This window comes from Camelus ferus, chromosome 6 (assembly GCF_009834535.1).
Source record: "Camelus ferus isolate YT-003-E chromosome 6, BCGSAC_Cfer_1.0, whole genome shotgun sequence".
Lineage (NCBI taxonomy): Eukaryota > Metazoa > Chordata > Mammalia > Artiodactyla > Camelidae > Camelus > Camelus ferus.
The window spans coordinates 78,605,639-78,749,817 of NC_045701.1; the positions used below are offsets into that span (position 1 = coordinate 78,605,639).

At 41.3% G+C, this 144,179-nt stretch overlaps 1 protein-coding gene across 3 annotated transcripts; it reads left to right on the top strand.

Moving 5' to 3' along the window:
* Window positions 1-26,854: 26,854 nt before the first annotated feature.
* Window positions 26,855-120,144, top strand: FLRT2 (fibronectin leucine rich transmembrane protein 2). 3 transcript variants are annotated; one of them, XM_006175486.3, is made up of 2 exons: window positions 26,855-27,333; window positions 113,243-120,144. In XM_006175486.3, the coding sequence occupies exon 2, from the start codon at window positions 113,618-113,620 to the stop codon at window positions 115,598-115,600; it is 1,983 nt and encodes a 660-aa protein (XP_006175548.1). In that variant the 5' UTR covers window positions 26,855-27,333; window positions 113,243-113,617; the 3' UTR covers window positions 115,601-120,144. The 3 variants fall into 3 exon arrangements, with proteins under 3 accessions (XP_006175548.1, XP_014406785.1, XP_032338355.1); XM_014551299.2 differs by lacking the exon at window positions 26,855-27,333 and adding an exon at window positions 30,536-30,669; XM_032482464.1 differs by lacking the exon at window positions 26,855-27,333 and adding an exon at window positions 36,790-36,810.
* Window positions 120,145-144,179: the final 24,035 nt, after the last annotated feature.

Below are 144,179 nucleotides of genomic sequence, written 5' to 3' on the forward strand. Positions count from 1 at the left end.
ACTCACTGTATTCCTCATATTCACTGCTGTATCCCTAAGTGGCTGGCACAAGAGGTGTGCCATTGTCATCCATAAATAGAACTTAGATGAATGACTTATCTAGTTATATCTTAAGATTCTAACATTCATCAATGTAAGGCATTTCCTTTCCTTGTCAGCCACATATAAGCCAGAAACCTCCAGATTTCTCAGTTTTAAAAACATTCCAAATTTCTCAGCTTTCAAAGGCACAACTGTTCTTTAACAAAACCCTATGAAGAAATGTGCTGCTTCTAAACCTTTGGAGAAAGAGAGACAAGAAGCCTTGGGCTCCGTGACAATACACTCACCTCACCTTTTAGGAGTGTATGGCTATTGAAAGCACAGATTAATTAACACTCTTAGAGTAGATTATATTCACAAGGTAGAGAGCTCAATAGAGCTGGCCTAAATAAGAGTGATAAGTTGCTAATTAGCTTTGCCTGTTATTTGTAGGAAGAAGTTCATTCTGTATATGTGAGTAAAGCATATATTTGAGCTACCTAAACAATTAAGAAACTTGATGCATTGCAACCCACTAAAAAATATGGAATAACAGCAAAACCTGAACAATTTCATTCTTTAAAAGAACTTTAATTTATGTTCTGCTTTTTTCTCTGTAGTTAACTTTTTCTATATCCAAAAACTAAAGGAGAGATAAATCACAATACAGGATTTCTCTTTGTTACGCAGTATTTTCCCAAGCTTTTTTTTTTCCCCTGCCAAACACCACTTTGTCTATAAAAGCAAGAACAAAATTGATTTCATCCAATTTCTTCTAAATCTGCTACTGTAGTTTTATAAGATGGGAAAATCAAGGTCAAAACCATCCAGATTTGCTGCCCTACAGGGGTAGAATTAGCCGAATTCTCTGGCTCACTTTGTCTTAATAGGTCTACCATAAATTTTAATACTGGCCTTTCTATATCTATATTTCTTTATTGGCACTTCAAGGCTAAAATCTCTGATCCCTTTTAGGTCCCTGTTGCTAAAGGAAGCCTTGAGCTTTTTGCTTTTCCTTTTTCTTTTTCTCCAGTGGTAACTTCTGCCTTGAGGGCCTCGGTTTCCATTCCTGAGGGGACCAGTAATTCACAAGAAATCCCAGACCATATTCTTGACAAATAGGTTTAGAATACTGAGACCCATATCTGTCAAGGTTGATTTCATTTCAGGAAAAAGTTGGCCTATGTGTGGGCCGGACAAGTACAGTTTTAAATAATATTTATAATAATGCATAATATTATCTCTATTGTACACGTGCAAAACCTGAAGACAAGAGATATAACAAGATAATCAGGGTTTTAAGGCTAGTAAAATGCAGATCTGGGTTTGCTGACTCCAAATACAGTGGCCTTGTTCATACACCGTGGTGCAAAAGTACTTCATCTCTGGAGAAGAGAATTCATTGAGAAGAGTCAGCACCCAACACCAGGTAAGCAGATACCCCTCTTCCCCTGGGGGTACATAAAAAGCAGCACACAGCAAATAGTAGTTTAGAATTCTCCAAGGATACATAGTCAATCACTTATTGATGAATTTATGACCAATCATGAATAAATACAATTTAAGCAACTAAATATACAGGCAATTTTTTGCATTTGAGTTGGGGTGACCATAGGTAACAACCTGTACAAACAATTAAAAAATGTTCATCTTTTAGGATCCCCAGTAACCAAAAAGCAAAAGGGTTATGTTTGCATAAATAAATGCTACACATTTGTTATATAAATCAATGAACAGAATTGTATATTACAGTGTCTTAAAGTGTCCCAAAATAATATACATTTGAAATACTCCAAAGAATTATAAACTTACCTTCCACCCACCTCCCAGCCCTCATCTCAGTTTCTCTGAAGCTTGTGGCAGCTCTGTTGGTCCATTTAACGCCAAGACAGAGTTAAAACAGAAACCTCTCCAACACATGAGGCAGTTCACCCTTTGAGATAAACAAACATTAAACTGTATTTTTCCACTTAGCTTTATATATATTGTAAAATAGTTATAATCAATTAATATAAAGTGTTATATATACATATGTGTGTATATATAAATATAGATAGATAGATTATATATCTATATATATATAAAATCTGTTCCTTCCCTCCATTTCTCTCCGGGTCTGTCCCCACTTCTTGCCATTCCTTAGTGGCAAAATTCCTTACAGATGTTGTCTGTATGCACTGTCTCTACTTCCCTCCTCCATTCTTTCTTGAAGCCACTCCAGTCATGTTCCCTGTAACCCAACCCCATGTCACCAAAATCATAGTTATCAATTCATCAAATGACCTCTCTTCCAGACTGAAGTACCTCCCCTGCCAAAACCCGTGTTGAAGTCCTAACCAGCCCCACCCACAATTTTATTTGGAGATAAAACCTCAAGGAGGTACTTAAGGTTAAATGAGGTCAGAAGGCTGGGGCCCCAATCCAAGATGACGTGTTCTTATAAGGAGATGCTCGGAGTGTGAGAGCACAGAGAAAATGTCGTATGAGGACACAGCCAGCAGCTCCATCTATAAGCCTGGGAGAGGGGCCTCAGGTAAAAAGCAACCCTGCCAGAACCTTGGTTTATGACTTTCAGCTTCAAGATCTGTGAGAAAAATAATATTTCTATTTTTAATCCACCCAGTCTGGGATATTTTGTTATGTCAGCCCAAGCTGACTAATGTAACCTCCACTTTACTAAATCCGATGATCTTTTTTTTTTTTTTTTTTTTTGTCTTGGTCCACATCTTATATTACTGGTCAGCAGCATTTGATAAAGTTGAACATTCTCTTAAAATATGTCTCTTGGGACATCACAATCGATAAGTTTTTCTCTTACCTCCCTACCCACTCTTCATTCTCCTTTTCTCATTTATTTCTCTACTGCTGAATGCTGATGCGCTGCACATCAGCTAACCCACTCTCCTTGCTAACATCCATCCCTAGGTGATGTCACGGGCTTTAGTTACCACCTATACACTGATGGCCACCGAATTTATGTCACCAACCAGGGCTCTCCCCTGACCTCCAGACCGAAATACCCAACTTCCTGCAGGTACTGTCACTTGAATGTTTCACAGGCAACTCAAATTTAACAGATCCCAAACTGAGCTTTTAATAAACCACCACCCATCAATTACTCCATGCTTCCTGCAGCTTTCCTGTCTTAATTGAGAAAAACTCAATTCTGTTGAAGCCAAAATAATTATATTTCACTCACAACCCAGATCCTGTCCATGAGCCAATCTGTTGATTCCCTGTTGTCTGGCGAGGCCCGCTTTCTAGGCTGTGGGTGGCCGTTGTATTCTCACAAGGCAGAACGCAGAGAAAAAGAGATAAGCAAGTGCTCTTCTCCTAAGTCATTCGTCCCATTCATCAGGGCTCCACCCTTAGGCTCTTCCAAAGGGCCCATCTCCAAATACCTGCCCATTGGGAATCAGGCTTCAACATATGAATTTGGATGAGGACACACATCATCCAGGAGATGCAGGACCCCTCTGCCAAGGGAGCATCTCTTACCCACACAACTCTAAAGAGTTGGCTGAAGGAGCCATTTATTTATTTTATTTTATATTTTATGTACCTCTTGGACCTAAAGGATGACCAAGGATGAGCCACAACTCAGGGGTAGTTATTCCACCGTCCTGCTAATTAATCTCTCATCACTGCAGCTCCATTTGAAAAAATGAGGTGAACCAGTAAGAGTCCACTCCTCAGCCATTGGTTTTGGCAAGTTTAGGAATTGAGCAGCCTGATAAACTCAAGTCAGAGGATGACCCAGAGACCCAAATGGAGGTTCATGTGAACAGAAAAGATAGTGGGGAGCAGAGAGCAGTGTGTGAAGGCAGAGGAAGTTAGTTTACAGGGAAATAGAACAGAGGCCAACAGAAGCTGTGATGATAAACAGGGGGCTTCTTGAGTGTGCAGCTCTGCCTATAAGTCGCTGTTTCTAGGGGAACTTGAATAGATCTCTTTTCCATGCAAATAAGCCAGTTAAACAAATGTATCAGCTAAGTGCACAACGAGGTTATATTTATATTAACTATATAAAAAAAAATGTATCTTACTCATGCCTTTGAGCAAGTGTTTGTTAAATCAGGTGTATTTGCCTGGGGGTGGCAGCAAACAACAATGTACGGAACCAAATGTTTAGGTCAATTATAGAAAACAGTGTTTTGTTGAACGGCATTTTGTTAAAACAAGAACATTTAATGAACTGCTCCTTGCCAATGATCTGGTCTGTGTAAAAACCTAGTGAAGCTCACAGTTATGCAGCCATCGTTTAAATTGGACTGGCAGTAACGGGGACAGCGCCTTCCGCCTTCGGGGTCTTTCCTTTTGTCCTTCATTTTCAAATACACTGAGCTAACCCTCAACCACAGCAAGAGAAGACGGAGGGTGATTTGGGGAGAGTGATTTGATTGGTGATGCTGATTTTGTGGCATCTTTTGTGTGAAGGGGACAAAGAATGAAAATGATACTAGAGACATTAATCACACAAAATCTGTCACTAAGGAGGGACCCAACCAACAATTTTGCCATCAAAATGCAATCCATAATCAGGGGAAAAGGGAATTGCTTCACTGCGGGATTCCACCCCTGATAACTAATTAATTAGATGTCAATTGCTAAATACTAAAGCCAAGGCAGACTAAGGGTCTGTTTTCTCTGTTTGCAACAAAGGCATTTATCAATGGGCTATATTCATTTCTTCAATTTTTCTTTCTCTTTTCTTCTTCTTTTTTTTTTTTTCTTGGTCAGTCTGACTTTTGCAATGAATCATTTTTGAAACTCTGGCAGTTAAAACCCCCAAGCCTTGGGTATAAATTTGCTAGTTGAAAATTTTTAAATGTGATTAGTAGTATTTAGTCTATACATCTTTGAAAAAGCATGGTGTGCTGCTTGGAAAATTCTCAACACTTGTTGTTACCTTGAGCTAAAATTTAAATAAGTATTAGACCAGGAGAAACAAGTTTTATGTAAAAGCCAGACTGATATATATTTTTGTGTACGCATGGTTTACATTTCCTGCAGAGAGTAACAAAGGAAATAGAACGTGAAAAAGAATGGAATAATACAGTTGCCCTTGGACTTTAGATTTCAAATCCATTAAAAGATAGGTTTTAGGGATGTGGTTGTTTTGCCTGAATTGTTTTTTTCTTTTCTACTTCTATCCTAGTTATTAACCAAATTAGAGTTATTACCCAAAGAATAGAGGTTCCAGAATTAGGCCCAGAGGGAATTCAGGGGGAACAGCTTTTGTTTGTGAATTTGTGCTGTTCTGTTCAAAGCAAGCCATTCAGGCTTTCAGTACTTTATTTTATCAATGTTTTAGGGCGAACAACCCACCAAAAAAAGAAAGAAAAAGGATTAATGTTGTGTGTCTATAAGGGAGGGTGGGAATAGGTTAGTTGGGATTTGAGTGGTCTGAAGGCAAAACAGAAAGAGGCATTGGTGGAATTTATATTCAGTGGTTTACAAATGCTTGACCTAGAGAGAGATTGTCTCGTCTCGTGTGTGTAACTCAATACGTCACCTGCTACATCTGCCAATCACCTGCCAATACTCCTTACTCTGACCCACAGGCTTTTTGTGATTCCCATGCTCTCTGAATCTTGAACGAAATGAAAACCTCTTCAATCAAAAACGTTAGTCATCGCTCACTGAACACAAATCATTCTGACCCTCTTTGGCACAAGCCACTACCTTTTTTGAGGATTTACCATGTAGCCCTCCTGGGCAGTGCCTTCAGGAGGATCCAGTGTTTGCAGGGTCTATTTCCTGTCCTCAAAAAGGCCTGTAATCTACCGGCCTACAGGGAGGCAGATGTAACATACGAGAAATAATGAAGTCAGGGGAAGAGGGGGTGTTATGGGACAAATTGTGATGCTGACTTAAAAAGCAAAAGATATTGCCTCATTTTCAATCCTTTGGCTCTATTTTTTCCCCATGGTGAGGAGGTAATCAAATTTTATTTATTTGCTTATTCATTTATTTATTCATCTATTTTTAATGGAAGTACATGGGGATTGAACCCAGGACCTCATGCATGCCAAGCACGCGCTCTATCACCAAGTTGTACCCTCCTCCCTGACTCAATTCCTTGATTCTTAAATAATTCATACATAAGTGGCTATAAAATAATATGAAATAACTCATATATGAGTTTTATGAGAGTAAAAGAGAAGCTAATCTTGTCTATGTTTATGGCACTCATTAGAAAAGCTAAAAGAATTTGCAATTTTTAAATTGGAAAAAGAAACAAAAACCTGTTCCACAGCTAGTCTGCACGAGCCAGCTTTTCTTGAAGTACCACCTTCTGTAAAGGTCTCCAGTATTAGTGTGATTTTAATGATACGGTCATGTTGTTAAGAGTCAACAAACCTCCTTTTTTATTGCTCCATTGTCAGTTTCCAAGAGGCCACCAACTGCTTAAGTTGCCATTGAAATCTTTTCTATGGTTTATAGTAAATACTGGATTAAAAATTTATTTTTCTTCATAATAGAATACCTAGTGGCGTATTCGTACAGACTTTTAAAAATGCACCTGAATCATCTTTACTTGTCAGAACAAGGAAGTTTTAAATTGTTTTTATGGTATTTTATGGACGTTCTGTGCTTGGATGCACAAACATAATCTGTGTTTTTAAATGTTTGCAGACAGCATGTGGGTTTATTATGCCAATTCATTCATTAAAAGCTCTAGAGTCTTCATACTTTTGATATTAGTGGGCCCTTTAAGGCATTGCAATAAATGGCCATTTTTTCAAAGATGCTTTTAATACATCTTTTTTATTAATAATGTCATACATTATTGATAACATATATTTGTTTCCATAAAATGTTAAAAAGCCCAGTCCTCTGCTTGAAATCAGGAAACCTGTCTCCTCGCTCCACTCTATTGCTAACCTATTTTCTGACATTGGGCAAATCACATCCAAATCTTTAACGATGTCTCATTTCTTAATAGTAATGGCAACAATAACCATAAAAGTTAACATTTATTGAATGCTTGTTCCACGCCAGATGCTACCTGTCTTAACTCACTGCATCTTCACCATGCTTCTAATGAGGTCAGCACTATCATAATCCCCGTTTACCAATGAGGAAACTAAAAGTGCAGAAAGACCCAGCATCCCCTGGCTGATACGTGACACAGGCAGGACATGGGCAGTTTGACTTGAGAGTCCCTGCTTTCACCCAGCATGCCTAGTGCCTCTGAAAACCAAACTCCCTGACATGCCATTTCGTCCTTCTACCTTTTCTTTATCCTTTTATTCTCCAACAGCTCTCTACAGACGGCTTTGCCTCTAGGCAAATGAAACTCTTTGCATTCCCAACATGTCTCTAATCTTTGCAGGCTATCGGTTTGCACTAATATTTGTCCCCCTGGCTAGAATGCTCTTTGCCCATCTTCATCACTAGACATTACTTAGCAATAACCAACTAGAAGACCAATGCTTTTTATAACACCAACACTTTTAGCTACCGATCAAACAACAAAGACATTTACAGAATCATAGGAGAAATTTTGAACAAGAAAATGGTAAACTATTTACATAGATGCGGCAATCTATCACGAGAATGAAGTCAATTCCTCCCAAGTTGTTCTACAGATTTAAAGGATACAATAAAAATGCCAGCTGATGTTTTTAGAAAATTGAGAGCACTTCTTCTACTCTTAATACAGAGTAATAATGATCTACAGGTAATTATGTTAGTTTTGAAAAAAGAGAACCAGGGCTGGCTGAGGTTGAATTTCTTCAGCACGTATTAAGATATATTATATGGTTATAATAAGACAAACAGTGTGGCATTAAGTGCAGGAAGAAAAATGTCAATGAAACAGAATGTACAGCTTATAAATAGGCCTGTTTATAGAAAGAAACTTATGTTATACAAAGAAGTATGTGATAAAGCTAGTGCTTCAAAGTGAAGAGGACAGGACAGGCTGTTTAATAAACATTGTTGGGAAAACAGGCTCTTTCTATAGAGAAAAATTAGACCAGTGCTTTACCATACACAAAATGCATAGCCATACTCCATAAAAATTATTAAAAAAAAACAGTTAAGAGGTAATACTATGAAGCTAACAGAAGAAACTTTGCATGAGTATCTTAGTAAATGTTTCTCAACTTAGTAAAGATGAGGAAAATATCAAGGATTTTTATCTAATAAAATATAAACAGAGTCGACAGCCTGATAAGAGACTGGAGTAAGGTATGTGAATTACCTAAGGTAAACACACCATTACTATCTTTCATGTACAAAGAACTCCACATTTTAAAGAAAGACACAAATGTAAATGTTTTAAAGGTGAAAAATATTAAATAGTCAATTCTCAAATCAAAGAGTTCAAATATTCTAACAGAGATCCAAACTCATTAGTAAGTTATCAGACAAATTCATGTTATAAAGAATAATGATGTTACTTTACATTCAGTCAAATTGCCAAACTAAGTCAGCATCGGTAAGATGTGTAGAGACACACTGAGGGGCAGGGGGTACATAAACCAGAACAGCCAATCTGGGAGCAGTCTGTTACTACTTAGTAAAATAAACTGAGGACATACCCTGTGACCTGCAAGCCCCCTGTTCTTTCTTAGAGATCTGTAGGGGTTCAGACAGACAGATATTCCTTATGGCACTGTTGGAGACTGTGAGTTGGGAGATACAACTACGGAAATGGATAGCAAGACGTTAAGGAAGCATGCTATGGGATAGTACAGACTGGAAGCAATAAACATAGACATCCATGCCAATTCTTTTGCCATTCTTTTGTCTTTAGGTTAAAGCTACATCTGTACCTCTGCTGGGACAGAATCAGAAGAAATGGAAAGTGTCTAATCGTCAGCTCTCACTGACTGCCAAATCTCTCTTTCTTTTAAACTTGATTTCCGCCTTTCTTTTAAAAGCACAAACTATTTAACTCCTCTTGACCAACGTTTCCCCATTTGTAGATTGCAGACTCTCAAATGGATCTTAAATTAAGATTCCTTCTGGGTCCAAAATGATATGCCATTCTAAACAAAGCCCAGGGACAAGGTATCTGTTATAAGGTTAATTACAGACTGAAAGCCACTTACAAAAGCTCCTTACATGTAGCAATTCCCCCCAGAATTAGCTAGCTTTCTGGAAAGCAGGAAGTCTGTGGAGGGTTTGCTTTCTAATTTCCAGCTCAGTATCTGAGATGTCAGATTCAGGTAGCCCAGATCATTCAGATAAGGTTCAGATAAAGATCCAAACATTTGGATGCATTGAACCTCCTAAACTCACATCTCAAGTGGGCATTGGGCATTTGTGAATAAAGCACAGAAATTGCCATTACAGATGAAATACATAGACAAGCATCAAGGTTAATGACGAGTGATATGTTTAGCAATTTTTATAGATAAAAATACAAATAGCATCATCATTATTTCGCTTGGGGACAGTTAGAAAATTATAAACAACCGTGTTATGTAGCCAGGAAAATTAAAGGCAGGGACAGCCAAAAGCGGTGTATACTCACTAACGAATCATCTCAGGTTGGTAACTCGAAAAAACGTAGCACAGATGCAGAAAGACGCACGCGTGCCAGACTCCGATGCTTACAGATGACAGACAGCTCAGTGCAAACGAAATGTAATTATGACTTTGATAAGTCTTCGCGCCACGAGACAACTCTTTGTGAAAAATAAAATATGAGTTGTTTTTTTTTTCCTAAAGGATAAAAAAAAATCTCTGGAGACAAATCGCTATGTATCATTAATGAAAGAGAAACAGAAAGGAAAAGACAAATCAATGTAGTTAACGAGTCTTAATGGCTCAATCGTGTATTCACGTCACCAAATCCGAACACTCGAGAGAACAGGAAACAAAAGACGGCTTTTGAATAACAAAATCGTAGAAGTGAGACATACACTTCTAAGGTCTGCATAATCTTTGAATGGGGAGAATCCATCCTGCATGGTCTCAGGTTTGACTGATAAATCTAAAATTAGAAATACAATGATGCTCACAAGATTTCCCAATGACAGCATTTTTAGGATATCTTATTTCCTTCCTTTTTGTTCTTTTTTCTTTATTTTTTTTTTTTTATCCCGTGTCAACTATAATCAAACCCTCAGGGAGCAAATAAGAACAAGTCAATCAGGTTGCACTCTGTGTCTATTTGCTGGGCGTGGGACAAAGATGAGGGGGATGCAAAAGTCTGCTCCAGAACAGGGATTCCTGACCTTAGGCAATTTTACCACCTAGGAGACATTTCTGACAGTCACAACTGAGGGGTGGGGGTATGGGTACTACTGGCATCTGGTGGGCAGAGGCCAGGGGTGGTGATGCACATCCCACAATGCACAGAGCAAAGAGTCATCCGGTCCAAAATGTCAACAGCACCAAGGCTGAGAAAGTCTGGACTGGTCCTTTATAGAAGTTTCTGTCTCTGTATACGAAGTGAAACAGGTGGAGAAGGATATTCCAAATACAGCGGGAACATATCTGAGGGAGTGACTAGTTCCTTTAGGAGATGGAGAAGGTAAAGGTTGTACTTCACTCTAATAGTGGTCTTTGCACTGGATGACAGAGATAAAGAAAAAGGTTACTCTAGACTGAGGGAATGAATTAATCCAAAGCAGAAAGACAGAAATGTGAATGAGAATGTCAGTCACTGCTGAAGGACAATCAGGAAGACGGGGGGTGAACAGAGGCAGATTTATTCAAAAAGCACCTACTGTGTGCAAAGAAATACACCTGCCTTGCCAGTACAAGTGATAAAAATACATCGCAGAGGGAACCTCCAGCCTTGAACCCAGTGGTCAAGAGCTTGGATTTTTTTCTACAGCTAAAGTGAAGTCAGTTAGGGATTTTGAACTCAGTGCTGATGTGATCAAACACGCGACTTTAGAAAAATAATTCTGGTGGCAGAAAATAAGAATGCTTGAAGGGAGAGATTTGAGTGAAGAAATTGGCCAGGTTATTAGAGCATTTCCCAAAATGTGGTCCTGGATGTGTTAGTGTCCTTGGATAAAAGTTTTCAGTGGTCAGACAAGTTTGGGAAATGCTTGGTTAAACTAAATCAGATAGGGTTCTCCAATATGATGTTTAGAATCTTTATTTAGCTATTACACAAAGGGCTATAATATATAGGGTCTTCCAAGGATACTTGCCTAAGGAATATTTTTCTTGACACGTACAACAGGAACCCTATTTTAAGAACACTTCATAAGCAATGTGAAGTACTATTTAGAAAAAAATTAATGATAATACATTCAATTAAAAGTTGCTGTGATAATATAAGTAATTTTTAGACTTCCAGCTTAAGGCAATGAGCAGAGAACGATACCCTAACTCTTAGGAGTCAAGACATTCGTTCACACATCAAGGTAGGACTGGAGCTAGAAAGTAAGGGACTCTGGATCAGGAATGATAATGCATTGGTTTAAACTTATATGCCAGTACTGAGCAACTATTGGAGCTGTCTGAAATGCTAGGTTAAGAATGATTCTGAGACTTACCAGGAATAAATAAGGATTGTGTGAATGTAGTGTTAAATTCCATGGGAGGAAGGGGCATAATGAGCAGTTCTTATGTTATATGTTTATCACATATGGATGGGAAAGTAACTAACTCACCATAATTTGTGTAATGGTTTTAAAGATTCTCAAAAAAAAAAAAAAGTGAAAATTTTCTTCAAAGGAAACTTCACATAGAAATGTAAATAAACAGAATAGATATAAAAGCAAAGTCATCTAAGGAATGCCTAGAAACTCCACCCACTCTTTTCTCCCTCTGCACCTTCCTCCCCATTGAGATCACTTCCCAAGATATCTTCTAGAACTAATTAACTAGTTGAATAAGATAAGGCTAGAAGATACTAAGGGAAGGTAGCTATTGTAGACACAAATTCTTCTATCTTATCAACGGAAATACTTCTCTTTTTCTTTTATTTTCTATAATTAGTTCCTGTTTGTTCCTTATTAATATTGAGTAAAAATTTGAGAACTTCCAGACTAACTCAGTTTTACCAATACACAGTCAAAAGTCGGGTCTTTTGGTTTTCATGGGGACATTAAGGTAAAAGTTTAGAGTTGACCGTTGAGGGACCCAGTGGGTGTTAGGGAGTAAGCTGGCAGCAGTAACTGAAAGCGAGAAAACCAGAGAGAAATACCTCTGGCAAGCACAGCCAGCCGTCCCTCTCCCTGACAGCTACCCTTGCTGAACCTTAGAGGTTTTGAGATTTATTTAATTCCTGGGGAATGATTTCTTTGTAGCTTCAGTTGTTAACTTAGCGGTTTGTCCTGTAAACTCACAGCAAAGTGCAAAGCACAGGAACAAGGCATTTTAAAACCATATTTTGTCTTGGACTCAACAGAAAAGTGCTACAAGAATAATGTGTCACTTTGACAAGCGTCAGATAGCTAATGAAACCTGCTTTACATAGATAGCTGTTTAAAAAAAATTAGATTTAGAACAAAAGCGAACTGATCATTTGGAGTTGGACATTCATTGATGGGTTTTATCTGTTACTTACGTACCATCCTGTCAACTCAGCAACTTAACATTCTCTCTTCAGTTTCAAGCAAACCCTGAAGGATCATGGCTAGAAGAGTCTCCTCTTCTGCTCTGCGTCCCTGACACCAATCATAGATGTCTGGCACATGTGTGGTAAGTTCTCAGATATTATTTGCTTTTTGAGTATCTAGATCACGTGCAGTAGCAATAGGTATGTTACATCTGAGAGACCTGAACAAGAAAGAGACTGAAAATCTCCAGTCTTCTCTTTGAAGACCTTACAGATATCTCTGAGGGCATAAGATCTATGTTCAAGTCGATGCAAAGTCTTGGACGCGGGTAGACTATGCTTTCTGATGACTTTTGAGCGATGGGCCTGGAGGCTGCTAGGAATGCGTCCCCAATTATACATCGGTATATTTAGCAAAGTTGATATGGTTAAAGGAATTTTTGCTACATTAAAAATCCCAACCTATTGTTAATAGAGATTAATAAGCATATTTTAAGCAGTGAATCTCTGAACATTGTCCAGTGACTTGGGTAGTCACTTCCTGAAATACGACTTTTCAAAAAAAATTTTTTAAGCCTTGATTTTGTGTTTTGAATGATCTAAAACGTATTCCATGTACTGTGGCTGTGAAATTTTCAAGAGTTACAGTCTTGATCACCTAGTGTGGATTTGTTTCAGCCAAAGTAATAAGTTTTTACAACTAATTGTAAATACAGCCTTTCAGTGGTTTTAATGAACCTAATAAAGAGATATGGTAATTTGCCCGCTCTCTGCAGACACTTAGCTGTGAGAAAATTAAATTAGGATGAAGCCGTATTAACCCTCATTACTTAGTCAGAGTAATGGATACTGTAGTATAACTTAAGACAATATAGCAATGTTATATACGAATATTCAGAATTTTCCAACTAACCAGATAATGATAGTCTTTATAGCTATATTTTAGATGTGATAAAAAGGAACTCTTCCTTACACTCGGGATATAGTGAACCATCTCCAGGAGAACTTAGAGTGAAAACTGCATAGACCCAGCCTCATTTTAACAAAATACTTGGTAGAAAGCTAACACTTTTTCTTCCTTTTTTAAAAAAAATCTTATGTACTATTTTATTCAAATGAACCATATCATTAAAGAAAAAACTCAAGGATGTGTTGTGAGACCCATGTGCTTGTTGCCACATAACAGAGCATAAGTAGGAGGATCTTTTGAAGTTGACAAAAATTAAAAAAAAAAAAAAAAGTAAGCCTTAGGAGCTGCTTTTTGGGACGTAGAGAATCCATGCATTTTTCTTTACTTTTTGGACAATGGATTTTTTTTCCTATGGAGATGTAAACCAAATACACACACACACACACACACACACACACACACACACACACACACACACACATGTAGGCACTAAATAAACAGCCTTCAATTGTATTCCTCCAAGTTCTTTTCTGGGCAAGTTAAATGAAACCTTATCCACATGCATCTGGACGTACTCAGGGCTTGTCATGTTGGAATTAAGGACTTGAGATGGCATCAGCCCTGCTGTCATTGCTTTTTGACATTTGTATCAGTGCCCTTCTTTAAAATGGGGGCATTTAGACAGTTCTGGGAGGGATTCTCAAGATCTAAAGCACATTGACGTGACTCAGTGTACATGAAAAGGAAATGTTTCATTGCTTGATGGTGGTTTCGATGCCAAGTTTCCAGACGCTGAAGACACTGACACCAAGTTTCCAGAGAATGAGGATTGGTGACGTGGCAAGGAGGAGGGGTGTGGGCAGGATATCTGGATTTTGGATGTTGAAACCAATGAAAGGTTGAAGTTCCAAGAGATATTTGCCAAGAATTTGAAAGCTACATCTTCTCCCACTGATGGTCTAACTGTGATTGCCCAAGAGAAGCATGCCAAAAAAGGAGGGGTGAAGGGATTTCCTTTACTCATAGTATATAATACCTCCCAAATGTCTTGCAGAAACAGCAATTAGGACTTGCCAAGATATTTTAACATCACATGATGGTGCAACCCTCCTGACTTCATGTTCTTCTGCAGAATATGAAGGATGGAAGCACAAATGGAGATGCAGAGTATAAGAAAAAAAAAATGGCATGAAAATCCTAGCAGGGACGTTATATGGGATGTTGGTAAAATTCCAATCTTGAAGAAAGATAAATTACAGATGAAACCACTCCCAAAAGGAAAGAAATGGAATACAAAATATAAGTAATGTAACTTTTTAAGGAGAAAAGGCAGATTCTTCACTCATCTTATCGCTTAAGAATGAGATATTGCACCATCTGCTTCCCAAACAGTTATTTCATTTCACTCTGAACTTCTCCTTGGTCTCCTCCCTACACTTCTCTGAATTTTCAGATTGGCTCTCTTCCTGTGAGTCATATCCTTTCTTTAACTGTTTCCATATTTCCCACCCCCCTCACCTTCTCTGCAGTTTATGTGTGACTCTTTGTTAAGCATTTCAAAATATTACACATTACTGCATCATAACACTTTGCCTATATCTAACAACTTTTATTCTTCGAACTCACTGGTGTTCAAGCAAATACTGTCTCCCTAACTACTATGTTTAAAAGATGATGATTAATTTTACAGGTGTAAAATAGGATCATTATTTTTTAAAAAGATGGAATTACTAGCTTACACTCTGATTCTGCAGGGCTTGATCTCACTCATGTTTGTGTGGTCACTTAAAGATGTTCTCCAAATTATAATCCCTCTCTTACTGTGTCATTGCCTTCTTTTACAATATTCTGCATGATATATAAATACACGCACCTTTAACCAGCTTTAGGGTCATCCATCGGTAGTTCTCTCTCACACACTGTCTCAGCCAAAAACTTGACATATCCCCCTCCCTTATTTCTAGCCAGTCATCAGACTCTTGCAATTTGACCCCATCAGTGGCTCTCTAGTTTTACAAACTGTGGCTTATGGGTCGATTCCTGCCAGCTGCCTTGTTTTGTAAGTAGTGTTTTTGAAACCCACACACATTTGTTTGCATAGTCTATGGCAGAGTTAAGGAGCAAAAGCACAAATTGGGGCTTATGACTTTCTTATTTAAAAACCTTCAATGTCTCCCCATTTCCCACAGTCTTAAGCTCAACTTTCTAAACACGTGTTGAAAGGCCGGCTACTCCCTCTGTCTCTTCCCTCCTCTCTCTCCTTGACAGCAGACATTCCAAGCAGAGGGAACAACTTTACATTTTCATCATATTCCACATCCTACCATAAAGGACACTTGACTCCATAGTGAGTTGGGTGTCTCTTTTACGTTCACCCACAGAACTTTAAGTTTTCCCCTAACCGACCACTTACTACAATTGCGCACTATAATTTCACTTCCTTACCTGAGTCCTCCGCAATAATCCACTTCTTGTCTGCCTGGCACACGGTGGGGCTTCGGAAATATTTAATAACCTGAGCAAAAAAAAAAATAAAAAGGATACCATGTACCTACTTAAAAAGAAAAAATCTATCACACGAAGTTTGTAAAAGTACAAAGAGAACAACCAAATTTGGAGAGAGGTAGACAAGGCCCAAGAATGGTAGAAAGAATATAGATTCTTGGTTGGGAAATTAGCTAAATTTGCATAGGTAATAAGCTGTAGTTGTGAGAAAGTATGATGGAATAACTAGGCATATTTGCTGGATTCTAATATGCAACGTCCAGGAAACAAATCCATAGCTGTAATTCACAACGCTCAGTCCATGATGCAAAGCATGGTGACATCATCACATCCATTTATCTTGTTATTAATGATTCTAACTTACCCACTGCAATTATTTAGATATGCGTTTTTGATTAATTATCATTATTCTTAGTAATTGCTTACTTTGGATCTCACTATTTTGAAATACATGCAAAGCATTAGTATGAAAGAGGAAAAATATTTGGAAGATAGAGAAGGAGAGATATTCTAGCCCGATGGGTCTGAATTCACTGTTAGGGGCATAGGAAAGACATGCTTCGTTTTTCATGAACACTATAATAATTGTGAGCCATTGTCGGAATGTCCTCTATCTTGAGCTGTGGTTACAGATTGTCTTGGATCCAGCCGTACACTCTTTGCTTATGAAAAATACCATCCTACCGTGAGACTCATAAAGTTTCCCATGTTATCTGTAGAGATGGAAGATAGCTTGCTTATTATATAAACTCCAACATTTGCCTTATTAGACCAATGTCTAACCTTACTGTCTCTGGACCTCCCAAAACAACCTGAAAACTGAGACTTAACATAATCTTCTTCCACTCGATTGTAAAATTAATACTATTGAAATACACATTGATATGTTTCACTACCAATTCCACACATAGAGTTATCAAAACAGCTTTGTTCGCACACATTCTGTTGGGATCTTTGCTCTTATAGCTAAGAAGAACTGCATTCCAACTGATGTGCTTTAAAACATTTTCATGAAGGAAACTATTAATAAAATATTAATGAAAAACACATAATAAAATATTTACAATCAAGAAGATTTTAGAGACTTTGGAAGCTAACCAAAATACAGCAAGGAACCTTGAGCAGACGAGTCCTAGAAAATACCTAATGTTCTCTGATTCATAGCCCCAAAGGTGGCCTGGCTTCCTGTATCGTCTCATAGTCACCCATTCATACGTAAAAAGACTTTGCCAATAGAATGTGTAAATCTGTAAGGAGTAACACTTGCCTTTTAATGTCACCCAAAATATACATAGGAAGGATTGTCAGCAATTTTTTTTCTAACTGTAACTTTCTGGCATGAGTTTCCAAAAGCAAGAATAACGTGGACTATCATGGGATTCACATAAATGATTTGACTTATCCTGAGAAAAGAAACCCGCCCCCTACTGCACTTAATGGTGACATGACTAAGCCAAGCCCTGGTTGTACTGTTTGAACACGTATCCCCTTACTCCTGCCTGGTGGGACTCATGGTCACCCACCAGGCGGGGTTAACTAATGACTGAAATGAAATCCAGTCATTTGAGGAAATCTCAAAGGCTTCCTGGAGTTAGGCTGGAAAGATGTCACAAATGAAGGGCTGTGCTTCAGGCTTCTGCAATGTTTACAGAACCTGTAACACAACGGAGCATGATTAATGAGGCTCTCTAAACTCCAGGCCAAGCAGAGGACTTTATACTTGTCACATCGAAAGATCCGCCCTTTATCACCCTCATAACATAAGAAACGTAAACCAGAACATGAGCATTTCCCAGAGGAGTTACCCTGCCTTTCATCCTCAAGCAAACTAAGGGGTTAAAGAGGAGACATTCTCATTTTTTAATAAGAATGACACTTTTGCTTAAGGAAATGTTTTTCTCTTAGATACTCTTAACATTTATCATTTTATTCTATGCTTCCAAAATGATGTAAAGGCAGTTTGCCAGAAATTATTATCACCTATGAGATGAGACATCTGGGGCCTATGAAAATTGAGTGGCTTTCCTAAATACTCAGCTAGTTGGGAATGTATTTGATACCAGAACTCAGCCTGATTCTATTCCAAACAGACTGCAACGTGCTCTTATACTTAAACACATCCTATAAGGCATCGGCAAAGAACTTGGCCAGTTAAGAATTTTTCTCAATACCTTCAAAACCTAGGCTTTTCCTAAAGTCTGAGAGTGCGTAATGTGGAAAATAAAACATATATATATATGATTTATACTCGAGATAAGATATTTTAAATACTTTTCATCGCACCAATTCAAGCAGTTGATCTAGAAACCTTCATAAGTGTGTTTTTTCTGTCCATTCAGAGCTCACACCTCATTAAATGTGCTCACCCTCATCTATCTCCCATCTGGGATGCTGTTGTGAATGAGTGATGGATGAACCACAGGTCCTGTAGATCTTGTCGCAGCTTTAACCCCCTTCATTCTATCAACAGCTTCCCGAGGCCTGAAAAGCAAGGTCTTCCTGGCCATAAAAAGACCATTAGAGAGCACACAAACTCGATTTCACCACCGCTAGTGGGCAGACTCCTGCTTGAGAAAAATGAACGCAGGATACCAACCAGGGCCCATTTTCAGCTGAGAACAACTACGTCCATCGTCCTGAAGCTCCTTGTGTGAAGATTATAAATCTGTACTGCGGATCCTTCTATATGGTGGAGGGTGAATTGTTCTAGCTGACTATGTTCATCAATGGTACCCAGAAAAGCACGATGACAGTTTATCCCAGCGTAATAGATGTGGCGTGCCCTTATTCAATTTTCTTCTTTTTTTTTGGTCTGCTATAGCTAATTTTTTTTTTTTTTTTTTTTTTTTTTAGGTAATCCTCCTAGTAAAATGACATGTTTATCTAGTCCAGACATTACAGTGGAAACCATGGAGAAACACCTTCGCTGGTTTTGCTTATTTATTTTCTGGTTGCTCACAGTTCTGAGGCTGTCATCATTTGAGAAAAGAGAGACTCTTGATCTGAGCTACTTGATGGACAAGATGTTGTCTTTATTTTTTTTTTCCCCCTTTGGCAACTGATACTGTGTCTGACTTTTTTCTTAACCCATCTGCCTCATGCTTTCTTGTTTTGCCAGAAAAAAGAAAAGTTTGACATCCTCACAAAATGACATTTATATTGCCCTAACCAGAGAGAAAGAAAGAAGATTCCTGACTGACGAGTATCTGAAGGAATTAAACTATTTAAGGGAGATGTTAAAATCATCGGTAAGTCTATTATGAAAGATAGATTTTTATTAATAAAACATCATGTTTCCTTGAGCCATAGTAAATGTACTCTGCGTTGTAAAAATAGAAGAATCTTTTGGCAGAGGAGTCTGGTAGGCAGAGAGCTTAACATAAAAGCAGAATATTTGTTTTCCTTTAGTCATTTATAGACATTTTTTTAACGTTACTTTTTTTTTTTCCCCCAGAGAAGGGAGTGGAAAGGGTGTATCACTCTGCATTTTGTTTATTTTACTTCTGAATTTTATGGATCACGGGGGTAGATTTACTCAGATTGCAAATGACTTGCTGTTTTGAAGAAGTAGAGAGAAAGAACTGTTGAGATGTGCATATTAGTTTACTATTTCTAATACTCTCATGTTCCTATTTATCACTCTTAAGATAATTCAGGTCTTATTTATTGGTGATGTATGAGGATCCAACAAGAATATTTACAAGATTAAATATTCATAGGTGTTGACATCAACCCTCTGAACTTTTAAAAATAATTTTATTGAGACAAATTTGCATATCATATAATCCACTCTTTTTGAGTGTACAGTTCAATGATTATTTTTAGCAAATTTACCAAGTTATGCATCCATTCACCATGAATCAATTTTAGAACATTTTCATCCCTGCATTATGATCAGTCCTGTACACTTACTGCTAATCGCCATTCTTTCTTCCTTTCTCCAGTTCCTCCTCAACCTGGCAACCACTAATTTGCTTTCTGTCTTCAGAAACTCTGCCTCTTCTGTATATTTCAATGACTTAAATCATAGAGTAGGAGGTCTCTTGAGTATGGCTTATTTCAGCCAAATGTTTTTGTGGTTCATCCACGCCTTAGCGTGTATCTCTACTTTGTTCCTTTTTATTGGCAAATAGTGTTCCATTGCACGGATACACCCCAGTTTGTCTATCCATTCACCAGTTGATGAACACTTTGGTTGCTTGCAATTTGGAGCTATTACAAATAATGCTGCTAAGAACATTCATGTGAAAGTGTTTGTGTGAATAAATGTTTTCATTCCTCTTGGGTAGTTGTAACTAAGAGTGGGATTTCTGGGTCATAAGGTAAATTTACATTTAACTTTTTAAAAAACCTTCACACCAAACTGTTCTCCAAATTGGGTGTTCAATTTTACATTCCCATCAGCAATGTATGAGGCTTCCAAGATATCTACTTTCTTACCAACACTGGTTATTGTGGGGTTTTTGTTTTGTTTTGCTTTTGTGCCGTTGTAGTGGGAGTGAAGTGGTATCTCACTGTGATTTTGATTGCATTTCACTCATGATCTTGAGGGTCCTCTAGCTTTGTTAGGCTTACTTCCGAAATTTTTAAAGCCATCTGCTTAGGATAGACATGTGAGGAGTACACTGTGCCTTTAAAAGGATCAGGTTTTATAATTCATAGGCATTTAGAAAAAAAAATAAATATCTTTGGTTTTATCCAAAGTGACAAAGAAAAAATATCCTGCTGATGAGAGAGTAAAATGTACAGAAGGGCAGTGGGCTAAACTCCAGACAGGCTTCTGGAGACCTGGGCTGTACACCTAGGTGCATCACTGGTCCTGTGACCTGGGACATGTGGGTAGGGTGGGGAGCTCTCCGATGGAATAATTAGTTCAGAAATGCTGTCAGGGGTAAAGGCTCAACAAATGAAGAGATTCTTTATGTTGACTGCTTGACTTTCTACCAACTTTGATCTATAATCTGTATTCTCGTATCTGCTGTATTAATAATCTAACAATGTGCCATTTATAAAACAGGTGAAAAGGAGGAAACCCTACCATATGAATTTGAAGATGTAGCGGAATTCCCAGAAATAAAAACTGACACACAATCCAGGAACAGAACCATTCAGATCCTTCTGTGGTTTGACATGGTGTCTGGGATTCACTAGACATCTCTTCAAAGTGCCAAGGAATGGGAAGCCCTTTCAAAATCAAGCTCTCAATGATTTCTTTAGACAGAAGAGCCCCATGGCCTTCATCACCCTTCAGAACAGACTGGTGGTCCACAGTGGCTCTTCAGTTTTGGGGAAGCAGAATTTATTTAGCTCCCGCTCCTGTACTACTGATAAAGTCTAAAAAACAAATGTTAATAAACACACTTACATTCATATATATGACTTTTTAGCTCTATCTGTGAGGAAGTATTTCTTTAAATTTTGTATTATCAAGTTTTGTGTTAATTTTACTTTGCAAAAATGTTTCAATTGGAAAAAGGGGGGACACGACATCCAAGCTGTTCCAACTGAGTAAGCAAATGAGATGACTAAATCTAGAAAACTTCAGCACAAAAACAGTCCAGCCATAAGATGAAAAAAAAAAAAAACTAAATAAATACAAGAATCACTTGAAAAACTTTTGTTTACTTCTCTTAGCTAAGTGGAGGAACTTCGGGAGAGAATTGGCCAGCAGCATTTGATAGGAATTTTTTAATGATTCAGTGAGACGATAAGCTAAGAATTCCCTAGGTTGAGAAAGTTTGTTGTTTGAGTAGTTTAAAACGAGGTAGCAAACAGTGGTACCTGAAAGTCTTGTTCAGAGCAACTTTGTAGAAACTCTGCAGTCCTGTATCTTTGAAGTTGTGACACGTTATGTAAAACAAGGCTACCAGACAAGAACAAACTACAACATAAGTAAAATCCACGGCTTAAGGTTTTACAGAGTAAAATATATCTCACAGTTGATTAAAGTATGTTCTGGAAAACGTGATAGTTATAGAAATAATGAGAATTTATTCTTATTTTGGAGCTTCAAAATAACTCACTTCATTTTTTCTTTATATACCTACCCTGGGAGATAGTTTTGGTTCTTCTTATTCGGTAGAGAAACTGAAGCTTCAGGCAGTTCAGCAATTTCCCTGTTAAACTAGTGGTGACTTGAAGTATCATCTTCCAAATCCAAGTTCAGGGCTTTCGCAACTACACAAAACTTAACTGATGGGATATTTGTTCTTATAAAAAGAGTCAGTCTTGAAAACTAGCTCTGATCTTCTAAAGAATGTAATTTTATTTTCTAATGTATTAATAGACTGGAAAGTGTATGTTTGTTTATATATATATATATATATATGTATATAGTATACTGGGAAGTTATATATATAAATATAAATGTATATAAATATATATTCCAATTCAGAATCTTATATATTCATTCTATCAAGTTTATTTGATTAAAAATTCAATGGCCCCTCTCTCTGCCTCAGGACTACAGATATAGAAGGTTCAGTAACATTTCCTCCACTGATTGTGACTAGCTTTGAATAAGTCCCTGGGTAGATCTTTGATTTCTTCTTAAAAATGGCTTACATCTTTACATCACCCCTGCACCCTAGTTAAAAAGCCATTTCCCTTATTTATTCTCCCCCAGTGCTGTTGGGAATGTTTGCTTCAAGTTTTTTTTTGTTTTTTGTTTTTTGTTTTTTTACCAGTTTCCCTTTGGAACAGAGAGCAACTGCTTAACAAATGGCAGGTTTATGGAAGAGGAAAATCTCCATGGTTTAACGTGCTTTTGTTTCCTGGTGGTATGTACCTTCTGTTTTTGTTCATGCATAATCATCTTGTACCCCACATGGAAAGTCCAAGAAACCAAGGGATGGGGAATTGGATATTAAAGCAATTACTTCCACACTGATTTCCCAATTCTTGGCCCAAAGAGCTTCCCATGACACAGAGGACTGCAGTTGGTGACTTGGGGCTGCCGTATGCAGAAGGCTGGATAGAAAAATAATGCCGCAAAGTCCCCTCTAATACCAATGCAATGTCAGAAGACCCTCGACACTTGGATGAGGTCTTCCCTCTAGAAAGAATCTTTCAAGGCACTTAAGTACTTCACATATACCTAAATTGTCATATTTACGTAATGAGCGTATAATTATTTGTTGATATCTCACCACTAGACTGAGAGTTTTGACAGAATAGGAATTGAATCTATTCAACATATGCCTGCTACCTGTTTTGTGTTTTCTACCAATGTTTGTTAGATGAATGGATGAACTATATACCATAGCATCATGTTTCAAAGTCAGAAGATTATTCATTTCAATGTCATTGTATCATATGAACCAAGCCACATTAGGGTATCACATGTTAGGAGTAATTTATACTCGTAAGAAGAATAAAAAGCCACTTCTCCACAGTGTGTTAACCATGGATTTCTGTACAATGGTTCTCAGAAGAAGGAATACATTTCTCTTACTTGCCGGAGGAGCTGATTCATGAAGTCAACAAGTGTGTTTTGGGTATTTACCAGGAGAATTGAAAAGTAAGACCAACTCAAGTCTTGGAGACATTTAGATCCAGTCCAGAGACAAACATGAAAATAGCTATCATCACTTTGAGGGAGAACAAAATGAATACCATACTATCAGAGAACCATGAAAAGGAGAAAGGATTAAGAAGTCACAGATGTCATTTTTCCATAGGAAAGTTGGAATTCTGAACCAACCACATGTGGCAATAAAGACTGGAAAAGAAAGAAACATTGGAAAAGAATCAACAGGATTCGGAGAATGACTAGGTTTGGAGACTGTAAAGCATGGAGCAGTTGAAGGTAGGTTCAAAATATGTGCCCAAGAGGAGAGTGTGGAACACTATTCTAAGGATACAGGACTCAGGAAGGATTTCCTAGGAGATTATTCTGGATGAATTTGATATTTGGGGTGTTTACATGTCACACTCCAATACTTACTTTGCTCATTTAAAAATTCTAAATTCATGAAGATGGGCAGGAACTCAACTCACTTAAAAATAACAGAGCATAGAAATGAACAAATCATTTTATGGTGGAGAAATCTTGCACACAATACCATAAAGAGTGATGGCTTTATGATCAGTGATGCCATGCTGAGATCTTGTACCACCTGATACAATGTGATGAGAATGACATTTCATCTCCACGGTATTCTCTCCCCAAACCTATAATTAGAGTCCAATCTAGAGTCATGAGAAAACATCAAACAAACCCAAACTGAGAGACAAAATACCTGACCATTACTCATTCAACACTCTCAAGGTTACAAAAAATAGTGAAAGACTGAGGAATTGTCACAGAGCACAGGGGTATGATGGCTAGAGGCAATGTGGGATCCTAGATAGGGTCCTGAAACAGAAAAAAATAATAAAGATTAGTGGAAAAACTGACGAAATAGGAATAAAATCTGGAGTTCAGTTAATAGCAATGTAACAGTGCTGGTTTCTTCCTTTTGATAAATGTGCCAAGGTAATGAAAGATGATAACATTAGGGGAAACTGACTCTGTTTAGATTGATGTAATTTTCCTCGGTTTTGAAGGCTGGGACTGTGTGATGTAATGATAATCGTATCAGAAATAACAACAACTAAATTTTCTAAAGCACTTTTACAAACACTGACTCATGATTGGACAGTATTATAAGGCTGGTAGAACAAGTATTTTTATGTCCATTTCACCAATGAATAAACAGTGGCTCGAAGCTGAAATTACCCAGGATCAAAATTTTCAGTGCCTTGGGCTTAAACCATGAACTTGTGAATCCAACTCCTGTATTATTTTTACTTTCATCAAGTATTGGAAAGAAAGGCCAATGCGAACGTGCATGTACAGATGGGGAAGGGTGCAAGGACCGTGGAGGGGGGCGCTAAAGAATTGGAGATGGCAGTCAAATTTCAACTGAAGTCAAAATTCCATTGAAGATTGAAGTCCTAAGAATAACTACTGGGCTGACTTTCTGTTTTCTGAAGCTGACAGGCTTGCTTTTTGTTTCTCTACTTTGCCCTTATGTATTAGTGATCGTTTCCCTATGAAAATAAAGTAAACTAATTATCACAGTTTTCTGAGTCTGCAAAATTATTATACTCTGGAGCCCCTGACCCACATTTACTACTCTTTTGCTTCCCCTGGCTCCACCATCACACATTCTAAAGCTGACTCATGGGCCATGTGCTTAAGAAATGTGTTACCGTGATTCTGTTCATACGTTTGCTGTGATACTTTCCATACTTTATTTCCCATGTCCTGATTACAATAATCACACCTGATTACAATTGTCTCTCACAAGGAGCACATCCACATGACAGTCTTCTTTTCACTGAGAAACAACAATAACCTAATATACAAATTCGGTCCATCTGCAACCACCCCCCTCTCCCTTTCTCAGTCTTACTCATTTTCAGGAGCATAAATCAGAAAGTAAAGACTGAACAGGGTTCCATTTTGCCTTTAAACAGAAATGGATTCTTAAAGATGAAATAATTATACTGTTATGTGAGATCAAGGTTTCAAAGGAAGAACCCCGTGTGGATCCTTATGCACACTTATACACACGAAGGTGGATGTTTAAAAGCAGCTAGATGGGTATTTGTCCTAAAATGTGGTCTTCCGTGTTGGTTCTGCAGCCTGAGGAGCTATCCCTATGCTTTGCTGCCACCTTGGCAAACTAGAAGGATTTACAACGGAATTCTGCACCCGGCGGGCTGGAAACAGCGTTCCCATTGACTCGGTGGGCTGGCTTGGCTCAGAGAGGCGTTTGAAATGGCTGTTATGTTGCAGAGAGAAATTAGAACATCAATCCGGTGGAGAAACACATTTTCTCTGTTTAAAATAACTCAGTTTCCGCAAGATTCCGGCGTTACTCTCCGGATGATTTTTAAAGGCTCGGCCTTTCTTTCTTCAGTCCGAAATGGAGACGGAGAAAAAAAGGAATCGGTTGAAGACTTCGGAGTTTGCGCTCTGGGAGACGTTCCGGCTCTTTTGGGTGTGACGGTGACAGCTGAGGCGCTCTGCTGTCCGTTTTCGCTTGTAAAAGCTTCTATTGCGTGTCCATGAGATGACTCGCCGCCTCCAACTCCCGTTAACTTCTTGGGAGTCCCGAGAACTTAGTCGAAGATGTTTACAAAATGCAAAGCATCTGGGTGGCCAAGATGAAGGCTTGTATTTTTTTTTTAATGCTGCCAAAGGAACTGGGTAAATATTGCTGATTAAAATCCAAGCGCTTTAAACTGACCCGCAGCTTTCAATATTGGGACTCAGATATATTTTCCTCATTGTAATTCTTGTTTGTGTTTCTCCTGTTTATTCCATTTTAAGGCACTCTCTCCCTCCGCCCCCACCCCCTCAACCGCACACCTATGTCCCTGTTCTCATCTCAAAAATCCTTCACTACCCCTCACCCCACCCCCCAATCTTCCGGTCTTTTAATCTTATTTGAATATGGTCGTTTGGCTTTTGCAGACACTGGGTGGGAGGCAGCTTTCCTCGCTGTTTCATTTAAATTTGGCCTGAGTGCGTGGGGGCCTTCCACATTTCGTCTCGCACACGCAAAACAGTTAAAAGCTAGAGTTAGAATGAGCGGAGAGTTCTACAACTTCAAAGCACCCGCTAGGAAAGGAAATAATCCGGGGGTCCGAATTGGGGGGTGGGGAGAAAAAGGGAATGAAACCCAACTTCGCTGGCAACGCCAATAAATCTGGTAACTGGAGGCAAAAAATAGATTTCGAGGGCTGGATCTGGTCCGGATGAAAAGCTCGGGCTCCTTCCCCTGCCGGAGTCTGGCGCTGGAAGCCTGCCTCTGGCTTCTTGCCACGCGAGTGCCCCCAGACAGCAACATACCCACTGGAAACGCACGTGAACAAAGCTCTCGCCCCGGGAGCCGCCGCCTGCGGTTTCCTAGTGGATTACAGCTGCTCCGGGGAGTGCAGGGCGCACACAGGGTTAAGTTAGTTCCCTCCCCGGTAGGAGGGAGAGGCGGGGGAGGGGAAAAGCAGCTTACTGTCTCTGGCTGGGTACCTAGTAGTTAGTTGTACGTTCGAAACCTGTCGCCGTCACTTGCGAGTTTGGCATCTGCCACTGTCACCGTAGAGGAACGAGAGTTCGGAGGTAACACCAGTGGCCGCAGTCTCCGCGCCTGGCGCCGCGCGACTCTCGCCCCGGGTGCATCTCTGGCCCTCGGTCCCGCGTGTCAAGGAGCGGCGAAGTGGCAGCTCCGCGCCCGCCGCCGTGTCTACCCAGCCCCAGGACCAGGCTGGCGGTTCTCAACGATGGGCAGGAGGGACCTTGGCGGCGACCCCTAAAATAATACCATGCCCCGGGAGCCCCGTTGCTGCCGAGCCAGCTTCTTCCCTTTCCACCTCCCTGACCCTGTCGGATTCGGATGAGCCCACTGAGAGGAGCCGCGGCCGCCAGGTAAAGGGGCTGAAGTGCCAGGTGGAGTTTCCAGTAACCGCCCGGGAGGCCGCTATGCGAGTATCACGCAGCATCTTTAGGGCGATTATTTTTAAAAACTAGCTGGAGGGTAATGGCTGGGGAGGGATATTTTAAGCTTCATCTTTCATCCAGAGAAAGAATAGACTGCTTAACTCTGATCCAATTTGGGGGAAGTCTATTTGCAGGTCGAGTCTACCTCTTCTGAGTTTTGTAACTGAGCTCAGGGTCAAAACGCAAATTCTCAAGCCCGCTGGAGCATAGATCCTAAATTGGGGTTTCTAGGGCCACTAAGCTTGCCTGAGTCCAGCCTCTCACTTTCCCAGAATGAATGTTAACGTCCACCAGTAACAAACCCCTCGTTCCCTACCCCTGCACCCACTCCATCTGCTCCTAATGTCACCAGAGTTATTATCAAGCCGTTGCGTCTAAAGACACCCCCTTGCCCGCAACCCGAGATCCAATAGTGGCTAAGAAGATGCGAAGGGTACTGGTTCGTTTTTCTTCGAGTTGGGGAAGGGGTTATTTTTCCCACTATCAAGTCTTTCTCCAGCCTTGCTGGTTTTCAGTGGCCTGGCGCTGAGCTCCGCCAGTGTGTCTTACAGGGGCTCCAGCGAGGAGCCCACCAGGCTTCACTGGGATTGCGTTCCCGGCTCCGCGTGCGTGGGATGCGGGGAGGGGGCGGATAAGGCCTCCTGGCACTGAGTGCAGGGGCTAGGCGACAGCGAGGAGCGCGGGGGCAGAGCCTCGCTGGGTGCCACCGCGTCCCAGCCACGGCTTCAAGCCACCTGGAAAGATCCCTCCGCCACGCTGACCAGTCCCGGGCTCGTCCCCGCGCTTTCAGCGCTGGCGCGGCCAGTTCTCATTTGTAATCACACCCAAGATCAAGGTTACCAGTTGAGGTCTGGGCGCTTAACCAAAGAAAGGAAGTATTCAGGGAAGAGGGTGACTGGGGAGGGCTGGATCCACACTTGATACCCGGGAAACTCCTGGAGTGCTGGGGCTCCGGCTGGCGGCAGCTGCTAGTGGAGGCGGAGGCCACCGCTGCTGTCGTCGCTCGTGCTTTGCTCCTGGAACCTCCCAGAAAGATGGCACTCACTGTCCTGGTCCAGTTAACTTCCCCAACCTTCCTCCCTCCTCCTTCACAGTGTATTAGTCACATACTGAGTTTGGAGAGAAAAGCGGCTTTGTATCTGTAAGTCGAAGCATTTTCTTAGCCACTTTCTCATAATGCTACAGGAGTAGCAACCCGCGGGTACGACCCCAGGTCGCGTGTGCGCGCGCGCGCGTGTGCCAGCGTGCGTCTCGGGCGTGCGTCTGGGTGGATCCGTGCGTGGTTTGTGCTTGGGAGGCAAATCGGGCGTTTCTCCAAGTCTGCTTAATACGATTTAGGCGCTCAAATACTTGAAAGCGGTAGACAAAACAGGGATGCGAAGGAAATAAAAACAATTGGGAAAGTGGTGCCAAGTGACTCAGACTTTGAGGACGGGGAAATCATCTCGAACCAGTTGTGGCCACCGCCCCTGCCTAACTCACGCCGCGATAGCTGAGCGGATCCCTAGGGAGTTGGTCCCGAGCTAGTCTGAAGCTCACTGATTGCTTCTCGCGTGGTCCCACCGACGGCGCGTCTCAGCGCAGCCCAGCGCTTGGCGCGAACTCGCTCTCCCTCTTCTGTTCAGATGCAGCCTCTCTCCAGACTTGTTAAAACATGACAGCAACTTAACTGGAGGCTGGAGGAGCGGCAAAGAAATGAAAGGAGAAAGCCAGAAGTGTTTTTTTTCCCCCCGAGAAAGAGACGTGCACATTGGTGTTCTTAGATTACTCTTTAACCTTTGCAAAGAGATTGAGAAGTGGAAATGTTGCTTATATGCAAATCGGGCTTATTTTTCGCTGTCAAACCTGTTTCCTAAAAATCTGTGAGGCTGAATTTGGTTGTTCGTAGTAATCTATGAGGAATGTGAACCACGCTCTTTCCAGCGGCCAGGATGAAGGGAGAAAAATGGGATGTTTAAAATTATATCAAACTGCAGATTATTTTCCCTCTTAAGTTATTTTAAAAAAGATCCAGGATCAGGGAACTAGTGATGGGGTGGGGGGAGTAAATCACCAAGGTTGCCTGCATTTGAAATAACGCCATCTTGGTTGAGAGACTTGTTATATTTTACCCTCTAATCTCACGTTTCAATCGTTTCTCAGTGTCTCTAACTTATAAGTACCACCCCGGGCGAGCAGGGGGAAATCAACTTTCTGCGCTCAGACGGTGGCACTAATCCTTCAGAGTTGGGGGTGGGATGGTGCAGGCGGGCACGGTCAGGGCGGCATTTGCAGTGTGAGCCCCGGCGCTCGCTTTGCAACTCTCTTCAGGGAGGACAGGGTTAAAAGCCGAGTCTGACTTTGCCTCTTGGAAAGCTTTGGGTTGCAGCCGCGCCTCCCAAGCATTCTTTAAACCAGAAATGTGGGAGGGACTCCGAGAGGGAGGGAGTAAGCGACGGAGGGAGAGAAAGAGGACTCGAGGAGGGGAGCGCGCCAGAGCGCGAGGGACGGAGGCAGAGGAGGAGCGCGGGAGCGGCGGAGGCGATCCCGCGAATTCATTACTGTAAACATCTCCCGGGGGTGTCAGGAGGGGTGGGGGTGGGAGCCGCGGCGCCTACATTAGCTGGGCCGGGTCAGATCCAGGCAGCAGTAAGGTCGGAGCAGCCTCCGGACCCACGCCGGGCCGGCGCAGCGCTTAGAGCGAGCCCCGCGCCCGCCCCCGCGCACCCCACGCAGCGCCCCACTCCGGGCTCCGCGCGATCCGCGCACGGGCGTCGGCTCTCCGGCCGCCCCACGGGGGTCCTCCGTCTCCAAGGAGCCCCGGCGCTGCGGGGCCGCGTTCCGCCGCCTTCCCCGCTCTCCCGCCTTCTTTCAGGACTCGTGGGCTCGGCCGAGGCGGAGAAGGGGAGGCAGAGGAGGAGAGGAGGCGGGGGCCTCGGCGGCCGGAGCCGAGAGAAAGTGGCATGCCCCAGCCCTGGAGGCGGAGGTGGCGGAGGACGGGGGAAGACGATGCCGCGGCTCCGTAGGGTAGGAAGGCGAGAGCGAGCTAGGCGAGCGGGGCGCCCGGGCGCCGGCCGGCTGCGGGGAGGCGCGCGCCGCTCTGAGGCTCCGGCCTCCGCACCCCCGCGCCCCGACGCTGCGGGCGACAGGGCCGGGCTCCGGCAGCCACCTCCGTCGCCGCCGCCACCACCCGGAGGACCTAGCAAAAGTTTGGATCTGGGGGAGGACGCGGCGCTGAGCGGGATTACCACCAGAGCTTGGAGGAGACCTCGAGAACCTTTGCAGGTAACGCACACCCCCAACCTCTCCTTCCTGGCCCCTCCACTGGGCTCCAGCTCCCTCCCAGCGCGTTTCCTGACGCTCGCCAGATCTGGCTGAAAGTAGGAGGGAGGCGAAGTTCAAGATCCCGGGGCTGGGCACCTAGAATGGGGAGAGCTACAGGAACGGGGTCCGAGGCGCTTCTCTGCGCCGGGTGGGCAGCTGTGCGGGGAGGCGAATCTCCCCCGGGAATGGATGAGAACCCTCGGCCCCAGCTGGTACCTCGGCTTGTAGCTCGTAGGACATTTAGGATGTTTATTCAGTATTCTTCAATCCGGGGAAATGGTGCGTAGATTTCACTCACTCCCACCTTCGCCCTCGCACTCTCCCACCCTTATTTAGTATCTTTTGAAAATGATACGAACCCACTCCCATTCGCCCACCTCGTTTAGTTGGTGCAGAAAGGCAAACCGGGAAGGGGGGGGGGGCGTGTGTGTGTGAAAATTTCAAGCAAAGGGGAAAATTTATCCTTCCCCCTTTTAACATCTCCAGAGTACTCCCCTCCTCCTTCCATTCACCTTCCGGCGTCATAAAATAGGAACTTTAGAAGTCACATTTTTACTGAAGAGTGAGATGAAACATGTTAACCATTGGTGGAATGAATTTGCAGTGATTGTCCGCCTGTGTGTGTGTCTGTGTTTGGGGGGCTAGTGGTGGTGCGGAAAGGCCGGTTTTCCTTGGTGGCCTGACGCGCCGTCGCGTGGGGGGAGTGAGCGGTCGCGTGTGTGCACTGAGGCGGGGGCAGCGGAGAGAAGACGGTCACGTTTCCAGAACAGCAGCCTTTCTTGGGCTAATAAAATAGCTGCTGCGTTTCACTCCGAGAGCAAAAAGATTCCAGCCCCAACTCCCCAACGTCCCCTTTCCCCCGGTCGAGTTTTTGAGTTTCGAAGCCGCTCAATGTCTGCTGCTCCATTATCTTTTTTTTAATGAATCATTATTTGTGCACTTGGAAACTCACCGTGCCTTCTCTGGTAAATGGAAATAAGCCTTCGAGGGCTTTTGATTAATTTTAGTGGAGCGAATCTCTTGTAAAGCTTACAGTAAGCTAATCAAGTGCAAGGCACAAATCCGTGTAAATGCTCGAACAGGAGTGCAAGGTGCTGATTAGATTTCTTTACTTGCTGTATTTGCTATGCAAAGCCTCTTCTAAATGGGAGCTATTGCTCCTTCCTCGGCTGGGAGACCGTTTAATCACCCAGGGTCAGGAAGCTTTGGGGCATGTCCACACGCTCAGGGGTTTATTGCTAAATTTATTATGTCCAACTTCTCCCAGCCAAAAGGTAATATGAAGGCTACCTTTCATATCCAGACCAGTATTGTCTGTAGACTTAAGCCGTATGACCTTATTAAATCTCCAATGAAAGAATTCCTCCAAACATTTTGAGGTAAATAAAATGCAGGTTGGCATTTGTCCAGGGTTGTATTTGGTCGTTGCAGTAAGAATGTAAAATTTTAGGTCAGTATCTGAAGTGTTAGCACCAGTTTTTTTTTTTTTTAAATCAGTAAGCAACATCACCAGATTCATAAGATGGAAAGGCCACCATATTAGATGATAGTCAATCTTTGGGTAGTATGCATACCATAAAAAGTTGCTCATTTCCCCACAGTGTCAGGAGTCCCCCACAGATACAACTTTTCTTCCTCCCCGCCTCAGAAGCCTCAAACAGGATAGGGTTAAACCATTTATGGATTTTTAATAATCTCGGGTGACAGCACAACACCATACTGTCATGTTGAGTCGCAAATATCTGTGACTGGAGGAGGTTGGAAGATGAAATTTCAAACATTATTCCATGTCTCTGGCAGTCGGTACAAGAAATTGTAAAAAGAATCGCACTAGCTGTCCTGGAGCAGACCTATTACAAACCTAGCATGGAAGGAATGCTGGTTTAAAAACAAAAAGCCCATGTCTTAACACTTCAGTAGTTTCATTGCAGTTTTACAAATTCCAGGGGATGGTTTTAACAGAAGAAAGTAGATTCCCAATTGACACCGTGCTGGGCTGCTTTGGGGTTCTCCAAGCAGGCATGGTTTTTCTTGTATGCTAGGTTTCAGACGATGTGATCTTATCCGAGTTTGACTTTGACCGCCTGGATCTAATTTGAAGCTCCTCTGATACCCGTTACATTTATATTCTGGCCTGCTGGAGAGTTTGATTTAGGATTTAGACACATCTCCCGAAAGCAACCTTATATCTTCCTAGTTTGAAGCTGTGGTTTCAAGAAAGACTCAAGTATGTACAAGTGCAGAAGCCATATTCTGGAGAGACCCAGTGTGAGCATCTGATCTAGTTTGACTGTTCAGCTTTGTACTCTACAGGGAAGACTTTCCACTTCTGCGATCCCCAGTGTCTGGAGTCAAAAAACAGCAAGGGTGAAGGGCAGCTCTCGCTCTTGCTCTGTTGAGAAGATTCGAAAAAGGTCCAGGTGATGTAATTTTATTTCTAATCAGGTCAGACCTTCTCTGGATAATCGTCTGTTGGTATCTTTAATTTCAGTTCAAGTTCATTTTTCACTTGATTACTTTAATAACTTTGTGGTTTCTGCCACAGTGATTCAAATTCAGGCCATTAGTGACCTCTATCTGTGAGAAGTGAACACTCAATGTTTTTCTTATCAGAGTCTACAGATTATGGTGTGTGGGGGGGGGAAGGGGGCGGATACCCAACAGCTCTGTAGTTCTTTCTGAGTATTTAGATTTTCCAACTTGGTTTTCCTAAGGCAGAGTTCAGTACAGGTAATGCTCTTTAACAACAGTAATGAAAATGTTACAGGCTAATGAGCTACTAAGTTGTTCCATACAGCATCGACAATTTGATCAACATAAACAAAACACCAGAGCTATCCGGTGCCAATAAGAGGACGGTACAGGCAGGTAGGCCAGTGCTTTGAGACTCACAGTACTGCTGGATGTGAGTGAAATTTTATTGCCCCGAAGTGCTTACATAACAAGGGAAACTTGAGACAAGCCCAGAACATATACGTGGGAGCTAAGACTTGCCTTTAAATTCGGCTGTGCTTCTGCTGTGAACGTACAGCACAGATCAAGGGAGAGGTGGCGTGTACGAAGGGTGACTATAAACAGATGGTCTTTTAAGGAGACTTTTAAAATCTGACTCCTAATCCAGCTTTGTCTTCTGAGCGTTTTCCAATCGAAATTTCCATTTGAGTTGATTATCCTAAATGGTAATTGAAGACAAAGTTTACAGACTTTCTTAGGTGGGCGAATACCATTATCTGACATTTTCCAGATGGTTTTTGATCTCATGGTATTTGGGGATATAGAATTTTTAGGAGGTTTTCTTTCTTTTCCCTTGGGCAGGTTTTACACCAAAGACATTTTTAAAGACCAATTCTTCTTATTAAAGGTAAACAGTTATTATCATACCCCAATTTTCTTACTTTTCCCACTCTCCTTATTGCTTTTTTTTTTTTCAAAGTTATATTTTTTCTTCTTAAACTACATGTTGGGGATAAACTATCACTGTCTTTTTACTCCTTTCAGCAATATGACCTCCAATTAAATACCTATTTATAGTAAAACATACACACTCACATACACATCAAGCAAGGACCATTTTAAGACAGAGATTCTTTTCAAGGTTTTGAATATGTTTCTTTTTTAAAGGGCTATGACACAAATATTTTAATAAAAATATCCTGTGTTCCGATGAATACAGAGACTTATTTCAGTCGCATGGAACAGTAAAACACTGTATTAGTGAAATAATCAGCAGTATTTTCAGGACATGGTCAAAATCTGTTAGAACCTTCATGGGTGCTTTTTTTTTTTTTTTTTCCCTTGGCGAATTTTGCATCTACTGGTCTTTTTGGTTTTCTTTGATTCCTTCTACTGTAGCTCTTTGAAGTGATTCAAAATTAAACAGTAGCTACTTTTTAAGGGAAATTCATCATGTTATGTTCAGGATTCCAGAAGAGTTAATGATGCAGAAAAAGTCCTGTAAAACATCTTTCTAAAAGAAGTCCTTCTCTTGCAGGCATCCCACTTACTGGCCTCCTGTACCATTTGCAGTGAATTGGAACTCCGTTATTTATTTATTTTTCAAATACCACCTCTAACTTAATTTAACGTGGGATGTGTTTCTGCAGAGGCATGTAGCACCACGTGTCCCGAGTCGCCTGGACGCAGCAGTGGTGGTTTTTTTCCAGATCTGGAAGAAGGGGAGGTCAAAGAAAATATCCTTGTAGAATTTGGGAAGTCAAACGGCCACTTTCGTGATCCTGAAATCCCAATCAGTTATTCTGTGGATATTCAATAAGGGTACACGTTTTCTGGCAGTTTAGTGGTGGAAGACCTCAGCCGTTTTTTGAGGCCTTCACCAAAGAAATCTGTGGTACCTGTACAGAGCTCATTAGAGCCAGGCAATTTTTCTCACTTTCTTCCCGTGTTGCTTTTAAGGGAATGTTCCAGAAACGTGGCAGAAGGTCCTCTGTTCCCCTCGGTTCATAGGTCACGTGTTTATAGTTCTGTCTCTTTATTAGGGTTTCCAAGACACGGATAAAACAATCTTCCATCTGACCTTTAAAGAACCTGAGGGCATCTGGATTTCAACCTACCAAAAAAACACCTGGTCTCAAAGTCCACCGATGCTATTTGGCCCCAGAACACTGAAAGCTCCTTCTACAGGATGTCAGGGAACAGCGGCTCCTAAAACTGGTTCACACATACATGGTCCAGGGAAGTCAGCAGAGGTCATGGGGCTGAATGGAAAACATTAGACTCCCATCAGTCCCGAAATAGGCCCACGTGCTGGTGTCACTCTCGGCGCCAGCTGCCTGGGGGTGTCGCTTTCACAAACATCCCGTGTCCACGTAGCCTCAGTGAGGGTTTCCTCTCCCACTTTGCTCCAGAGCTTGGGCTATTTGGAAGAAGAAAATAACACAGGGAATTGTAATAATCTTCACAGATATTAGATAAAGAGGAGGGCGAAGTTAGGGCAGTAGATGGATAAGCATTTGCCATAGAGGTTCCAGAAAATTCTACTTAGGCCCTGGGGAATGACATGGATTTTAAAACACATTCGTCTCCTGGTCATTTTTCTAAGTCTCACAGGCAGGATTTCATTTATTCCTCACAGCTGCCTCTGTGAGCTGGTCTGAGACAAACCCCACTCACCTCGTTTCTCACTGGGAAACGGGAACCAGAAAGGAGTTGAAGGCTACCTAAGGCTGCACAGAGTGCTCCTTTAAACTGCTGGGCTCTGTGCAAAATAAGGAACATCACATTTAATTACGTAGATCTTGAATGTTCCAGGTCTGGTTTAGAAGTTTCCTTCTCTGTGAGCCTACTCAAAATGATCAAGGTTGTGTTTTAAAAATTAAAACTGGACAAAATAGTGCAATTGTGTAAATATTTAGACTTAAAAAAATGCATTTCACCCTCTCCCACACATTCTGTTAGATACATGTTTGCTGGTTATGGATGACAGTAATTTTAGGAGATAGGCTTTGTGGTTTCAGACTTCTGCTGGGGTGGGGGATGTGACATAAGTTGTTTTGGAAGAAAGAGAAGATGTATTTATGTAAAGAAGCCCTGCACTCTTCTGTCAGCACACTCCTTTCTACATTTATGACCTTGGACAAATTACTTAATCTCCTGGAGACTTAATTTCCTCTCTGCAGAGTTCAACAGGGTTGTTGTGGGGTCAGACAAGATTAATGTGTGTGAAAGTACCTTGATAACAATTCAGCGCTATATTCTCATGAAGAGGCATTATTCACGTGGACCTCATTCATCACTGCAGGACTGTCATGTGCTCGGATAGGTCTAGGTTTTATGTAAATAGAAGGGTAACCAAGGCAGAGGGTCCTGCCCTCCAGGAGCTTTTGCTTTTTGCTCTGGGATACCGTCACCCAAGAAAGTGTCCCATGGCCCTCTGCTGCATCACTTCCTCCCTTCATTTAATGGCGCATGATCTCTTTTTTTTGTGTTTGTTGTATTTTGATGAAAATATGCTGATGGGGGCGAGTTGGGTGCAAGGGCCAAACTTTTCTTCCTTGACAGCTTGGCTTAGTGTTGGGAACTGAATTTATCACAAATGGATTCCACTGAGGATCTTTTGGGAAGAAACCATCAATGTTCCCTGAAGTAAGGTTATTTCTTTTTGGCTAGCTTTATACTTCAGCCATCCAAGTTAACCTTTTGCAAAAGAAACAGAGTCATTAGTAGAGCATACGATGATTTTTAAGGCTTTTGTTTTGCATAAATAAGGCAGGCCAGTGCAAAGGACTGTCTTTTCAGTAGTTTGGAAATCTCCTGAGCCCATTCCCCACAAATGGCCTCAATTTATTAAGAAACAACATAATCTCCAAAGCTTGGCCTTAGGTTGACTTGTGAGTGTCACAAAGCCCTTGTGGGACAGTTCTGCACAATTTATTTCTCCATATTTTCTTCAACTGTGTTTTTACAATTGTCAAATCTGAGACACTTAATTTTAAGTGTTCTAAGAGTGAGTGTGTACAATTTATTTCCCCGATATGTATAAACGTAGGCCTCTGTAAAGGTTTAATTTTTAATTGTTTTAAGGTTACTTAATTGAAGCTTGCGGGAAATGTAGGTGTCCATGAAGTGTGTATTTATAAAACCCAGGATTAGGTCACGACTCTTGCTTGGAAGAGCATGTGCCTATGAGTGACTGAATGGAGGCCAGTCCGGTTCTAGCGATGTTCTTTTCAGGTCTGGGTTTACTATTTGCCGGAGTTCTGACACACTTTCTTAAAAAAAAAGCTGATTAGTATTTTCGTAGTACACTGTAAAGGACCTGGCCACAGAACTATATTTTTACGTGACAAATTACTTCCATAATTTGGAGAAATTAATCTGAGTACTTTTTGTTCTGGCAGTGCCGGATGACACAATTATAATATTTGAAGAAAGAGAATGTTTGTTACTACTCTGAAGAGTTCTGCTAATACAATGCGAAGCCTCTGTAGGCGGATGTGTGGGGAGTTAGTGTGTGTTCGTGTGCGTCTTTGAAATGCACAAGGAAATCTAAGTCTTAGACACCATGGGGTGGGAATACCGTGTTAGCCAGGTGCTAGGTGGTGCCGACTTAGCTCCTGTGTCCCTAACATAACAGAATAATGAGGTAAGCCAGCTTACTTGTTTTTTTTTTTTTTTAACACCTTTATCGTGGTATGGTTCCTGTACTGTCTACACATATTTCAAATGTATAATTTGATGAATTTGGTAGATGTAGACACCAGTGGAAACCACCACCACAATCGAGATAGCTAACACTGCCATCCCTCCCCGAGAGGTGCAGTTTTCGAACTCCCAGTGTATCCCTTCGCACCCGCTTTACTCCCTGGTAACCATAAGTTTGTTCTCATAAGCCAACTAATTCTGGGGTGGAGATTTTCTTTTCCAAATAGGTCCTAGCAGAACTCTGAGTAAAGAACACATTGTAATGAGGGACTATGACATGAAGGAGGTATTTTTCTTTTTTATTCTAATTTTTTTATGGGGGAAGGTAATTAGGTTTACTTATTATTTATTTTAATGGAGGTACTGGGGATTGAACCCTGGACTTCATGCATGCTAAGCACACGCTCTACCGCTGAACCGTCCCCTCTCCTCCTAATGTTATTCTTGCAGAGGTAGAAGGTATGCGTCAGATGATGAAGAAGTCTTTTTCATTCATTCAGGAGATGATTTTTACTGCTTACCACGTACCAGGCAGGGAGTAAGACTGGGGAGCCCCTCCACTGAGGCTGCCCAGGCTGGGGAGGAGAGAGGAGGTATAAACTTAATTGCAGGGCAGTTTCATACAGGATTGAAGACAGTGCAGTCGACCTGGGTAAATGTGGCAGGAATACGTAGTACTGAGAAGAGCTTTGTGTTCAGAGAGGGAGGATCTTGGGTTCTAAGGCTGGCTCTGTCACTTGCACATTTTGTAAACTTGGGTGGGAACCTTTTTAAACGTCTTTCAGTCTTCGTCTCCTCAAGTCGAAAATGGAAGGAAGTACTTTCTGCTCACAGAGCTGTTCTCCTAAGGATAGAGATAATTATGTAAACCGTCCCCCTGTCTGGCACACAGTAGAGGCTTAATAAATGCTGACTGCTGAGCCTTCTCTCTCTGAAATTATAATAGTTCCATTATGTTACTCTCTCCCTCTACAAATACCTTGGCATTTCTCTGGAATCCCAAAGAAGGCTTTTGAGCCCTTGAACTGTTCACTCACAGGATCCAGCCTCTTCTGCAAAAGAAAATTTTGTTTTTTACGCACGTAACAGACCGTGAAGAGAGCGGAGAGAATTGCAGTCCCCGCAGTGGCAGGACAAGCCTGGAGCCCCTGGGGTCCAGTGTGGGCTGATGCTGTGACAGGACACAGAGCGAAGGGACGGGACCAAAAAGAGAACTTGTCTCAATTTGGGGAATCAGAAGGCGGTGCCAGCTGGATCCTGCCTGACTTGTAATTTTTTTTGTTTTAATTGAAGTATAGTCAGTTACAATGTGTCAATTTCTGGTGTGCAGCATAATGTCCCATCATGTATATACACACCTATATCCGTTTTCATATTCTTTTTCATTAAAGGTTATTACAAGACGTTGAATAGAGTTCCCTGTGCTATGCAGAAGAAATTTGGTTTTTTTAATCTATTTCTATATGACTTGTAGTTTTTTTGTTCATTGAAAGCATCGCCTTTGACACCCCCCATTGACATCCATAACGCCCTCCACGGGGACAGTACCTGTGACAGGACCTCCCATGTCTCGCCTCTGACACTGGACGCAAAAAATGAGCTGTGATTATTATTATGTCTCTGCTGATCTACAGAGATTTTTATCGGAGTGAATTGTAAACACGTGCTTCACACAATTCATCTCACACACACGACTCTTGGCAGAGTCAAGAAGATATTTTATTGTAGAAGATTTAACACGTAAATTATTATGTTTATATAATGCTTATTCTGTGCTTATAGAATGATTATACCTTGCTTGTGTAATGAGAGATGTTAGAAGCAGAATAATGCTTCTAACTACTGGGTTATCATTTCTGTGTGGAAATACTTCCAGAAAGCCATTTTCAATTAATTTAAGTGAAGGAGCTTCTTGCTGCTTCTGTGTCAGATACTTCTGAACAATACAGCATTCAGAGGCACCGGTCAGGATACACAATGCTGGAGTTATTTTTCGTTTCTCATTATGATTGCATGTGTATAGAGTATAATTTTTGTATTTGACTTAGCAATTGAGATTTGATTCTTCTTCTTTTTTTTTTTTTTTTTTGGCTTTTAAATTGATGTAGGGAGGTTATATTTAACAAGATGTTAGGTGCCCCCAACCTCCAGGTTCAGAAACACAGAAGCTCCTCCTGTTAAAAATTCACATCATGTATACACAGTGTATATACATGTGCTTAATCAAATTGGAGCAGAGAGAGGCAGGCACTAAAATGTACTTTGCAAGCCCTTAACATCTAAGTAAGTAGCTTCTGAAGCAACATTCCACTCAACAGAAAACAATAAGACCTTGTTTTTGCTACTTTAGAACATGTAAGAGAGATTAAAATTCTTCGGGAAATGGTTTAGAATTTTTTTTTTTTTTACCCGAATAGGTAAGGAACAAGTCCAGTAGTGCTGACAGCAATGGAATTTAAAACTCAATTCTAATAATCTCTGAGTCCCGAAAGAATGCAAGGCAGACATCCATTCAGGTCATGAGCTTGTAACTGGGGATTTGACAGAGATTGTTTTATTTTACCTTGTGCCAGACACCATGCTAAGTTTTGTGCTGAGCATTTGGGATAGTGTTTCAAAGACGGCCTCATCCCTACTCATCAAGAAAGCTGATGGATTGACCTGGAGTCACCCTTTTCTAGATTTGACTCATCCGTCTGAATTAACTGGAGGAGCTGGTTAAAAATGCAGGTTCCTGTGCCTGAGGCCTGGAGGTCCCGATTTATTAGGTCTGTGATGAAGCCTGGGAATGTGGATGTTCAAAAGTTCCCAGGGTTGGAGATCACTAACCGATCATTTTTAGAATTTTTTCTGACCCAGAGACTCGGTGGTTTCATAGTTGTCTGGTTCAGAGCCACTTGTGAGTTTCTGAAAGTATTTTTATATATATTTTGCCACATAGGAAATATTGCTTCATTTAACCCAGCTCTTCTAGGGGAACCTTGAGAGGGACCAGATGTTGGCTGGTTTCACTCTTGGAAGCCATAGTCTCCCATGTGGTTTCTCCACCATTTGTCAGTATCCGTTACACCATCATACTGTACCATTCTTGGTGTCCCCAGAGTTAATTCCCTAAAAAGCCAAATCACATCATATTACTAGTCCCCTACCACTTGGATTCCTTGTCCCTCTGGATAGAGCCCATCCAAACCTGTTAGCATGACATGTGAGATCCATGACAGTCTGGGTCTCAAACCATCACTCAGGCCTCATTCTTAATCAGGCATCCATCCTCTGCACCCATGTTCCAACAGTGGTAACTTAGCTTCCTGCCACTTAGCCTTTCCCATGCTGTTTACCGTTTACTTAGAATATCACCTGCCCACTCTCCATTTAGCAAACTCTTTTCCTTTAAGACCCACAGGAATGTCACCTTCCCTCTCAATGGAAATCAGTCATTCCTTTCTCTGGGCTTCTATGGCATTTCCTTGTCCCTTTGTTAGTTCCCTGCTGATGTTGTATTGTAATAGGTCTGTTCATGTGTCTGTCTCTCTCAATAGATGCCAAGAACTTTGGCTCATTTCGTCCCATCTCCCTGGTGCTAACAGTCATGCTCAGTTCCCCAGGTTCTGCATAAATGTAATTGAAGGAATAAGTAGATAATTGTTCTGGACAATCTTGGAAGACAGGAAGAGTCATAATCTAGTGATAGGGACTGCTTCTTCAGAAGTGCTTTTCACTCCCATAGATCGGTTGCCCAGTGTGGGAGGGAAATACAGCCACCACCATGCTGCCTTACTCTAAGCAGGCTTGTCAGGCAGCCCAGCCCTGTCATCCAACCCTGATCAGAATCAGGCTCTCCAAGCCACACGTGAGGCGGTTTCAGATGCCACACTGGAAGACCTGTTTAATGAAGAGCGGATTTTGCTTGATGAAATATCTTTCTTGGCACCAATTAAAACCATCAGTTAAGTAGATGTTCACGCAGATGTAGTGCCCATAAAATGAGAAACTTAACTCATAGTGTTAACTTTGTGTGTCTCTCCGGGGATAATTAGAGAGCAAAGCAAAGAACTCGTGAAACTTCTATGTATTTGCTCTCTTTTTCATATTTTTTTGCTCTTTGTTTTGATTTTGTTTATTTTATCTTAGGCGCATTATTTCCTGATGGAGATACCTGTCTGAGGAACGAGGGTCCTCCAGATTGGAGAAAAGAGGACTAGAGATCACAGATCCTTAATTTAATCACTCTGTCTCCACAAAACAGGATCCGCCTTAGTCCTCGTGATTTGTGCATGGAATACGGCAAAGTGCATGCAAAAGTTACAGTACATTGTAAACTTGCGTGGCTCCGTGTGATCACGATGGTGACAGAAGTTGGGCTTTAAGTCCTTGTTGCCCAAAAGGAAATACTAACACCTTGCTACTTTCTTTGTGGATTATTGATTGATGGACAGAGGGGACTTGGCTTGCGTGTGGGGGGCGTGTGCACCCATATGCACCCAATCTGGTCCCTCCTCCCCCCCTTTTTTAGCAAAATTTTCAGTGGCTAAAAAGAGTAGAAGATGGCGGAGCACGTTTTGATATGCCCCCACCTTCCCCCTTGCTCCCTGCCGGGCTGTCTGTGCACTGGCAACGCTTCCCATGCCAACAGGAGATGCATGGAATACCCTCTGTGTTGGCTTCTGATAAACCACTCTGCTTGAACTCCAGGGGCTTGTAGCAACCCCCCGGGGGATCTTACAGTGTTAGTTTATGGGACTGTTTAGAAACAATATGCTTTCCTGATTCTTGAATCACACTGAGTATCATCTTGGAGGAGTCATAATAATGGTAATAATAAATAATAATTAACAACCATAATTGTACTGATTATAGATATAGTTTATTTACGGTGCTGCTTATGCACTCTGGGTAATAACTCTATAACAATATAGATGATATTCTATAATCTTTGTTATTATGTGTTTTATTATATGTGTTATATAATACAGAGTCCTATTATAGCACTCTATAATAAACGTGATCTATATTATCACATTTAAACATTCACAAAAACCCTGTATAGTAGGTTCTGTTTAGTAACACCGCTCATAACCCCATTTTACGCACAGGAAAACTGAAGTAGAGAGAATTGCCTTAGATGGCTTATTGTATTTTGTAGTTGCTGTTAATTAGTTTTAGAGGATAAGTGAGCGCTGGGTGGGTTCCAAAATCCACTCTTAAGTTTGTTTTTCCATGTCTTAAAATTCTGGGGTGATGGCTCACTGTCCACAAACCTCTAGCTTTCCGTATTTGATTTTTTAAGAGGTAACTACTTAAGAAGGCATTATTTACTCTTTGCCATTTTCGATTGAAAACAATTCTTGGGGCTCAATGTATTTCTGTAAAATGGGAAGAGAGGAGAATCACTCATTGCAAAAGGAAGCGTGACAACTTCTAGCATGTTTTCAGTGCTAACGAAAGTCTGTGGGTAAGTACCTTGTGATTAAGGAGGTAGTTACTGGAAAGAACACTCTATTCCTTGTCTTTACCCTTTTACCAGCGCTACTAATAAAAGGTTATATGGATGGATTTGAGATTCACCTCTTTTTCCCTGTGGAGGTGAAAAGGGACAATGGAAGGACCAGAGGGCAGATAGTAGCATAGAGCCTGGAAATGATGGAGAATTGACTGTGTTATAAACAGGTGAGATTCTCTCCTTTTCTAAATCTATGGAATTGCTCAGGCGGTGGATACTATTGAGTAAAAAAATGACCCAGAGAGGGTCTGGGAAGGGCTGTTCCAAGTTGATAATTTGACCGTAAGCTTGGCATGTGCTTACAAGTCCTCCCCTGCTGAATTTGATTCTGGCCGTCCCTCCCTGTTTGCCCCTTCTGCTGATGCACTCATTTCTGCGTGTATACACATTGTGTTTTATGCATTCGGGATTGTAATTAAGGCCCTTCAGTTATTTATCCTTCCTCGTTCCTTGTAAGTATTCTCAGTTCTGTCTACATTAAGTGATCCATGCCTTAATTCCTTCATTTCCCTTTAGGCAGCTGCACCACGGCTGCTCTTGCTTCTGTGTTCTCTTGGTCACCCGGGGCGCATTATCTGTCATGAAACTACTGTGGATGGAGTGGCATAAGGTGCTTTCTGAGTTGGGTCGGTCTGGATGGGCTCATTGAAGGGGTGGTCTATGAGAGCAGACTCTGCCCAGGTGTGGTAGCCGTTTGGTGACTGACTCCCCAGCTTCAGGACCGCATGAAAACACCAGTTCTGTTTGGCACCCTTCCAGTGAATTCTGGGGAGTTTCTGTCTGTGACAGTGGAAGTCTAGCTGAGTTGGGTGGAACCATTAGCTGTCTGCAGATTGCAACTGAGACGCGATCAGGCCATGTGAACTGAACGGAAACCTCCCCGCGTCAGTCTTGGTGGAAGTGGCTGCCTGGTCTGCTTGGACCACATGCGTCTGTAAAGGATCAGCCTGAGACTCAGGGTCACTCTTTCCTCTCCACTCCGAGTGCTGGCTGCACTTGGATTTTCTGCTGGGCTTGTGTCGGTATGCTTCAGAGTGAGCTAAACATTCTGAAGCAAGTCCTGTTCTGCTTAATTCATGCTTCTTTATTCAACAAGATCCACTGTCTAGAACCACTACTTCGAGTCATCTTTGATGACGCCCTTTCACTCATTTTCAACAGTTCTATCACTAGTTTCATGTGTCTCTTAAGAATCTGCCTTAGCCCTTTCACTTTGGTTCTGTGGTCGTTAAGCCCACACACGTCTTTCCTCCCCTGATCTGCACACCATAGTTTCTCCTCCTCATTTCCATGCTGATGGTACTACTTTCCGTTATTCACAGGGTCAAGTGCACACTTTTGAGTTTGATGCCCAAGGCCATTCTTTCTGTACTTCCCTGTATCTTCCCAAAGAAAGTCAATCTTCTCTCCTGAACTGTGTCTAGGGTGCGCCCTTACTTTTGTCTTTACGTCAGTCTCGTTGTCATGTAAAATTTTACCTGGTGCTGTGTGTCTACTGTCCGGGAGCTCATTTAGGGCAAAGGTAATACATGTTTGAGGAGCTTAAATTGAACTCAGGTCTCAGTCCCCAACCTACCTCTGAAACTTACAGCATGAGTCCATCTCTCCCTTTCCGAATACTACTTCTCATCATTTTCAATGTTGAGCGAATTCCTGTTAACAGAGTTTGCAGAAATAACGCTTCCATATTTGAATTTTCAAGTTATCTAATAGAAGCTTCCTTTGTTCTCTCTGTGGAACAGTTTGTCAAAGCAGTGCGCTCTTGATTTGAAAACAGGAAGGTAGAACATTCCACCAGCATCATGAGCCCTCTGTTTGTATTTGTGAAATCTGCAGTCTTTCCAGGCCTCTAGGCAAGAGCTAACAGAAATAATCAGAGGCATTAGACTCGATGATGTTGAGTTGGATTCTTATAATAAAGGCTTGAGAGCCAGAATTAATGGTGTGCTAGTTTATACTGAAAGAGATGCTTGCGATATTGCGAAGCCGTAGTCTCCAGCTTGCTGGAATCTTTGAAGACATCTGGATGTTTTGAAAACCGCAACAATCACAGGCTTTTTTTATTATCTCCATAATTGTTTTCTTTTTAACAGGGAGCTGCATCATGACAGAGGGTAGGGGAGGGGTGGGAAGGCGGCGGAGCTGGGGTTCAGGCGGATGGATTTGAATCTGGTCCTGCCTCAACCAGCTGGGGAAACTCGAGCACGTTTCTTCACCTTGGTGTCTATCTCCTCAATTTTAAATAGAGGAAAAATAATACGCATCTCATAGGATCTGTGTGATGAATAGATGAGGTGATGCCTGACACACACCAAGGACTAGGAAGCGTTTTTCTTCTTCTTTCTATGTCTCTCCCCTTCAGCACTTCAACTTGAAATAATATGAATGCCTTGGTTTGTAAGTGGCTGTTTTTTCCTGCATAGTGAAGGCAGTTCTGTAATATTGTCACTGTTTCCCCGCAGGGTCTCTGTGGGGCCACAATGCCTCTTGTCCAATTTCTCCATAACAGTATTTATTTCTGGGGTTCAGAAGAGGATGCAATACCTGGGAAATAATCATCACTCGGTCTCAATTAGGACACTCACTGTTGAAGGACTATTAAAATCCCTTTGCTTTCTGGGCAAAAAAGAAATCTTTCCAGCAGTCTTATCACCTCAAAAACAGTGGGTATCATGGATTATTAGAAAGGAATTACCCGAAGAGCATGCTCTTAAAAACAACTGCCTACAGAGAAGTCTGGCTTATCAACAAATGAAAAAAGAAAAAAAAAAGAATTTTTCTCCAAAATTTTAGCTTGTCGCTATACACATGAAAATAGCAGTGCTCATAATATATTCTGTGGGGACACTGCTGCGAATGTTTCCAGTAGGTGAAATTCTCAAGTAGGAGCTTCTAAGAATGAGCGCTAACTCTTCAAGAACGTTAGGGAATGTCTGTTAGGAAGCAGGTAAACAGCAAAATGAAAGCTGTTACAAAAAGAGAAGCGGAAAAAAAGGTAAACCAAGCAAATAATTTTATTGCAGACCACAGTGTGGAAACTATGATGGGATGGGAGAAACATTTCATTTAGTGTGAATGACCAGTGTCATTGTAATTGGCTAATGAACGTGTTTTCTTTTTCTGCATAATATTAGTGCCATCCAAAGTTATGAAGGTGTTTTTCTTATTAAAATCCCACAGCCATGCAAAATTACATTCATAGACTTATTTTCCGGTGGAAAATCAGTGTTGTTCTAGCTTTTGCTTAGATTCCAATTTAAAGGGTTGGCTGCCGTCTGGAAACACAAAGTTAGGAGATAAAGAAGGCTCTATACAATGTGATTTTTTTTTTGTAACCCTTAACAAACTAGTGTTAGTGCTTACCCTTGATTACATGTTTCTTTGTGTGGAAGTGTTGATCTTCTCATATAAAATACTTGGGAAATTTGGAAGGGATTTCATGGGAGAATTTGCATTTCCTTCATTAGTGATTTTTCAAATAACAAGAATCATCATCCTGATGGCATAGCTTGAATTTGGTCTCCTCTGAGAAGCGTGCAAGCAATCTGGCTTTTCCCTGCCTCCCTCTTGTTTCATGATTCTTTATTTCTAGGATCATTAATGGAATTTCTGTGAAAATATATGCCAAATAGACTCCTAAAGAAATGAGTATTCAGATGATTATCCGTCCTTAAGTGACAGAGATTTGTAAACGGTGGAATGTGGAGAGAAATCCTTGATTTCATTTGAGAGTAGTTTGGGTGTGATTGTGACTCCGCCTCTTTGCCAGAACGCCTAACGAAAAGATGAAAGGAGTGAAACTTCAAGTCCCATTTGTTTCTTTCTTCACAATGTAGGGCACGTTGCTGATGGAGGAGTGGTCCTTGGGGTCTCTGAAATGTGGTGAACAGGACCACGCGGTCATCATTAAAGTGATATAAGGAATGGGGTTGTTTGGAAAAATGAAATGGAGGTGGGGAGTGGGAGCTTAAGAAGGGCACAGGCATGCCACTGGTAGGGGTGACCTTCTAGGATCTCCTTTTCTATATACGGAAGCTCTTTGCCTTCCCCAATGGATGATTATTGAGAATTCATTAAAAAAGTGAAAAACGAAATGTTTGCTCTCTTCATGTCACTCTATGATTTCACTCTGTAGAGCCCAAGTGATCGCACTGGATGCTCCTGTGCTTTTTTGTAAGAGTGGATCACAGGGTGAGTACCTGTGGTTGTGGGCACATCCAAGCACGACTCCAGGTAGAGGGAATGTCATGTACAGCATGGTGCTTTGGTGCTGGAACTAGGTGGGTCTGAGTTTGAATCCAGGTCTACTATGACCTGTGTAACTTTGGGCAAATTACACATTTTAGCTAAGCTTCTTGTATAAAATGAAGGCAGTGATATTTTACAGAGTTCTTTTAAGGATTAAGAGAAATAAGTTATGCAAAATATTGTGCATAGTAGGATTTTAGTGTATTATTGACTTCATGTGTGTTTGGCTAATTACCACTGTAGCCTAAGTTCTTTAATGAATGGATGGAGGAGTGCGAGCATGGATGGAAGCATGTGTATGATCTGCCTGGAAATCCTTGAAGGATTCATTTTATTTAAGATCACAGTGGATCCTAATGGAATAACTGAAGATTTAATTTAATTACTGCCAGAGAGAAAGCATGACATGAAGGGAGAAACTTGAAGATGGGAACTGTTTTTCATACTCCTTTCCATTTTTGTAATTCCTGTTTCTTTTATTTCTTAAAGCTTTCAGTTTGGTTACAGCATTTCACTTCCATGTCTCCTGGAGTCGGGTTTTGGGGGGATGTGCCATGAATGCTCTCATAGATTCCCAGACAGGAAAATGCAACACTGAAGGTCATGTCCATTTCTGTTCTGTGTAGCTCTGTACCAAATAGTCATCTTCTCAATAATTAGTGCCAGGAGTGGGACTCGACCAGCAGTGTGGGGTAAATAAAAGATCTGTAGGCGGGTGGGCAGAAGGTCTGAATTCGAGTTTTTTTGCTGTCTCTAAAAAAAAAATTTTGATTCCTGTCAATTTACTCAACCCTCTGGAGCCTCCATTTCTTTCTTTCTTTAGACTGGGCAGTTCTCGGATTTCTCAAATTCTTAGAATCAAGGGAGCCAGTGCTAGTGGGTTGGAAGGAGCTTGGCCCTTGATCATATCAGCTTGGGCTTCTAGCTGTCCTCACTGCCCCACAGCTCTGGCACCTTGGCAAGGTCCTTAATCTCTCTGTAAGTCTCAACTTTTCTCATCTGCGCAGTGGGGATCGCAAAAGTAAAACTTTCTTTTAAATATTGCCATGAGGATTAAATGAAGTAATACACATGGGGCATTTAGCAGCTGGTGCACTTATGTGCTCAGCAAATACTAACACGTCTTTCAACATGGCTTACTCATGAAAAGGTAAGGTAAATATCAATGATGTTTTCAAACAGCAGTAGATTTTTTAAATGTTTTTAAAAAATTTTTTATTGAGGTGTAGTCAGTTCACAATGTTGTGTTAATTTCTGGTGTACAGCATAGTAATTCATTTATACATATATACATATATTCCTTTTCATATTCTTTTTCATTATAGGCCAATACAAGGTATCGAGTATAGTTTCCTGTGCTATACAGTAGGACCCTGTTATTTATCTATTTTATATATATTAGTTAATATCTATAAAATCCGAATTCCCAATTTATCTCTCCCAGGGCCCTTTCCAACCTGGGAACCATAAGTTTTTTTGTGTCTGTGAGTCTGTCTCTGTTTTGTAATTAATTTCATTTGTGTCCTTTTTTTTTTCACTAGCGTCTACATATAAGCAGTATCATATGGTATTTTTCTTTCTCTTTAGCTTACCTCACTTAGTATGAAAATCTCCAGGTCCATCCATGTTGCTGCAAATGGCGTTATTTTATTCCTTCTTTATGGCTGAGTAGTATTCCATTGTAGAAATATACCACAGCTTCTTTATCCAGTCATTCGTCAATGGACATTTAGGTTGTTTCCATGTCTTGGCGATTGTATATAGTGCTGCTATGAACACTGGGGTGCTTGTACCTTTTCATATTAGAGTTTCCTCCAGATACGTGCCTAGGAGTGGGATTGCTGGATGATAGATTCATCAGAGATTTGGGGAGGGAAGGAGTGAGAGAGGGAGGAGTAGGGAAGGAAAGATTGAGGGAGAAAGATTACCTCTGTTAGGTGGTTATAAGAAGTTTTGTTGGTGGTGCTGGCGGTTCTGTGTTGTAATTTTGGGAAAGAATAGAGCCTTTTGCCCTGTTGAAGACACAGCATAGCAGATGACTCCAGGAGCGCATCAAACCACTGCTTTGCCTGTGTACTTGACGCAGGGGTCCAAACTACTGTAAAAACAGCATGGATTCAGTTTTAACTCATCAGCTTATTAGGTAGGGCACATGTTTCCAAACGTGATTTTGAGGATTTCAATTGAAAGGAAAGTCTCATCAGGAACAGAAAGCCAGCCTCCCTTCTTGTTTTCATTCTCATGTAGAAGAAAGAGGGCAACATTTAATTTTTTTTTTCTTTTTCAAAGAGTGGAACTTAGAGGGCTTCCTTACGAATTACGCTCTGCAGGACACCACATAAGTTTAAGTAAAAAAAAAAAAGATTCATGATTGAGCCAGGGATCAACAAGTATTTATTGAAGTCTCAAATGCCAGAAAGTTCTAAGTGCTCATTTAGTGTTCTTCCTGAGGGATTTAATAATCTGTCGTTTTGCAAAAAAAGACATTGTGGAAGATGAACGTTCGTCAGTGAGCGATCACAGGGTGCAGACGCCCTTCCTACAGAGTGGAAGTATTATGTGCTTTGTTTCCTAATGTATTCGTGCACCTGAGAAATACAGTCTGGGGGATGGACTACATTTTCATTTTTTTCAAAGCTTGCCAGTGGCATACAGGTGCCTCTGAGGCTTTATCAGACCACTTCTGTGTGGTTTGAATACTATTTTGAGTCCTCCTTCTCTTTCCTTAACTGAATCCCGACTTTCCACTTAGCGCTGACAATGAATTCAGCCCGTTTAGGCTGAGAATCTCTCCCTCTGAAAATTGAGATATTTCTGCTGGATCCCTGATTTGTAAAATTTAACTCATTGACTTTGACCAAACAATTAGCATGGTGAATATGAGTGTGGAGTCTCACCTAATGGAGGAATGGTTCTGTTTCTTTAGCCATTCCTTTCTGAATTTAAAAACGGAGAGCTGCTGCTTGCTGTGAATTTCAATCAGCTCGGCCCTGTGAAGAGTACAGTTCTGCATCACTACTGCTGGATGCCTGCTAAGGTCAGATTCTGAGGTCCTTGTTCCCTGAAGGTGGTTTGCTGTCCTGCAGAGTCAGAGGCGGTGCTCTGTCCCACGTCAGCCTCCCAGCCCTGACTCCTTGGGTGGACATCACACCCGCAGAACGCACAGCTGTGGATTAAAGACCTGTAACATCATCTAATAATGCCTTTCTAATGGAGATAGGCATCATTCTGGTAATGTGATTTTGGTCCTTAGAGACTTGGTATGCAAGTTAGAAATTTGATTTCACTCTTTGTGTAAAAGCTATCTTTATCAAGAGGGAGGGAGGGAAAGTCGAAGAGTGGCGAGGTATTGAAGAGTCGTCACATCAGATTTTACAGTAGATTCAGATCTTGACCTCAGGGGCCAAAGGAGGTTAGCAGCCCTAATAATCTGGTTATACCTTCAGAAATGAACTAGTCAATATGTCCGAATATGCCTAAACTATGAGATGCTACAGGTCAGCAACATAACCATTTCTTCCTTATCTAAAATCTTAAAGTGAGTCTGCTAAGGAGAGAAGAAAATGGGAAGAAACCCAACTATTAAAAATTAGAAAAGTGATGACTATTAACACTTCTAATAATGAGAAGATGACATAAGCGAAATGATGTAAGAGTGTTTTTATTTTCCAGCAGTGAGATGTTAATACAATACAGATAGAAGGCATATAATTGAGAAATTTACTACTGCGTTGATAATGTCAATCTTGTGAATATGGATGTTTTGTACATACAGAAAACCATCTGGAATATACAGATGATTCTCTTTAAATTAAATCAAAGCAATGATAAGCAGAGCTGCCTGGATTTTTAATTTTTTTTTAAAAAATCTGACATCCTAGAGATAACTATATTGGTTTCATCTGCAGTATTTGCCCTTCTGAGGGAATGTCCACTGGTTGTTGAAAATTAAGTGTGCAGCGTTTGTATGCATGGCATGATCATTTTATTGGCAGGGGCTTAATTTTAGATATTTAGTTGACCTTGTGACGAGCTCCATCCTATATCCAAATACCCTGCTTTCTTTCCCTAATTTTGTCTGCAAGTGGTGCTCTATGAATTTTTAAAAGTTAGTGATAAAATTCTATTGCTACAAGTATTTTAGCTTTAAAAGTGGACTCAGAGCCCGAGCTTGGTCTGGGGACCACACACCTTCCTTGGAGAGAATGCATTTCAACCCAGGATGCTCCATATGCTGTCCTCTGCAGGGGCGCACCGACACTTACAGGTGTTTGTAGAAAGTGATTAAGCTAGTCCTGGAGCCAGACTCCTCGGAGATTCAGATCTCATCTCTTCCTTATGCTCTGTTGCCTTAGATAAGTCACTTGTCTCTCTGTGCCTTAGTTTTCTCACCTAGAGCATGGAGATAATGTCTACCACAAAAAGTTGTTGGGAGGATTAAGTGAGTTAATACGTACAGTGTGCTTACAACGGTGCCTGGCACGTAATACATGCACATTAAGTATTGCCTATTACTATTAGTTATAAATAATGCTGTACTAGCACAATTTCTCTGCCATTTATAATTGACCTAGTGAATGACTTTGTGAACTCTTCCTGTTTCCTAAGTGATTACCCCTCCCCCCAAAACAGACCCTCTTACTCAATGGGAAGCTTAAAGTCAAAACTAATTGAGAGTCTTTTTTTTTACAGCACTTTTTACAAGGTAGCTCTTTTACTAGTTTCCCCATTCCTCGCGAGCACGGTTCATATGACATTCATCTTGAAATACCTCCACAGCTCCTAACCCAGTATTGAATGAAGTGATGAATACATTTGCTTAAGCGATTTCTTCCTTAAGTTTACCTCATTATGAATACGATACTATGAGCTGAGTGCCTAGATTTTCAGAAAGGAAATAGGCTCATAAATGTCCCTACACCGACCTAGAACGCATGAAAATAAAAGCGAAACAAAGGAGACCCTTCTCAGAGCTAACTTGTGCGTAGCACTAGTTCATATTGGAAGCAAGACAGTGATTGAAGAACTAGTCAACCTGCAATCCTTTTTAGGAAACAAAGGACATAATGATCTTTTGAAGAAAGTGTCTCTTACTAAGTTCCAAACACAAATCATAAGAATAAGGAAGCCTCTGTGTCATCTGTTTTGCTTTGGGACGTGTGTGCCCTCTGCATGTATGTCTGCGTGTGTTCATCTGGATTATGACATTGTCATTTTGTAAACAGAACAAGAGGTAAAAGGGCTTTCGTTTGCCCCAGGAGTTATGCTCTGGTTTTTCAGAGAATTTGTGTTTTCACCCTGAAACATACACCCTTTCTTCAAAAATTAATTTAAAGAATAAGTAAATGAGAGCGAACAGAAAAAGCAAACTGGGTAGCTGGAGGGGGCGGAGGTGGTTGGAGTCATGGGAATGGCCAGGTGCTTAGCTGATTTAAAATGAGAAGTAAAGCAACGGCCGAGGTTTTCTGGATAAATGTCGATATGCATTATTAAATGAAACAGTGGTAAAATATAGACTGTCAGAAGCATTTTTCTTCTAGAGACACGGGGAGAATTGAAATGCACTTTCAAAGGAGAAGTCTCTTGCGGTGTTTCTTCCATCATTTTCTGTGTGAAGCTTTAATTACAGCGCTCCTTCCTACCTAATGCTTTCAGTTTCAGATCACATCACACAAGAGAGGGGAGGGTGCAGTTGCTCAGAAGAACCGCGGCCATAGCATCAGGGTCCAGGTGTCCGTTCACCAGGGAGTTCCTGCCACGCGACCCCTTTCGAGGTCAACAAATCGTTTTCCGAATGCTTTTGTCTCACGAGTACTGGACACAGTGTTTCTTTATAGAGTGATTGCTGTGATGTTGTTATTGCCAGAACAGTTAATAACCTTTACAAAAGAATTTATTCTGAAAGAGAGGAACTAGTTAACTCCATTCTGAAAGAGAGGAGCTAGTTAATTCCGTCGCCTTCTGTGGATCTGGTGATGTGGGTGGCTGGCTAGTGACTGCCTACGAGTTTAGTGTCCTGATCTAAGAAATCTGTATTTAAAATATATTTATGTGGCCAGAGAAATACACATGTGCATACATAGAGATATATGTCCACATGCATACGCATACACATATACACACATATATATCTGTCATAGTGACTCCTGCTGAAGAATTTATTGTTCAGCTCAGTCAACACATATTCTTCTTTTATAATTTTTTTTTGCTGGGGGAGGTAATTAGGGTTTTTTTAAAAAAAAATTATTGTTACTTTTTTCAATGGAGATACTGGGGATTGAACCCAGGACCTCTTGTGTGCTAAGCACGCTCTCTACCACTGAGCTATACCCTTCCTGCAACACATACTTTTGAACAGGTGCTCAACCCAGCGGGACAGAGGTGCAAGGCACTCAGCCCCTGTCTCAAACTGCTCAGGGTCTGGTGGTGGACGGACAGGATGGCAAGCCGTGACTGCGGGGGTAGGGGGCCGGGTATGCGGGGGTCTGCAAGCAGAGTAGAAGTGGAGGATGGTTCCCCTCTGGGAGTCTGGGAAGGCTCCAGGGAGAAGTGACCTTTGAGCGGATCCTTGATGTAGGAACAGGAATTAGCTAAGTAGATAAGCTGTTTAAGGTCTGCCAGGCAAAGGAAGTAATCACTTTGGAATTTACACCAAAATGAATATGAGTTCTTTTTTTTCTAAATAGTTCAGCTGTCCTTTGCACTGCTGGGAGGAAAGGGAGCCAGGATGCTAAACCATAGTTGCATATAGTAACAATTATATGTGGTATGCAATATATGTATATATATACACGTATATGTCATGTGCACACATGAATACATGTGATATGTATGTTGTTATTCATAAAATCCTTTTATACTTTCTTTTTTCTTTTTGCCTCTTAGCAAAAAGAGTTAGAGGAACAGGGTCATTATTTTTCAGGGATGGAAAGGGAGGCTCATAGAAGGGCTGGCACTTGCATAAGATCACAAGGCTCGGTGTCCCTGCAGTGATGTTCTTGGAATTCACCGCTCTTCCCCGGCTCTGTGCTGCCTGTTGCCACCCTGACGTTAGAAGGCAGGTCACAAGTTAGATCTCTGAACCCAGGCTCCCCCGGCATCCGCAGCACGGAATCAGTGGCTTTCCTGTCTCCATCACTCTAGCTTCAAGTCGGATGGGCAGGGCTTTTTATCTGTCTCAGGAAGCTCCGGAGGATTTGAGCAAAAATGTTGACTTTCTTGCAACCCTGCAAGAGCTGCTCCCTCCTCTCCCCGGGAATTTAAACACATCTCTTAGGCTGCTGCCTCATTTCTGTGCTTAAAAGTGTTTCTGCCAGACAGACGGACAGACCTGTCTGTCCCAGCTCTGACTCTTCAGGGATGGGTCGGTTAATTTATTTATTTCTCAAGTTTGACTTATCTCTTGGATGTGGATCTGTCCCCACCCCAGTGAAGCAGTGTCGTTTGCCCTCATTTTCATAGGGGAGGGAGTGGGAACAGACGATTACTCACAACTCAGTCCAGAATCAGGAAGCTAGAAGGAGAAAAAAACATCATAACCTATCAGAATTAGAAATGATATCACACACACCAAAACCCGACTCCTCATAAAGACAGTTTTCACACACAGGATCCATGCTAGGTGACAAGTAATTTGTAACAGCCAAAAAAAAAAAAAAAAAAAAAAAAGTTCGAGAGAAGGAAATTGAAAGGTGCTAGGTGCAGTGTGACTCGTCTGCCTGCTCCTGGATTCTGAGATGCTCATGCAAAATTTCAAAAAGTAAATGAAGAATGTTCTTTTCTCGCCTTTCTTCCCCCTTACAATTAGATCTTTTTGACTATGGGAAAAAATATGCAAAAGAGCAATTACTCCGCTACTTTAATTACTCTCGTAATTTTAACGATAACCTTGTCACGTTATCATAATTCCCCAAACAGAAAATGCAGACTCCAAATTGCACCAATATTTGGTAATTTTACCTTGTTAACGGTTCACTGTCAGTGTGTGGAACACTGCGTGTTTTCTCCCCCGTTACCTTTCTCTTGCGCCGTGGATTTTTCTCTGCCTCCCAAGCTGGTGTTACATTCTGTCAAAGATGTTTTGTGCTCCACCACCCCATGAATTCCGTGCAGCTTTTTAACATCTCCTCGCAGTTTCAGAAGCTATCTCCTGAGCAGTAAGTAATTCTCCCCTGGCTATTTGATGGTAATGGGTGCTGTGCGTGTCTGGAGAGGGAAGAGCACAGCCTGGGGTGAGAAATAGCTATTTATCAAGGTATCTTACCATCTCAGTTTATGTTGCTGTAAAACGTTACAGTGCATGTTCTGCGAGATTATATCCGCTAGGAATTTGTCAGCCATTGTCAACATACTGTAACGGAATAAGGACATGTATTATTCTAGTCAACTTAATTTTATTCTGCATTTCTTTGTCCTCATTTTCAAAGAGACTGACTACCAGGGGCACTTGCTTAATGGTGCTATCTGTTAGATTATGAATTGTGCAGAATGAGTGCTGGAAGTCTACTAGAAGGCTCACAGAACCCTGGCAGGTAGGTGACAAGCATCGTGATGCATGAGTCTTGCCTGCGTGGAAATTCTCCCTCCATTATCACAGCAGATGATGTCGACAATGAGAAAAGTTGCACAAAGGCTGCCTCGTGTACGGTGACAAAGCAGGAGTGAGATAACCTAGAGTCACACCAGAAGCCTTTCCAAAGAGAATGGTAAATTACCCACGCTTTAAAACATGTAATAACGTAGCCGTGCAAATCATTAGTTCTTTGGACCACCCCAGTCTTTGGTAAAATTACGGAATTGTTTCTCTTGCGGTTATTGTTGCCTTTGCATTTTATGGTTGCTGTTTGGCTTTAGTGCCGCTGAAATCCCACAGCTCCCCATCCTCACTTCTGGGGGACACTTCTGCCGCCACGTCTCTTTTCTGTCCTCAAGCCTCTTCTGGATGAAACCAGCCTCAAGATAAGTTGGAAAGTCATTCCGACTACAGCAAATATGAGTGACACCAATGCTCACTGTTCGTCTTCTGAAAGTATTTACATTTTAAAATGGTAAGTAAAGCCTTGGACTGAAATGCAAGTAGTTTCTGAAATGGAGTGTTTGGAGCAGCTCCTGAACACCTGGAGAAGAAGGTTCATGAGAGGAAAGGTGTTATTTCCTTTTGAAAGTTTACCACACATCTGGTCAGCTTCCAAAGTCCATCTGACTTAGGTTTCCAAAGGGACATTTCATTTCACACGGACGTCAGTATTTCTGCATTTCAAACCCGAAGTAACTGGATGTGATGTAAAGAATATAAGTTGTTTCATGTGATGCCTGGGTTTTTCATGGCATCAAGAAGACCAAGTTTGGGTACAGTCTCTACCATTTTTTATCTAGTTATTTGACTTCGTGGAAACACAGCCTCCTCCTCTGTAAACTGAAGGTGGATAACACCAACTCCTGGCCTTGTTCTGAGCATCGGATGAGACGATGTGCATACTGGGGAGAGGGAGAGGAGAGGTGGGTATATGATGGCAGCCACTTGAAGCTAGTTCCCAATTCTCATCCCTCCTCCACCTTTTTTTTTTTTCTTTTTGAATCAAAATGTATGGTCTCTAATTTATTTCATAATTGTCTTAAAGGCTGTGATGCTCCTGAGCATCAATTATTTTCTTGTTCTTTAGGACATTCTTTAGGCAACAACCATTCAGTAACAGGACAGGATGCCATCACATGATTCAAAATGAAATCTATTGATGGTTGAACAGTATAAACAACAAGGAACATAATCGGTCAGAGTGACCCAGGGGAAATAGCCCAATGAAATTAAACAAAGGAAATTTTATCCTGTGAGGAAAAAAAAAATCAATGGATTGTAACCGAACCCTGCAAGAGGAGACAAAGCTCTTGAGTCCCAGAGACCCAGAGGCGATTGAAAAGCTGTGTGAGCTGGAACCTGGGCTTCTTGATTTGCTTTTTAAAGACTGTTTCCACTGTGTTATAGAGAATGATAAATAGTAAAGAAATGTGCTTTTAAATTTATTTTTTTCTTATAAAGTTAGAGATGCAGAAGTATTTATAGGATATCTCCTCCTGAAGAAAAACACATACAATTTTTTTTGAGAATTATGGTTTGCTGGACACTGTTGCCTTACTCAGTTTAATCATTATAGGAGCCTTATGAAGTATGAGTTGTCAATTATTCACAACAAGTAATAGCACAGCCATTATCCTTGTCATCGGGACCTCACAACCAGGAAGTGATGCGATTGCAGTGGGACCAGCTCTAAGTGACTCCAAAGTCTATGTTGTTTAACAAACGCCGGATGCACTGGTTACCACCCCCCTCACCCCCAGGGGCACGTTCTTTGTGACTAACACGGTTCAGATCTTCTGTTATCTCCAAACGCCAGTGCTTTAGATGACCTTGAGAAAGAAAAACAAAAAACAGGTGGAGTGGACTTCTTCAAAAATCTGAAACATTTTATACATTTCCTCCTAGGTGGAACACATGGATGTGTCTGATACTTGTGTATAACTTCACTGATGGTAGTTGAGTCTAAATCTCCATGAAGATTGTTAGAGTTAAAAGGAAGACATTATTGACACATACGAAAATCCCAGCATGAAAAGACCCTTAGAAAGGATACTCCTACACTTGACGCTTGAATGGGCAGCTGGAAGTCAGGGCGTTGATCCCTTTCCTTCAATTGATCCGTAAGATGATGTTATCAAGGGAAGTATAAGGCAGGAAGGGGGCTCTTCGGTGCACTGTGTTCAGTACTTACATGGCTTACATGGCAGAAAAACGAAGTGGCCCTGGGCGTCCTGCTCTTCTTTGCCTGTGTCTGTAGAACATTATAGCCAAATGACATTTTTCCTTTTTTTCATGGCTCATGAATTGATTTAGCAGATGACTTGCTTGGGTTGGGTGGATAGGTTTAGAAGCTTTAGTGATTTTTGGTTTCTTTAACCCTTTCGCGAGTACCCATTTGAGACAGTTAAAGGGAACACCAGTTTCTTTCATTTTGATACAGATTGATTATCTTAGAGAAGTAGAGGATGATCAAAAATTAAACAAACAAAAACCATGACGAACAATCCACGTTAGAAACATATTTAGGTAGTTAAGAGCCTAAATCATTACATATCCATTGGGCCAACCAGATCATTCAAAATGTATTTATGGAAGACATTATGGCTTTAGCAAAAAGGACTGGTTTTCTGAGTGTGCTGTTGGACTCATGGATAACATAAAAGAAAGTATTTGAAAGTAAGGTTCTGTCATGCAAGCCATTTTCTGTGTCTTTTGTAGACTTGGGTAACGCTATTACAGAAATACACTGCTACCTGTCTTGATTGAAACAAGTGATCTGTAATTTAATGTAATAGTTCTTACACTGTGCAGCTCTGCATCCTCTCTGCAAATCAGCTTCTTCATCTGTATGACCAGGATTCTGACAGTGCCGATCGCACAGGTTTTTGTACTGATCAGATGTGAAACTCGGTCTAAAAGTGATTTGCAAGTTGGAGACTAGTATTCATGTGTAAGTTCCAGTGGTGATTATTATTCTGTTTCTATGGGGTAGTTCATACATTAAGACATATTTCATGGGGCTTATCTCTTTCTGTCTTGAGTTGGTACAATAATACCCATTTAAATGTATTTCCTTTTGTTTCACAAAATTGCTCTCCTCGTATTTCCTGTATAGTCATGAATTAGTTCTCAATTGCATTCCTGGTCTTACCAGAAAAGCAATTTAATTTTATGATTCAATCAAGTCTTGGGGATTTTAAAATACTGCTTCCTCAATAGAAGAGAGAATCTGAACTCCTGGATTGTTGGGTTCCACTGACTTTATACGATACTAAAAGAGAAGTTGTTGAGTGTACACTGGTGTTTTTCATGGTAAGAAGGAGATAAGATATTTATCGTATGTTCTCTGGTTTGTCTCTGTCTTACAATTTCTATGACAGTAGGGAAAGAGTAGTGGGGTTCTGAGCTACACCGGTCTTAGGAAGAGGATTTGTAAGATATTGTGTAAAGTAGTTAAGATACAAAGCCACAGAGATCCTAAAGTCTTACTTTAAACTAGCCTTCCATTTCTGTCATTTCCGTTCCTTTTAGGGATCTTAGGGAAAAGGAATGGAATACCCTACTTTAAAAACTGGGTGTTTTGTTGTTGTTATTTTCGGGACAAGGATGACAAAATTCTTCCTGACCCAAATGGCGTGCAGTCCGCAGTGTCTTACATTGTTTTTGCAAAAGAGACGTGATATTAATATTCCCAAGATGGAGGGAAAGTCCTAAAAATAGCTTTTGTCATAATATCACTTGTATGCTGTTACTTTTCTTATAAGAAGCCTGTCACATTCATTTTCAGTTGCAGTGTGGATATGAGACAAATGGATTCTACAGTTGTTTTAATGGGCTGGGGGTAAAAATAACCACCTTGATGGAGCTATTCAGAGTGTTAGCCAGCATTCAGAACCCTGGTGCTTTCTTAATCAGATCAGTAGGAATATTACTACCTCTCTAGTACATGCATGGCGAGTGGCCAAGTTTATTTATTTTTTATAAAATTTTCAGATGATTTCAGGACCTAAATTCACAGTGCTGCATTAAGATGTATATGCTCCCGGAGTCCTTGTGTTCAGGTTATTGGTTTTAAAACACAGGGTGTTAGCTTTTAAAAGGGGTTTGCTGTTTCAGGTTTTCACGCTTAAGAGGCACTTGGAAGTAGCAGGGAAAGATTCCTAGATTGAAAGAGGTGTTACCAGTCTTGACGGAGAACGTACTTGACGTGTGACACTGATGGATTCGTACACAGTGAATCCGTGGGGCTTCGGGAAGGCTTAGAACCTGCAGTGGAATTTATCACAAGATCCCAACTGACGGGCCATATCTGAAGGGCGACAAGCCGGTGCTGTGTTAGTCCTCTGGACAGAGACATCACTGCTTGCAGGGGAGGATGAATAAACAAAATGCACCAATTTTTGTAAGATCCTCCCCACCGGCAATCATGAGAGTAAGAAGGGTGTGCCTCCACTCCCGGCCGGAGCTAGGCTGATAGATAAAACCAGGATAGGAAAATGACACACTTAGGGAAACCTGTCAGTGCGACCATGCCAGCAGTAGGTGTCATGTGATCATCTTGATGATTCGTACGATGGAGATGGAGGACAGTGAGGGATGTGCCTGGACAGAGGTCTGCTTCCCTGCTCTTGGCATTTGCTCAGTGCACTCTAGTTGAGGGCCCCCAAGTGTGCTCAGGAGTCAACCAGCGATAGTCTCCCGATGTATCAGAGGGAAATAAAATCAAAGGATCGTGGCCTGAAGTACCCTGATGAGCCCCGCGTGCAGGGGTCAGGGAAGACAATGCTCGCTGAATGAGTATTGCGCATTATCACCACGTTCAAGGCTGAAATCCAGGTGGTTCTCCAAGAGTGACATGGCTTTGGAAAGGAACCCAGAGGACCACTTAAATTTTTCAGCCCATAAAATAACACATGGTTAAGTGTCAAGTCTAATTCTAGAGGGACCGTCCTCAGTGTTCCCACGAGTGCGTGTGGGGTTAAGGTGGGGCTTTCTGCTGCTGCTATGGTGGAAGCAACTGGGAAAAGGCAGTGTTTAGTATGTTCGGTAGCTGATCCAAATATGTATGGTAGACTCTTTGGGGTTTATATTCCTGGCCTAGTAGCCTGGAGGGAAAATGTCATCTGGGGGCTGAAAAATAGTTGCAGCATTGCGTCCTATCCAGTCTTTGGCGTGACTAGAAAGGAACAGATCCCTTCGGCAGATCAGCTTCCCAGGAATGAAGCAAGCATAAATATTTTTTCAGTTTGGCCTTTGTGAATTAGTCATGATGAAGAAGCAGTCTGTTTCTGGCAGATGAAGGGTAATACAGTGCGGAACTTTCGACAGTCTTCATATTTGTGTTGTGACTAAAAAGTAATGAAAACGGTTTCCAGACTTCGCCAGAATTCCTCGTGATGGGACCAGTGTCCCTGAAAGTAGGAGAAGGGGTACATCTGTGGGAACCTGTTTAAACGAAAGATGTGTTGATGCCTGTGCTCAGTGGTCATCTTTTCAAAGATGCTGGGGAAGATGTGTGCAAACACATCTGTAAACTGGGAGCAGGAGAGTGGATCTGAGCTTTACCGAGGGGTGGTGGGAACCAGCCCAGTTCAGCTGCTCTGTTTGAGACATCCCCTCAGGACCCCATGGGCACCTGGGCAGTGTCTTGAACATCGTGGTGCTTCCATCACTGGCATGCAACTCCAAAGGTACTTGGAACCTCAGAGCTTCCTTCCGCACGCTTCTGCTGTTAGACCAAGATGGAGCTTTCTAGAAGGACGTCCATTGCGTATACGTCACGTGTGTGTTTGCCCTGTTGCCATATTATGTGGATTGAGAGCCCGGATTCCAGAGCCAGACCACCTGGGCTCACGCCTGGGCTTCACCACTTGTTTATCAAGGAGCTTGGGCAAGGTCCTTTATCACTCTGCCCCAGTGACTTTCTCTGAATGGTGCAGACAATGACAGTCCCAATTCAGAGGATTGTTGTGAGAATTGAATGACAATATCTTTAAAGCACTTAGAATGGGGCCCAGCAGAGAGTAAATGACTTATAAGTAAATGTGGTTTTCCTCTAGAGATCGCGGAACATTCAGCTCAGCTAAGCTCTGTGAACAATGAGGCTTACGTCCTCCCAGCAGGTGGACTGCAAGAAGGCTTGTGCGATTCCTCTACAAAACAAGGAGTCTGGCTACTTCTTGGAGATTAGCCATCTCTGTCCTCCTCAGGGTGGGTCCTTTGAGGACTTGCCCCTTCCCCTGTTTCATAAGGGGACAAATAGAGACAAGGGAGTGAAAAGGCAGTAGGCTTTGCCTCTGTTTGTAGAACCTCGCTGACCGGTGGGAAGGAGGGTGCTTGGGGAGCATGGGTTTTTGAGGCAGAAGCACATGGTTTTGTCCCATGTCTTTCCTAAGCAGGTCCTTCAGTTTCTTACTGAGTGGAAAGAGGACCTCTGCCCTGCTCGGGCAGTGGGAAGGACTATTGTAAGAAGAATGAACTCTGGAATTAAAAGATGATTAGAAAACCTTAACAGTCACATGTGCGGGGAGGCAGGCATTCGTACTGAGACAATGGTCATTGCTAAGTATGTTTCCAACTGAGTTTAATTTTCTTTCTTTGTATAATATAGAAGGGGATGTTCCTTACAAATGTGCTCCCATTCAGCAAGCTTGGAGCAGCTCTGGATCAAATGGCACAAAAGACGGTGATTGAGCTTCACACTTAGTTTTCCTGCCCTTTCTTTTGTCTTTTCTTCTTTGCCTCCGTGAACTTCCTCAAGAACTGGTGTCCCAGTCCTGCCCCCCACGCCCAGTTAATGAGGACACCCCCCTGGGGAGCCCCACCTTGGCTGCTCTCTCCTCCTATCCTTGGGGACTTTACCTTTCTCCTCTTAGTTACCTGACCTTTGGAAATTCATTTTCATTGTAAAACATAGATGCTTTACTGACTTCGGATATTAATGGACATGGTATGTGAGTGTCTAGCTCAGTGCCTGGTATGTGTTGACCACTTCTCCCTGCTTCTCATTCTTCCCAACCCCTTTTCCTTAGCATCCTGTTCCCTTCAGGACTTGCAGGTCAGTCTTTCATCTTTGAGGTTCCAGCTGCGACACTACTTGACGAGTAAGCCCTTTCACGACAAATAGTAACCTTGTGATAGTAATTTCCTAGCAACCACAGCCCTTCACTGAGAAGAAGGACTGTGTTCATGGTGGATCTTTTGGGCACTGTGGCAAACTACTGAGGACTCTGTGGGGCAAAAAGAAGGCACTTAAGCCACGACAGGCAATTGTCATTTTGCCTTTAAACACTGTTCTTGGATTTCCTTTAGAAAGAAAAGAGGAAGTGTCTGCCCAAAGCAGCCCTGTCATTACCCCACATCCTTGGCAGCTGACCGTCTGTTGTTAAGGTGACCCATGTCAATGCAAGTTTCCTTTTTCTATCCTGGGATGGACAGAAGGGCAAAACTGAGCTCCTCCGGTTCCCTGGGCTGACCAGGAAAAGCACCGGGGGCAGCAAGGCGAGTGGAACCCAGTGCGGAGTACTGTGTGCTGGAACTGTGTTCCACAGCAGGACAGAGGCAGCAGGAGAAAGAGATTATTTCCTGCAGCGAACACCGCCTTGGATGCATTTAACTCAGCCCTGAGAGGAAAACATTAGAGACAAGGAACCAGTAGGAACCAGGACACTGTGAGCGCACTTCAGAGTTCTAATAATAATCTGCAGACAGTCACAGTAAGGAATGTGTTTAAGAATTTTAGATTTAGATGGGCATTGTTTGCTCGCTGAGCCCTTTGGTGACCACGGCTTGTTTTGGTTTAATCAGAGCAACTAAGAAATACATTTATCTTGCTAAACACCAATGAGACAATGGCAGAATATCAATCGTGAGATAATGCTCTTAAAGCATTTCTTTTTTCTGTGTCTTTGGAAGGATTTTGCATTAGTGATAACAATCGTCATGAGCACCCTCATTACCAAGGTGTTTTTTTTTAAAGTTTTGGCCAGTTCAGTTTTAGGATCATGTTAATTAAATATGACAAAGAGTCTTAGTGGCGTTTATAGATGTCGGTATGTCCATTTCACATACTATCGGAGTCTTTAAACAGGTTTTCTCGAAATGGCCATGTCATCTTTCAATCTTAGAAGGAAATCAGGAGTAGAAAGTGACAAGCTTTCATACCAAATAAGACTATGTATCTCCAGTACCCGCGTTTCCTATCTTCCACCACTGACAGCCATCACCCAGGAGAGGACAGTTGTCATTTTGATCCAAATTATACCTTGTCTCCTTCAGAGCTATTCTCTTGTTCCAATGCCAAGTTGGCTTTGAATATTAAGGGCGAAAGCCCTTGGTTTCCATAGATTTCACATCCCAACTCCAGGTTAGAATCTATGTGAGGATATTGTGAAAGACTGGGTAGATATGTGTGAAAACTGAACATGTGCAAACTGAACTCTCTTCATTTTAGGCATCAGGATTCATAGCCATGCTTTCCTAGCTCACCCTGACCACAGTATTGAAAGCAGCTAACTGAATTCACATCTAGAGGTTAATTGTTTTTAAAGCATTGTATTGGTATGCTTTAATTTAGACACTCAACGAAAGAGCAAAGAGTGAAGTGTATGGTTTTAAGGAATTCTTTATGCTTGTCTTTTCCCTTAAATTTTCGTAATTCCTGGAAAACAGCTCTGATCTCTTAATATATTCCATTATACTTATTTTCATTGTACTCTGCACTGAGTCAGGAGTTTAGATTTTAAAGTATTTGTTGTTTGTAGGAGTTAGCTCTGAAGAAAGTATCTCTTTATAGTTCTCAGTGGTACTGTGTTCGGTGGGGTGTAATTACAGTGTCTCTTGGGCTCTGATGACATTCAAAGGATTTGGAGCCCTGAGCTTCATCTGATTTGCTCAAGGCTGGCATTGTTTAAAATGAATATTCTTTCATTTCAGCACAGGATGCCTCTGCTAATGTGTTTCTCTAGAAGAGTACATGATTTTTAAGAGTTAACATGATGTTTGCTTAGGGTCAGCTATAATACGTTTCTATTTGGATCTACTATAAAATTTTTATATTCAAGAATTTCTTCTAAAATGGAAATGATCATACTCTTATATATGAGTTTCAGAAACTTTAACAAACTATAAACATAAAGTTGTGGAGTAAGGAGGATATTGAAATATGAGGTGACCAGTTGGTGCCTATTATGACATTTTAATGTAATGGTTCATAATTGGCAGTTTAAAAAAGATAACCCAATGGATGGGGTGGTTGATGTGGGCATTAGAAGGGAGAAATGGTTTATCTAATCTCTGGGCGCTTCCCTTCCACTGACATGTGCAAAGTCGACATCAAAGACTGGTTCCAAAAAAAAGAGAATCAAAGACAATCATCACCCATCTGGCATTGAATATTTCCTTGACTTTCTTACCACGATGGAGCAGAAGGATTCGTAACAAGCTGGGCGGGGGTGAGTGCGCTGGGGCAGAGCCGTGGCAGGACACTCCTCTGACTCAGTGCATCTCATGTTTGAAGAACACAGCTAACACCTTCTTTTCTTACCAAGTGTGTCTTAAACTCAGAGTTCTGAGTGGCCTCTGTTTCCCAAGCCGCCTGCATAAATCATGTGTCAAGGGACAGCTTTGTTTTGCAGTCAGTGAAATGGACGTGTGTGTGTGTCTGTGTGTGTTTGGAGTGGGGGGATGCTAGCCAATTTATTAGGACTTTATATATAATCTACAGTTAGTCTTATCTATGCAACCTCAAGGCATAGAGCCTTGAGGATGAGCATTGTCATCTGACAGCTGTATAGTGGTGAGACAAACCATGAAATGTTGAGAACCACCAGCCTGAATAGCGCTGGTCCTGCTCTTGTGCCTGGCCCTCACTGTCGCAGACAACATGGCTGATGTCCTGTCTGTCTGTAAGTCATCCCTTAGCTTTGGGTTTTCTCATTTCCGTGGCTTTACTTGTATCAGAAACCTAGGATTTCCTCTGCTCTGCTTATCTAAATCCTCCTCTTCTTTCAAGGCCAATCTCAAGTGGCTTATCTTTCACAAAGGATCTCCAGACTGCTTTAATGCCTCACGGGTCCCTTTTCCCCTGAGCCCATGGCGTTATCAGCTACACCACGTGTCCCATGGTTCCTCAGCTGTTCATCATTAGCTGTTTGTACTTTATGTTGTCCTTCTCTTGTTATTATTCACCCTTGATTCTCATTAGCTTCCCAAGCTGGTAAGTATTATCTTCTCAACCAAGTCACAGGGAGCAGGGCAGAGTGTCTTAGAATGTTCGGTGTTACCTCCATCAGTTATCAGGTCTCGTGTTCATGGCGGGGCTTGTTACAAGGCGTGTATTGGTTCATTGATTGTAAGACGGTGATGTACAGACAGTAAGTAGGTTTTGTTACTCTTTTATAGCTCAGTTGTGCTGCACGCAGACAGGCACAAAGTCTGTGCTGGGCTCAGCCGTTGGGCCCACAGAAACGCACTCTGGCTTTGCTTCCTTCCCTTTAGTGAGCCAGCCATGTGCCATGCTCTGTGGTGGGTCCTTCACACACACTAGTTTATTTAATCCTCCCAGGAGCTCTTGAGTTAGTTGTGGTTACCTACATTTTCCAGATGAATGAGGGGCACAGAGAGTTTGAGTCTCCTGCCCAAAGTCTCAGGGCCAGTCAAGGTGGAACTTGGTTTTGAACACAGGTCTGAGTTACTCTTGAGAGAGCTCTGATCCCTACTTTCCTGATGCCAGGTCCCCACTGCATACAGACTCATATTTCAGTTCTAGCTTTGCGGTTCTTGGCCATTCTAATCACTGATTAGCCAGAGTTTCTGTGTTAGCATCTTTCTTTGGCTGAGTCATCCTTTGGGTCGTTTGGACCTCATAGTTAGCAACCCAGGATTGTCCAACAGCCTCCCTGGGAGGGAAGTTTGCGTCTGTTGTAAATGGAAGGGCGGGTGGGGAGTTACTGGCAAGAGCCAGCATATCACAGAGAAGAAATTCTGCTGATGGTGAGAGAAGGGAATGCTCCCTCCTCCGTCATTCCCGTCCATTCACAGATAGCACAGAGCACAATTTTATCCTTGGAAGCAACAAGTAATTGAGCTTCCTTTTCAGTGAAGAACAATTGGGTTTTTCTTTACTCACTTTTAACGCGATGTTAGCATTCGCTGATACAGTGAAGAGGCGAGCTGACATCTGTCGAGACGATTCCTGATTCAGATGTGGATTTCTCTATGTGATGTTGTGGTTGGAGAGTTACTTGGTGGCGAAGGAGCTTACACACTTGCCAAGGGCGGAGAAATGTCTCAGCTCCTTCTGTTGGGCGCGCCAGCTTTTTCAGCTGTTCAGGAGACAGGATGTAAAGGAGCAACTGTTTAGAAATGACAGCGTGGGGTGACTTCTGGCATCAGGCATCAGAGATTCTATTCTCAGCCGTGCTTCTGGGTTGCTGATTTAGAGTGAGTGATTTTCCCCCTCAGTGTCCTCACGTGGGTGATGAAGTCCACGGCAATATTTTCTTAACCAGTATGTGGGTTTATGTTACCTCCTTTTGGCATTCTCAAGTTAACACTATCTGAAGATTTAAGACATCTGAGCCACCTCTGAAGGCCTCGTGAAGTATTTGCGCCATCAAAGCAATCTGGCTTATTGTGTCTTCCTCGTTTATTTTTATCAATCAGAGTTAAAACAGTCATTCTCAAGTCTGTGTGCATCCGGATTCACCTGGGAACTTGTAAACGCAATGATGATGGTTGGCCTGTGGGAGAGCTGATCTCCGGGGGAAGGTCCCAGGAGTCTGCATTTTCAAAGAGCTTACCGGGAAAGCATAGTCTAGTGGTGAAGCACCTCTGGTTGCACCATTAACCAGCTCAAAAATAGTCCGTTCAGAATTTGCTCATGGCTGTTTGATTGTTCTGTTGTTGGGTTAATCAATATAATAAGTAAAAATATAGGATGCCTGATTAAATTTGAATTTCTGATAAACAGTGAATATTTGTTTGCATGGGTAGGTCCTGTGTGCTATTTGTATCTCCTTTTACCTGGCGACCTTTCATGCTATAGGAAGCCAGAACAGGCTGGGTTCTTTCACAAATCTTAATCCTGGGGGGTCAAAAAGGATCCCAAGACAAACAGAGGTTTGTGGAGACCTGTTAACTTGGATCTTGAACCTTTTGAGGATCATTATACTAGAAAGAAATTTGAAGATACCTTTTTAAAAGTTTTCGTTGATGAATTCTTCCTTTTATGGGGCATTTTGCCAGCGGCGCATTCAGTTTTATTCCTAAAATAAACTGAAGCTTTTTTTTTTTTTTTGAGTGCAAAGGAATCTAGCCACACAGCTCGTATGAAGCCATCACTTCGTGTAGAAATTTGTTCCAGCATTTCTTACGTGGCTGCAACTACCTTTTCCTAAAGTTTCCAAACTTTGTTTTGATGAGGAATCTGAGACCTGCCTGTTGACTAATTTGATGTCTTCCCAAAGAGTTATTCTCCCAGATGGAGTAGTTTCTACTTTTTCTGAGTTGCATCTTTTTAGTCTCCTGGGAAGAAATTTACCCAAGACATACCAGGTAAGGTAGGAAACGAAGGCCTTGGCCATCGTTCAAGAGCAGATCAGGTCATGGCCAACAGCACAGGATGCACTTTCGCTGAAATTGATCTCTGGGTACCACCCACGCTTTGTATAGACTTACTCAGCAGTAAAGACCTGTGGTCATTCGGTAAGCAAATATTCTCACTTTGACTTATTGAATAAGTTATCGGATGTGATTTTCTGGGCACTCAGCAGGCATGCTTGTCTTGTGAATGTGCTCAGAGCCTGTGACATGTGGTTGTGATTGTGAAGGGGATAGTTCAGCTGCCTGGACCCAACAACCTTATCATCCTCTGAAGGTTGTTGATTCCCGGCCTTTGCTCCTGGGGTTTTACCATCTCACTGAGATCTTGAAACCTGGACCCAGATGACCCTCTACAGTCCTTATGTCTAATACAGGCTGAAGGTAAACATTGAGTGTGTACATCTGATAGTTCTGGGTACCCTGGAATGGAGTGTGGGGGTCGAGCAAGGGACTCCATGACTTAGAACCCCATTTCCCATTTGCTGGGGCTGATGACAATTTGTTCTGATTGAACTATGTCTTCAGACTCAACAAACATCTACCCGATGCCTCTGTTTCTCCCTCAAAACATTATTTTTGAGTGGCTTTAAGGACTTCTGCAACTCGAGAAGAACTAGTGTCCTCAACAGTGACTCACCTTTGTCGTAAGTGGAAATGGGGAGGTGAAAGTTCTGTGTTCTGGGATGGGCACACCCGGCTCCGCAGCGGTAATCCCAGGCATAGGGCAGCTAAATGAAGTGTGGAGAGATGAACAGTGGGTCCTGAGGCTCCGAGCCAGGGTTGTTTACGGCGAGTGTTGAAAACCCTGCCCCGGATGGTCCTCCGTTTACTGCGGGGCAGATGGGCTCATGAACCTGCAGCAGCAATTTGCAGCCTCTCTAAGAGCTGGAGAGAGCGCTCGAGAGAGGAGGGGACACAGAATGGGACCTCCTTTCTTCCAGCTCAGCCACCTGCTAGCCATAGGTCCACTGCCGCGAAGCGTCTTTATTTCTGAGCGTCTAATTGTTCGTCTGTAAAGAAATAATATGACTACCTGCTTGGCTGGGTGTCCGGAAGATTCAAGTGAGTAATGTATGTTAAGTGCTTCTTAGCACAGTGTCTGGGAGGGACATGGCTTTTAAGGGGCTCAGTAAACCTTAATTCTTGTTTGTGAAGGCATATTCTAGAACTGGGAAGGATGCTTACTGCACCAAGACTCAAAGAGATTATTCACAACCTTGTATATTTGTACTCTGAGCTTCCTCTGATTCATAATCTACCACCGAGTTCACCAGTGACCAATCTTGAGATAAAATAATCTTTTCCTTGCAATCTAGGCTGTATTTGAAACGCTGACTATTAGAGGTCGTCTCAGAACCTCATAACTGAACCCTCAGTTGTTTGGATTTCTTTCATATTTGCTGCTATTTTAATTATATGTGTTTTCTTATTTTCCTTGTAAGACAAGACCTGTGTATTTTCATCCCTATGGTTATCTTTTGATGTCTCAAAGTATTTGGCTGTTTTTCTCTGTTTGGGCATAGAGGCAGGGATGTCATAATTTATCCAAAAGTATTTGCTGTCTGCAAACAGTAGAGAGAGTTCCTTACCTTTACAGAGTGCTAAAACATTATCATTGTTTTGTGTTGGTGCTTGCAAACTCAGAACTTTACGTTACTAAAAGCTTACAACACCTTTTTTTTTCCTTCTTTGAAAAATAATCAGTGTATTGCCTCTAGCACTCTTTCAAGGAAAGCCAAAGACTGTGTTTTCCAACTTCTGAAAAATCTAATCCCTAAAGCAGTGGCAGTACAAACTGCTTGTACCTTTTGCAAGCAGGCAAACCAGTCACTTGTGGTTTTTGTGTCCAAATGCATTTCAGATTTACAGCTCTCCATATTAACACTAATGACTTGCTTGATGGTAGAAATACCCTGTTGCATCAGAGAAAGGGCATTACAGACACTCCTCAGAAATGTTTCAGATATACCCCCAGGAGCACTGATGCACTGCTCGGTGGGGAGCAGAGATTCTGAAGGTCAGTCTGAATCGTGGACACGAAACTCACACGATGCGCACGTTTTGTAGTTCTGTTTAGAAAAAGTGAAAAGGCAGCTCTGTCCGTGCGTGCTCCTGATCTTAAATACTGTTACTCTTCCAAATATAGCTCAGGACATTTGTCAGCGAACTGTGAAGCTCTTGTTAAAAGTAAAATGGAAATTCAAATCTCAAAATGAATGCGGAGCGATTTGTAACATTGCCTGTTTTTCAGTTTGGGTCGGTGACTCTGAGGCCCGTGGAATGCCCGTTGTGGGTGACCCCCATTTAAATAATTATTCAGAGGCTATCGGATCTTATCATTCAGATGTCTTATTTGGCTGTTGGTGTAGAAAACTACAAAGCTGAATTGATTTTTTTAAATGTATTTTTATACTTTGTCAATATGTATAAAAATGGAGGCGAGGAAGTGAAATGATTCATTTTAAATGACGTAGGAATCCATTTTTTCTTCCTGCAATGCTGCTCCAGAACTCCTGTTGACATTACTGGGAGTTGAGTGCGTACATGAAGAGGAGAATTCTAGTCACAAGCCCACTGCCGCCGTCTTGAAAGAAGGATGCACGGATTTTTAGTAATTCCCTGCAGCCACGCTCCCCTTGGAGATTTTGCTTTCTAGCCAGTCTACTATTTCTCAGTTTATTAACCTCTGAGGACCCTGCCCTGCCTTCGATGTGCATGTTCTATTTCCCCTGCTGTCAGTAGGACTTGAACAAGACGGTCAAGGACAGACTTGGACCTTTATTCAGCAAATGGCCATCACTGCCCTGAGAGTTTGTCCTGCCGCATTGAGGAGGGAAGGGCTGGCCAGAGATATTCACTGTGGCACGCAGTGCTGCCTTTTTGTTGTCATCTATGCACAAAAGTATACCCCGTTTGTGTATATTAAAAAATATATATGGGCAGCTGTTCCCACCGCCAGCTCTGTGTGTGACCATTCAGAAAGCTCCAGTACATCCCACTGCAGCAGCTTGTGTGACTTGTACCAGAACACACATCACAGGCGCCCCGTGTTAACTCAGCAGCGTAAAAGCATATTGTAAACATTATTATGAGGTGAGAACATCTTTGTAAGTCCATAATCATTTTGAATAGTCACGGCAGCGGTAACAATGATAACCGCTGGACGATAAACCAGGACTCGATGGCTAAGTGGCAGTCTCTCAGAAGTCACCTTGTAAATCAGAGGCAGAGTAGAAGCGGGGGACGCATTGGCCTGGCTTCCAGGCAGAGCCTCCAACCTCTGACACGGACAAAGGAAATAGATGCTATAGGAAAGTGGGGGGTAGGGTAGGGGGGAACGAGGGTGAGGACTGTAACAAATCACGTTCAGGAACTTTTTGGTTAGTTCCCCTGTTTCGTTTATAGATCCCAATTCAGGAGAATTCTTTTACAACAGAGTATTGCTTCAAATTCTAGAGATGCACGAGCCGCTTTATTGGAGGATGAAATACCGCCGCCCTGTCCGGTGAGGATGCACCGAGTCCTGGTGACATCCAGGTGGCCGTCCCTGCTCCTCAAATCCATGTGGCACTCAGAAACCTGGGATCATCTTGCAGACCTGGGATCTGAGCTATAGAAACACAGCCCTCTGAGTTGGAACTTCACATCTTGTGCTCTGCCCGGGCAGCCCTGATAGAAGTCAGCTTTTGGAAAACACTTTGGTTTATTTTTTTTGTTGTTGTTTTGAGCTGACCAGCCTCGGCAGTGACTCTCCACTCCTCCTCCACCCTTCCCTAGGGAGAAGGTCCCCCTTCCAGCTGGCCCGCGTGGCCCAGCTGTCTCTGACGTCCCAGGGAGCTGTGCAGAGGCTGATGGGGGGTGGTGAAGGGAGGAGGGGCTGGCCGAGACTCACATTCACGTTGCTCCATGGGTTTACAGGTTTCTCCTAGTCCAGCTTTTTAAACAATATATTTCCTTTTATTTTGAAATGTGTGTCTTCTCTTGGCTAAAGTAAAGACGGAATTATTCTGGTTCTAAAGTACACCACCCGAGCCAGCCTGTTTATGCAGAGTTGACTGTTACAAGCAGCTGCCACCAAAGCCCCCGGTGCCAGGACTTGAAAATTGGACGTACACCCGTTCCATTTAGGTTTAGGTTATTTCGGGAGTGGAGGAAGGCTGGGAGGCATCTGAAAATTCCTAAGTGAATTTGGATGTTCTCTCTTCCCTAGTATCTCCTTTTCCAGCTACCTGGAGCACATTATCTCTCAGAACCTCAATTTTCCTTATCTGTAAAATGGAAATAAAACTCATAGCTCGTGGGTTTGTTCTGAAGATTAGAAGAAGTAGTATTCATAAGCCCTTTATGCAGTTTCTGGTTCATCTGAACTGCTTAAGAACCTGAGTCTGTTGTCATTATCATATTTATGATACAGCAGATTTCTATTGAAAATGTTTAGGGCTCTGGAGGGCAAAAATTGGCAGAGGGTTCTTTAAAAGTAGCATCACTGGAGACATAATGAATCTTCTTGTGGATACGTGCACCGATGGTCCAGATAGGAGAGGGCAGTCATGCCCTGTGTATGCTGTTGGGCTAAAATCAGCCGTTATCACAAGGGGATGCCTGGGTCCTTCCACATCCATCCAGTCTGGTTTGAGTTGTCTCAGTTTTGTCACTCAGATTCGCATCTTGTCTTTCTTTCTGTTTTTAGTTGTTTGGATTTCTCCCAAAGTATTTGTGGCTAAAATTCCTTTTGGACTATGAGCTGCCTTTTTTTTTTTTTTTTTTTTTTTACATAAGCTTTGGATTGGAATCAATAGAATGTCAAGATGCCAGGCACATTCAGCCTAATAGCAGGTGGGTGTCTGCTGGCCAGTGTGCTGGATTGGCCTGACAGTAGCAAATTTGGGCCAGAATTAATGAGCCAGAGAAGATGCTGCTGGTGGTGCAGGGTTTTTGCAGAGTTTACACAAGTAGTTTTCTTTTCTCCTTCTCATGGGATGGTGTTTGCGCAAGAGCTGTGTGTTCATATATGTATGTGTGTGTTATGTTTATTATATTATTGAGCCAGTTTATTTTTGGAAAACAGTCTTCACCCACGCCTACAAATCTGGCTTGTAAACCGCAACAAAGTTTAGTTTAACGTTTGTCTCTGTTTAATGCTCAGGAAGAAGGAAACATTCAAATGCAGAGTGAATCGCTGCGGTTTTTGTTTCCACTTAGTAGATCACATTCCTGTTGTATTTTGGGCTAAAGTCAGAAAACAATGGGTCAGCAGAAGGGAGGTCCTCTGGGGTGGTAGGTGAAGGAATGGGAGTACAGCCAGACACCACGATGTTTGCATCTTGCTTTTGCTGTTGAGAAGATGTTTAACATTGAGCAAACCTCCTGCCTTTTCATTATCTTGACCCCCTGGGTCCTTACTTGTATGTCCAAAGGGGTTAAAAAAAAAGATTAAATGTGGAAACGCCAGTGAAGTACCTGATATACATCTTAGATGTCCCTAAATGGTGACTTGCTGGTGCCTCAGTAGAAATGGAAGCCCACAGAATGACTCTGGTTTCTTCCATGTTTATTCTTAGCTGGTCCTTTTGTTTTTCATAATCTGTATCTTGCACCAGGCTTTCTCTTGTTTCTGGTTTTAATTTCAAATATCAACCCAACTCTGGAACCCAGGCCTTCTAATCGTTGACCACGAACGCCCTTTAAATTCACAAGACCTCCCACAGTGAGGATGGTATTAAACATTCTGATCTAGATTTGGGCAGGGGATGAATGAAATGGAAATGAGGCTTATGCAAATCAGCTTCCCATTTGTTTGGAGATGGTCAGAGGCAGCAGCAGTCGTGGGGTATTCCAGGATTCTAGAACAGGGCAAGCAGTGCTCTGAATGACAAGCCTGTGGCTTCACAGGGCTCATTACAAGATGCCACTTACCCCCAGAGAAGACGGGCCTCTATATTTTGTGGTCAAAGAAAGGAAAACAATAGTTTGACAGTACCACTGGGCCCTCGTTCAAACAGTTTAGAGAATTCTACCACGTCTCCACTTCTTGGAACAAAATGGAGGCTGTTCGTTCCTTGGGTTCAAAGCCCCAGTCGGTCCCCACGGGCATTCCATGACACGAGTCCAGTGACGTTGAAGACTGATCCCTGGAGAAAGACCTCCGTTTTCTTCTGGAATGAAAGGTTAAATTCTCCCTATGCAACAGTGACATTGCATGCATTTCATAAACTGTTTTACAGTCTCCAGCATTTTTAAATATATAGGAAATAGATTTTGAATAATGAAATTCTTTATTTTTATACAGGAAAAAAAAATGTGTATTTATTAGAGGTATGAGGATGGTGCCCCAGAGTTCCTTCGCCACATTTCACTTGAATGCAAAAAAAGCTCTAATCTTCGGGGTCATTCTGCAGTGTTACTTCTCCATAGTGTCTTGAATTAGGATGTGTGACCAATGTGATTCTATTGTTTCTTTTCGACTTGGGTTGTAGCCTTTGAAGGGATGAATCCTTGGCTCTGGATGGCAGCTACGCCTGCGGACATGGATGCAGTTTGGCTTTCCCTTGGGTGTTCCCCTGCAGGGAGGGAGGTGCTGTTCCTATCACGGGGTTTATCGTCCACATGGGCTGTTTTTCTCCTGGTGGGGTGGCAGGTGGGGACAATTCTTGATAATGTCTGTGAGCACCACATTTAGGAAGCATGGAGGAAGAACTAACTTTAAATATTTGTTTGATCATTATTTTTCTGAATCTGTTTTCATGTCTGTGAATCGTACAAAAGAAGTCTTTCTGGCATGTTCTTATGAAGTTTACAGAAGACACTCTTTTTAGGGAACGGTAATACTCTGTGTGATCTGCTGGCTTTAAGGTGCACTTAGGTCCTGCTCTTAGACCTACAGGCTGCTGGTAAGGCAAAGCAAATGGATGTCATTCTCTTCAATAACAAGATGAGCAGTGTTTCGATATGTGTGCAATATGACCTTATGATTATGTGACTTGTGTGTGTGTGAGTGTGTAATGGGTAATCATAGTTTGTTTTGATTTAGGAGTCTCTATGAAAGTGACAGAAAGCTTGAGCTGGGGACCTCAGAAGGACGTAGGAACTGTTTCCTCAAAGACTCATAGAGGTTGTCTTCTTCTCCTCTCACTGATTTTCATTTTACTTCCTGTTTGTTTGGGGCAGTTTAGCAAAGTGGTTGAGAAGTCTAGAAATGAGTTCAGTCTGGGTTGAAATGCTGGCATTTGTCACTCTTGATCTTGATTTGTTACTTAACCTCTCTCTGTGGGCTCAGTTTCTTCATTGGTATGCTGGGAAGAAGTGGAGAACCTAGTTCATAATGCTACTGCACGGATTAAATGAAGACATCTTAAGCAAGGCGTCTAGCACGCAGTTAGGCGTTCAGTAGAGAAATCATAGCCATTGTTGTAGTTATAATCGTTCGTGTGATGTGTATAATGGGGATAATAGTCCGATCTTAGGCAGTCATTGTGGGGATTACATGCACTAGTTATGCATAAATTTTCCCTGCAAAGAAAGTACACAATAAAGTCTAGCTGTTTTATTATTAACCTGGAACGAAAGCACCTAATTTTGAGAGACGTTAAGTAGTGGCTGTGAAAAATGGCATCCTTTAATAGGTCTTTGTGTACGTTAGATACATTTTATTGTTTTGCTATATATTTCCATTATATTCCACATAATTTTCCAGAGTAACAATTGCACATTTTTCACTGCACAACTGTGAAAGTTAAAGCTAAGCTTCCTCCCTTCCTCCCCTCTCCCTGTCCTTGTCTAACATAGAAAATCATCTGAAAGAAAGAACCTAGAGGCAGTTCCCATGTGAGGAATGAGATTGTCCTCATGAAGGGTTAGGGATCTAGGACTGTGGGCAGAAAATCATTGAAAGATAATCTCTACGAGATTCAGAAAATTACTGGGAGGGATCAACGCTGAAGGTTAGACTGTCCCCAGACTTCCAGTCGTAAATACCTAAGGGACATTCATTTATTCCAAATGAATTTTAATTCATGTAATTTTCTCTGCTGCGTCATGCTACTTCAAGAAGCAGACGTAATGAGAGCCAATCTATATATAGTTCATCCATTTTGCTAAATCAAAACTTAAGGAAACACTTCTAACTCATTTGAAATTCTTGCTGCTGGTAAACTGATGTGGGCCGAGTTCTCCAGAAGTAGCAGTCAAGGAGTTAATCCATTGAGCCACCGAGCGTCACTCTGTCCCATGGACAGAATTCAGATGTGGGCTAAAGCTATGAATTTGGGGAGCAGAACACTCCCATTTTGGCAGCACTGGCTTGAAGCCCTAGATACACCGCGCAGTGGATGCCGTGGGGAGAGGCTCCAGGCACATCTCAGGACTCTGACAGGATAAAGTCAAGATCCAAGCTCCTGGCTCACTCAGAGACTATTTTCTCAAGGTGTCGTGCAAGGAAGAAAATGTAACTTACTTTATATAATGTGCGTGCTGCATGTGGATCGTGCTGCTCTGGTAGCAGCTACCGTCTGAAAAAGCAGTGAGAAGGCAGAGAGAAATGGTCCTCCCTTTAGCTCATCAGAATCTGGTGATGGGGATATGGATGTGCTAAGACTAAGAGGTGATTGGCATTCATTTTTTGTTACTGATGGACTTCTGTGGTTCCCTGGAGTGTCTTTATCCCAGCAATAGGGTTTATTTATTTATCCCTCAGGGAATATGTGTTCCGTTTCCCTTATCTGTAAGGTTTGTCTTCGGAAGGCTCCACAATTAAGTTGCTCTATAGTCCTGACCTCTCTGTTTAAGCACTGGTGAGCTAGCGCCCCTTAGCTAATGGCCTGACAAAATGCACGAGTTGGTTAGTGTTTGCCCAGGACTGGGAAATGCGTTTTATGAGTGAGAGGAACACGCGGGGCCTTTATAGTGCTGACTTAGGGCATTGTGCTCATTTCCATCTTTAAATCATTAGCAGGAGGAATTACATGGGAAAAAAACAAGTGCTGAAAGGTATAAATGAGAAAAATGCGGGGGTCAATTAAAACCGTGAAAGGACTTTTTCTGTGATGTCTTAATTCTGTGTTTCTGTAAAGCAGGAGACATCCTGCGCCCAGGGTGGGTGGCTGGGCCCAGTCAGACCTGGAGGTTCTGGATGTTTCTGCAGCTCTTTCTCCTGTTGATTGAAATAAAATCACACAATGTTAAGCTTTATTTGGGGCACAGTGAGGACTACAGCCTGGGAGACAGCATCCCAGGAAGCTCTGAGACACTGTTCCGAGGAGGCAGGGGGAGCTGAGTATTATATGTGATGTCGGCGCAGGGGGTTGTACGTGCAGTCAGGCACACACTTAGGCAGAGGCTTGCTGCTAGTCATGAGGAGCAGATGTCACCGTTAATGAGTTTAGTGTTTTTCTAGATAGAAGGAGACTCAAGAATTTGGGCTCATAAAATCTTCTCCTGAAAGTATCTAACCCTCTGAAGGCCTGTTGCACCAGTTGTCCCAGAGCACAGAGCGCCTCATCCCTGACCTCCATCCTGACTCCTTCCAGGGAGAGTTGGAGGTCAGCGGCTGCCGCGGCTCGTGATTTAATCCAAGCGGAGTTAGATGGCAAGTGCCAATGTGGTTCCTTCCAGTCCTTGTCGAGGCAGGTGGCAACTGCCAGTTTTTAGTTGGCACTCCCCTTCCTGACCTCCAGGAAGGGACAACATGCCCTGCAGAGCCGCAGAGAACAGACATTCCCCCCTGGGCCCCCAAGCAGTCTTGCCCGGCCCAGCAGAGGATGACTTACTGTGGGGAGCTGGCCGCCGCGGATGCGCGCTGACGCGGGGCTCGGAGCAGCACTGAAAGCTGCTTGAGGGGCTTCACAGAGTCGGGGTGCAGGTTGGCAGGAATCCTGGTGGGTTCAGGCATCGCTGGCCCTACCTTAAGCAAGCCCTCTGTGGAGGAGCTGGATGCAGCTTCTGTGCCCCTGCTTAGTTTTCATTGCAAATGGGGCAGCATCCAAAAAACACTGAAAGAGGATGGGCTTGGAGGGGGAGCATGGTAGAAGCACTGAATCTAGATGTGAGCGGGCCGAGGACTGGGAGGAGGCGGACAAGGGCTCAGTGGCATGGTGAAAGGGTATGTAACTTCGGGCCAGGAAGCATGGGTGGCATTCTATAGTGACGGCTGGCGGCTGGTGTGACCTTGAACCCTGGTTTCCATACCAGCCCTGAAATGGTCGTCCAGGTCGCTACCTACACGCTGGAGGTGAGACCGAGGGAGATCAGGCTTGTGCTTGCCGAGGTATTTGTCATAAACACTCAGTACGCTTCTCCAGCCCCTTCGCCTTTTGAAGCCTCCCCTCCTCAGGTCTGAGTGAGTGGAGAACCTGTCCTCTAGGTTGAAAGAGAAAGACGATGCTCAGATTTTTTTTTTAATAGGATTTTTTTATTTTTTAGATTCACAGCAAAACTGAGCTGTGAACTTGCATGGGAACTTAGATTTCCCATGGAACCCTGCCCCATACAGTATAACTTCCCCTACTGTCGACGTCACGCAGTTGTCCTATTTGTTACAACTGATGAACCTACGCTGATGTACCATTATCACCCACAGCCCATAGTTCACGATGGGTTCACTCTTGGTGGTGTACGTTGTATGAGTTTTCACAACTGTATAATGACATGTATCCATATTTTTGGGGAGGAGGTAATTCGATTTATCTCTTTATTTTTCATGGAGGAGCTGGGGATTGAACCCGGGACCTCAGACATGCTGAGCGTGCGCCCTACCGCTGAGCTAAACCCTCCCCCAGCACAGATGTTTCATTTCTCTTCCTCTTCTTGGTCCCACTTGTTTCATCCCAGCTCATCATTTTTGAGGGCAGTATTTGTATTTTCGGACTGCTAATCCTGCCTTCCCCAATCGTGTTCAGTTATAATGAGAATTCTAAGTTATCCCTATTTGAAAAATGCAAACGGTTTCACCACCAATCACAAAGGTGAGGCAAGCTTATTTGTAGATAATTTGGAAAATCCGAAGTTCAAGAGTAAAATAACCAGCAATTATAATCTCAGTGCATATATACACGAGCAGACCTATGGTGGGTATTTTATTAAGTATGACACTAATATGTTATTTAGAGTTCTGAATTCTGCAAAATAAAGGCTGTTGAGATGGAGGATGGATGAATTTTATTTTCTTCATTTTAGATACATCTAAATCATAAGCAATTTGAGAATTCCCTCTGGTCCTGGAACCTACCAGAAGGTTGGGTGAGGAACTGGGAAACCAAAGATGGGTGGTTGCATTTTTCTTCCTTTTCTTCCCCTGCTTTTACTGAGGAATAATTGACAAATACAAATGCATATACATTTTCCTTTCTGAATGTTCTTCAGGAGTATCAATGCTTCAGTCAGTGGTAATGACTGCAAGTATTTTTACATCATTTATCTTCTTGGCATTGGTTCTACATGCCACGTATGCATACATATTTAATACCTGTATAACAGCATATATATGTGTGTGTATATATGTGTAACAGATACATATACACATATATAACAGATACACATACAAGACCTACATAATTCTTTTCACAAGAAGAGGCAAATGAGGCACAGAGAGGTTAAGTAACTTACCCACATGTCACACAGCCTGTCATAATGGAGCCTGGCTGCAATGCCAGGGGCTACGGAGCTTGAACTTTTATCTATTCTGCTTACCACATGGATAATTCTGGTGTAAGAAATGATGCAAAATCAATGAGCACAAAGTTTTGGTTCTGCAAGATGAGTAAGTTGTAGAGATCGGTGGTACAACATTGTCCCAAGAGTTAACAGTTCTGTATTATATACCTAAAATGTTGTTGAGGGTAGATTTTGCTGTGTTTTTACCACAATACAATAAAATTTAAAAAAAAAGAAAGGAAGAAAGAAATGAAATAATGCTCCAGTTCGGCATTTCATAATCCTGGTAAAACTCATCTTTTATTCCAATCCTTCCACAGTGTAGAAATTGAAAATATGGTGCTTTATTTTATACACACACACACACACACACACACACACACACACACACACACACATACATATATAAAGTAAAAGAGAAAAAAGGGTGTGTGTTTAATTCTTTTTAAGCAGCTGAAGTTGGCACGCCAGTCAGGCAGAGTCTCATGGGCATGGGATTGTTAGTCATGGCCCCCGCATTTGTCCAGTGGGGGTCATGGTATTTCTGAGTCAGAAGAAAAAAGTTCACACCCAACAGATCAACACAGGAAGGGAAGCTGGTTCTTGTGGAGTTCAGGTGAGTTGAAGAAATTCCAAGGTAATGTGTGAATATTAAAAATAGTAGTTTTTTTTAATTTAATTTTTTTTTATTTTTTGGAGTTGGCTTTCCTTTATAGATCAGTATCCTCCAGTTTGGCTGTAGGGAAATCTGCTCTATTTTATAAAACAGCCTTTTACTTGATATTTGGCCCTTGGTTAATGTTTTAGAAAAAGGGTTGCAATTTCCAGTTTTACCATCCAATGAGGAAGCTAATTTTTTTTTCAAAGTGATATTTGGAAAAAAAAAAAGTACACTCTTGCAGCATTTCAGGAAATGGGTACAAGTAGCTTTGAAACTGCTTTGTCATCTGGTTTGAAGCTGGCTAAGGATTGAGAAAAAGCAGCGCTCATCTTGGTCACTCTAATTGGCACTGACAACAGACACCAGCGTCCAACAGTTGCCAAGAATTCCCAAGGAAGAGCTACTTCTGCTGTCTGAGATTTTCCAGATTTGTTTTGTTTGTTCATTTGATGTATAATCTTGTGGTTTCTGGCCCTTTTCACCACCTAAAGCAGAAAAACATATTTGATTCTTAGCTTGTTTTAACTAGAACTTGCTCTCCAAATTCTAACTATTTCAACAAATTAGAGGACTTGACTGGAAAAAAAGAATTTTTTTTTTACGTGAACACTTTGCAGTGACTCAAACCCTACCCCACGTTCAGCAGACAAATGCAGACTGTCTCTTTAGGTGTGGCCACAGTTGACTTCAAAAGCATGAAATCAAAACCCTTAAGACTTGGAATGAAAAAGTCATTCTTGGAATAAGAGCTTGTATTTCAAAGATGATATTAAAATGGTAATAATTTTAAACGTGCCCTTTTAGCATAAATTTCTCCTGATTAAACACTACTCACAAAACTGTAAGGCTGTATGTATGGTCTTAAGCGTCCTTTTAGGGAGTTCCCTGAAACTCTCAGATGGTGAATGATGTGGGAGTGTGCTAGGGGATTGCTTTTTATTTTAGTTTCCTTTTTTATTGGTGGTGATGGGATTAGATTAAAATCACCTAGAATGAACCAAATGTGTTTGGTTCTCAATTTTAGTTTTCAATACTGTCGTGAGCTAAAAATGAGTGATTCTTCTTATGCCCTCATATATTTTCCTTCTCTCTCTTCGTGTGTAAAGTGAAAGATACTGGGCTTTATTATTAATAAAAATGATAGAAATACTGCCAGTTCTGTAAGCATCCCAGGAACAGGATGAAGCACTTTGCTTGCATTCTCTCCTGCGGGACCCTCGCCCATCCTTCAGGGTGGGTACTGCTGTACTGTGAATAGTATTATACAGATAAGGAGACTTGCGTTTTCCAAAGTTCAGTAATTTGTTCCGCGTCCTGTCACTAGTTCCGGGCTTCTCAGCTGCAGCGATATGGACAGTTTGAAGTGAAGAGCACTCTGCCTTGTAGGAGACTCAGAAACATCCCTGGTCTCGTCTGTGGCCTCACCCCACTGAACACCAGTAGCATCCCCAGTCAGGACTACTAAAAAGTCTCCCACACTGCCAGCTGCCCCCTAGGGGAGCGGGGCCGAAGTGCCCCATTGAGAACCGCTGCTCTGGTTCTGTGGCAGAGCTGGGGAATGCCTTAGACTAACTCCCTTCCTCTTAACTTGTGTGCCGTATTGCCCCTCCCTGTTCATCTAAAACATGGCTGCAGCCTTCGGCTCTTCTGATCTCTTCCTCTGCCAAAAATCTCTCTCTCTCTTTCTTCTGAACACAGAGATTTAGCTTTTAGTAAGTGATCATTAACATCTGCTTGTTTGTCTCGGTGATGAGCTAAGTGCATGGCAAACACCTTTCTGTTCTCTCTGTGGGTGTGGTCAATTAAAGATGGTGTAGGGACAAATGAGGAGTTTGGGAATAACAGACACACATTACTGTATATAAAAGAGATAAACGACAAGGACCTACTGTATAGCACAGGGAACTATATTCGATTTCTTGTAATAAGCTGCAATGCAAAAGAATCTTAAAATATAAGCATATATATGTATGTATACGTATAAGTGAATCGCTTTGCTGTACACCTGAAATGAACACTGTGTATCAATTACACTTCAATGAAAAATAAAATAAATGGTGTAGGGTCTACACGTTGTGAAGGCAACAGCGTACGCATCACAGTATGTGTGAGGAACCATTCAGTAAGCGTTTTCTTAATTGCTCATCTCTCTTCCCTTGCTGAATGTGCACCTGGGATGTACAGTCATCACATGTTCACTGAGTCAGACTTCTGTCACTGTTTCCTCTGAATTGCTGAGTGGTCTTGAGCAAGTGCCTGGATCATTTCTGTTTTCTCCTTTTTCTCTTTGACAAAATGAGAGCCATCAATCTCTTGCAACGCCTCTTAGCTTTCACTTGGGAGAGTGGCGTCTTAACTGCAAAACACTTTGAAAGGAATTCTAAGTCATCCAGTTCATTGAAAAGAAAATACAATTTTTGAAAAATAAAAGCATCATTCATTGAACTCACTTTCAAGATGAAACAGTCCGCCCGTCAGCCTTCAGTGTGTAAAAGAAGATAAGTAGAAAGCCAAAAGGAAAGTAGCCACATCCCAGGCCATCGCTGGCTTCGGCTTTCCCAGGGGTGGGCTCTTCCTCAGGCTTTCTAGTAGCTGCGGATTTGGATAAATGTGAAGCCATTTTGGAAAGAACATCATACAAGCACTGATCAGTGGTGTCTTGATGTTGGTATCATCTCTGCATTTCACAGGAGCTGGGACACATCTTGTCCTCTTCCAGTGTGTGTTTGAAGTGCATTGTCCTGTGGGTGTTTATTCTCTGGGTGAGAAAGTCTGCAATGGAAAAGTGCTAGGACTCTGAGGATCTGAAGGTGCACAGGCCGGGGACAGACCACAGCCCTGCCCCTTGTTTGGGAAAGTTGTGGGGCAGGTTTCAATAGCTTGTGGGAGGTAGCTCAGATGACTGGTTAAATGATCAGAAATCCTATCACCTTGGGACTCCAAAATAGCCATCAAATTGGTTTTGCCAATGAGCACGTGAAATAATTAGCTGAGGGTAAAACAAATCTTCGTAAATCTAGGCTAGCAGGCAACTAAGTGGTTCTTTTTAATTGCTTTTGATTTATTGAGTGACAGGTGTACATGGGTACCTAATTTATAAATGAGATGGAATTTTGTTTGCTGAATATATAGCATTTTTATTGCTTAATAAATATTTTGTGAGCTCAGCACAGACTCTTGGGATGTGGTGAAAAAAAGGGGCATTATGCTTACGTAGAATGCTATATAAATATAATATGCATTTATCTTAGTGTTTTAAACACATCCAACAGTCACCAAATGAATGACTCCCTCCACTAAATTGCAATATCAAAGTAAATTGCAAATTGATTTTTAAAGTGTCAAATTAAATATTTCTTTACGTGGTAGTTGATTTCACCCTGTCTGAGATGGGTCATTAAAAATATATGTGACATGAAGAAAACGAAAATCTTGTGTAAGATTGTTTTCTAACAACAACAATAAAATGTGATAGGATAAAGATGGCTTTCTCATTTCTTAGTGTTAATCAATATATTCTGTGATGATGGAAGACAAAATAGAAAAGGAAGGCGAGGACTCTAGAGAAGGACCAGCAGTCGCTCCTCCTTGTTCCTGCTCTTTGTGTCCCAGTAGCCACATGCCTGGTTTTTCTCCCAATCTGAGAGCAGTTAGGTGCAGATTGTAGGACACACACTAAATGGAGACCTCTAACTTCCCTTCCTTCTCATCTGGTAAGGAGAATTGGTACACCCTTTTCCCTTTGCTGATAAAAGTGCGTCTGCTCTGAAAATCAGTGGAATCCAGTGTGTACAAAAAAGTATCGGCATTACTTGCTCAATCGAAAACTGTAACCACCTTATTTCTGCATCTGTTCATGCAGGACGCCATACAGAGTGCTGTAGGGGAGCCAGACGTGCAAAACACGCCACCTCGGCCGTCCCACGAGCACAGGGCTTTCTTAGTAGTCATCTCACACTATTTTCAAATTATGTAAAGATTTTGCATGGTCCTTTCAAATCAACGGGTGTAAATTACACAAAATACATCTTCCTCTACCCTAGATTAAACCCCAGTTCACATCTGGAGATGGGTAGCACTTTACTTTCCTCTCATGCTACACAGTTGCCACTGGGTTATAGTCTGTTCCTTGAAGACCATTTAGAAGAAGTGTTTCTTCAGAAGAAAGGAGAAAAAATGATTTGGCTTTGATTAGGTATCTGTGTACTGTCTTTAGCTCAACTTTTCATGTCTTTGGGAGCAGCTTGCAAATTTTTAATCAGTGAGTTATCAGACTTTTCCTAAAATGTCTAGATATTTTCTGTGATGTATGTGACCCCATTCTGTGCTGCTTCTGACATTCTACGAAGCTCATGGCTGTCTCTCCCTCGGGACAACTGAACTTCTTTTCTGTATCTCGTCTCCTGGATTCATAGCCAGTAGGTTAATTTAAGGCTCCTCAGACCTTTCATATGATTTCTTTTCTTTTCTTTCTTTCTTTGTTTTTTTTTTTTTTTTTTGCTAAGTATGTTTTCATTCTATTTTAATTAATTAATTAATTAATTGAAGTATAGTCAGTTATAGCATGTCAATTTCTGGTACACAGTATGATGTCCCAGTCATACATACATATACATATATATATATATATATATATATATATATATATATATACACATATATTCATTTTCATATTCTTCTTCATTAAAGGTTATTACAAGGCATTAAATACAGTTCTCTGTGCTATACAGAAGAAATTTGTATTTTTATCTATTTTAATATAAAATGGTTAACATTTGCAAATCTCAAACTCCCAGATTTGCCCCTTCCCACCCCCTTATATGATTTCTTTTGAAGTATGATTGAAACCCTGATGATTTGATAAGATTACAAATGTGTTCCTTTAAAATCAGAAGGTGCCAGTAGGATTTGAAATATGTCATGTGCTGTCTGGGGATTGGAACCAAGGGATATGGTTGGGCACTTATAGTCTACCTGGAAACCGATTAATAATGTTGTTTAGATTGTGAACTTTTTGCATCATTGCCAACTCTTAACTGTTTCTTTTGATTGTTTAGCATTGCTTACATGGCTCTTGGTTACCTGTGCTATTTTTTTTTTGTTGTTGTTTTGTTTTGTTTTTCTGGAATTGAAATAATTTTACACCTGGTTGTGAGCATTAAAATGTCTCAGCATCTGATTTTTTTAAATAATGCTTAAAAATTCCTATTCACCTGGTATACTGTGGATCCTGTCATTTGTCTGTTTATTTAGAATGCGTGGTCACAAGTATCTGTTAATAATTTGTTTCCAAATTCATCTAAAAACAATATTATTTAATATTAAGTATATACTATTTAAATATTACTATTAAATAATATTAAGCAAACAAGTGATGAAACTTTTAACAGTAAGTGAACGATCACAATTATTTTTTACCGAAAATAATTTAACTAAGCTAAAATTTAGATTTTTCAACAGTAATGAGATTTTTCAGTCTCCTCAAATTGTGGTCTTCTGAGTAATGAACCAATGCTAGATTTAAGCTCCTTAATCTTGTTTTTCTAGAAAATTCAGATTGCAGTTGGTTGACCTCGGTAGTTCAGCAACCAAGTGAAGACTAGGTGAGGCTCTGTGTTGAGGTGACTCAAGGTGAGCCTCTCGCTGTGGTTGGGAAGATAAAACGTGGGCTGGTGGGAGGAGACACTGCGGGCTGGATGCCTGGCCCCAAACACCAGCCCTACTCTCTGTTACCCGTCCACATGGCTTCCTTCCTTTGGATCCCCAGGGCTTTTCTTCCAGTAAGAATGCATTTTATAGTTAAAATGTGTCCTTATTGGAAGGGGTCTCCTAATACTTATGAACCCTTAAAATGGGACAATGCTGATTTCTAGCTTAGAAGAAGAAGTCCAGGGAAGGCGTCTTTGGAAAGGAGAGGACAGATGGGACAACCCATCTGACTAGAGGAGACAGCAAAGGAATAGTAGGGAAAAAAATTCCACAGATACACCCTACGTGTATCAAGAGGCAGGGGCTTGACCGTAAGGAAAGCTGCAAGTCTGTAAAAGTGACACTTTTTTTGCAGGCGGTTGGAAATGCAGGTCTTGGTGGAGTGACTGTCGGTGGGTGCCAGGGTCTTGCTCAGGTCCTGTCTGTATTTCACGTTGGCCCTCAGTGACGGGAAGGGTGGAGAAATGGAGGCCGTGATCACTGCATCCGGGAAGGAGTGAGGATTTGTTGGGTATTGAATGTGTGTCATTCGAGTGTGGCCGTGTGTGTGTGTGTGTGAGCAGAGCTTCATTGAATCTTTTCTCCAGGTATCCACGTGTTCAGCTCCTTCCTTCCTGCAAGCCCCTGCTCAGATGCCCTATTTAAAATCCACACCTGCTCAGCCCTTCACTGCACATCCTGAACCCCTCTTACCTCAGTAGGTAATAGATACTTAATAAACATTCCAGAATGTTCCCTCTAAGCAGTCAGACATTTAGAGTTGTCTCCATCCCAGTCATTTAAAGTAGGTAAACATACAGGAGGAGGCTTCTATCTTTGGCACTTCTGATTTGAAGTCCTCTCGTTCGGTTTTCATACACTCCTGATAAGAACCAAAGTTTCCCCAATAGTTCCATGCACACCCACCCCCCCAACCGGCTAATTACCTAACGAGATGTGTGTGACATGTCAGAACAACCTTGGGATTTGGGAATCCCATCATCCTGGGATCAAGAGCTGGGGTTTGTAATTGGTGTGAATTTGAGCTGAGCAAATTGTTTCACTTTTCTTATATTTACATTTTAAAAAAGTATCTCAAAAATGGGATAGTCGTAATGACCTAGCCAGGTTTTCTGAGGATTAACGATAAGCTGTAAAGAAATGCCTGGCAAGGTGCTTGGCCTTGAGAACGTGCCCGTCGTTGGAAGACGCGCGCCTCAAATGCACAGCCTTGCTTGAGTATTTCTGTTTGTGTGTATGCACGGAGCTAGGAGAGAGCACAGGTTCCTTTCAAAGATAGGGAAGACGGAGCCTTTTGAAGTCTATATGAAAAGAGCTTAGGAATTAATGTCCTGCTGTTATCCAAGGTGTAAGTGCCTACCGTGTTCGAATCGCATCAGTGAGATTAATATTGAGAATTTTCTTTGAAGTCCCAACGCAGCAAGGCCTGGACGTGAGACCCAGAGCTGTTTCTACAGGGGGATCCGTTCTCCATATCAAGTAACAGGTCTGGTGGGAAAATGAGGCCATATCTGTCTTGCTGGATTTTCCTGCCTTCTTCACATGTATATTCTCTGCTTGTGATGAAGAGACTTTAGAACTGTTCAGCCAACTGGCGAGACATGAGCCAGCTTCTTGGAGTCAACTTCTGTAAGACCCCTGGGGAGGGGTTGGAGGGCTGTGAGATTTCTGCTTTCGAAACTGGGCTTTTTTTCTTTTTTTTTTCCCTCATTCCTCTTTGGACAGGCTGGTGGCTGCCTCTCTCAGGAAATTACAGTTCATTTTTTGACTGTTCAGGAAGGGCCTTTTAACATACCAGCGTCCCACAAACAAACAGTGTCCTCCTGCGCAGGGCAGCGAGGCCGCAGCTCAGGCAGGGCCAGGAAACAGACTCCTCTGAACTTTCGCCGTGGTTTGTTTTCTCACATTATCTTCTCTTCCAGATCTGGAGACTGACACGGAACCTGTCCGCAACAGATGTACGTGGGGTCAATTAAATCACCACCAGCCCTCATCTTCACCAGAAACCTACAGTGGGCGGGGGGTGGGTAACAGTTCCGTTAAGTGGTAGAGCACGTGCTTAGCACGTATGACGTCCTGGGTTCAGTCCCCTGTCCCTCCATTAAAAATCAATTAATAAATACACCTAATTACCCTCTCCATCCCCCTCAAAAAAGAGAATTTTAAAAAAAAAAAGACACCTAAAAAACCTAAAATGATCGAACATTTCTGTAAATACTAAAACAGTTGGACACACACTTTCCATGTAGGGTTTTTTTGTTTTTGTTTTTTATCTTTTTTGAGACACTCCAGCACATTGGTTGTTCTTCGTCGCGATTACGCCTTGTAGAACCCCAGACCAAACTAGAGATGAGACAGGAACACCAGGGAGGCTTTCTTTCTTTCTTTTTTTTTTGAAGCAACTTTTTAAAGTGGTAAAGAAGGGAAAAAGGGACTTGAATGTGAGAATTTATTTTCTGGATTTGTTCAGTGCACAGGTAGATGAAAGAATTTCAGGTTTAGCAATTCTGAAGTAACTGAGCCCATCATCCTTCTGTAGACTTTTTTTTTTTTCCCCCCTTTTAAACATTGTTACTGCTCCAGCTCTGTCTGCCTGTCACCAGGGTACCTGGGAGAATTCGGGATGTTTCATAGGCGAGCAGTTACCATGCAGCTGCGCAGATCAGAACATGCTAGCTGGGCCTTGTTATGTGATGTGTTGACTTTCAATGGATTTGAGGCACACTTTAAATGGTAATGAGAATGCCGAGCTGGGAGAAAGCATATGGCTTTAATGATTTGTGTCTCAGAAAGCCAGCAAATGTTGAAAAACGGGAGTTTCCCGAGAGTAAAATTCTAGGTGAAATCAGAGTGTTTGAATGGCAGAAACTGTTTCTTCCCCTTTATTATTATTAATTATGCCTTTATGATCGTGTGTTGTTTGTATAGGAAATAAAAAAAGGAAAACCAGAATTTTCTCTTGAGGTTTGGATCAGATTAAATATGACATAAGACTTTGCTCAAAAGGTATGACTCCTGGTCCTTTTGAACTCAAATCATCCTTTCCGGTAAAATTTAATATGAAAAGTCAATTAAAATATAATAAGGAAAAATGTCGTTCAAGGAGCTGGAAAATGAGAGAAAATGTGTTGGCGCATGAAAGAAAGATGAAGAGAAATATTAGCTATTTAGCCAGGCCCTACATTTATATATGTAGCACTCAGTGCATAGTCTCTTATTAACCAAGAGGGCTACGTGAGTAAATGAGATAAGGCATTTGGAGATACTTGATCTCTTTATGGGAAAAGACTTGGAGGTTCCGTTGTACGTTGCTTTTCACTGTTTGCTCCACCACATTTTGCCAGCTGCCTTTCCCAGCTAAACGACAGAAGCCTGTGGGGTTATTTTTTTCTTAATCTGCACTATTTCCATAGTTAAAACCGAATGCTGGAGATAACTAAGGGTAGTTGATTTTAGGATATTTAGGGGGTTCTGAGAACTTGTGAGAAGTCCGGTCTGTCACAAAGACATCATGCTTCCTCTGTAATTCAGTCACTTCTGCTTCTGCAGAAATGTAGAGGCATGGGGGAGTTACTTGGTAAGATGTGTGGCTGAACATTATATCCTGATAGGATGCTACTGCTGAGTGGGACAGCAGCGATGGTGCGCCGTGGTGGCATGATCTTACACCAGCAGAACTGACTGACTTACAGTCAAAACCACCATTGTCTATGGTTGGCAAATAAGCCTTTGATCTCCTGAGTTTTAGACTCTTTAATGGCTTCTCGACACTTGTCACTATTTCAGTTCAGTTGTTTCACTCAAAACCGTCAATTTAGTTCCTTCTTATAGAAACAGTCTAAATCGAATGGTGAAAATAATCATTACCATTTATTGAGCACTTACTTTTTTCAGGCCATTTACTAAGTAAAAGCTTTCGGTAAAGGTCTTCATTTAATCTTTACAACCATGTGATAAGGAAACTTTGGATTAGAAATATTAAATGATTTACTGAATATTTGCCTCCAGCTCATTAATGGCAGAGAACATGTTCAGACACATAAGTCTGTCTGATTCCATGTATTCATCCTGGAATTAAACAGGTTTCTTAATTGAGTAAAAATACTCTTCCGAAATTCTAAACTCCCTTGGATTTTTCTGGTGATTTTTGGTTGCAGTGCACAGGTGATAGTTACTAGAAACCCAACACTGGAAGCAGAATCAGGAAACCAAGTCTCTGCCATCCTCAACAACGTTTTATGTCCACTGTATTCATCATAAGCCTTGGCTTCTGATGACGACATTCAGATGCTCCAAGAAGTCCTTCAAATCTTAAAGCCACTTCTCAGTTGGACCCAGTAGGCAGCACTCCATTCCTAGGATACGTGAGATTTTCAAACTGAGAGAGACTTTAGGCATTATAAAACCCTCTTCCTGTTGTAACACTCCTGTTATAATACTTTGTTTTAATACTCAAGCCCCCAAAATGAAATGACTTTCCCCGCAGCCACACGTCTAGTTAGTGACAAAACTTAAGACCAAGATGCAAGGCTCTGGAATCCATGGGTTTATCCTCTTTTGGTTATTTACACAGCCTCTTGTTAAAAAGTAGTGTTGAGTAATAGATTAAGTCACATACAACAAATTTTATGCAGCTGTCCATTAGGATAAAAAAAGGAAATATTTTGTGTTTGTTTGTTTTAAATTCAGATAACAAATGCAAACAGCTTTTGACTCTATGAAATACTCCTGACTCAATGGACTAGAATCATTTTCCCGTGTCACAGATGGCCATGTTCTGGATACCCTTCCTTAGTCCACTCTTGGGATTAGTCTCAGTAACTGCCATCAAATTGGTGGCTGCCATAGACACAGAGTATTTCTGTTCCTCATTCTGAAAGTAACTGTATAAGGTTGGTATAGTTCTTCTTATTTACCAGGAGAAACCAGTGACTCAGCAAAGTTAAATGACTTTCACAATGTCATGCAGCTACTCAGTAGAAGTATTTAGGAATTGAGCACTGGTTTCTCTAACTGTAAAGTTTATATGTTTCCCTCTGTACCACAGTGGACCACCGAAATTAAAGGTAAAGAATTAATTCAAGTTGGAGAATTGTCAAGTAAGTCTAATGATGCCGTGCACGACAAAATTAATTCCTCCTCAAATTGCACTAGACATTCAGTTTAATCATTCATTCATTCATCCTTGCTTTCTTTTATCAGTGAGTTAACAGATGCTTGTGTAATTTCATAAATCAGGAAACCAGGTCGCAGGAAGTTTAAGTAACTTCCCCAAGGTCATAGAGCCAGGAAGTGGTAAATCTGGGATTTAAATCCCAAGACCTAAATAGACGGTTAGATTGCATCCAGCTATGGAAAATTTGAAATGACATTATCCTCACAGGTGGTAGAAATAAAGTTTTGAGTAGGGCAACAAGATGATGTTACTTTCCAGATATTAATCTGTAAGTGGTTGAGGGTGGCTACGAAAGAGAGACTGGAGACAAGGAGACATGAGGCAAGTTCAGTTTAGCTTATTCATGGAGTTAGCAGTAAATATATGAAGAGAGAGTTTTAAAGTAAGAACTGACCTCACCAGTGACTCACTTGGGTGGTAAGTTAGGAGGAAGTAGGAGATAGTGGTGGCTTCTTCACTGAGGGTAACCAAGGGGATGTGGATGCCATTGGTCAAAAGGAAGAAGTCAGAAGATCCTGAGAGATTTGGCTTGAAGTTCCAGATGGATGTATGGCTGTTAGTGTCCATGTTTATAGAAACATAGGACTGAATTTCTCTTGAGATGGTGGGACTGGGTTGAAGATCTGGGATCCAGCTTTATTAGATTAAAGCAGTAACATTTCATCGTGCATCGAAGAGAAGGTGCAGAGGATAGAACTATTACTGTTTGCATTTAGGGGTTGGGAAGGAAAAAAGATGTGGTCATTAAGTAAGAGGAACATGGACAGGGTATCAGAGAAGCTGGCAGATGGGGGTGTTTAGGGAAAGAAAAAGTGGTCAGGAGTGTCATTCCTTGCAGAGAAGTCAAGGGGAAGGAAGATTGAAAGAGGTCATTAGATTTTCTATTATGAAATATCATAATGTAGACATTTTAGAGAGAAGTTTCAAACGTATTTCAGGATAGTATGAGCCAGATTTTAAGGAGCCAGAGGGTAAGAAATAGAGGTCATACAACTTACAGGAATGCAAGGAGGAAGATGGAGTAGGAGTGTGGTGGACTTCCGGTTCTGGGAAGGGTTTTTAGAATAGTGAAGACCCGATCACCTTGGTCATCAGAGAAGACTAGTTTGAGGTCAGGTCTTTGTATCAAGTCTACATATCATGCTGTACTTTGTCTCGTTCACTCCAAGTGCTTAGTAGATGTTTGTTGAATGACTAATTTAGCCTTCTGTCAAGCCAGAAAGATAGATCCTAACTTAATTTTATAAGTTAAAGGAACACATGGAATCAAATAAACAAATGGTCCTATAGTAGACAGGAGGTTGGGTGAGGGACACAAGGTTAACTTCAGAAAGAAGGTTCAGCTGATGGTCAGGCAGGGGCTCAGGAAGGCCGTGGGGATGCAGGGACAGAAGCAGAGGTGCTGCAGGGTGTGTAGGATGACTGGAGGGAAGCAAAGTGTGGAAGAGACAACCAACAGAATGTGACCCAGGGCCGGCAGTGAACTGGAAGCCCGAACCCATCAGGGCCAGGCTGAATTTGCCATGGACTCATCAACCATCATTGAGCCATTTTGTCAGTGTTGCTTACAAGCCCTTTTGAACTTTAAATGACATGGCGTGATCCTAATAAAGAAATCCTGGAGCACAGCCAGCCTGCCAGGACCGAAATTATGTCCAACATCATCGATTCCCCGGAGAGACTGCAGACCTTCAGAGAATAGGAGGCAGGGGCTGCCCTTGCCGCTAGGGCAGGCGGCTGTGGATTCATGGCCTGGGAGGAAAACCCTAATGCTCTTCCCACACCAAAGGAAAGAGCTCAACTCTGGAATCAGAACACTTGGATTTCAACCCAGCCCTGCTGCCGACTACCTAGATAAACCTGAGCAAATCTGTGGGGTTGCTTGAGCCTCAGTCCTCTCATTTACAAAATGGGACCAGTGACAGACTTAGCCTATAGAGATGTTGTGCAGATCAAATGAGATGTATGGAAGAGGACTTTGTAAATTTTTAATTCAATGCAAATATTAGCTTTTTTAATCATTGCCAGTATTGTTGGTAAAGCCATGGAGACGTGAGCAGCTGAGAAACAGGACTAGCAGAAGGGTGGCCCTGTAACTGGCAAATAGCACTCAGAAATGGGAGATTTGTCCTTGAGGCCAGCATGGAGTGTTTTGAATACCAGGCTATGCAAATAGTTGCTCTGGAAAGTCAGGTAGAGGAGCTCATTTTCTATGACAAACAGTGCATCTTGATCTGTATGGAGGAAAGGCCCTTTCTGCAATAGATACTTTTTTAAAAGACCGTATTGGAAATTTGTCATTAAATATTTATAGTAAAGGGTAATGAGTGTGTTTTGTGGGTATAAATGTATTTGTGTGTATATATACACACACACACTCATGCTGTACATGCATATAAAAATGTGCATGTATGTTACATGAAAATATATACATAACTGCCTTATTTTATCTGCTCTCTCCTACCAAGCTGTCTCTGCAAATAATGATGCAGTCATTACAGTTTCTCAAAGTAGCAATCGTGCTGAAACAGTCTTGAACTAGTGTCTGTGCGCAGACTTGGAGTTAGCATCGCAGAACCATCCCTGGTCTGCTCAGGGCTCTGCTCTCTGCCCACTTCCCACTGGAAGGCGAGACGGCTCTTCTGATTTCATTACAGCATCCTGCATCTTGGCGAACAAGTTGCAGAAATCAGGATTGATTATTCTCTGCGATCTCTTTGTCTTTGTCGGCGTTTGTTCAAAGCCAAGTTAGAGTTTTCTAAGCAAGAGTGGCTTGGTGGGCCTCTACATTCAGTCCAGAGAACTATGATTTGGCCAAATCTCCAATTATTAGAGGGAGTAAAATAGAAAGGGTGGGTGAAATGTTGCTTTGGATCCTTACTTTCACGTGACTTCCTTTGGCCTGTAGCCGAACAGACCTGGCAACTTACTAGGAAACATGGTGCTGGAATGTCATCACATGGATGGCATAGCCTTTGATGCATGTGAATGCATGTGTGGGGACCTTTCATTCTTGTTTGAATAAAACTAATAACCACTTTTAAGATATATTACCAACAAAATCTGTCATAACCCCAGATTAAATAATCATTTTTGTGCTTGGGTTTATTTTGTAGGGTTGGGAATAATAAGGTGATTTTCTTCTTCTTCTTCTTCTTCTTTTTTTTTTTTTTTTTTTTGGAAGTGGTTTTCTTCTTTACAACTCAATGGAGAGTTAGAAATGGACCTAATCTCAAATGCCACCTTCTTTCCAAATCTTTCAGATACTCCCAATCAGACATTCCATTTTTGTTCTGCCTGGATATAATTTTGTTGACACCTCTGTTTACGGCATTTATGACCTTCCGCCTTCAGTTATTCATTTATCTGTCTAACTTGTCTTCCTGTCTCCTAAGTAAGGCTCAGACAAGGACTTGAACCCATTCATTTCTGGATTCCCTGAAGGAACTTGGGGTGGAGTTCTTCACTTACTATGTGTCCACTTGGTAACTGCTACTGTTATTGCAATGAATAAACTCCAAAGAACAATCGATAGTGGTCCCTCCGCATGTATCTATAAGGAAAAAGAAAGTTGAGGTTCTGGGCATTGATTATTAAGGAGAGAAAAAAAAGAAAAAGACTTGTGTCATAATTCCTTCCAGAATAATAACATTGACTGAGTAACTGAAAGCTCAAAACCAGCATATTAAAAAATGCCCCTGTCATATTGTTCCTCAAAGTGTGATGCTCTCTGCCAAGGATGAGATAAGGACAGATAAATAACTTCTGATAGAAGATGAAGGAATTCTGCCTTTATTTTTTCTTCTTTTCTTTTCTGTCAAATCTTGGCAGGTAACTGAAACCTGGATAAAGAATAGAGAAGGGGGTCAGAGATTAAAACTGTACAGATTTTTGGCTAACAAAGTGACTTTTCATTGTGTCTCGAAGGGACCCTTCTAACAATGTTAAAACCTACTGCTTTGGTTGAGATCCTCATCTATCACTTTCTCTAATGTTATTTTTATGAACCCAAGAACTTCAAAGCCTATCCTACCTAAATTAATCACTGTCTTTCTAGGTTTTTTTTTTTAATTTTGTGGAGTTTTTTGTTGATTTTTGGCAGGATGGGATGGGTTGGAAAAGTGTTACTTATTTTCAAATTGAAAGGAACTTAATAATGAAATCCATCTCCTTCCATAAAGATGCCTGACATGACGCCTGGGGAAGTTTAATGACATGCCTATATTACTGGGACGTTCAGGAGTAAAGTCATGATTTCTTAACTCTTACCCCAGCCTCCTTCACTTACACTTGATTTCGTGTGTTTTCCACATGCTTGTCCGTTGCCTGGTAATCTTCTCTAACGTGCGTATTTTATTTGCACAATGATTCTGTACATTTTTCAAGGACTCAGATCATATCTTTGACTTCTTTTGACCTCTAACAAACAAGCCCGAGTCTTTGAACATTATTATTCACAGTAGGTCACCCTTTAAGGATTAATGATTGCCGTGGGCAGCATTTGTTTGCACAAATTGCCTTGGGTGAAGAAATTGAGAGCGAGAGATGGAAAACTCCACTGAAAAGGAAAAAAAAAAAAATCAGAAGCAAGATAAAGAAGCCTAAGGATTGTTTTTAAAACTGAGAAGAATTTTTTCTATCATTCTTACTGTTTTTGAAATTGGACTGGTGGTAGAGAGAATAAAAGGATGCAGATAAACTAAATTGCTCTAAATAGGTGCAGTTCGGAGCGGTCCTGGAGAAATGCCTTCAAAGCAGGCTTAGAAAATGGGAAATGAGTCTTTCCCGCTGTGTGTGTGCAGAGGGCCGGGATTGGGGGGGTTAGGAGAGAAGAGAGGAAGACCTCAGTGGTCCTCTTGGCCCCGTCTGGCTGTCAGTGCCGGTTACTGAAGACGTGACTCCGACATGGAAGGTTCCAAATCATTACAGGTTGCAAAGAAGACACCACTAAGAATTCATAGCCCTTTGGGGGCCTAACTGCAGTGCACCTGATAAATAATTCAGGTCGTCAGTAGTGCCTGGTGTGGAAGCCTTTAACCGTGCTTTTTCATCTTTTCCTTTAATATCATCCTGGGCTTTTCCATCTGATTAAAATCTCAGTCTCTCTCTCTCTCTCTCTCTCTCTCTCTCTCTGCCTGCTTTCTTCCCTCCCTCTTTGTTTCTCTCCATCACATTTCTCTGCCCCTGCCACTATCTCTGTATCCCTGCATCTGTCTCTAGCTCTCTTTTGTCAAGAAGGACCATTTAGGAAGCCCCTTGTTTAGTTTTTCTCTCAGCTACATTATGCTTTTGATAACTTACAAATACAGTTGGAAATAAGGAGCATCATTTATTTTGGTAATGGTAATTCTCTCCTTTGGATGGTGTTTAAGCGCTTTTGCTTAAGTTTTTGCCTCAATAATAAGTCATAGGTTTTCCAGGCTTTAGGGCTGATGGAACTATGTTATGCATATGAAAATGTATGTAGCATACAAATTATCTAATATAACAGACATAATTGGGACAGTGATTTCAATTAAATTAAGAAATTGTTTAATATTTAAGGGGGGGAGGTAATTTGGTTTATTTATGTATTTATTTTTTTAATGGAGGTACTGGGGATTGAACCCAGGACTTCACACATGCTAAGCACACACTCTACCACTGAGCTGTGCACTCCCTCTCTCATAACACTTTGATACCCTAGATATACTGTATAGCTGTTCATGTACTATGGCCATTTGGAGGGTCATGAACTGTCACAATATTTAAGGTTTTCTTCTCCTTTTCCTAAGAACCATTTTCTTTACCCCATCAGGGACAGTGTTGCCTTGATTAAGAATGCATGATCTGTTGTATTTCAGACAATTGTGTTCTTCCCCAAACCAAGGCATCAGGGTACTGTATTAGAGTGGGGTTGACTCCCTATAATGCAGGATTGAGCAATTTTTTTTTTTTGTTGGAATATAGTTGATTTACAATGGTGTGTTAGTTTCTGGTGTGCAGCATAGTGATTCAGTCATACATAATACATATATATTCTTTTTCATTATGGGTTATCACAAGACATTGAATATGGTACCCTGTGCTATACAGTAGGACTTTGTTGTTTATCTGTTTTATATACAGTGGTCTGTATCCGCTAATCCTAAACTCCTCATTTATCCCTGCCCCACTTTTGACCTGGAAGTCATGCCCCCTTTCACCATAGATGCTCCCCACCCTGAGATAGGTACTTTGTTAGTGGATTGTCACTGAAGATACGAAGTCATTATTTGTTGGCCTGGAGAGTGGGAGGTGGTAGATTCTTGGAACTGCTGAGGGTATGATCTTGGCACCTGGCAAAGAAAGTTTCCGGTTCCAAGAATGAGAAATCTTTTTGCGAAGGCCCAGAAGCTGAAATTGGGCTTAAAAGCGGATGTTTAAAAGGAAGACTCTCCCTCGGTTCACATTCAAGCCTGCTTTGCAGCCTTGCTCTGAGGGTTAATGTAAGTGGACTGTACTCAATCACCTTGTCTTATGATTAATTGTGGCCTTTTTTTCCCACCGTATTATGAGTTACTGAACTGAGCGCATCTCTGTGTTAGCTTGCTTGGGCTGCCGTGACAAAGTACCACCTGCTGGGTGGCTTAAACAACAGAAATGTCTTTGTTCACAGTTCTGGAAGCTAGAAGTCCAGAAGCGAGATGTCCGCAGGGTTCTGAGGCCTCCCTTCCCGGCTTGTAGGTGGCTGCTTTCTCCCTGTGTCGTCATTTGCTCTTCCCTCTATGTATGTCTGCGTCCTGTAATCTCGTCCTACAAGGACACCAGTCCTGCTGGATTAGGGCCCACCCTAATGACCTCATTTTAACTTAATACCTCTTTAAAGGCCCTGTGTCCAAACACGGTCACACCCTGCAGTACTGGAAATTAGGACTTGAACATTTCAGTTTCAGGGGACACACAGTTCAGTTCTTAGCAATCTAATACCTGTCGGGTCGCGGGCATTCAATAAGAAATGAATGAATGGGTTTTTATTTACAGTTTTACTGTTTTTAGAGTTAGTGGTTGTAGCAATACTTGAGTCATTAATAAATTTCTTAAACTTATTATATTTCTTTTACCCTGAAGATACGCTTAGGAGATAAAACTCCAAGGTGCTGTTTATACTTACTCCATAACCATGCACCACTTTTCTCTTCAAGGAGGAGGGTCCTCTCATCCTGTGAGGAGCCACTGTCACAGCCGGTGCGCCCCGGACACTTGCAGGCCCCTGGGCAAGGCTAGCGAGAGGCCCACCGCAGATCTAATCTTGCAGAAGTTATCAGTCTTATTCTCAGGTGGTTTATAAAGTGTGTGTAGTTCTGCCATGACTGATCTGCTTTTGGAATGTCCTAGGCCAGGCAGGTTTGAAGTCTCAGACCCCCCCAGCTCTGCGTGGAAAGTAGCAGTACAGAGAGGACTGGTCCCCAGCCTCTTCTCTTCCCACAGAGTGTCATCTTGAACCATAAGGGGCTTTGTACACACACACACACCAGCTCTGCACCTGCCCCCTGCCCGCCAGGTGAACAGGCCCAGAGGTATTATAACCTCAAGGGAAGACAGACCCAGCAGAGAAGCCCGCCCAGGCCCCGGGAGAAGGTCTGGGGCAGGGGACCCTGGTTACAAATCGCGTAGCTGAGACGGGGCTGTGGAGAGATACAGGTTTCTGACGGGGGTGCTGCTCTTGGGTCAGAAGGTTGGTGCTGTGGTCCATTTCAGCTCCTTCAGGAACTCTCACTGGTTTTGAGATTATCCCCAGACTGTGATTTCCTTAAAGAGTGAGCAAGAGAGTTGGGGGTGGCGGGGGTGGTCGGAACCTTATGGGAAAACACCAGGGTCAGGGCTTAGCCGAGTTCAAAGGCAGCTGATGGGGGGGGGGGGTTGTTTAACCCGGAAATTCCCTGCATGAGGTCCCAGCCCTGAACACCCACAGTTTCTGCACCTGTGAGGCCCCCAAAAGGCCAGCTCACAGCTCGGGAGGAGACCCGACTCTGGTCTGGAAACGTGAGAGCAGATTTCAGGATTTCAGGGAAAAGCAGGTACTGCCGGGCCTCCCCAGGAGTGGTGGCTGCCTCCCCTGCAGCGAGCCAGGGCTGGGGCGCCGCCTCTGGGCTCAGGTCAGACAGCGCAGCCTCTCCTGAGTGATGCAGCCCTGCCTGTCCCCAGACGGCACTAGCCACTTCCGTGTCACTAGGGTCACGAAAAGCCACTCTTTCAGAATTATCCATGGCTGTGCTCATAGCTTCAGAAAAAGAAAAAAGCCAGTGCTTGTCTTCACCAAGTAGAATAATTTATAGGTAGGGACCAATTTACTTGGTAGGGGACAGCGGGTGGTCTGTGCCTTTCCCAGTGGAAGGGACATTATGCTAAGCAGGGCGACAGGCTTCAGTGCTCACCATGGAATAGGGGAGGGCCTTCTAATTAATTACATGGCTGTCTTTACGCAGCACGGGTATCTCACTTTGTCCTGTTTAGTCGGAGTTGAGTTGCTCTTATTTATTTATTATTTACGCAGCATCTATTTTCAAAGAGAATTTGAGACAGCTGGAGAAAATGGGGTGGGGGTGGTATATGGGAGGCTCCCTGAAACCAGACATTTGTAGAGAAAATTCTGATGGAAGGAAGTTTGGTGTTTTCCTCCTTAAGGTTTCCTCTTCTGCTTCATCATTACTTCCCCTCCCTCAAAAAACTTCTGTTGACTCTCTGCCGTACAGATTCAGGTCATCCCTTTTCACCGTTACCATCCCTCACCATACCCTCCCTGCTCTTAGTTGCAAGCTTTCCATCGTCCATAGAATAAAATCCAGGTGGCTTACCAAAGCCTGACGGCCTTGTGTGTTCAGGCCCATCAGAACACTTGGACCCCGACTCGCGCCATTCCTCACTTAACATCCCCAGCCACACTCGTCTTTCAAGTTGCTGTTAGAGATCAGGCTCTGCTCTTGCTAAGACCTGGACCTCTGTGTCAGCCTCTCTCCTCCTATGCACCACCCTTCCTTGTCCTGGATCCCCCATGGGTACCAGCTGCTCATGCCTTGGGACTCCCATTCTCCAAGATGCCATCCATCTCCACCATGTATAAACTCACACTCACGGCCTCCTAATACTCTCTACCACACAGCTCTATGCCCTTCATGAAGTGGCTCACAATTTTATCATTCCTAGTCTCAAGTTTGCAGTTTTTATTTAATTATTTATTTTCTGTCTTGATTTTTTTTTAATTGAAGTATAGTTAATTTACAATGTTGTGCTAGTTTCTGGTGTAGAGCATAGTGATATATATATACACATATATATCATATATATATATACATACACACACACACACACACACACACACACATATTCCTTTTCATATTCTTTTCATTATAGGCCACTACAAGATACTGAATATAGTTCCCTGTGCTATACAGGAGGACTTTGTTGTTTATCTATTTTATATACAATAGTTTTTTATATACAATAGTATCTACAAATCCTGAACTCCCAATTTATCCCTCCCCACCCCCATTTCCCCCCTGGTAACCATAAGTTTGTTTTCTATGTCTGTGAGTCTGTCTCTGTTTTGTAAATAAGTTCATTTGTGTCCTTTTTTTTTTTTTTAATTCGACATATAAGTGATATCATATGGTATTTTTCTTTCTCCTTCTGGCTGACTTCACTTAGCGTGACAATCTGCCTTGCTTTGTAAGCACATCACCTTCCTGACTGTAAGGACTTTACTGTCTTGTTCATCTTTGCAACCCAAGAGCCTAGCACTGTGTCAGCATGACAGTAACCACTCAATGAATGAATGAGTGAAAAAAATACTAGCTTTGGGGAAAAGTCTGATACACTTCACTTGATTTAGAATGTCTGCCAAGAATATTTGGATTTCTAGAGAGGGTAGCATTCTAGCCCAAAGAAACTGGTTTCTAAGTATAGAATTCCAAGCGTCAGGGAACTGGTGACAAAGGTCCTTGAGGAAACAGAGGCCCATTGGAAAACCATGTCACACTATGTGGCTGCCCACCCACATGTCTTTTCCCTCGATCTGTTTCTTGAGTGTTTTGTCTAAGAGGGCAAGCCTGCCATTTAGATGGAATACTTTTGAAGTTGAACTTCGTTAGCTCCGCATTCATACTCCCAAGGACTGGGGAGCCCAGCATCTTAGTCAAGTGTGAACACGTGGCTGAGGAAGGAATGAGTCATCTGATCTGATCTGATTTCAAACATCTGATGCTCCCCTCATAAATCTCAGGATTGAACGTTGCCTTTCTCATCCCGATTCACATTCCTGTCTGGTACTGGCATTCTTAATTGTATTTACAAGTGAAGATCAGAACTCTTTTCTGAACAACTATGAGGTAGCTGAGACAAAGATGGAAAAACAATCAAAACTTTTTTCTCATGTGACTTTATGTGTGTGTATGTGTGTGTATGTATGTGTGCATATGTGTGTATGTTTGTATGTGTGTATGGTGTGTATGTGTGTATGTATGGTGTGTATATATGTGTGTGTGTATGGTGTGTATGTGTGTGTGTACGTGTGTGTGTGTGTGTGTGTTATAGGATCATATTAACAGCTGTGTCGCCTCCCTCCGGTGCCAGCTATGTGCACACAGGCCTGGGTGACATGGACTGAGTCAGACTGTAGCTTGCTTTTCCTTTGAAAAAAAAGAAAAAAAACTTATGTTCTCCATGTTCTCCTTTTGTTTTTGTGTTTTTTTCGTGGAACTTTTTTTTTTTTTAAACAAAGAATTTAGTGGCTGAAATTGACTGGCAACACCTACTTAAGAGAATGCAGAGTTTTTGCATGGGCGTTGAAGTTGGAAACCTGCAGTGGGCATGAATGAAAGCAGGGCTCTGACTGCATATAAACCTAGAAAAGGATCTGCTCTGCTCGTGTGTTTAAATTCCTCCATATCTGGGGAATATATCTCAAAATTCATTCAAATGAGAAAGGCCACTATAATAGATTTTTTTAAAGGTAGCTTTTAAAATCTGTTGTATGCGTGTTTTAATTATTTTCCTTTGAATTCCTCCTTTTGTGCACTGTGTAGCTGCACTGGGTATGGTACTGATGCCTCTCATCCGGGGTTTTCATTTATGTCTTAGAAATCACTTGATTTAATCTTTTTTAACCTTTTGTATTGATTTATAATCATTTTACAATGTTGTGTCAAATTCCAGTGTAGAGCACAACTTTTCAGTCATGCAGGAACATATATATATTCATTGTCACATTTTTTTCTCTGTGAGCTACCATAAGATCTTGTGTATATTTCCCTGTGCTATACAGTATAATCTTGTTTATCTATTCTGCAATTTTAAAATCCCATCTATCCCTTCCCACCCTCCACCCCCTTGGCAACCGCAAGTTTGTATTCTACGTCTATGAATCTATTTCTGTTGTGTATTTATGCTTTGTTTTTTTTGTTTTTGTTTTTTAGATTCCACATATGAGCGATCTCATACAGTATTTTTCTTTCTCTTCACTTGATTTAATCTTAACCCACATCTGGTCATGTCTCAGGGTGTGGTTAGTGGAGAAGGTTCCTGAGAGAAGGAGAGGGTCAAGGATAAGAAATGATCATCTTTCTTCTGTTTCTTGTCCCTTCTCATCTCCCAAATCCAGAAATAGTCCCCTGAACATGGCCTGACACTTCCGCATGATAGGTGCTCTGAAGATGAGAAGGTGCGTTGGAAAGTCTGTTTATTCAGTGAGGAACTTTTATACCATTTATATTCAGAGCCATGCCTGTAACACTGAAATAGGCTTAAGCGATGACTTTTTCATTTTTTTTTTAAGACTCAAAACCAGATAACTCACCTGGAAATACACACTATGTAATTTCATTTCACGTACCTAATCAATATCGCTGCCTGAAATCTGTATTCTCCTTGTGAAGGAGACCTAAGATTTTCTGTTTCATTATGTATATTGCATATATGGTGCAGTATTTTGGTGGAAAAATAAGCCATGTTTATATTTTCGGATTCAGTTGATTTTTTTTTTCATAAGGTGTTTTCATAGCTCTCAAAGATACCGGCCTATTTTTTGTTAATCGTAACTATGCGGAATGGTACAGTGATGTGCAATTAAAAGGCAGTTGAACTGTCACGCTGAAGTTGTGTAAATATTTATAAGCTGTTAGTATGTATGAGCGTAAACACATATTTGCTGTGGTTAGATCATAAAGAGCAACATGAATTTAAGTCATAACTTTTATTATTTTATTTTATGTTTTATGTATTTAATTCTTTTATTATAGTCAGTCTAAAATCTTGTGTCAATTTCTGGTGTACAGTGTAATGTTTCAGTCATATATGTACACACATATATTCCTTTTCATATTCTTTTTCATTATAGGTTACTACAAGGTATTAAACATAGTTCCCTGTGCTCTACAGTAGGACCTTGTCATTCATCTATGTAATATATGTAGTGTGTATCTGCAAATTTCAAACCCCCAATTAATGCCTTCCCATCCTCTTTCCCTGCTGGTACCCATAAGTTTGTTTTCTATGTCATAACCATCTTCGAACTGAGGTGGTAGGTGTCTAGTCTGATCAGACGTGCCTTTCATGAAAAGGAGTTTGTAGTCATAGGTCAGACGGACCTTATTTGAGTAGTAAGTACTATGGCTGAAGAAGAGACTAGAATTTGATGTTATTTTGTTAAACAAGTGTAGTGCTGTAGTAATGACGATTATTTTCTACTTGCACGTTCTGTGTCTTTTTCTAAAGTCATCAGGTTTCTTTGTGCTTGGGGGGGGACTACTTACCCATCAGTCTCTCCAGATAGGTTAGTGTAGCTTTAAACCCTTGAAGCCTGTTCTGAAATATGATCCCGATGATTCCTTATGGGACCTCAGATTGAAGATGTCGAAGAGATTTTACAGACTGCCTCTTCAAACTGAGTAGTCATCTGAAGGTCGTTCTTTGATTCGTCGGTTGATTCTACAAACACTTCTTGAATGCCTGCCACGTGCTGCTCTGGGCTCTGGGGAAACAATAGGGAGCAAAAGCAGATCAGCCCCTGGCTGCGTGGTGTTTACAGGGAACGCAGGTGAGGAGCGAGGCCCTGCGGCCCGTGTTTGATTCAGATCCGTCCCTGTCACTTCGCTGCTGATCCACTCTGGAGAAGCTACTTCATTTCGTTCCCTCCACAGGGGAAATAACAGTATAAAGTGCATTGTTTCGTTATGAGTCAGTGTCTGTAAGGTTCTTTAAAAGTATCAAAATACTAAGTTGGAAGTCCTCTTGGAACACTGAAGTGGGTAAGCCAAGTGGGTTTTTGAATTTACAAGTGAGGAGCTGAGAGGTCAGTCTGGGATGGAGATTTAAGTTTAAATGAAATGAAATACTAAAGTGTTTTGGAATTATAAAGAGCCTTTTGCAAAGAGGTACTTGATCTGACAGGAGCCTTTACTCAATGCCAAGGGCCATGTCGTAATTATCTTTCTAGTAACCAGCTCCATGCCTGGTGGGCAGTGGGCGTTTTCACGTGTTCACTGGGCTGTCCTTGGTGCTGGTCAGACCACTGGGAGTCTTATTTTCCATTATGCATATCAAGGAAGGCATTACCAATGAAGGCATCAGCATTGCCGAGATTCTGGAGCAAATGAAGGAAAAGGGACATTTATGCAGGAAAGGAGACTATCTCAGAGACCCAAGAAATGTCTCCGCGTATTTGCAGGCCTGATGGATGGAACGGCATATGTATGTATCTCCAAAAGAAAGAACTATGTTAAAAATAGGGAACGAAAGTCAGAGGAAGATAAAATCTGATGAATTCACAAGAACCCTCTCTCTACTCAATTAGGGACAAGAGCTCCCTGGAACAGGGGGCTTTTGGTTACTTTTTTTTTTAATGCTAATAATAGCAGTGACATAATGAATGTATGTTTTACATGTGTTACATAATATTCTAAGTGATTGTAGTCTTAGACCAACCATGAGAGAGTAATACTATCATTTTCCCCGTTTTGCATATGAATTAACTGGGGCATCGGGAGATGCTAGGAAATGGGAAAGTTGTTCTGGTCAACTGTCCCCAGAGCCCAGCTCCAGCTCAGTTACACCGTTCTCTACCTCTCCTTAATCAGTTTATTGAGTGTCTACTTCGTGCTTTTAGTTACTTTACGTGCATTATATCTAGTCTTTCCAGCAACTTGGCAAGCATGGCTCATTATCCCCCCTTGAAATGAAAAAAGTGATGTTCAGAGAGGTAAAGTCCAGTGCTCGCTGCCATGCCATCAGTGAGTGGCTGAGCTGAGGTCAAACGAAATTCTGACTCCAGACCCTTTGCTCTTTCCGCGCCCCCACGCCACCTCCACCCCTGAAAGCAACTCCTGATAGTGAGGGTCTGCGTAGCAGGACCCTGAAATGGCTGATCATCAGCCCTACCTGGGGAAAGCTGACAAAATGTACCTGCCCAGCCTTCTTCTAACTAAGTTCTACAAACCCAAACCATACCGAACGGGATCCAGAAACCTTAATTTTTCATCACCTTCCCCAAATACCTCTGATCACCCTCGGGATTGGGGAATCACTGGGTCAGGTGATGGGACCATCTCTCCCGAAGGGAAGAGTCTAAGAGATCAGCTATTTTCCATGCCTGAAACATGAGATACTCAGCATTTATTTGAGCAAATGAATGAATGTAGGAAGGAATGAACTACCTTTCTTTGAAATGGGTTGAAAAGTGTATCGATGTGAGCTGCAGGGGGTCCATCATTACTGAACCATATACTTTTTTCTTTGTTAATCCTGTCAGTGCTGTCTCCATACAATTCTTCTCTCTTAGTATCTGTTCACCACTGGGCTTATTAAATACCCTGGCGGCTCAGTTTTGCAGTCCTAGACTATGCAGATTTTTATGAACCCAGGGGATGGTGAGTGGGAGCTCCCTGTGGATTGAGAGCAGCACATGGCAGTAAAGGTATATGCAAAGTTTATAGATTTGAGTTTGTAACACTGGTTGCTTGTTCTAAACTTATTCCTATTATTTAAACCAACTGCATTGGAAACCCTGTGCAAAAAAACTCTTCAAATGTGTTAGAGAATTTTATTCTTGTTAAGAGAATAGCTTTTCTTCTTCTATTTTTTCAGGGGTCCAATTTTAATGTTTTCAATTCTAGACTGACCGGAGCCAGAAAATTGCAAAACTGTTTAAATAAAATGTTTCTTTCCTTCCCTCCTCCTCTCCCTCTTCCCTTCTTTCTCTTTGTTTTAGCAAAGAGAAATATTTGTCTAGTGAGAAACTTCAACTGGGTTGAGCTTCAGTGAATGAGATGGAAAAATGGTTTCAAGTTAGGGGGAAGCTATGGTTATAATGTTCCCAAAATTCCTCTGCTAATCCCCACATCTTGGCCAGCTAAGTATAGAACTCCCCTGATTGTTGCATGAGCAGTATTTATAACCTATCTTCAGGAATGTGGAACTGTGCACAAAATCTATAAATTGCTTTAGTGTTTCCAGATTGTAACAAAGACATTTGCGGTGTAGTTGGGCCTGTGGCTTTGCACCTGCGTATGCCTAATTTTCAGCGCAAACTTAACTCCAGAAGCTCTAAATCTGATGTACCCTGGAAGTTTTCTAGAACCCCTCTTCAAGTTAGCTTTCTCATCGCTGTCACCTCATGCAGCGTGTTGCCTTGGCACAGTCTGGCCAATGCCAAGACCATTAACATTTTATTAGGTTTGTCCTGGTGTCATTATATTATGCAATCGACAGAGCTTATTGACAATTCCTGTTTTCTGTACTGTGATTTTATAGTCTGAGTTTATTAAGCGCTTCTGGAATACAGGCTCCTGGAATTAATTAAAAAAAAAAAAAACCTTTAGGCAGCATCAGGGGAGAAACACTTTGCAGAGAGCTTTTATGTGATTTATGTCCTCTTGAGTCTCAGTTCCTCTGAAAAGAGTTAAATTAAAGTAGCCTGGCATAACTGTTACTATTACCGTCATCTTGAACAGACAGGCAGGGCGAGGTTCTCTCTTTGTCCAAAGAACATTTGTTGCATGTTGATTTACACTCAGGCTTTAACCCGTATTTTCTGCCTTGAAATGTTTTTTTCCTGGCCCCCTGCATTAAGCCATTCTTCATAGTCTCTCGTTTCCCGGAGAAGACACGTACTCCATGCAGTATTCAAATAGGAAAGAAAAAAGAAAAAAAGTTGCACTTGATATTTGAAATTCATCTGGTAAAGCAAAATCTTTTGATTCCCAACTTTTAGAGACTTATAAATGAAATGGCTAATGGTTTTGAAACATGGGTTTAGAAGCAGGATTCCCTCACTGAGAAGCAGACAGAGTTGGGGAAAGCGCTGGGCAGTCAGAGTTTTGTTCCTTCTCTGAGCTGGGCTGGGTTTCAGCTCTTGACCCACGTTACAGCTCATCCATGTATAGAACTTCTGGGATTGCTTCCCTGCCTTGCACCTTAGTATCCTTCAGATCATCACATAGACAGTCCTTCCCCCGCTGTCTTTGCCCTGATACCCTGAGGACCAGATGAGACCTCTGGACAGGTACCATAATTCCCAGATGCCCTGAGTTTGGAGTTCTTTACAGAACACCATGATTCCCTGCTTATTCATTCCTTTCCCTTCAGTATACTTTTAAGACTCACAAAGCCAAAAAACACATCAGTTTCTGCATGGTAGTAGCCTCGCCTTAGTGTCCAGTCAAAACTAGCTGAACACATGAATGACAAACATGTTGCATTTTCATGCCTTTTTGATGTCTGGCATGAAGTCTTTTTAGGCACTGTTTATCAGAAACTTACCTTTGATTTTCTTTTTAAAATAATACTAACTTTCTAAGGTACTTGTAAGATGAGGTAGGTCAGGGGACATATATGTGGCAATGTCGAAGACATCGTGGTGTGCTCACGGCTGCCCCACAAAAAAAGAATTACCTGACTCAGTCTTTGAATAGTGCTGGTGTTGAGAAATCCTGGAGTAGGTGTAAGTTTGGAGAACTCGGCAGGTCGAAGGTGATTTTGTTTTACTCTACATATTGGCATAAACGTCTTTGGATATCATTAATAAGAACAGGCACCCAGAGAATAAGTTTATCTTTATTACGTTCTTGCTTGGTGTCAGGCACCATATAAGCTTTTCACAAAAATTATCCTAATTAATCCTTTCCACAGTGCTGTTGAGTTAGGAATTATTTTATCCTCATTTTTCAGGTAAGGAGACTAAGACATAAAAGGTTAAGTAATTTATCAATAGTCCTGCAGCTCCTAAGTGCCAGAGGTGGGATGAGAACTCAGGGGCAGTGTTTTTGACCATTACATTCTCTATAAATACTGTCTTCATCTTAGGGTCTAAAAGGATTTCTCCCCTTGGTATTTAGCAGGAACTAGAGCTGAAAATACGGAGGAAATTTTAGTCTACTGAAATTAAAAAAAAAAAATTTATTATTGCCTAGGTGGTTGTAATTTTACACTTGCACTAACTTGAACAAAGATATAGTCTATTTGGCTGACATAATGTGTAGGCTGGTTTTGATCCAAGAATTAGAGCCAGCCTACCATGCACAGTTACTTTTTGAGACTCCCAAGAAGCACAAAGGAAACCCCAAGGGTTTGTTTTCATTCAGAATTGAACGTGTCCTAGCTAATCAACACAGTGAGATCTCCATGGGACGTTGCTCCTGCAGAGGTGGGTAAACAGTGCCAGTCTGCCCCATGTGATCCCATCAGGCGCTCTCCTCAGGACCACGTCCTCCTCTTGTGTAATACACAAGAACCACTCGGAAGTAAAGTGCACTTTGGATGCACAGTGAGATTCCCCAGGTCCATCCTGAGTACCGTTAGCTCCCAATCATTATTGCCTTGAGGCTGTTGGCAGATAAACTTTCTAAACAAACTACCATCCTCAAGCGTTGGTCTCTTGTTTCTAGGGGTTCGAAACTTGGTTTGTAGATGTGGTTAAGAAGCATCTATTCATTTCTACATGCAAACTTAAAAGACCCTGGGGCAGCTGTTTAGCTCTCTTGGAAAACTGTTCATTGGATGCTACTATCACACTTTGAAGATTCCTGTGAAATATTCAAGTGTATCAGATTCTATTAGAGTTTCACTTTCTGACCTCTTTTGAAGAGTAAATGCGACATAGCACTAAAGAGATTTTTGTTCTTGAATAAACTGTGCTTTGTAAAAGTGAGCCCCTCTAATTACAAATAACTCTTTAATCTCCTGCTGGACATTACTGCTTGGATCTGTTGAGGCCAAGTGACAGCTTTCGTCATTGCATTCCTCTACCTAGAAGATGTGACTTCCTTTTAAGATGTAATCTGAGACTGTCTCCTGGGGACAAAAGTCACCAGTAGACCTTATGCTTTTACTCTTCTCAATGAGTCATCTGACATGCTGTTGCATTTATTTTACATTTAATAAGGTAAAACATTTGAACAATTAAATAATATGGCACTGTGTTTAGGGCAGTGTTTCTCTGATTTTAATGTGCACATCCTAGGCACCTGCTAATATGCAAATTCCATGTTTCCACCAACTTCAAGGATCACACTTGAACAGTGAGCTATTAGGGAACGTTGACATGGTTTGAAGATTCACATCCCAAGCTGATGTCAAGCTGATGGCATTAAACTAGCTTTTCTGACACTACCCCTTGTTTTATTATAAATTATTTTTAAGTGTATAGGGAGATTTTTACTAGCGGGGATGACTCCTGTTCAGTTACAAGACATATATTTGGAAGTGTTAACAAATTAAATAATGCTTGAGTTTTAATAAAGTATCACATTCATCTGTTCTGCCTGGAAAGAGATGCTGTACCCTGCCTCCTTTTTTTTTTTTTGAAAGGTTTCTGAACAATAAAAAAGAAATATTACTGTTTCTGGCATTTTTAAGATGGTGCACAATCTTTCACATTGTGGAACAAATTTCCAATATTTTGGACACTTAAGTAGCAGTTACAGTGGGTTTTTTTTCTTTTTTAATTATGTTTCTAAAGATAGCTAAGAGGACAATTTTAAATCATTCCACTGTGCTTTTAGATATAAATTATTTCGGTCACTGTGTATTGGTGAGAATTGAGAGGCTCAGAGCTTGCTGTGTCCTGTCATGTTAGCTTATTTTGTAGGGAAATCAAATCTGGCACCTTTCAATTAACTTCTCTACCTCTCTGATCTGAAAACAGATGGAACACGTTCTGGAGCAAGAAAGCGTAATTACTACCAGAAGACTGCCTTTACTTCCCGAACTGCTTCTTCTGTTGTTTCGATATTTGCTTAGAGTCCTATTTTAAAAGCAGGAAAACACTCCGGGTGAGAGGAAGGTGTATTGTCGAGAAATAATCTATTCCCAATCATGAGCTTGTCAACTCTCAAAGGAATCACAATGGTATATCTCGTCTGTTCCTGGAGATCTCGAAGAAGGAAATGTGTCATGGGCTGGAGTTCAGTCATTCCAGTTGGTAACTCGGGTGTGAGCTATTTGGGAGGCAGGCAAAGGCGAGAGGCGGCAGGAAGGGGGAAGATAAGTGAAGTCTTCTCTGCCTCTACATGTTTTGTGCATCACCTTTAAACTGCTTCATCACCGTGTCAGATCAAAAGGATGCATCTTTTAAAATAACTGTACCAGTCCCCGTCTTACATTTGTTGACATAATTGGAAAGGTTTCACCCTTTTTCCCTTAAATTTTATTTGTTGCTTGGTTGATACAGGAAAAAGTGGGTGGCGTGAGAGGACGGCCGTGTACCAGGTCTCGCTTGGGTCCCTGGTGGTGTAGGAGAATAGGTTCTTGCCTCGCGTAGGAGAGAGTTCAAGAGCAAGGCATGGTAAAGTTAAAGCAGGTTTATTCAGAGAGATACACATTCCATAGACAGAGTGGGGTCCGTCTCACTCAGAAGGGAAAACAGCTTAGGAGATACATACTCCATAGGCAGAATGTGGGCCATCTCAGAGAGGTGAGAGGGAAAGAGACTGAAAGGCATAGGGGTGTTTAGTTTAAAGTAAGAGTAGATACATACTCCATAGAAAGAGTGCGGGCTGTCTCAGAAGGCAAGAGAGAAAGAGACCATGAGGTGCTGAATTGTTAAGTTTTATGGGCTTAGTAACTTCATACGTTAATGAGTAGGAGGATTATTCCAGCTACTTTTCAAAAGGGGCAGGGATTTCCAGGAATCGGGCCCCACCCACTTTTGGACCTTTTATGGCCACCCTGGGAACTGTCATGGCAGCTGTGGGTGTGCCGTGGGGCTCAAGGTCTACTGGAAGTCAGATCTGCTGCCATCTTCGTTCTGATCAGTCTGTTCTGTCCTCAGGTGCTGTGTCATTCCTTCAGTGGTTGTGCCTTGCCCCCTTTCCCCCTGTCTCACTGGGATGCCCCCCGCCAAGTGAGGGTCCTTGGCTCCGCACAGCAAGGGATTCAAGAGCAAGCCATAGTTGAGTAAAGTAGATTGATTTAGAGAGATGTATGGGGAGATGGTTTGGTGGGCGTGGTTAAAGTAATAGTAGATACACACTGTATAGACAGAGCGCGGGCTGTCTCAGAAGACGAGAGAGAGAGGGACCCTGAAGTGTGGTGTTGCTAGTTTTTATATGCTAACAAGTGGAAGGTTTATTCCAACTACTATGGGGAAGGGATGGGGATTCCCAGGAGTTAGGCCACTGCCCTCTTTTTTAACCTTTCCTGGTTAGCCTGGGAACTGTCATGGCACCTGGGGGAGGGTCCCTCACCAAGCTAGTGCATTACAGTGTGTATAACGTAGCTCAAGGTCCACTGGAGGTTGAATCTCCTGCCGTCTTGGGCCTCAAGGTCTATTGGGAGTTGACTTCTCCGCCATCTTGGTGCTAATTGCTGTGTCATTCCTTTAATGGCTGTGACCCCGCCCCCTTGCTTCCTGTCTCGCAGTCACTCATTTCATCTTGAAGTATGACCATGACCAGTTGGATTTGTAGATGGTCATCATCAATTCAGTGGATTCAGCCCTGTGCCTCATGTGCCTCTCTTTGGATACACAAATAGATCTGTAAGAAAACGTACTGACTGGGATGCAAAATTCACAAAATGATCATTTATAGTGAGTTTTCCCTTAATGATAAGATAATTGAATCATTTTTATTTCTTGAAGACCTTTTCAACTAAATTGTTGTTATTTAACCTATCACTTCATGCTTTCTCCCTGCCTCCAGGCATTTAGTCCCCATCACAGTGTTCTTGAAAAGCTTACAGTCAGATCAGCACTGAATTCATTCAGTACCCTTAACTGACTCTTTTCTCTCTACTTCCCTACAACAGATTGCAGATTGAGCTTAACCAAGAAGTTCCTAGGCTGGTCCACGCTGTCCTGACCGACAATAAACGGAGGGATTCTGCCTGCCCCATTGGGCCCCTGTGGACCACTGATAACTTGGCTTCACTTGCTGCCTGGGTGGAGAATTCTCCCTGTTGAAATTTTTTTTGCACATGGAGGACAATAGCAAAGAGGGCAACACAGGCTGATCTGATAAAACCAGGAAGATTCTTTGACCGTGCGTCTTCGAGACTTTTCCTCTAGTTGGAGTTCTGGACTTGAACAAAGCTCCAGCCAGTCATTTGGTTTTGCCATCCTTTCTTTTCTTTTTTTTTTTTTTTTTTCTCCACCACATTGTATTTTATTTCTGTACTTCAGAAATGGGCCTACAGACCACACAGGGGCCCAGCTGGGGGGCTTTTTTCCTGAAATCTTGGCTTCTCATTTGCCTGGGGCTCTCCTCCCAAGTGTCCAGAATCCTGGCCTGCCCTAGTGTGTGCCGCTGCGACAGGAACTTTGTCTACTGTAACGAGCGAAGCTTGACCTCAGTGCCTCTTGGGATCCCGGAGGGCGTCACCGTGCTCTACCTCCACAACAACCAAATTAATAATGCTGGATTTCCCGCAGAGCTGCACAACGTGCGATCCGTGCACACCGTCTACCTTTACGGCAACCAACTGGATGAATTCCCCATGAACCTCCCCAAGAATGTCCGAGTTCTCCATTTGCAGGAAAACAACATTCAGACCATATCGCGGGCGGCTCTCGCCCAGCTTTTGAAGCTGGAGGAGCTCCACCTGGATGACAACTCCATATCCACGGTGGGGGTGGAAGACGGGGCCTTCCGGGAGGCTGTCAGCCTCAAATTGCTGTTTCTGTCCAAGAATCATCTGAGCAGCGTGCCTGTCGGGCTTCCCATGGACCTGCAGGAGCTGAGGGTGGATGAGAATCGAATTGCGGTCATATCAGACATGGCCTTCCAGAACCTCACGAGTTTGGAGCGTCTGATCGTGGACGGAAACCTCCTGACCAACAAGGGCATTGCCGAGGGCACCTTCAGCCACCTCACCAAGCTCAAGGAGTTTTCCATCGTCCGGAATTCGCTCTCCCACCCCCCTCCTGACCTCCCAGGTACGCATCTGATCAGGCTCTATCTGCAGGACAACCAGATCAACCACATCCCTTTGACAGCCTTCTCGAACCTCCGGAAGCTGGAACGGCTGGATATATCCAACAACCAGCTGCGCGTGTTGACTCAAGGGGTCTTCGATAACCTCTCCAACCTGAAGCAGCTCACTGCCCGGAATAACCCTTGGTTTTGTGACTGCAGTATTAAGTGGGTCACGGAATGGCTCAAACACATCCCCTCCTCTCTCAACGTGCGAGGTTTCATGTGCCAAGGCCCTGAACAAGTGCGGGGGATGGCTGTCCGGGAGTTGAATCTGAATCTTTTGTCGTGTCCCACCACGACCCCCGGCCTGCCTCCCTTCACCCCGGCCCCCAGTTCAGGTTTCGCCACCACTCAGCCTCCCACAGTCCCTGTCCCAACCCCTAGCAGGGGCTCTCCGCCTCTGACTCCCACAGCCTCGAAACTTCCCACAGTTCCCGACTGGGATGGCAGAGAAAGAGCGACCCCGCCTCTTTCTGAACGGATCCAACTCTCCATCCACTTTGTGAATGACACCTCCATTCAAGTCAGCTGGCTCTCTCTCTTTACTGTGATGGCGTACAAACTCACGTGGGTGAAAATGGGCCACAGCTTGGTAGGGGGCATCGTTCAGGAGCGCATCGTCAGTGGGGAGAAGCAGCATTTGAGCCTGGTGAATTTAGAGCCCAGATCCACGTATCGGATTTGCTTAGTGCCGCTGGACGCGTTTAACTACCGAGCGGTGGAAGACACCGTTTGTTCCGAGGCCACCACGCACGCCTCCTACTTGAACAACGGCAGCAACACGGCCTCCAGCCACGAGCAGGCGACTTCCCACAGCATGGGCTCCCCCTTCCTGCTGGCGGGCCTGATCGGGGGCGCGGTGATCTTTGTGCTCGTGGTCCTGCTCAGCGTCTTTTGCTGGCACATGCACAAAAAGGGGCGCTACACCTCCCAGAAGTGGAAATACAACCGCGGCCGGCGGAAAGATGACTATTGCGAGGCCGGCACCAAGAAGGACAATTCCATCCTGGAGATGACCGAAACCAGCTTTCAGATCGTCTCCTTAAATAACGATCAGCTCCTTAAAGGAGATTTCAGACTGCAACCCATTTACACCCCAAATGGGGGCATCAGTTACACCGACTGCCACATCCCCAACAACGTGCGATACTGCAACAGCAGCGTGCCGGACCTGGAGCACTGCCACACGTGACCGCCAGGGGTCCGGCGCCAGGACTCCCGAGAGCACACACGTGTGTGCACGAAAAGACACGCCAATTACATTTGATAAATGTTCCACAGATGCATTTGTGCATTTGAATACTCTGTAATTTATACGGTGTACTATATAATGGGATTTAAAAAAAAAGTGCTATCTTTTCTATTTCAAGTTAATTACAAACAGTTTTGTAACTCTTTGCTTTTTAAATCTTAAAAAAAAAAAATAGTTGCTGAAGTACTGTACAGGGTTGTACAAGAGCCCAGGCAAAAGCACGAGTGATTCTTCCTCCTGATGCACATTCACATCTTTGCTGTTGAAGCTTCCGAATAAATCCCTTTCTTAGAGTCGGTGGTCAGACGGAAGGGCAGATTCAAATGGACTCATCAGGGTAGGGAAAATAATATGGTAAAAAAAGAAATGGCCCAGGTCCCTTCATGCTATTTCTATACTTCCTGGCCCAGAAGAAAAGTAAAAACTTCTAAAATTTAAAAAAAAAAAAAATTTTAAAAAAGGAGGTAGTCACCCTGATTTGACCCAAGACAGGAAATGCGGAAAGCATCTCGAGGAAGTCAGTTCCTGTAAGATAAGTTAACCCAGCCTGGCAGAATCAAGAAAATGAGAAGAGATTGGAAAAGACCTTCCAACCCAGGGGTTGGCTTCCTGACTGGGAACTTGAAAAATCACTCTTCATGCTTCCCTGGTCCTATGTGAAACCGAGTGAGAGACCCGAGTCTGATAGCCGTCATCTTCGGGGGCAGGTGGGATGTCCTGGCAAGAAAATTCCCTTTAAAAGTGTTACTATTCAAATTATACGTCGGGTTGAATCACATTCAACAGAGATATATTCTAGAATACTTTTTTTAGAAGAGGCTAATAAAATAACGGGAAGAATTATATTGAATGGAATTATTTTTGATAATAAGAATTATTTGGGTAGATTCACGTCAGCTATGTCAACATGATATTTAGACCAACAAGGGATCAAGGTTTGAAATATACTAAACTTGTTGTTTAAAAACCATTGCTTTCATTTAGATGAAAGCAAATGATCAGTGGTTCTGCAATCAGCTAACTGTGAATATCATGTTGAAATAGCTTGAATTAATACCTTTATCCCCTCAGAAATTCTTGTCTTCCAATCATCTCATGTATATTTTCATAATTAGCTGTTTATGCTACATTCATTTTTTTTCTCCCTCTGCCCAAAATTTGAAGGACAATTATGGATGCCAGTCTTGGCTGCACAAAATATCCGTATACACTTTAAAATGTATACTAATTTTCCCGGCTAATAATTCTGTCAGGACACATCAAAGCTGGCCAAAAGAACATACTTTTTTTTAAAAGCAATACCAAGTTTCCACCTTGACCTGACTTTGATCCTCTTCCATTTTTTAAATTGCATTTATTCCTTTTCAATGTTGGATGTTCCTCGTCTTTGGGAATTGTGGAGGATAATCAATCTTTTATTAACAGGATAACAGATGAAAAATGAACAAGTCAGAAAGTGAAGGTTTGTTCCCCTAATCTTGGCAGAGCAGGGCAGAGAGCAGAGGGCACAAAGAAGAGAAGGACTTCCAGGCTTAATTCGAGATATTTTTGAAGCCACGTCCATCTTCAGAAAGCATGTGTAATTTACCCCTTTCCATCCCTTAGATGTAGAAGGGCTATCGATCACATACATACGTTATCTAAAACATACACCCTTGGAAAATTCTTCTTAAAAATCAATTTCACTTGAGGAATTTCACTCTCTGTTGCATGTTTCCTTGGTCACTGGCCATCATTTTAGGGACCTGTGAGATTTAATGTCACAGTCATTTTGCTTTCTGTTTCTCTGTCCCTCTTACTTTTAACAAAATAGAACTGTGATGTGTCTTCTTTGTAAAAGTCTAGGTATACAATGCTATGCAAGTTTTTCTTTATAGTAAGAGCTTTATTTTCTTTAATAATATATCCCCTGCTCATATGTTTTAATCTCCCTTGTCCCTCAGAATAAGCAGAAAGTATAACTGAAGTTATCATTGTTACAGACACAAGAATCGAAACTGTGCAGTCAGTTGAGCTGAAATTAGCTACGAATTAATTTGAATTAATTCTAAAGTGACTTTGGTTTCCGTTTTAGTCTGTTAGCAAGCTTGTTTTAGCTGCTGCTTTTTTACAGCTAGGTCCACACAGTGAAGGGATGAGACAATCTGTGAAGGTGATCGGTGTAACAGAAAGCCATCTAAAACGCAGGACAATGACATGGGGTTTTGTGTATTTAACTGGATAATTTCCTTCCACTGTCCTTTTTTTTCCTTGGCTGTGTAGATAAAACTATGTGTTCAAATGACGGTACTTTGACTTTTGAGGGTTTTTTTTTTTCCTTTTATCCACAAAATAATCATTCTCATGTATTTGTATTGTGTGTATAACCTCCAGCAGGATATTTGGCTGCTGAAACAAATGTCTTTGCTTTGAGCCAAGAGAGCCAGGGTTGGAGAGGTTTCTGTAATGTCTCGTGGGAGTCACAGAGTTATTTGGGGCTTAAGTCGTACAATGGAGACCTAGTCTTGTGAAGTGGTTAGGATGATTTGAAAGGGTTCCTTTGCTAAAAGACGCCCCTGAAGAGTGAGAATCTCATTCCAGGCTTAATTCCGATCTTGTGCACAACATGACAGAGACTGCTAAAATTAAGATCAGTCTCCTATTTGTAATAGCATACCCAGGGGTCTCACCTACAACAGGTTAGAAAGCACATCATGGAACTGGTCATGTCTTAACATGTCTTAGCAAAACTGCTGACCCACCGTCAGTGGTGGATGAGGCTTTGATGGGCTTTTTTGTCATGGGAATGTGTTTTGCTGATATATCAACTCTGTATTTTGGACCTCTCTGACTATCATTGTCATGTGTTTTGAGATTAATCAAGAGTAAAAGTTGAAAGTGCGGGACAAGACCATGGACAAAGGCATGTTTACTGGCTTCTAAGGGCTAGATGAGCTGTCGGACCAGATGCGGTGACTTCAGATAGTGTGTGACCACTCTCAGAGTTAGGTGACTGTCAGTGTGCACAGGAGACTCCAAAAGGAAAAGGCATGGCCACAATCACACAGGTATTATTGACCTGTTATTCATCCCCAGGGTTGTCATTAATACCTGCTTGTTTGGGGAGATGTGTTTGAAAATGGAGGCCCTTAGCTTCCCCCAAAACTGTCAAATGCATTAACAGCTCATGACATGGGACAGTCAAAGGCAGGGACAAAAAGTGTGTTCCTCTACCTATTTTCCTTGTGTGACAAGTGGAAAATATTCTACCCTGTGAGGAATAATGCAGTTTCTACTTATCTGGATGTTTGTTGAAAATATATTAGGTGTTTTCCCTGAGATTTAAAAAATTAAAAAAAGGTATCATGTGTCCAGTCTGGTAAGAAGAATTAATGACGTAGCTAAAGTGATGGCTCAGTTTCCTACGAGTGCAGATCCTAATGGTCCTAGTCATGCCGTGGGAGCCAGACCCTCCTTCCCACTGAGGAGGGTGAGCTCTTCGTGTTGGGAGCAGAGCATCTGCTCCAGATACAAGGCAGTCTTGCTGTCCACGGGCAGCGCACGCCCTTGGCCAGCCAGCCTCCCGCACAGAACCCATGGAAGTGGTCCATTCACATTTCTTCTTTGTTAGTAGCATTTATCTCTAACCCATACCCAGGAGGCATTAAGTTTCACTTCAGAACATGAGAAGCATGGTTTTGCCCACAACTCAGCCTTTCCAGCTTCATGGGAAAGCAGAGGAGGAAAGAAAACCCTAAAGAGAAGGAGGTTCCTACACAAACCAAAATATCCTCGTTCTTAGCCTGTCCGACTTCGATTTTTTTTTTTTTTAATCAACGTACAAATGTAGGAAAGCAGTGGCTCACTGATGTCTTCGGTGGGGTCAAAAGACAATTGCTGACAATGGGAGATGGTTCTCACTGATTGTGGGGAGACAGCTTTGTGCTCGTGGCATACCGCTGTTGTAACCAAAAAATCAGATTCTTTTGCTGTAGTTTTCGTTTTTTTATTTTTCTAGCAGTACACCCACCAGAAGAGCACAAAGCAAGGCCATCACAACAGGCATTTTTAAACTAGTATAAAACACACACTTGGACACACACACACACACACACACACATACACACACACACACACCACACTAGGGCATTTGTAAAGACATCCATGGGACGTGAGATTTATAGCCTTTCCGAGGCAAGGTGACGGCATCGCCACTGTGTGTCCGTCGTAGGACCAGTATATTTCAGTGTATATTTCCAGTGAATACACAGTCACTGAAAATTATTCCTAATGATTTGTTGTTGTTTGAGCCATATGTTGATTTGCTTCTGGTTTCTGTGTCATATTGTTCTCGCTGACAAGGGACCGCAAGGGGCTGGAAGATTCTGCACCACAGGTCTCCTGAGACCTCCCGGGTCGCACACTTTGTTAACTACAGACTTCACTCTACACTATACAGTACGTTGTTGATATATTCAGTAAAGGCTTATTTTAAAAAGAAACCACATTGTGTTTATCTGAGTAAGTTCCTTGGGATACTGCCAATTCTTGCTTTGTTCACGTCCAAGAGGAATGAGGGACCTTTCCTGATGACACAGAGTGATGGCAGGAATGAAGTGGGTAATAGGGTTTTTCATTTTCTCTTACCTTGAAGACGACGTCTGTGTTTTAAGGCCCTTTGACTCTTTGTGTGTGAGGGCTTTATATGAAATTTTCACGTTCTTTTCTATTTCTTGACTAAATTTTGTGTTCCTATGAGTATCTTTTGAATAGACACACATACATTGAGCATATTATTTTGTGTTGGTGAAATCTATGTTTAGAATATAAATACCAATGTTATCTCATCAGAATAGTCTTTTTTTCCCCCTATTTCATTATATACACTGTTGGCTTGAAATGTCAATTTTCCTAAAGAATTCTCATGGTATTTTCTACTTCAGAATTGTTGATAGCTCACCCACTCATCCTTTCAGTGAGCACTCATGAAAATGTATTTATTCATATGCACAAATTGAACTTGGGATTAATCTCATGATTTTCCAGAACCGTTTCTCTAACCCTGCTTGACTAGTTCACTAATAATGTATTTGACGGAGACTGGATCAGGAAATAAAATCATGACACTTCAGTTACTAGTATTAATGATTTACAGAATCTCTGTTGGAAAATTAACTATGAAAGACAGTGGTAGCAGTGATTCATATTACATTTGGGAGAGTTTATGTAAAATAATGGCTGCATATTCTTGGTCACTTTTGCTGAGAGTTACAGACTTGACTCTATTAGACCTTTAGTCAAGGAATACCATTGATTCAAAAAAGCTTATGAAATTTCTGCTCTGTTCCAGGCATTGGTCTGAGTTCAGAGATTTCATAGAAGAGTAGAATACAGTCTTAGCCAAATTAAATATGTCTTCTATTCCAACGTATTCCTAAAGAAATGTGTTTATTCATCCAATACATTTACTTCTCATCTACTTTTTACAGAGTTCTTAGTTAAGTTCTACTGGAGATTCAGAGAATAATAGGATTTCAGTGCTAAGGAGCTCACAGATCGTGTAATAAACTTGTTTTCTAACACATTCCAGCATCTCAGAGCCCATGTAATAACTTTACATTCTCATTAAACTGAAGAGTATCTAAGGTAACAAGACATGTACACACCTGTTGGTAAATTTGATAACGTATCAACTTTATATATTAGGTATATAGAGAGAGATTAGATGATCTTGGTGTTTAATAGATGCCACAGAGGGATAGTGCCTTGATAATAGCACAACTCAATTTAATCAAATGTTCAAATGTATATCAAGTAATTGAAAATTTTGGAATCGTATGTGGTCATTACACATGCAACTTTTTCATTCCCATTGAGTGCCAGAATTGAAATCAATCCAAGATAATAATAATAATAATAATAATAATAGCATCTAACTCCATGGACTCAACTTTTCTTGCCTTTTAATAAAATGACTAGCCTTAAGACTGACTGGCCTGCGGGACAAATTCTTAGTGTTTAAGATTTTCAGTGGTGGAAAAATCACAACTCCACTCAGTAGGTGCATACATGAATTATCATTTGTGACAAAGCAAGAGAATATTTTTACAGACCTCAAAATATCTGTGTCTTCGAACTCCCTTCGTCATCCATTTCTGTATTTTAATAGTGATTTTATTTTTGTGATTATTTGATGCCTGCTCATTGATTTGATTAGAAAACTTCAGAGGGAATCCAGCTATGGCTCCATCCACAGGGTGAGCTGAGAGAACTGTTAAAAAGGACTTGAGTCAGGGTATTTTTAGTAATGAACTTGTTTCGTACTTGAGAAGTTGCTCTAAGTATTTTGTAAATCCTGCTGAAGATGCTCATGTGTCAGAGTCTATTAGGGTGTCAGCAAACTGGCTGCTGGATTTATACCTTTTTATTTCATAGCACAAATAGAGAATGTGTGCTAAAGAGGGTATTACATGAGCTTCATTGCATTAGTTACACAGAAAGTTAAGGATAAAAAATGTTTAATGTTAAACTCCAAATCACGTATTATTTTAGGGTGATCCCATTTGTCCATTTTCTTGGTACGAATTCTAAACTAGATGAACATCTCAATATATCCTTAGGGGGATTCTTAAAATTTGACATCATAAACCTTCATAAAGGGTCCATTTTTTCCTAATCAAATATAAAACCATGGTGGATCAGAGGGAAGTATAATCCTTTGTTAGTTTAGTTTTGTTTTCATTCAGCAAATATTTGCTGAGGCCTGGGAGGTTTTGGTGCTGAGTAAGACTGTTTTCCAGGAGACTTAACTTTACATCATCAAAAATCTTTCCTGGAAGCTTCTGGTATTCAACACACATCGTAGACTATTCCTGCCTCTTTGCCTTCTTTGAGCGCTCATGCACCTCTATTTAAATAATCAGCCAAAGATCTTAGTCCCAGCACTTAGCATGCTCTCTCAAAGGTGTTTTTTTCTCTCAGTTTCCTGACCATGATGTGGTTAAGACCCTTCCGGCAGTCTGTTCCCATATCAAACTTCCCTACATGGCTCAGGACGAAGGATAATCTATAACGAATGCCTGATGTGACATTGTGTCAATTTCAAAATGTTCCATCATCATTATGCTAAGAGAGAAGTCAAACTTCTTGTGCGACATGTACATCTTACCACATACTGCTCCCTGGTACTTCTTACCAGTATTTCCTCCTCATTCAGTCCGTGCTCTAGATTAGATATGTATCTTAAAACAAACAAACAAAAAAAAACAAACAAATGAAAATCTTCTTGTCTGTCTCGAAGAGATCTCAAGAACCTTGTCTGGTGACATGCTTCTTCAAGATACAATACAAATGCAACCTCACAGCCCACCAAACCTTGGGAAATGTCTTGAATCACACCAGTCAATTATCTGACCTCTCTGTGCTGTTAATATAACTTTAAAACACTTTTATTTGTGGAGATTACACATTGTACTTTTTCGTGGGTCTGTTTCATGCCTGCACTCGAGGTCCCTGGAGACAGAGCACATATCCTGCCAACTGTTGAATCTCAGCCAGTGCTAAGTGCATTGTCCCCATGGCAGGTGCCCTGTACTCGCTTCTGGAGAAAGTGTGATTGGAGCTTGCGGGGGCCCTGCGGTGATGTCAGACACCCTGTGGGATCAGTTCTCTGCGCTCAGCCACCCTGTCAGTCTCCTGTGGATGGGTGATTTTTTTTAAAAAGCCGCAGAAAGAGCCATAGAATTGTGAATTACGTGGAATAAGCATTGCTCAAATGCCACAATGTAAAACAAAACACATTTTCTTCAAAATCTCTTGGTTATCCATTACTGTTTTTTATAGAAATTTTGTCTTGGTGATTTTCCAATAGCCACACATGTATCTGATTTGAAAGCTTGAGATAAACTCAGGAGATGTCTATGCTCCCAGCCTTCCTCACCCAGGGAAGCCTAAGAGAACCATTAAGATGATTTGAAGAATAGCCTGGTATTTTACAGACAACCTCACAGCTGAGCCAGCTTGCACAAGGCATATGAAGAGCTATGTTAAGGAATCATCTTGTAACAAAATGTCACCATCATGAAAAGTACACAACATCTGGGCAGACACAAAGTCAAAGGGAAGCATTTTGACAGTTGGCTAGTCAAAACGAATTCTTCACATGTGAAAAGCAGAGGTAGCTTTTGTTTGTTTCCATCGGCAGTATCAAAAGGAACAGGCATTATTCACTGTGTCATATCCTGTGTCAGAAATACAGCATAGATCATTTAAAGGTTTATATTGTATTGTCTCGGTTATTGCCATGAGAATAAATAGTCTCTCCTAGAAATGCTATTCCCATAAAGAAGGATGCAGTGGAGAGTGGTGGTTATTCAGAACTCAGACTTGCATCAGGCTGACTTATTTTGGAAATCCACCTCTGCCACTAACCTCACCTTGTTAATAACTTACACTTAGGGTCATCAGTTTCTTGTGCCTGAAAGGGAGACAGTGAAGACTAACACATATGGTGGCTGTCAGAATTGAAGGCAGGTACAGCCGTTAATGTGTTATCTGGGATTGGGTCAGTGACATCAAGCTCTGTATACTTTTCAGGCAAACCCAGCTCACAAGCAGAGAGTGCCATGTTGCCAACTTCATATGATGGAACCGAGCTTCTTCAGTATGCAGATCAGAATTATATGTAGGAATCTATTTAGAGGTGTTAGCCTCTAGAATTCCACATAACTGTATACAACCATTCTCAGTACAAGTTTGACAGGGAGTTTTTCATTTTCTCTGTCCTTTTATTCTGGGACAGTGGGGGAAAGTGAGATTCTCTAGGGTAACACAGAACAATACTGGGTCTTCTGTCTGCTGGTGAGTGGGAACCCTTATACAGCACTGCTAAGCAGAAAGAGAATAGACTTCTTTGTAGGGTAGCTCTTTCCTGTCTAATCCTGGCATGGTTGTTGCTGAAAATTAATTCAGGAAAAGTATCAGATGGGTGAGTATCAGAGTGAGTGTTCAGAAGACACTGGCAAACTAACACATTTGAAAAATCAAGGTGGGAAGTCGGGGAGGAGATAGCTCAGTCCTAGAGTGCATGGTTAGCATTCTCAAGGTCCTGGGTTCAGTCCCTAGTACTTCTGTTTAAAAAATAATAATAAATTTAAAAATAAATAAATAAACCTAATTACCCCCCCCCAAAAAAAAGAATTGGATGGCCACTTAAATGATAGACCAGTGGCTTTCTATAAAAAAATTTTTTTTAAAAAGTGGTAACTTTGTGTTTCTAAAAATCTATAATGTTAAATAACATTGTTTTATTTCATTCTACTATACCGCAAACCATAGCATCGACATTTACACTTGATTGACAGTGAGGATGGTAACAACCCAACGGAAGAGTGTTTTAATGGTTCTGCAATGCAGATGCAATAGTCTACCAGCTGTCACATAGTTCCTTCTTGCAATCAGTACCACTCTTGATTTCATAATCCAGTTGTAATTAAGAAACATGCATCCTCTTCAGCTGGGTCGTGTTCTTTTTTCCTTCTCTATGCTTTCTGTTATAGTAATTTAAAATAGTCTCAAAGCAGCTCACTCACTGGGGCCTATGTGAGCATTATTTTCCTTCTGATCCTGTCTTTTCTTGATCAGTAAATACAGAAGGTCAGATATCCAGATGCTAAGCGGAAAAAAAAAATACTTCCTATTCTAGTTTTTGACTGCAGAGTTTAATTGGTTTCAGGGCAATTATTTGGTAGATGTAAGTCAATACTACCATTCCCATGGTCCATAGGCAATTTCTATTGTTTGGGCTAGTGTCTGTTTTGATAGATTGGCACACAGCTGTTTCTATTGTTAAATACTTTACATAGCAACCTTCATTATTTGGAATACAGGATGCTCCTCTAGTGTGTTGGAAGTAAGGGAGAACCAGTTGCTTTATAAGGGGGGGGGCCATTTACATCTGATAGAGACCAACAGCTTCTTATATCGCCTATTGGATGGAGAGCTAAATTATTGAAACATTGTGAATCCCTTTTGATCTGAGTTCAAAGCTACCTACAGCTAGATTCATCCTTGCTCCAATGCATACTAACCTTGAGCCTTGGACACGTTCATGTTTCAGTTTCCTCATCAATACAAAGGGTAATTACACAGTTTACCTCTGCAACAATACAGCACCATGCCTGACACATACCATGTGCTCAATAAATGACTTTCTGAAAATTATATGGAACATAGCTCAGGTCTCCCTTACATCTTGGTAAGACCATTTATCTCTCTACCTTGTTTCTTATATGTGAAAGCATCAGAGTTTGGTTAGTTTCTTAAGTTCTTTTAAGCTTTAAATTCTGTTTCATTCTTGGTAGTTTTTCCATGAAGCTTAGTTTTAGTTCATTGGGCTGCTTTAGGTCCTATGTTCTTATACATTTTAGAAAAACGTGTATGGACTAGAAAACAGGGAACATCCAAACGCCCAGTTTCATTACCTTTATCCTAAAGACTGGCATGTCCCCCATTACTTATAACAATAGTAAACGCGACATGTTTAGGAAGCAACAGGCACCATCATTTAAAACAGGAGCTGTGGGATCACTTTCTGCCTGTTTGATATTAATGTTCCTGAGCATCAGCTTCCTCATATGTGAAATGAGATACTAAAACTTATGAGGTGTCAGTGAGACAATTTATTTCCAGTATTCAGTGCAGTGACCGGGATTCATTCAAACCCATTTGCGCTGAAGAATTACGAATAAATAGAAAGAGAAGCAAGTGGAACAAAACCCCTTATTAAACCAATTACCTTTTCTTCAAAACAGGAAAGTTTATGAATATTACTAAGTAAACATATTTATAAAATACTGTATTTCGATAAAAAGTGTCAAAGATCAATTTCCTCACAAGAACAATTGTATAAGACAAGATTGTTTCTTAGCATATTGGGTACATCAGACCTTTCATTAGATGGCGATTACACTTTAAATATGCAGCAGAAAATGAATTATGAGAAAAATACCCAGGAAAACAATAATTGATAAAAGTGGTTTATTTTAGATGACATAGAACAGATACTAACATTGACTCTGCCACTTCTTATCTTTGAACCTTGAAAATGTATACAGTTATGGTCTAAAACCAGTAAAGGACAAGGACTTAGAAAAATTAGAAATTGCTTCTTTTCAGGGCCTTCAATATATTTATAAAAGCATTGCCTAACAAGTAGCAATGGGGTGTCAATGTCCAAATGTTTATTTAGCCTTGAAGTGATTGGCCAAGAATCCCAGCCAGTAAATAATAGTTCATTTGATTACATCATACACTTATGTTTAATAATGATATATTGTTTCATTAGAGATTTTTACAAACTTTCCAATAATTTATAACAAACTAATGATTGGTATTTTAAATGAGTGGCTTTTAATTGCATGGCTGAAAAGTGATCTTTAAGACTCAGATTGAGGTATACTCTCTGTTCACCTTTTTTACAAGCTGTTACAATTCTCATGCATTAGCTCTTTGTTATGAAATTTTTAGAAGTCCATTAATTCTAGAAAGGGAATTTAATAAAGTGTAACCAAATTAGTAACATAATTATTTTTTGATATTAGCTAAGTACTATGCTTCTTCTATAAAGGACCAAAATAGCATTTGAAAAAGAATTTATCAAAGTAAATATTATAAAATGATTTAATAATATTTTTTCCAAACATTAAAGTTCTACCTGGCAGTTCAGGAAGTTCTACTGGAAAGTTGAACTGGCCTTATTAAAAGTTATTCACGTATTCCCCATGGTATATGAGTATGAGATGATAGAAAGAGCATTGGCTTTGGAGTTAAAATATTGATTCATTCACTTACTAGCTGTGTTCTTTAGCCAAATAACTAACCTCTTTAATATTTGGCTTCTTATCTTTAAATGATATAATAAAAACATCTACCATAGTGTTGGTGTGGGGATTCATTTAAAATTACCAACAGAATACTTAGTTCATTGTAGTCACTGAGCTGTATCAAGGACATCCAACTTCATCCTGCCATTTCCAGCCTCTTTCCTTTCCTTTTTTTTTTTTTTTTTCTTTTTTTTGCTCTCACTTCTGGATGAACTCAGTGCTTTCCTGCCCTGCTGTAATGAGGACAAACGTCTCACAGTCTGCTCCTCCATGAGATCCTCAGAGAAAGATGCTGTCTCATGTAGACAGGAGTGATGTAGCTTTGAGCGTGGAGCCACCAATCCTGCCACACTTTGGATATGTTCATCTATTGCTTGAAGTAAATCAAGACTTACTGTTGTTCTTACTCTTTGTTCTATCATCCTCCACTTTGCTTGGAATCACCATCCGTGTCTTCATTCCTTTGATCCCAGGCATCATCACCAACATGCGCACATGTTACCTAGATGTTCGAGCAGTGAAGTGTTTACTAGCTGTTATGATGGGGGTTGGGAATATATGTCTTATCCAAATAGAACACTTACCAGTAGACGATGGGACAAGAGACAGTTGAGTATGGATGGAGAGAAAAGAAATGGAAGAGTTTGGAGCAAAGGCCACTAGGGTGGACTGCCCCCAGGAGGGACCCCAAATTTGGGAGGAACATTAAGGAGAGCAAGCTATGCCTATGTGGTTGGGACTCCAGGAAGCACTCTAGTGCTGCGGGTAGAAGGCTGGAGGCTGAAGGGAACGTATTCATCTCTGTCCTCCTCTCCAGGCCACCCTTACCTGATGACTGGCAAGCATGGGCCAGTTGACGGCTAGCCATGGGGCTATGAAGGTCTGGGCATCTGACTCCAACTTGGATTAGCTCTGAAGGGCCATGGCATCTTGCAGGTGGGCTACAGGTTCAATTTAGGCTTCATTTCAGGTGTCATAACGCCTTCACTTCTCCCTCTACCCTGTCCTTCCTTCTTTCCCATCCCTTTCACAGCTGTTGATTGCAAGAGCCCTTCCAAATAAGCCTCTTGCATGTGAGTCTCGCATGCTTCCCTGAAAACCCACCCAGCCATTGCCTGCTTCATACTTCTGCTCAAGGCTTAGATTTCACTGCAAAAAGGACTCGAATTTTTGACAGTGGGCTTAAAGGTGTTCCCTACTTGTTGAACAATGGGAAGTAAAATTAACTTCATGTTGTAACCTCTGACTGTTTGATTCTATGCATTAAAGTGATGCATATGGACATATACGAGGCCCAAATTTTGCTGTATGTTTATGGCAAACCTATTTTGGTTAATCAGGAGTTCACCTTTCCCCCTTTCTGGTGGCTGTCAAATTTCTAAGGAGATAACCCTAGTACACCCTAAAAATAAAATTAAAAAAACACAAAGTACAAAAAAGCAAAAATAGCTAACATTCAATTCTTTGAAGCAAGTGAAACCAAGTTTATCAATTTTGTATGAAAATGAAGATGTCTAAGAAAAAGACAATCAAAATGATTGCTGTGGTACAAGTGTCTCCTGCGGACAGATAAAAACTGGAATGAAACCAAAAGAATTTCCAGAGCAGGCAGTGTCTATTCTGTAATAATTTTCTCTTGTGATCCAATTTTTTTAACTGCCTTTGCAGGACGCTCCCAGATCTTCTCAGTCATGGGCTGGAAGCTGGGAAGACAGTGCCTCATTCACCGTTGCTATGTGACCTTCTTCCAGTCCAAATGCTCCTTGACACATGCAGTGAGCCTCATGGCAAGGTGTGTATGGGCCTGCCTTCTTGTGAAGTTGACGAAATCTTGGCAGGAGTAAGAGCAAACTGAATGCTCTTCCTGAAGTGGGTTATACTTGTAAAACAGGCTCCTCTTCTTGAAAGCAGTTGACCCACATGAGCAGAAAGGAGATGAGTATCGCAGCCCATCAGGGGTTTAAAGTGCCCCGTCTACTTTCCGTAGTGCGACAAAGCAGCAGAAGGGACCCCACAGTCATTCTGGGACTTAAACGATTTTACTTTTGGCTTCTTCCTCATGCACCCCAAGAATGGTAGCAGTGAATGATTTGTCTCAATCTTGTTGGAGAGCTGCTGAGTTTTCTTACGATTTTGGCTGGAATTGGAGGCTGTGTTAAGAGAATTCATACGTATAGACTCTTGCTACCATCAAGTGCATCACTCGTTTTAAAGGTGAGATAACGGAAGCCACTGAAAGGGCAGATAAAGTCAAGGAAATCTCGAAATGACCAACCTGAGCACTTTATTTCCAAAACGATACATTTTATCAGGGTAGCAAGGTGCTCTGTGGCTTAATGGCCCAACCAAGCTGCTGACTACATTCAGAATCATGCAATTACTAGTTTTTAATGCAGATCATGACCCAGATTCCCTTGGGAAGTAAAATTTAGTCCCCAAAGTATATATAGCAGGTATTAGATATCTTGAGGATTTTGTTTTGTTTAATCCTTGGGAAAGCCACTGAGAGCTTTCTTTCCAGAAGCAAATTAGAAGCAGCAGAATTAATTAATTAATTAATAATAATAATAAAAATAATAATAACAAAGACTAAGTTCTCTCATCAAGGGCTTTGCCATTACATAGTTCCTTGCCGCCATATATTTCCTACTTTTTAATAAATGTGTCTCATGAAAATTACTACGTCTGCATCCACGTTCTCCATTCTCACTGGCCAGGCTCAGCCTTTTCTATTAGTCTAGCATCTCTGAAAAGAGATTCACGCCCTTTGATTACAACATTGCAAACTACTTAAATTACCTGGCAAACACTTCTTTAGAAGCTGCCTCCTAATATCTCTCACAAATAGCGGGAGAGAATTAGTGTGAATATTTCTAAAGTGTAGATCCCACCTTAGGTCTTTCTGTAGCACAGCTGAGGGGCCTGGTGGAAATCCTGACCTGGCTTTTTTCTAGTCGTGTAACCCTGGGCAAGTTGCTTAAACTGCAGCCATAATTTCCTGGTAGTTTTGGTGTAAGTACGTAAAGCGTGTACAACATCAAGAGCATCATGTGGGTGGCAAATTCTAACCCCTCCCACAGTGTATTTAGTCTATGACTTATTTCTGCTAAAACCCACTAAGGTGAAAACTAACAATAGAGAAAGATTTGAAAAATCATAAGAACCTCCAAGGATAAAAGAAAGGAATACAGTATTTCACGCTGGGATGGCAAGCTGCGAGGGTCAACTGTTTAAAACAAAGCCTTAAGTCAGGCTGATTGGTTCAGTACTGGGCATTCCCAATTTATTATATACCTTTTTTTCTGGAGGGACTCAACCATATTTATTGGCCTCGTATGCATGTTGTATTCTACATGTGAATTAGGATCCTCCAGTTATGTGCACGTGTACAAAACTTGCAAGGCAGAAATGAAGTGGAAACTCTCCATCTCTTGATGTTTGGGTTTGGGTACAAGTCAGGCAAGGTGGCCATAACGCGTGTTACAGGGTCTGGTCACTGACTTCCCTGAGGTCAGGGGGCGGTAGCAGGAGACCCCTGCTGTCTGAAAAAAGCCTTGGACACAGCAGTTAAGAGGTGGCCCTGGATTTCTTCCTCCTCTCCCTATCGCCATCCCCAGGATCTTTCACTATATACCTCATATTTGTATTAAATCCTCTCCTGCCTAAAATAACTAGAATTATTTCCATTTTTTTCATTTTATCCTGTCGGATGAAGTATTTAACACCAAAACTGGTTACAGATCCACTTACTTAAGGATAGAAATTTGGTATTGGTTGCCTACCCCGGTTGAGTATGAGAAAGGAGACAGTCCTATCAGTGCATCATGACCCATTGCTAATTCTCGGCTTGCAGTGAAAATCAGCTCCTGCAGTTATTGTCTTAGGTCACCTGGAATGAAGTACCAATTAAAGCCAAGGTTTTGTGGTTTCTTCAATAGAATTTTATGATGAGAATATAAATATAATAATTGTAGGGTAGGCTGGCTCTCTTTGACTGGACTGAAAACTGAAGAGAAAAAAAACAACAAACTCAAGAGTTTTAAACACTTTGCTCAAGGCAAGTCAGGAGCCCAGGGAGCATCCATGACTACCTCCCACAATCTTTTATATCTTGTAGCTGTAGGGCTGCTGGTGGCAAAAAAGAAAAAAAAAAAGTCACATAGTGTCTGATCTTGTTTATTGCTGAATTGGAATGTGGGCTGAATCATAGCTTCACCAGGCTTCCTCTGTGAAAGTTACCGCATTGGTTAAGAAAGAGTGAGAACCCAGCGAATTTGAATGGGAACATTAGATGGATTTAGATTATTATGACCATAATGAATGTCTAAATCCACTGAACCTTCCTTGCCAGTAGAGGCCCCCTCATCCCTGTTATATTAGGTTGATTCTTCCCTTCTTGGAGAACTAACTCACCCTAAGTAACTAATGTGTAAGGAATGCCATTTCTCCCCATTGTCTACCCTCAGCATCTCACTGCCTCCATAAGTGTAGTTAGAATTATTTCCCAGTGTGTGAATAGAGATCCAATACAAAGTGTGAGCCAAGGAGAAAAGTCTAAAACCTTAAAAAAAAAAAAAAAAAAAAGACTAGTTTATTTTCTATCAGCAGAAACCTGGGGAGCATGTAATAGGTCGGAAGGAGGCTGCACCTGATAGGAAAAATCATAAACATATTGGGCCAAATTAACCAATATGGCTGCACGGACCAGCGTCTGGATCTAATGTGCTGGCCCCAGAAGCCCAGTGTGCTGATAGCTGGTTGGTGGATGGGTTGACTAAAACCTGGACTCAGTGATGGTTCACACCAAATGAAATTAAGATGCAAGAAATTCCTTGGCTTATTTGTAGAATCTGAGACTTGGGGGGATAAGAACATTGGAGTGGCTTATCATGTACCTCATCTGAACTTCTGATTATTTCAACCGAGCAAGACCAGAAGATACTTCTTCCACCAAGGCATTAATCAATACATTGATGAAGACTGTCCTCTCTCGGACCAAGATGAAGGTGTAAATACTACCGTTGAAATGGGCTCCATGTTTAAGTAGGGATGAAGGTATTCTGGAGTGACAGAGGTCAAATGACAACATTTGTTACCAGGTATCATGTGGACGTGATTATAACAGACATCAAGAGGACAGTAGTAGGAAAATGGTTTAACCCGTCTTCTAAGACTGGATAATTACAAACAACTCTGTAAGTAAAATAGATGTTCAGCTACCTTAATGTATATTAAATGGTGCAGCGGAAGAAATGACCCATGTGTGACAAATGGAGGCCTGAGTCTAAAGATCATAGTGGCAGGTTGCAGCCACCCACCCAGTTCCCAGACCTGAGGTGGGAGAGCAGTGATCTCTGTGATAGGCCCATTTAACTTGCTTTCTTCAGCCATGAAGAAATTGATTATGTTTTGGAACATAGCCGATCAATGTCAACTTAATCAGGCGGTGACTCCAGTTGCTAGTGCTGTGGAGGCACGTGGTCAACTCACTGCGACATCTCGTATTCAGCTATAAATCTAGAAATTTCTTTACTTTAGTTTGAATGTGCAAAGAACACTGCCGTGTTTTGCCCTCACCTTAATATTTCTCATGGCAATATCATGAATTACTCCCTGGGCCCTTGATTGTCTCATGATACCAGAAGATGTCACACAAGTCTACTAGTTAATGACATCAAGTGCCTTTTCAGTCACTTAGAGTGCTGGGAGTCAATTACAGCTTAGACAGCTTGGTAATTTCATACATATGCCGGAATTTGGGAGAAAACCCTTCGTGAAAATTCAGGACCCGCCATCTTTTTCAAATTTCTGGGGGTTTGATGGGGGCATATCTGGATATTTCTTTCAAAGAGATATGGCCAGTTTTTGGTGGGCTTCTTGGATGTCTGAAAGCAACATATACTATTTTGGGATGTGCTTCTTGACTGCTTTTACTAAGAATCACTATGGCTGTGCGTCTACAGTTTCTTCCAGGGCAAGAGGAGACCCTCCAGCTGATCCAAACTGTGGTGCAAGCTGTTCTTCCTGTCACGTGGCCATAAGGGTTCAGCAAACTCAGTAGGGCCCAAAGTGTCTGAGGCAGATGGCCAGGGAGTTCCGAAAACCTTGCAAATCTGATAGGAGATGAATAATGTAGACCCGTGGGTGTTTTAAAGCAAAATCATGTCTTCTTCCTGAACTTAGTCATCTTCTTATGAGGAAAAGACCCTTCCTTGCTAATAGATGGCGGGAAAGGCTGAACACTTGACCATCGGTTTTGAGTAGCCAAAGGGTGAAATGTATTGGATGTAGTCAAGTGGTACTCAGCACTTGTTTCCATATCCTTCTGGGTACCACCTTGTACTAAGGAAGCTGTAAGCTGAAAAATGCTTTTCCAGACCCCTCTGTTGCTAGCTCTAGATAGGAATTTGGTGCCACCATTAGATACACTCATACATTTCAAAAGACAGAAATGAAGCGGAAGCCATACTTATGTTGGCATTTCAGTAACCAAGGTCACCGTGACATGAGCGTCAAGGGCAGTTGTGGTGAGACTAGGGGCTGCGCAACACAGCAGTGTTTTTCTTACCCCCAGAGAGCCATCACTCACATAGGCTCTGGAACTTAATACTACCATTGGCAACCCCCTTTCTCTGCTCCTTTAATTCTTCACACAATTTTCTAAGTACCTAGTTCTCCTCTTGCCTAAATATCTGGGATATGTTTTATTTCTTAAACTGTATCTCTGACCAGTTACAGAGAAGTTTCGCTAGTTGTTCCCAGAGCTACCACAGGGATATCAGCTCTGAGCTGTCATCAGCGTCAGTGGTTATCTGTTCGATGCCCATCTCCTAGGAAAGGATAAAATCCATGAATTTGGGGGCCAACAGTTGTCTTGATCAGAATTTAGTACAATACTTAGCACTGTTCAAGAGAACCAGAGGCAGACAGTGAAGTGGTAAAAACAGATTTCATTTAGAAACTGTGACATTAAGGGAAAAGAGACCTCAGGATAGAACAGGGCTCAGTTCTGAATGCAGCAAAGGCCAATGGGGATTTACAGCTAAGGATCAGGGTGAGGGGGGCGGCTAGTGATGGAAAATTACCACTAGGAAACATCAAGAGTTAGGAAATTCTTAGGAAACTCCTGCTAAATTGACTTAACAGGATTCTTCTTGTACACAGGCCTGGGGGGTCAGATACCAAGAGTGGGAGATTCTCATTAAACAGACTAGCAGATTCTGCCTCTACCTGGGACAAGGCCCAGGAAGGAGCTTGTCCAAAAATAGGGCTCAGAGGAGACAGCTTAAAGTCTAACCAAGGAGAGAGACTGTGGCAAATAGGATCTAAATTTTAAAAAATTTTGATTAAAATGTTTTGAATGAATGTTGGGGGGAGGGTATAGCTCAGTCATAGAAGGATTGCTTAGCATGCAAGAGGTCCTGGGGTCAATCCCTAGAACCACCATTAAAAAGAAATACATATACTTAATTACTTCCCCCTCCAAAATTTTTTTTTGAGTGAATAGATGATAAACCATGTGTAGGCAGGTACAGAATTTGTATTTCTCTTTTATAACTAACCAGTTCCTTGGAATTCATAGCACCTACATGGTATGTTTTGCCCACAAACATTGTCCCATAACTGATGTGGACAGAAATCCCGTGTTTCTGGGGGAATGTTGGTACTGTCCCTGTCAACATGCCCATGACCTCAATGTGACTTAAGATTGTCCTGAAGTCTGACTGCAGAATGACAAATGTAAAAGTATGCGTTTTAGACATGCTGTAAGAATCTGGGAATGTACTAATTATTAATTCTCTATTCTACAGTTTCCTCCAGAAAGCCCCAATGTATTTATTTTGGGTAACAATTTACTTGAGCAAAAATCTCTTGACCCAAATTTTGATGATTTAATAGCTCATCGGAAGAACTAGCCTGAAGCGGATGACAAAATCTGTTGCAGACGCTCTAACTCCTATTTGCATCCATCGGTCTTTTGGTTTACGTGCTTTAATAATTTGAAAAAGAAGAAGATAATCAGGAACCAAGACAGATATATGTGTCTTGAGGCAGAACTTAATTCAAAATTGTACAAAATGTTTTGTCAGATGAACTCCTTAACCACATTTGTTATCAGTGGCACAAAATACATTGGATTAAGTGTTTGAATAATATACAAGGACGGTGTGAGATTGATCTCAAAAAGCACAGCGTCAAAAACAGAACCTTGTTTCCATCAGATTAGTTTTAGGCAACAGATTTTAAATACAAATTCTCTCATAGTGAGATTTCTCACATAGTCTACACTTTCCCTCATTATAAAATTTAGTGAAACATACTATTAATTTTTGTGTGTGTGTCAGCTTTGAGTTCTTCATTTATCTTTAAATTGTGTCAACAATTTCAGAGACGAGACCATGTTCTGGGCAGAAACAGTCAATTTACTTATTTAAAAACATATACCTTACACATCTATAGAATATTTCTTACATTCTGAGGAAGAATGTAGTATTTCTGTCCTGGTTGATCATACAATTTGTTGCTTTATTTCATTCTTTCTTTCTTCTTTTATTTTTTATTAGGAAATTATTGTTATTTAACTACACAGGAAAGTAAAGAGTCATAATAGAAACCCTCAAGTACCCATCAGTTAGCTTCGATCTAAGTGATATTCTAAATTTGCTTCAGATCTTTTATTCATTAAAAAAATTTACAAATACAGTCGAAGCCCTTGTGCCCCCTCACCTATCACACTAGCCTCTTTCCTTTCTCAAATATTCACCATGTTCGCGTGTATAAATAAACAGTATGTAGTGTTGTTTTAGATTTTAAATTTATACCTAAATGGTTGTAGAATTTATGAATCATTCTGCAGTTTGCTGTTTTGTGCCCAATATTATATTTGTGAAATGTACCCATGCTGTTTTCATTCCCTGATTTTCAATACAGAGTAGTATTTTTCAGTATAAACATTTTGCAAACATATAAGAACTCAAATTTTACTTCAGCAGTTTGATGAACATTCTAGCTGTTTTACATTTTACTGTGTCATCATTAAAACTCTTTCAGTGAACATTCTTTTCATGTCTTGTGTCAAGTATGAGAATTCCTTAGGCATATATATCTAGCTTTTGAATTGCTAGATTGAACATTCAACTTTCATTTTTAGCTTTACCGTCTATGAACAAACTGTCTCCAAAGTGTTTATACAAAGTTTAATTACCACCAGTAATATATAAAAGTTCTCATTTCCACATCCTTGCCATTTCCTATTGTAAAACATTAAAATGTTTGTCTATTTAGGAATGGAAATTGTGTCTCCTTTGGATTTTAATTTGCATTTCCCTGATTCAGATTGTGCTTAAGATTCTTTTTATTTATACTCTGTTCATGAATTTTGCTTATTTTTGTCTGATTGGGTTCAAATCTTCTATCTATGCTGAATAGTAAACATTAGCTTGTTATATTCTTTGCAATAATTAAAAATGTTTTCTTAATATAAGGCTATATATGTCTAAGTATTTAGCTGACTCAACTTTTTGTATGCAATTTTAAATTAATATTCAGCTCTAAAACTTTTCTAATTTGATTGATATATTTTCTTTGATCCATACATTATTTGGAAAGTCTCTAATTTTTTTTTGTTTTATGGATATCTGTAATTACTTGTTCCTGATTTATTTTCATTTAAGTTGGAGAATGTGGTCTGAAAAATATCAGTTCTTTGATATTTGTTGTGATTTGTTTCATGACTTTGTAATATAATTGTTGACAGCAAGTATTTTTTTTCCTAATGTTGTCTATGGCATTCTATGTAACTCCATTATATTGAGCTAATTTACCTCATTTTCTCTCTTACCACTTTTGTTTTGCCTGCCTGGTTCATCAGTTATTGGGATGATGTATTAAATGTGCATTGTGTCGTAATTTTGACTCTATGTTATTTAGTGGGTAGATTTTAGAATGTTATGTATTTGTTGGTGAGATAGTCCTTCTATAATTATATATGATCCATTTAATTTCTAAAAGGGACATTTTGTTTTATTGCCTTAAACTTAACCATTTTGATTGTTATTAACATAGTTATATGTTTTTTGTTTTTTGTTTTTTTGGTTGATCTTTTATGTTGTTTTATTCCTCTTATTTTCAGCTTAAGCTCTTGTGAGGCTTATGGGGGAGCTTTTTTTTTCCCCTCAGTTGATCTGGAAGACAATGTTAAATTTTTATTCCTTGTAATGTTTTCCTGAAAATCTCAGCATGCATATTTGACTTAAAGTCTAAACTTAATCAATGCTTTCTTGTTTTTCTTAAATAATAAAAGAAATTTCAAATATGTTATTGTCCTTCATCCCCTGCCAATTTATGTATGTTTTCCCACTAGTCTGTGTGGGTGCTCATGTAGACTACTTCTTCAAAAAAGGTTTCTATATTAAATATTAAAAATTTCTATATTTCTATATTAAATTCTATATTAAATATGGGATTCAAACCAACACCAAGAACATAATCTAGATTGGATAATTCTCATGAAGTCAGCTGTTTATAAAGAAAGCAATAAACAAAGAATACTGTATATTCCTTAGACATGGGAATACTGTATATTCCCAACACATGTGTGTTGCATATTATTGACGTCGCTGAAGATGCTTTCATCAATGTGTTATTTAAAGTCAGTTTGAATTCTGTGTTAATGACCTTATTAGCTCAGAAGATATTTCAGTGACTTGTACTGACGTATTAGTCGGAGACTCCTTAAATAGCACTATCAGATGCTCTCATATGCAGTAACATTTATATTGGGGAGCAGATTTTTTCCGATTGTTTGGGAAAACAATTCATCTTCTGACGTGCTTCTTTTTCATTGAAGACTATTCAAGAGAGCAAGTTTTCTTTCAGAAGCAATGTGTGTTTTCTACCTTGAAGTAGGTTTTACTGTTTTTGTCTGTTGCTATAGAAAATATTTTCTGGGAACTTTCTTCTTATAATGTTCTTCATCTGATTAAACAAATTTTTAAAAAGTCATCTTTATTTTTAGGCCATGAATCTCCTAATAAAATATTATAAAACTTTTAGAAAATTGAAGAAGAGATCATGGTTTTTATTCTTCAATTTAAATATAATCTTCGTCCATCACTGATTCATCTGTGGGATTTGAACCTTTGGCTTTTTGTTCATGTTAAGTTATACCAAGTTACACTATACTGTATACCTGAGACTAATGTAATGTTGTCTGTCAACTATACTTCAATAAAAGAAGAAAAAAAAAGTGATACCAAATTAAGTTGCTTAAAATGAATATAGAACTGAATTAGCAGGCATAAAAATATATTTAGTATACAAACACTTAGAAATTACCAATGACTTTGATGTTTTTATTATTTTGAACAGTTTATCTTTTACAGATCTCCCCAACTCTTTTTAACAAATAAAAGAGATTAAAAATATTCCTTGGGCATTTATCAACATAACAACACCCTGAAATCATTTAACTCTGAAGCTGTGGAACTTTTAGCCATTTCATTTGGCTGGTTTAAGGCATGTCATTTTCCATGCTGTGGATGGAAGTTGCCTTTAGCCCCATGAGAACAATTAGGAGAAAGTCAAGATTTTAAGGAAAGTCAGCTGATATGCAATGGCTGATAACACTCATCACCTACAAAGAGGGAAAACAACAAATAAGTTCCAGACATTTACAGTGATGCATCTGAACTCAAAGCACAGTTTTAAAAATAAACATTTTTAATTGATGATCTGCTTGAAGACTTGCATAGATAGATCAGCTGGCAAAAACTCCTGAATCACATTTATAAGCAGAATGTTTAAACAAAGTTGAAAAAAAAAATCACAACCTTACCCACGGAATAGTTTTGCTAGGGAATAGATGTACCTTGGAAAGCTACCCACTTGGTCATCCATAGATGGCAAATCTTCTGGTGACATCAATGGATTTCCATTTGGCTAGTCAAGCCTGGGTGAAGAAGAATATCTGGAGACTCTAAGTCACTGAGGATGCTCCATTAAGTCATTTAAACCAAACCTCCTCGCAAGTGATCTCTAGAATCTCAATTTAACTGTATCCTTTGGCGATTTAAGGAAAACCTCTAGCGAAGCTAAAAAATGCTTTTTCTACTGGGGGACCTATTAGTATTCTCCACAGTGCTACTCACACTCGCTGCCTTTTCCTACAAGCACATGAAAGAAACTCAGATCCAAGTACGCTGTGTTGCCCTCACCAAAGCCACCTTGGAGAGAGCCCACCCTGAGATCTGGAGACCTGGACTTTATTAAGAGTCCAGCCACAGAGTAACTTTGATTGAGTCACTTAACCTCTGTGCTCCTCTAAGCGCCATCCCTGGCCTGTGTTGCAGGGATGTTTTGAGAATAAGCCCTGTGTATAAATCCCTCTGTGTGTCGCTGTCAGAGAGATGTGGGGATTGAGCCGAGTAGCAGGCTGTCTGAAACATGAACGAGGGAAAAAGAAAACTGATGCCTATGTTTCTTCTAAATTGAGGAACAAAGAAACTGTACCTCTGTCTTTCATGATACTGAGAGTATGGGTCTAGAATTTTATCTCATCTCATATTAATGTTGATTTGGTATTAACCGATTTAGTGTCATTTATTGTCTGGTTTTTTCAGAGTCATCTGATGAAAATCAGAATGATTTCAGTTAATGCAGGCATAATGGGGAAGAGCAAATCTGACTCCATATTGGATCTGTTTCTTTTACTTTTACCTTTGTATTCTATTGCTTTTGCTACAAGTTAATCACTAAAGGGTTGTAAGCTATAAGCTTTAATTATACATGATGGCCCATCTCTGGGAATCCTGCCCCCCGGATAATGAGCATTAACCTAAAATGCCTTTGTTTAGCTCCCAGGAAACACCCTGACCAGGCCTACCTGTGAATGACCGCAGGGAGGAAGAAATGAACGCATCCCCTCTGGAGGCCGACCTGAACCAGGAAGTGTTTGACTTTTCTCCCTCCCCTTTTAGTATAAAGGAAGCCTGAATTCTCACTCAGGCAAGATGGTTCTTTGGGACATGAGTCCCCTATCTTCTTGGTCTGCTGGCTTTCCGAATAGAGTCACTATTCCTTGCCCCAATGACACTTCCTTAATGGCCTATTGTGTGGTGAGTAGTACGAGCTTGTAACACAAGGGGCATTAAAATGAAAACTAATAAAAAGAGTACTTTGACATTTATGTTTGTGCCAGATATTATCCTGATGAGTTTCTGATGGGATGGCTGTAGTGAAGAGACCAGCTTTTTGGCTTGTGATCTTTCTATGAATAATAGCATAGATTTGAGAATCTATGAAAATTCCATGGTATTAATTTGTATATAGCTTTCTCTCTGCATGTAATTGTAATATGTATTTGTTGCTGATAATCTGAAGAACATTTTAAGTACAAAGTAGAAGTTACCCATGTCTCATCAGCCAAAGCTAACTAATGTCACCATTTTCACATCTGTGTGTATGTTCTTTTTTTAAAAAAAAAATAAGTTGGGATAATCCATGTAAACAGATTTGATTCCTACTTAAACAACTTATATTCTTAAAATTCACTTTGTGACCATGATATTCCATTTTATTGATGTACCAACATTCATTAATCAGTGGTCCAATGAAGGATATTCAGATTAATTTTTTTCAGTGTTATACGTAGGTCAACCTATACATCTTTTTGTTTTTATACTTCAAATAATTGGGAAAGTTGGGCAAAGGTATGAATATTTTTAAACTTTTATTTCATATTATCACATTCTTTCAACAGTTTGTATTAATTTACAGGTTTTCCTGCAGCATATGGAAGTCCCGGTCTTACTCTAGCCTCATCAACGCATTATTAATGCAACAAGGTTGAAGATTTTGCTGATGTCTTCTTGGTAAAATCATAAAACAGACTTCCACCAGATGCTGAACTAACACCTGGCTATTAACAACAGTTAAACAAATTGAAGAAGCGTCTTTAAACTCAATCCCGAAAGCTCTTCCTCAACATTTGAAAAGCTGCAGGCAACAGAAGAGGGAAGAAGGCATTAATTTGAACCTAGGGGTCCATATGCTGTCTACAAGTCAGACCCATTAGCTTTGCTTACCTTATGGTTTGGCTATCACGTGGAAATCATCTTGACTGCCAAGGAGAGATAAAAGTGTACATTAAAAATACACTGCACCTTATCTCACGGAAGCAGGTGAAGAGGCTTTCATTCTTTCAGCAGGTGGACTTTGACTTTTTTGTTGCCTGTGTTTAATGGGGGCTCGACCGACACAAATGCTGGCGACGTGCAATCTGAGCGTGCTGTTCCAGAAGCAGTGTCTGCCATCTGTTTGGGCTAATGGAACTGCCCAGCCCTCGCCTCCCTGCCCTTGAAACTTGACTATTGGAATTTAATTACATGGATATATGATTAAATCAACAAGATTGAAAGGTTGCCGCTAACGTTCCTAGAGGTGAAGGGGGCCTCGGGCTTTGGAAACAGCTGGCGTTGGGAAGTCACCTCCCTCCTGACATGTCAAGGGGAGGAGAGGTAAGGAGCTCTTCTGGGGGTAACACTGATTTTGTTTTATTAGACGTGGTGCTGATTGGGAAAGAATTTATAAGGTCTCAGTTCCAGGAAATGAATTTGAAAACTTCTTATATTTTTTCCCTTAAGTCAAAGTACTCAAACAATATTTTTTCTCCCAGATTTAGCTCTTTGATTCTTTTTACTCTTTTGAAGTAATTGTAAGAGTCTGGAGCACATTGTCTGCAACTTAAGGAATTAGGGAAGCAAGAGCGAATGTGGGATTCATTTTCAATAGATGTGTTGTCTCTAGCTTACTTCCAACCATTCAATATGGTGCTGGTGTCAGCAGCAAGATAGATATTTCCTAATTACTTTGACCTTGATAGTGACATTCAGCATTCCTTTCAGAGGACCCATCAGAAATGAGCCAGTGGGGAAAGATACCAGTTGCAGAGGATCTCCTGGGTTTTACAGTCTCCTGTGGCACGGGGTACAACAAAAGGTAATAAAGCCCAGGCTCGGGAGATCAGGATTTGTATTCAGGGGCAAAACCTGCCTCTACCTTTTACTGGCATTGGCAAATTACTTAACTGCCCCTTGACTCAGTTTTCTCATCTGGAAAATGGACTAATAACTATTATCTCATGGAATAGTTCATCAGGATTAAAATGGCTAGTTAATGCTAGGTGCTTGGAATGCAGTCATTATAAAGATGAGTTCTTATTGATATCAGATCAAATGAGGAAAACTTCTGATTTTTCATTTGATTCTTCACCTGTTTGCAAAATAATCCTTTCCAAGAGGTCAGTGTGGCACTTCTATGGCCCTTTGACAAATTCTTGTATATGCACAGAGTATGCTATGAGAATTTGAATTATCAATGGATTTATAGCAATACCATATGACCTCCTGGGCACCATTATGGGATTTTCGGCATCATTTTGGTGATGAAACAATATTTTGGCCAGGAGAACAGTCATAGAGAAGGAGGCTGTGTTGTCACTCAGAATCCCTCCAAACCCGCATTAGCAGATCTCTTTGTACTCCCTCAGTTGAGTCTCCTTGGGTGCTGTCACTTGGACACATGTGACATTTAATTTTCTTTATAGAAAGCATATTCATACAGGTTAGGGCAATGTGCTTCTTGTGCCTGGAAAGGACGGTCTTTACCAAATCAACAGCTGTTTCGGAGAGGGGTGAGGTCTGACATACTGACCAATCAAGACTAGCTCTTGACTATTGAGATAGAGGGAAAACATACTTTCCATGCAGAATGACACGGTCATTGTAGGCATGAGCGAGACTTTCTTAGTAGTGAGCAGAGTGACTATTGCAGACCTTAATTTGTTCTTATGTTCCATATGTTGCTAAGACTTACATGTCAGTAAGTCCATATGATAATAAGGCTTGCCTGCATTTCCACATCTAGAAAGGGATGACACTTGGTTTGAATCTCAAAGCCCTCATTCTGGACCGAGGTGATGCTCTATTGCACTGTGCCGAGGGATGTAAGTGCCACAATAACTACGCCAACATCTACGGAATTCTTGGTATGAACCGGACTCTTCTAAAGCACTTTGATGTGCTTTGTGTACAGCCTTCCATAAAAACAGCCTCAACAAAAACACAATGAGGTGAATGTGACATTAACTCTACATTACAGAGGAAGAAACTGAGGTTTGGTGATCTAATGAGGCTAGATTCAGACTCAGGCTCTGTGAGTCAAAGCTCATCTTTTTAATTGCATCATATGATGAGATGTAAGTTTAGTCTAGCATCTGGGAGGAAGACGAGTACATGCGCAAAATGTTAAGAAGCAGTAGAAAATGGTGGAAAGAATTTGGGTATGAGGATCTGGGAACACGAATTCTGATCTGCCACAAGTCTCTGTATCAACTTGGATAAACCATTTAAACACTCCATAAAATGAAAGGATTTCATGGCTGACTGCTACACATTCTGCGCAATAACCATTCCAAGTATAATTACCAATTGATTGCTACCAATCATAAAAGTTGAGATGATAAGGAAAGAGATCTCCTGCTGGAAAGTATGCAGTATACCTGATGTTCCTGCTTCATCTGTTTCCTTTCACTTTTCAACTCATTTTTGCAACAAGTTTCTTTCATTCTAAACTCTTCATAGAAGTAGGTTGACAGTGGT

Bases quoted from the DNA above. Each gene is read 5' to 3' on its own strand.
- FLRT2 (XM_006175486.3), top strand. From the start codon at position 113,618: ATGGGCCTACAGACCACACAGGGGCCCAGCTGGGGGGCTTTTTTCCTG.